Source organism: Salmo salar, chromosome ssa23 (genome assembly GCF_905237065.1).
Source record: "Salmo salar chromosome ssa23, Ssal_v3.1, whole genome shotgun sequence".
Classification (NCBI taxonomy): Eukaryota; Metazoa; Chordata; class Actinopteri; order Salmoniformes; family Salmonidae; genus Salmo; species Salmo salar.
The window spans coordinates 35,322,275-35,466,453 of record NC_059464.1 but is presented as its reverse complement, the minus strand read 5'-3'; the positions used below and the strand labels follow the sequence as shown (position 1 = coordinate 35,466,453).

Below are 144,179 nucleotides of genomic sequence, written 5' to 3'. Positions count from 1 at the left end.
ATTACACACAACTCTTGTAAATGTACTGTCCTAACATACTCTAAATTTATGCTTTCGCCGTAAAACCTTTTTGAAATCGTAAAACGTGGTTAGATTAAGGAGATGTTTATCTTTCAAAGGGTGTAAAATAGTTGTATGTTTGAAAAATGTGAATTTTGACATTTATTTGGATTCAAATTTGCCGCTTTTGAAATGCACCTGCTGTTGATGGAGTGCACCACGGGTGGCACGCTAGCGTCCCACCTAGCCCATAGAGGTTAAGAGAGTACCCTGCCAAAAAAAATCACACTGCCATTTTCAAAGCAACTAGCATGCATCACAAATACCCAAAACACAGCTAAATGCAGCACTAACCTTTGACAATCTTCATCAGATGACACTCCTAGGACATCATGTTACACAATACATGCATTTTTTGTTCGATAAAGTTCATATTTATATATAAAAACAGCATTTTACATCGGCGCGTGACGTTCAGAAAATATTTTCCCTCAAATGCTTCCGGTGAACCAGCGCTACAATTTACAAAATTACTATTTGAAAACTTTGTTAAAATGTAATATTGTCATTCAAAGAATTATAGATTAACATCTCATGAATGCAACCGCATTGCCAGATTTAAAAATAACTTTACTGGGAAATCACACTTTGCAATAAACGACGTGGTATGCTCAGAAAAATAGGCTAGGCGATACATGTTAGCGCCATCTTGGAACCATCTAAAATCAAATATACTATTGTAAATATTCCCTTACCTTTGGTTATCTTCATCAGAAGGCACTTCTAGGATTCCCAGGTCCACAACAAATGTAGTTTTGTTAGAAAAAGTTAATAATTTATGTCCCAATAGTTCCTTCTTGTTAGCACGTTCCGAAGGCTACTCATAATGTACTGAAGCGCGCGGGACTTGTCGTCACGAATGTGCAAAAAATATATATTTACGTTCGTTCAAACATGTCAAACGTTGTATAACATAAATCTTTAGGGCCTTTTTCAACCAGAGCTTCAATAATATTCAAGGCGGACGATTGCATTGTCTTACTAAACGTTTTTCGGAACAAAAGGGTTCCCATGGGCGCCCGTGTCATAGTAGTAATGGCCCTCCCCCTGTGACCAACTTCCCAAGCCTCTCTTTGGGTCAGTTTCTACCATAGAAGACTCAAACCACTTTGTAAAGACTGTTGACATCTAGTGGAAGCCTTAGGAAGTGCTAAATGATTAATAAGTCTCTGTGTGTTTCAATGGCAAAGGCTTGAAAGTGATTCCACACATCAGATTTCCACTTCCTGTTAGGATTTGTCTCAGGGTTTTGACTGCCATATGAGTTCTGTTATACTCACAGACACCATTCAAACAGTTTTAGAAACTTTAGAGTGTTTTCTATCCAAATCCACTAATTATATGCATATTCTAGTTACTGGCCAGGAGTAGTAACCAGATTAAATCGGGTACGTTTTTTATCCGGCCGTGCAAATACTGCCCCCTATCCCCAACAGGTTAAGTGAAACGCACAAAACAATAAAGAATAAATGAAACGTGACTAAGTGGTGCACATGCACAAAACACAAAATACAAAATAATATCCCACAAACACAGGTGGGAAAAATGCTACCTAAATATGATCCCCAATTAGAGACAATGATTCCCAGCTGCCTCTAATTGGGAATCATACAAATCACCAACATAGAAATAATAAACTAGAACCCCACATAGAAATAATGAACTAGAATACCCCCCAGTCATGCCCTGACCTACTACACCATAGAGAAACAAGGGCTCTATATGGTCAGGGCGTGACAAGCACAATAAATAGTAACATGTAACATGAATTGAATGAAGTAGTACACAGAAAACGGGGACCTGTTTTGGCTCATGAGCATCACTTTCAAAAACGAATGGCTAAAATTATACAAACGTTTGAGAGTGTATCTTTAATACAAGCAATCATTTCATTTCACATTATACAGCCTATAACGTACTAAACTCAGATATTATGTTTGATGCAGGGTGAGAAAAATATGTGTCTCTATTATCAATAGGAAAGAGAGGGAGGAGAGTTCCTCAATATCACAAGCTGAGCTTATGATTCAGAAACAACTACAAAATCTCAGTTTTACATCAGCGTTCTGAACATACGCCTCCCAGTCTCTGGACAATGGTCGATTGAGGACACCGCTGGCAAATATCTGTGGGGCTAGAGCCTTCACTGTGCTGCATTGCTGTGTTGCGAGCTGAGCTGTGTGCCAGTCTGGGTAAATGGAGGCCCTTTAATATCCGGCAGGGGGACAAGGGGTGGGAGAGGGGTCAGCGTAAGAAGCTCACTGAACTGGCAGCCATGCAGGCCATTGTTGCTGTTTGTTAGCAGGTGTTTAAATGGAGGTCTTTCAGTGAGGCGACCCAATGCAACACAAGCCTCTGGCCTGCTGGACCCTGGGTGCCTCAGTCTCAACCCCTCACAGCGGTTTCATCAATTACATATTTTCAGCAGCCTGGGGAACAGGAGGAGGAGGAGGATAAATGGAGGAAGATTTGGGTGTAAGAGAAGAGCGAAACATACTGGACTGGACTCAGTGCCCCAAGAGAATGTACATTACATGCCAACTGATAGTCAGCTCTCAAGGTGTTGTGTAAGTGAATTCACTTGTTACTTTCTAATTACATTCAGAGAATCTGTCTTCTTTTGACACCTGTTAACACTTTAAAAAACTGTTTTGCAGTTTGCTGCCAATAACATTTTCCTTCCTCCCATGTCACCCCTGCCTGTGACACACAAGGGACCAAATAAAAAGCTCAGGTCTTACTCATTTTTACCACGTGCATATCAGGAAAAATCGTTACCCTGTCGCGTGGAGGTTAAAAAAAGAGGGCAAAGCCAAAGTGAAGTGAGTCTCCCCTCTATATTGGGCTGTGTGGTGGGGTTTACTTTACTGGTCACTGAGAGGGAGAGAGAAAGAGAGAGAGAGAGGAGAGAGATAGAGAGAGAGAGAGAGAGAGAGAGAGAGAGAGAGAGAGAGAGAGAGAGAGGGTCAGTAGGAGGCTGGATAACTTCCCCACACAGCACCATGGAACCCTGCCCTGCTAATAGTTTCCATGCCAGGAGGGAGAGGAAAGGAGAGCAGAGCAGAAGAGGAGGAAAAGAGTGAGGGAGCGGTGGGAGACACTTCCTGTAGCTGGCTGGGTGCTGGCCACACCACAGAGGGAGACGGAGATGGAACAGCGGGTGCTGGACTGCAGTTGGTACTGCGGAGGAAGCTCAGTCAGCGAGCCCCTGCTGGGCATGGGATGGGGCCTGGGACTGAGGCAAGGCAGCCTCTCTCTCTCTCTGCCCAGCCACCAGCCTGGGCCATGCTGGTTTCCCCCCTTCCCCTGCCAGGCTGCTCCCTTTCCCAAATGTCATCAGGGCCGGGTGCAGGACAGAGGTTGTAGGGTACACTCTTAGAAAAAAGGGTTTCAAAAGGGTTCTTCTGCTGACCCCATAGGATAACCCATTTTGCTTCCAGGTAGAACCCTTTTGGGTTCCATTTAGAACCCTGGTGACAGCCAAATAACCTTTTCAGGACAGAGGGTACAGGGTGCAGGGCGAGAGCCTCTTAGCCTCAGGACTACAAACATCGGTCCATAGATTTCCTATAGGTTAAAGAATTCATTAGGTCTTTGATTTAATCAAATGTAGTGACATAGGATTATTTAACAGTAAGTAGACTTATGTCAGATAATTGCCATTTGATAAAATTACTACCTTCTCATTTCAAGTCAAGCATCCCTAAAACTGCTGGGCCCGGGTATGTAGTATGCAGTAAAGGTTAGCTGTGCATCACAGATTATACATGCTGGGGTGGCCTCTGTGGTACAGTAAGCGGGTGGAGAGAAAACCCTCGCTCTCCATTGGGGAGACTCTGACCCCAGATAGAACCCAACCCTAGCAGTGTTCTGTTTTACTCTATAGGGTAGTATGAAGGCTTGACATGCAAAGCCCTTCGACTACTAAAATAGGGGGTATGTATTTAGTGTGAGTCAACATCTCCAGCAAAGAGTCAGTCCACCATGCTTGACTGGAAAAGCCACAAGGGTCTTTAACTTCTTTATTGTGTAAGAAGGAGAGAAGATCTTATTCCAGAACATTCAACAGAGAAAACATTGCCACTAGTACACCACATTGAAAGTAATCAAGAGTCATATTTATGTTAAAAAGTCTGGGGATGTGATAGAAATTGCCTAGAACCATAGCAATCAATCACGCCAGTTTAGCATTGAAAAGTGTATAGAAAATGTTTGAACTTGGCTGTTGATCGCTGTTGATGCTGCTGCAGTGTAGCATCCCACTGGGCACTCACTGGTTGAATCAATGTTGTTTCCACGTAATTTCAATGAAATTACGTTGAACCAACATGGAATAGAGGTTGAATTGATGTCCGTGCCCAGTGGGATCGGATTCCATATTGGACAACCATGTTCATTCAGAGTTCAATAACTATTTGGACAACCGTCACATATCATCACTTCCCATCATGCACATCATCCGTCAGTGAACACATCATCTGAACACAATAATTGTAGAGAAACAGACTGGTTGTGCTGGTTGTCCTGAAAACCAGTGTGTATGTAATAGGGGTCATTGAGACCTGACTGTAACCTCTTGGGTGGACCCTGCGTGTGCTTTCCCCCCAGGCAGTTGGATAAGCCTTCTAAATTATTTATAATGTACAAAAACATGTTGTCGAACTTCCTCGACTCTGAAGTGCAGCATGCTAAAAAAACGGAGAACGAGTCCATAGTGCGTTTGAAGATGAGGCGGACGCAGACTGACAGTTTGGTTTGGTGTGTGTGTTTTTCTATTGCATCTGTCTTCCGCTGCGAGGTGAGCTCAGAGACAGAGAGAGAGAGACACGGGCGGGAGGAAACGCTCTGCGCCACGCCGCGGCCTTGAGACAGGGAGGGAAATCGGCTGCACATTGCGTGAGACTCAATCATTGTTTGGTGGTGTCTGTGACAGTGGTTGTCAACACAGCATTAATTAAAAAAGAATACAAGCATAAAATTTAAACATAAGGCCACAAAAGCCACAACTACCTCCCATATCAATTCTGAGTCCAGCCAAATAAGTCAATACAATAATACTTTCAAGATTTGTTTCCCAGCTAGAGATCCCCAACTATCTAAGGGCTTAAGTGAAATGGATTATTCAACAGATAGAAGCGTGAGGAAGTCATTCATTGGAAACCAAGCATGCCGGCATTAGATCCTGTTTCACATGACAGGGCCTGGCAGTCCTGCTCTGCAGATGTGCAACTTGGCATAATATTGAGTAATTTCTAAAATAACCCGTTTTTTTTCTAGTGTGTGTATGTGTGTGTGAGTAAGTGAGTGCTTGCAGGAGGTTTTGGGGGACAGCTGTAACGGAATCACTTCGGGTACCATAGTCCGCTACAAACCAGAGCAGTGGTACAAATGTTTTTCCAACGTGGCATAGATTTATCCAAGCATATTGGGAGTAAAAAAAAAACATTTTTCACTTCCTTAATACAAGAAACGAAAGAGGTTGTGACTCTTGTGCTTGAGTTTGGTTCCCAAGACTCATTTTATTCAAACACACTTGAGTAATGTTGGCAATGTTTAAACAATTTCAAAACTCTGACATTGATGTTCATGTAAAAGGGAGCACAATGAATACTTCTCCTTTGGGAAGTTTATCAGCCTATGCAGTTGTCTGTTTCACTGTTTTGTTTCTGACAAGACGTTTACTAAGATGTGGTCTCGGATCACTCTGGTTTAAGTGAGAAGACAGTCTATTCAACACCAGATAATGCAGGCGCTGAAATGCATTCGTTCTACATAGTTTCACATGGCAAGGGGTATTTTGCATCCCCTAAAGAGAAGGAGAAACAATGGCCTCTCACTCTGAATTTTCTAGAATGGATTATTGAGGAGGGTGAAGGGATGAACTACATTCCACAGGCCTGGTGGGAGAAAACAAGATGGCCGCCCGTCAGTGGGTGACATGTGGCTTTGTTGGCCCAGCAAGGGATGCCTCTCACGGCCATCAGTGTGTCAGAGCGGGTTACTTCTAATCACAGTTGATGGGTAGGGACCAGGGGACGGACTTGCTGAAGTAGGGAGGGAGGGAGAGAGCCACGGCAAGCACGGCTTCATGATTCAAATCACAGCCGGTTAAAAAAGGACCATGACCACACATTGACAGCTTAAAATTTCACGTTTAACTCAAATCGCAGGCAGTTAGGAGAGAGCCTTGAACCACCTCCACCCCACACAGGAGGACCGCCGCAGATCACATTTTTCAACCGTTGTCCCCATTCCTCACTTACCCTCCCTTCTGGACTTAACCTGACTGAATGTTACTATTGGAATGCCCATTGGAATGCCCAGGATGGAATTCCATTGAATGGCCACTGACCTGACTCACTGCTTAGTGTCGGCACAAGGCACATACTCAATGATTAGCAACTGGACCATGGTGACCGTAGTGCAGGAGATCGGACGTCTTGACCTGCCTGGGCCTTATGACTGGCACAGCTACTTATGGGAATGGGCGGGTGGTCAGGGAATCCCATTCAGAGCTGCCTGACCATTAGAAATGACCTCTCATTGTTTAGCCATGGTGGAACCAAGGAAGAATAGCAATGTGAGGGTTTACCTAGACAACTTTTCTCTTATTGAGTATCAAAAAGTTACCAAAAGGACGAGAATATAAAAAATATCTGTAGTATGGAGTTGTTGTTTCGATACAAAATTGCTCCAGTTTATAACTCAATTCAGGTTAGAACACATATTTATTTGAGAAGATTATATGGTTGCATCAGCTGGTGCCCAAATTCCTCAAATAGCAACTACTTACCTTACCTACCCTCCTCTGGTATGTTGTCCTCTTTTGACTCCACACCAGTCAATGCATGATCACTCTTTAGGAATATAAACATGAGTTTGGTGCCAACTCAGTAACTGTGATGTGAGATCTAAATATCTAAATATCCCTCATCCACACTTTTCATGTCACAATCAGTGTTCGATCCCTTTTTGTCCCCAATGTCATGTCTAATTTCTTGTGGCAATGATGGACAACCCAGAGTCAGACAGAAACATGCACACAGAGCATCACATCAGACATACAGGAGTTGTACTCTCATGACGTGGAGTCTCTCAAATCTCACAAACAAAGCAGAGCTAGCAACAAAATCATCAACAACTGACTTAGGCCAAATGTGACAACGGTCTTAGAAAAGGCTGCTTTGATCAGGTAATTCACCCCCGTACACAATTACAAGTGTTTTTTAACTGTCTAATTGCCTTGACCACTCACAGACTGAAATCATTCCACATGCATTAAGCTGAGTGTCCAAGTGTCACTGGTTGGACTGGATAACCTTCAGTTAAATACCCTGGCAGGGAACACTTCATCAGATTCATTTGTAGGCCACAGATTATTATCTCAATGCACCTGTAAAGTAGGAATGAGACATACAGTTTCTATGTGTGAATAGTAATGGTGACAAAGGGAAATCTTGTCTGTACTATTTGATGATGATGTAGAACTTGGTGTAAACCAGGCGCAAACTATATGTGCGGAAATGCAAAGCCATGGCCATATCTTTTGAGATGTATACCAGATAGACAATGACGTTTGTGTGAAGTAAAATCAAACGAGTGGGAATAGAATCCCCCTGATTTCTGCACATGTGCAGTCAGGATGTGGGACCTCTCTGCCAACATTCTGAGTGTTCCCCAGCTCACCACCACCACACATGGGAATCCTATAGCATTTATCTTCTGGCACAGGCCAACTAACAGTATGCTATATTTGTTTTCATAGCAATTTAATTACCACTATCCTTCTGCACAATAGACCAGGTCTTTATGTGAATCCTGAGTGATATGGAGTTCGTTAGAGACATAAGACTGTTTCCAATCCATCAGGGTGGTGGTGGTGCACCTGTTTAGACCAAAACACTGTGGCCGATGATGGCATGTCTTCTTCGTAGAGATTGAGGGTGTCAGTGGGTTCATGTAGCCTATCACATTGCTGTCCTAGATTGAACATAATTAGTCACTGAGCTCATACTTGCACTTAAAAACCAGCCAAAGTGATGGTGTCGAATTGTGTCTGACCACAGATTGACTCTATCATGGTGTTTTTTTTTTGCCAATAATTTTGTTACAGATGTGAAATGACATCCTCATGGCTTAGTTCATTGTCCTGAAAACATTGCTGGGATGTTCATGTAATGTTTCTGAAAAGATTGACTGTAGTGGCATTCCTTACATTTGAACAACGATATAATGACTATGTCCCTTCGTTAGCCCTATACTGTAAAAGTAACCAAATAAAGATAAGACGCCACAGCCATGTAACAGCTGGTGGACTGGGGAGAGAAGGATGGGAAAGGAAAATAGGCTGACTTGTCACTGGGACGCTGCCCTTCCCGGTGTGGCATTCGCTCCCTTTCAGGGGCCAGTCAGGGGCGAGGGGGGACCTATGAAAGAGCCTGCAACTGGGAGAAAGGAGCCTCTCAGGGCCCATTGTATGTGAATGCTGCAGCTCTTAGACCTGTCTGTCTCTCTATCTCCTCTCCAAGGCACAGGCTTTCAGCCTCTTCCTAACCCTCTCTCTCTCATTACCAAAGCAGCACGCCTGCTCTCTCTCTCTCTCTCTCTCTCTCTCTCTCTCTCTCTCTCTCTCTCTCTCTCTCTCTCATTACCCCAGCCCCACGCCTGCGCTCTCTCGCGCTCTCTCTCTCTCTCTCTCTTTCATTACCCCAGCCCCACGCCTGCGCTCTCTCTTCTCTCTCTCTCTCTCTCTCTCTCTCTCTCTCTCTCTCTTTCATTACCCCAGCCCCACGCCTGCGCTCTCTCTCTCATTACCCCAGCCCCACGCTTGCTCTCTCTCTTTCTCTTTCATTACAACCCATCCCCCCATACACGGCTGTCTTGTATGTGTTATTGTTGACAAGTGCAATGGATGGTATGCAGTTGTGCTGACTCGTTTGTCATTGGATTTAACCCCTTTCGTTGTCCGTTGACCTTATTTGTCCATACACATCTCTTAACTTTAAGTTTACTTTCTAAGCTTCAATTCAAGACATGAAGAGTTTTTTTTTTCATAGCTGTGAACATGAATACCCTGCAGATGGGGTTTGCAGTCTTGCTAAATCTGTGTTCAGTTGTGAATTGACGGGTTAAGTTCTCCATTCCAAACATGATATTGAGGCTAGATCCCTCCGCCATCGCTTGGTCTAAGTGTAAGAAGTGTCTGGGATCACGGTTTGTTTTACTTCAGCATCCAGCCTATAATCGGAGAGATTTATATCCTGTTCTACCTCTGTAATTAAAATGCTTCCTAATACTTCACCCTAATATATATATATATATATATATATATATATATATATATATATATATATATATATATATATATATATATATATATATATATATAGAACATTTAACTTCCCCACATATCAGGACAACAGCAGCTATTGGGATGTCAGCATCAAACTGGAAACACAAGGAGGTTGCCATAGTGACAGTCATCACTCACACTCTACTCTAACCGTCTCTAACCATCTCCATTTCGGGCCAGTGTTTTTGTCCTCTGGCCAGATCAGGGCACGTTTCTTGGAGGAAGTCAAAAGGGAAGTCTTACATTTATCATTCACAGTAAAGTTACGAGTAGAAAGATGATTTAAAAATGAGAGGTTTAAACCGAGGGATGCTAAAATATATTGACATTTCAATCTGTCACAGAACAAAGACGTGTCAGTTTGTTGACAGGAAGACTGTATATCTACAGCACACACTCAATACTGTAGTTGCATTTATACACCAGACTATGGTTCAAACTATGGTCACAAGAGGAGACACAGAGTCCTCACTCCCTTAGCCTCCTCTGTTGAAGGCAGCACACTAGGAAACATGGCCACAGACAGACCTCCGTCCGTCCAGGCTGAGGAGTTCTATCCATGCTGTCATTCATCTGGAGATGAGAACCTCACCGCTGGCTCACCCACTGCCCAGTAGACAGATGCTTCCCAGGTCACGTCTCAGCTAGCACGCGTTGTATGGTCGACCGGTCGGCCCACTGGTCAGGCACCACTCCCTGCCTACAACCACTGTCTGACAGCTCCACTCTCAAACCAACCTGGACTCATTGGAAAAGCCTGGCTAGAGCCAGCCAGACAGAGGCTGACCAGGGGACAGAGGGCCTGGGCTTCCTGGCTGGTGGTGTCTGACTAGGCCTGCCCTTGAGCCCCATCACCCTGTTAAAATGGTCATCTACATGGCCCAGGAAGCAGGCTATTATGGCCGGTGTGATGAGAGGTGTAGCTGTGGGTCGCAGAGCAGACCAGCCAGGCAGGGAGCAGTGAATGAACTGTCTGGGAGTTAAAAATGGATTTTACTGCTGCTCCAGAGACCTAATGGCACTTCCCAATGAGGTCTAATGCATTTATGTATTTGTGGATTTATTGCAATTCAGCTCAATAAAACAGAGAAACGTAAGGGCAGAAGTTTTTTTGGAAAGATGATACATACATGTAGAAACCAGAAGACGTTAAAATTAGAAACACATTAAGTTTTCCTTGCTTTCAGCCTCAAGACGCTAATTGATCAACCATAATTCCGGCAACTGACCACACACATTGAAAGACGACGCAACTACCAGTATGAACTTGAAAGTCAATTAGTCTGTCAACTCAGAGAGTTTATGATTTTTATTTTCACAAATAGCTTGAAGCATTCATTTGACTTGCTGTGTTGTGTCGTGAGGACTCATAACAAAGGAGTCCATTAACACCCCATAATGATGCAGCCACTTGTTTCTCCTTGATTTACATTTACAACACAATTGTATTGATGTGTTACAATCTCTCACCCACAGAACTTAATAGACTAAACAAATAAGTCATTTGAGATTCCAGTCAAACTTGACTAATTTGCAGGCTTTCCCTGACTCAACCTTTGGTGTACCTCTTTGATCGAACAGAGTCTATTGTTAAGCTGTCAGAGCACCACCAGTTAATTTAACTTCAAATAGAGACCGAGGCACATGATTACTTGATGTTTTGTGGTACAAGATTTAAGGAAATAATTATTGTGGGGGATGTGAAATAGTTGATGGTGAATTCACCCATCACTGGGTGGCCCAGATGGTCTTAACCTGCCAGAGCAATACACAGAAACATGGAGTGGCTCACTCCCCTATTGAATGACTCTTGATTGGGCAAGGGTTCACATACTGTATAATATAGGCTACTGCTCAGTTCATGATATCTGTGCACTTGAGTTTCATTCAAATTATCTGTTTCGTTATGTTTCATTGACCCCCACCCCCCCTCCCCTCTGTAGCAACCAGGTGGGGCTGGTAGGATCACAGTGGAGCTTGGCAGAGCAGTGTCTACTGTGGCAGAGAAAGAGAGAGCTGTGGAGGGGGGGGGGGTTAAACCCTGAGATCAAAGGCCCAGTGATGGACCAATAGGCTCTGCTAGATCATCAGTGCGACCTCTGTGCATCCATCAGGCATTAGGGTTCCGGATTGTGGCTAGAAGGGGACCGGTTGGTGAGGTTGGGCTGGGGGAGACTAGAACCAGCATAAACAAGAGCGGAAAACTGGGAGGAGGAGGAGGAGGAGGAAGAGGAGGAGGAGGAGGTGGAGGAGTGTTGGATTAAAACCCAACCACCCTTTCACTTCTACAAAACCACATGACGTTCATGTCCAAAGCCCTACATATTCAAAGGCATGTACTCCAGCCAGCTCCAACCCTGTGACACAGATGGAGACCAAAATATACAAGCACAGGCCGACCGGTCTCTCTGATGTTGCCATCAGTGTGGTGTGCTCTGCTGACAGAAGGAGTTAGCCATCAATCCTCTGAAGATAGAGATAGACAAGTCCACTCATATTTACTTTCATATGGTACACCGCCAACGGGCTGAAACAGACAACGGCTGTGAATCAGAACGATGTCTCTGTTATCCTAAAAGTATTGATGGCAGGAGAACCTTGTAGTATAGTGGATCAGTTGTCCCGTCACCCAGGATAAGAGTTAAATGGTGAGATGACACAAACCTCCTCTATATTAAAAACAAAAGCGAAGTTTTAAGTGCCAAGTAAGTATTGGTCTTAAGACTAAAAGGAAATTCATGAGCACCACAATGTGTACTTCACCAATGCACTACCAAGGTTTTCCAGCACACAGCTTTGACCTAATACAGTCGCTATGTTGGTCTATTGTACTTCCAACGATGTGTAAGCAAGTTTCTTTGGATTCCAACCTTATCACAGCCTAATTCATACTCTTAGAGTAGGTGCTCCCACAGCATTGGGATTTGTACTGCATACAAGATAATGTATTGCATTCTTCCCACCCCACACTAAGACATTACCCCATTCCACTACCCTTTCAAAATGTTTTATTATATTAAAGCAAGATTTGCTTTTATACTTACAACTCAATCAGGGTTGATTGAGTGTGTTTACACAGTAAAACAGCTCATCAAATGTATTTGTCACATGCACCGAATACAACAGGTGTTGACTTTAACGTGAAATGCTCATTTACGAGCCCTTCCCCAACAATGCTGAGTTAAAAAGTAAGAACAATTTGCAAATAAAAAAAGGGAATAGAAACACAACAAAATAACAATTAGGCTATATACAAGGAGGACTGGTAGTCAATGTGCAGGAGTATGAGGCAGTTGAGGTAACTCACATATATATATGTAAATATATATATACTACCGTTCAAAAGTTTGGGGTCACTTAGAAATGTCCTTGTTTTTTAAAGAAAAGCTATTTTTTTGTCCCATAAAATAACATAAAATTGATCAGAATACAGTGTAGACATTATTAATGTTGTAAATGACTATTGTAGCTGGAAACATCATATTTTTTATGGAATATCTACATAGGCGTACAGAGGCCCATTATCAGCAACCATCACTCCTGTGTTCCAATGGCACGATGTGTTAGCTAATCCAACTTTATCATTTTAAAAGGCTAATTGATCATTAGAAAACCCTTTTGCAATTATGTTAGCACAGCTGAAAACGGTTTTTCTGATTAAAGAAGCAATAAAACTGTCATTCTTTAGACTAGTTGAGTATCTGGAGCATTAGCATTTGTGGGTTCGATTACAGGCTCAAAATGGCCAGACACAAAGAACTTTCTTCTGAAACTCGGCAGTCTATCCTTGTTCTGAGAAATGAAGGCTATTCCATGTGAGAAATTGCCAAGAAACTGAAGGGGAGATCCATAGGGGAGATCTTCGTGGGCTATACTTGGCCTTGTCGTAGTAAGTTGGTGGTTTGAAGATATCCCTCTAGTAGTGTGGGGTGCTGTGCTTTGGCAAAGTGGGTGTTGTTATATCCTGCCTGGTTGGCCCTGTCCGGGGGTATCGTCGGACTGGGCCACAGTGTCTCCCGACCCCTCCTGTCTCAGCCTCCAGTAATTATGCTGCAATACTTTGTGTCGGGGGGCTAGGGTCAGTCTGTTATATTGGGAGTATTTCTCCTGTCTTATACTCTCTCTCTCTCTCTCTCTCTCTCTCTCTCTCTCTCTTTCTCTCTTCTCTTGGAGAACCTGAGCCCTGGGACCATGCCTCAGGACTACCTGGTCTGATGACTCCTTGCTGTCCCCAGTCCACCTGGTCGTGCTGCTGCTCCAGTTTCAACTGTTCTGCCTGCGGCTATGGAAACCTGACCTGTTCACCGGACGTGCTACCTTGCCCCGGACCTGCTGTTTTCGACTCTCTATCTCTACCGCACCTGCTGTCTCTAACTCTGAATGATCGGCTATGAAAAGCCAACTGACATTTACTCCTGAGGTGCTGACCTGTTGCACCCTCTACAACCACTGTGATTATTATTATTTGACCCTGCTGGTCATCTATGAACGTTTGAACATCTTGGCCATGTACTGTTATAATCTCCACCCAGCACAGCCAGAAGAGGACTGGCCACCCCTCAGAGCCTGGTTCCTCTCTAGGTTTCTTCCTAGGTTCCTGCATTTCTAGGGTATTTTTCCAAGCCACCATGCTTCTACATCTGCATTGCTTGCTGTTTGGGGATTTAGGCTGGGCTTCTGTATAGCACTTTGTGACATTGGCTGATGTAAAAAGAGCTTCATAAATAAATTTGATTGATTGATTGATTGATTGATTGAGTGGGAGGCCCCGGTGCACAACTGAGCAAGAGGACAAGTACATTAGAGTGTCTAGTTGGAGAAACAGACGCCTCACAAGTCCTCAAGTGGCATCTTCATTAAATAGTACCTGCAAAACACCAGTCTCAACAAGCAACAGTGAAGAGGCAACTCTGGGATGCTGGCCTTCTAGGCAGAGTTGCAAAGAAAAAGCCATATCTCAGTTTGGCCAATAAAAAGAAAAGATTAAGATGGGCAAAAGAACACAGACACTGGACAGAGTAAGATTGGAAAAAAGTGCTATGAACAGACGAATCTAAGTTTGAGGTGTTCGGATCACAAAGAAGAATATTCGTGAGACGCAGAAAAAATGAAAAGATGCTGGAGGAGTGCTTGATGCCATCTGTCAAGCATGGTGGAGGCAATGTGATGGTCTGGTGGTGCTTTGGTGGTGGTAAAGTGGGAGATCTGTACAGCGTAAAAGAGATCTTGAAGAAGGAACGCTATCACTCCATTTTGCAACGCCATGCCATACCCTGTGGACGGCGCTTAATTGGAGCTAATTTCCTCCTACAACAGCACAATGACCCAAAGCACAGCTCCAAACTATGCAAGAACTATTTAGGGAAGAAGCAGTCACCTGGAAATTCTGTCTATAGTGGAGTGGCCAGCACAGTCACCGGATCTCAAGCCTATTTGGCTGTTGTGGGAGATAAAAATAAAAAGCGCCCATCAAGCCAATCCAACTTGTGGGAGGTGCATCCGGAAGCATGGGGTGAAATCTCTTCAGATTACCTCAACAAATTGACAACTAGAATGCCAAAGGTCTGCAAGGCTGTAATTGCTGTAAATGAAGGATTATTTGACGAAAGCAAAGTTTGAAGGACACAATTATTATTTAAATTAAAAATCATTATTTATAACCTTTTCAACGTTTTGACTATATTTCCTATTTATTTTGCAACTCATGTTTTCATGGAAAACAAGGACATTTCTAAGTGACCCCAAACTTTTGAACGGTAGTGTATATATATATACTGCTCAAAAAAATAAAGGGAACACTTAAACAACACATCCTAGATCTGAATGAAAGAAATAATCTTATTAAATACTTTTTTCTTTACATAGTTGAATGTGCTGACAACAAAATCACACAAAAAGAATCAATGGAAATCCAATTTATCAACCCATGGAGGTCTGGATTTGGAGTCACACTCAAAATTAAAGTGGAAAACCACACTACAGGCTGATCCAACTTTGATGTAATGTCCTTAAAACAAGTCAAAATGAGGCTCAGTAGTGTGTGTGGCCTCCACGTGCCTGTATGACCTCCCTACAACGCCTGGGCATGCTCCTGATGAGGTGGTCTCCTGGAGGGATCTCCTCCCAGACCTGGACTAAAGCATCCGCCAACTCCTGGACAGTCTGTGGTGCAACGTGGCGTTGGTGGATGGAGCGAGACATGATGTCCCAGATGTGCTCAATTGGATTAAGGTCTGGGGAACGGGCGGGCCAGTCCATAGCATCAATGCCTTCCTCTTGCAGGAACTGCTGACACACTCCAGCCACGTGAGGTCTAGCATTGTCTTGCATTAGGAGGAACCCAGGGCCAACTGCACCAGCATATGGTCTCACAAGGGGTCTGAGGATCTCATCTCGCTACCTAATGGCAGTCAGGCTACCTCTGGCGAGCACATGGAGGGCTGTGCGGCCCCCCAAAGAAATGCCCCCCCACACCATGACTGACCCACCGCCAAACTGGTCATGCTGGAGGATGTTGCAGGCAGCAGAACATTCTCCACGGCATCTCCAGAGTCTGTCACGTCTGTCACGTGCTCAGTGTGAACCTGCTTTCATCTGTGAAGAGCACAGGGCGCCAGTGGCGAATTTGCCAATCTTGGTGTTCTCTGGCAAATGCCAAACGTCCTGCACGGTGTTGGGCTGTAAGCACAACCCCCACATGTGGATGTCGGGCCCTCATACCACCCTCATGGAGTCTGTTTCTGACCGTTTGAGCCTGCTGGAGGTCATTTTGCAGGGCTCTGGCAGTGCTTCTCCTGCTCCTCCTTGCACAAAGGCGGAGGTAGCGGTCCTGCTGCTGGGTTGTTGCCCTCCTACGGCCTCCGCCACGTCTCCTGATGTACTGGCCTGTCTCCTGGTAGCGCCTCAAATGCTCTGGACACTACGCTGACAGACACAGCAAACCTTCTTGCCACAGCTCGCATTGATGTGCCATCCTGGATGAGCTGCACTACCTGAGCCACTTGTGTGGGTTGTAGACTACGTCTCATGCTACCACTAGAGTGAAAGCAGCGCCAGCATTCAAAAGTGACCAAAACATCAGCCAGGAAGCATAGGAACTGAGAAGTGGTCTGTGGTCACCACCTGCAGAACCACTCCTTTATTGGGGGTGTCTTGCTAATTGCCTATAATTTCCACCTGTTGTCTATTCCATTTGCACAACAGCATGTGAAATTTATTGTCAATCAGTGTTGCTTCCTAAGTGGACAGTTTGATTTCACAGAAGTGTGATTGACTTGGAGTTACATTGTGTTGTTTAAGTGTTCCCTTTATTTTTTTGAGCAGTGTATATATATATATATATATAATAAAATCCTCATCAATCTACACACAATATCCCATAATGTTTTTTGCAAATGTATTTAAAATGTATAAAAATAATACAGAAATACCTTATTTACATGTGTTTTCAGACTCTCTGCTATGAGACTATAAATTGAGCTCACTGATGATCCTTGAGATGTGTCAACAACTTTATTGGAGTCCACCTGTGGTAAATGCAATTGATTGGACATGATTTGGAAAGGCACACACCTGTCTATATAAGGTCCCACAGTTGACAGTGCATGCAAGAGACGGTAGCAGCAACATTATGTACAACATAAGTAAAAAATAAAAGTTACAAACAACTCCAAAAAACAAACAAAAACATAATCAATTAGAAGCACTTGAAACGTCAGCCATCTTCTCTGGCGCTGTCTTACAATTGATACATGGATTGTGTATGTGTGCCATTCGGAGGGTGAATGGGCAAGACAAAATATTTAAGTGCCTTTGAACGGGTTAAGGTAGTAGGTGCCAGGCACACCGGTTTGTGTCAAGAACCGCAACTCTTCTGGGGTTTTCACACTCAACAGTTTTCCATGTATATCATGAATGCGCCACCACCCAAAGGACATCCAGACAACTTGACACAACTGTGAGAAGTATTGGAGTCAACATGGGCCAGCATCCCTGTGGACCGCTTTCGAAACCTTGCAGAGTCAAATTGAGACTGTTCTGAGGGCAAAAATATATATTATTTCAATATCAGGACACTTTAAAGTCCATTATCCCTCTGAAGAGTATGAATTAGGCTGGTTTACCCACCTCTGTACACAGACAGACAGACAGACAGACAGACAGACAGACAGACAGACAGACAGACAGACAGACAGACAGACAGACAGACAGACAGACAGACAGACAGACAGACAGACAGACAGACAGACAGACAGACAGACAGACAGACAGACAGAGGAGGATGATGTTCAGTACCGGACTTTACCCACCTCTGTACACAGACAGACAGACAGGCAGACAGACAGAGACAGGGGAGGATGATGCTCAGTACTGGACTTTACCCACCTCTGTACACAGACAGACAGACAGACAGGCAGACAGACAGAGACAGGGGAGGATGATGTTCAGTACTGGAGTTAACCCATCTATGTACACAAGCCACTGTCTGACACAGCACAAGGCAATGGCATGTAGCGCTGTCGTTTACAATACCTTCTAAATAAATGTATTTATTTTACTGTATCTGAGTGCGACTTGAACCGTTGCGAAAAGTACCTCATTGAAATGATTGTAAAGTCTGATCTCTTCTCACAGTTGGCAGATAATTTCTTAGCTTGTTGACAACATCTTGAGTGCTCTGAAAGTTAACCAAAACGTTCAAAATGCAAAATATTTTGTCCAAGGAATTGGGCTGTGGGGTATCGAGTTCTGTGGTCTCAGCTGTGTAGCACATTGATGTTTTATCAATTGAGAACAGATCACTCAGAGCATGGCATTCTGGGCCATTTTCATGTTTCTGGCTTGGACCTGGTTTGTAAATGCAAGAAAACAATGCTCCTCTCTTTCTTCAATTCTCTCTTTATTATTCCTGTTTAATTCTAGCATGCAAGAGCAAGAGGATTATTACCATTGACAAAATGGCATTTGCTTTCTTGTGTTTTACATGCCTGCTACTGGTGAAACAGTCACCGGTAAGTTCCAAACCATTTTGTCCTCTGTTTCTTTTGAGGGGGGTGGGGTTGGGGTTTAGAGGAAGGGGCCAGTTTCACATTGAAACTTTCAAAGGATGTGCTAAGAAAAGCTGTGATGGGTCTCTCTGAGTTTTCCCTAGGTGGAGTCTGAACCCCAACCTCACTTATTGAAAAAACAAACGCTAGGAAGAAAATATCCTCAAGGAAAAGCCGTGGCCTAGCCAACCACCGGACACCGAGACGCACTGCACAAAGCGCATGTGGGCTGTCTTCGAACTCTCCCCACCAATGTCTCCATGTAGAAACCCACTTCCCTATGGGATCTGTCTGTCTGCCTCCAAAAGACACACACCAATTCATGCATAGCAACACTCATATATTGAACCTTTATTTAACTAGGCAAGTCGGTTAAGAACAAGATCTTATTTACAATGACGGCCTACCTCAGCCAAACCCGGATGACGCTAGGTCAATTGTGCACCGCCCTATGGGACTCCCAATCATGGCTAGATGTGATACAACCTGGATTGTACCAGGGACTATAGTGATACCTCTTGCACTGAGATGCAGTGGCGTAGACCGCTGTGCCACTCGGGAGCTGTACAGCCTCTCATACATTGTAACGCCCTGGCCATAGAGAGGGGTTTTTGTTCTTTATTTTGGTTAGGCCAGGGTGTTACATTGGGTGGGCGTTCTATGTTCATTTTTCTATGTTTTTGTATTTCTTTGTTTTGGGCCGTGTGGCTCCCAATAAGGCACAACTGTAGTTCGTTGTTGCTGATTGGGAGTCACACATAAGGAGCCTGTTTTTCCTTTGGGTTTTGTGGGGGGATTGTTTCTGTTTAGTGTTTTGCACCTGACAGGACTGTTTGGCTGTCGGTTTCCTTCTTTTGTGTTGTAGCGTGTTCGTTCGTTAATTAAAATTCAAAGATGAACACTAACTCCGCTGCACCTTGGTCTACTTCCACAGACAGCCGTTACATACATACAGACCCTCATACATATAGTACAGACACTAAGAGTTAACCAACAATGCAGTTTTAAGAAAATTACCTAAAGAAATGTTACAAATAAAAGTAACAAATAATTAAAGAGCAGCAGTAAAATAACAATAGCAAGGCTATATGCAGGGGGTACCGGTACAGAGTCAATGTGTGAGGGCACTGGTTAGTAGAGGTAATTGAGGTAATATGTACATGTAGGTAGAGTTGTTAAAGTGACTATGCATAGATAATAACAGAGAGTAGCAGCAGCGCAAAAGGGGGGGTGAGAATGCAAATAGTCTGTGGTAGCCATTTGATTAGATGTTCAGGAGCCTCTTGGACCTAGACTTGGAGCTCCAGTACCGCTTGCCGTGCGGTAGCAGAGAAAACAGTCTATGAATAGGGTGGCTGGAGTCTTTGACAAATCTTAGGGCCTTCCTCTGACACCACCTGGTATAGACGTCCTGGATGGCAGGAAGCTTGGCCCCGGTGATGTACTGGGCCGTACGCACTACCCTCTGTAGTGCCTTGCGGTCGGAGGCCGAGCAATTGCCATACCATCAATCAATCAATCAAATGTATTTATGAAGCCCTTTTTACATCAGCCAATGTCACAAAGTGCTATACAGAAACCCAGCCTAAAACCCCAAACAGCAAGCAATGCAGATGTAGAAGCACGGTGGCTAGGAAAAACTCCCTAGAAATGCAGGAACCATGGAAGAAACCTAGAGAGGAACCAGGCTCTGAGGGGTGGCCAGTCCTCTTCTGGCTGTGCTGGGTGGAGATTATAACAGTACATGGCCAAGATGTTCAAACGTTCATAGATGACCAGCAGGGTCAAATAATAATAATCACAGTGGTTGTAGAGGGTGCAACAGGTCAGCACCTCAGGAGTAAATGTCAGTTGGCTTTTCATAGCCGATCATTCAGAGTTAGAGACAGCAGGTGCGGTAGAGAGAGAGAGTCAAAAACAGCAGGTCCGGGAAAGGTAGCACAACGGGGAACAGGTCAGGTTTCCATAGCTGCAGGTAGAACAGTTGAAACTGGAGCAGCAGCACGACCAGGTGGACTGGGGACAGCAAGGAGTCATCAGGCCAGGTAGTCCTGAGGCATGGTCCTAGGGCTCAGGTTCTCCAAGAGAAGAGAGAAAGAGAGAAAGAGAGAGAGAGAAAGCGATAGAGTGAGAGAGAGAGAATAAAACAGGAGAAATAATCCAGATATAACAGACTGACACTAGCCCCCCGACGCAAACTATTGCAGCATAATTACTGGAGGCGGAGACAGGAGGCGTCGGGAGACACTGTGGCCCCGTCCGACAATACCCCAGGACAGTGCCAACCAGGCAGGATATAACCCCACCCGCTTTGCCAAAGCACAGCCCCCACACCACTAGAGGGATATCTTCAACCACCAACTTACTACCCTGAGACAAGGGCGAGTGTAGCCCACAAAGATCTCCCCCACGGCACGAAACCGAGGGGGGCGCCAACCCGGACAGGAAGATCACGTCACAGACTGAACCCACTCAAGTGATGCACCCCTCCTAGGGACGGCATGGAAGAGCACCAGTAAGCCAGTGACGCAGCCCCCGTTATAGGGTTAGAGGCAAAGAATCTCAGTGGAGAAAGGGGAACATGCCAGGCAGAGACAGCAAGGGTGGTTCGTCGCTCAAGTGCCTTTCCGTTCACCTTCACAGTAAAACCTTGAAATCTGCCCTAGCCTTAACAAGAAGCCAGTGTAGAGAGGCTAGCACTGGAGTAATATGATCACATTTTTTGGTTCTAGTCAAGATTCTAGCAGCCGTGTTTTGCACTAACTGAAGTTTATTTAGTGCTTTATCCAGGTAGGCGGAAAGCAGAGCATTGCAAAAGTCTAATCTGGAAGTGACAATAGCATGGATTCATTTTTCTGCATCATTATTAGACAGAAAGTTTCGGATTTTTGCAATGTTACGTTGATGGAAAAAGCTGTCTTTGTAACAGTCTTGACATGTTCGTCAAAAGAGAGATCAGATTCCAGAGTAACGCCGAGGTCCTTTACAGTTGTATTTGAGACGACTGTACAACCATCAAAATTCATTGTCAGATTCAACAGAAGATCTCTTTGTTTCTTGGGACCTAGAACTAGCATCTCTGTTTTGTCCGAGTTTAAAAGTAAACAATTTGCCGCCATCCACTTTTTTCTGTCTGAAACACAGTCTTCCAGGGAGGGCAATTTTGGGGCTTCCCCATGTTTCATTGAAATGTACAGCTGTGTATCGTCTGCAAAGCAGTGAAAGTTAACATTATGTTTCTGAATGACATCACCAAGAGGTAAAATATTTAGTGAAAACAATAGAGGTCCTAAAACTCAACCTTGAGGAACACTGCAATTTACAGTTGATTTGTCACACGACAAACCATCCACAGAGACAAACTGGTATCTTTCCAACTGATAAGATCTAAACCAGGCCAGAACTTGTCCGTGTAGACCAATTTGGGTTTCCTAACTCTCCAAAAGAATGTGGTGATCGATGGTATCAAAAGCAGCACTAAGGTCTAGGAGCACGAGGACAGATGCAGAGCCTTGGTCTGACGCCATTAAAATATAATTTACCACCTTCACAAGTGCTGTCTCAGGGCTATGATGGGGTCTAAAACCAGACTGAAGCATTTCGTATACATTGTTAGTCTTCAGGGAGGCAGTGAGTTGCTGCGCAACAGCTTTTTCAAATTTGTTTGAGGGGAATGGGAGATTTGATATAGGTCGATAGATTTTCATATTTTCTGGGACAAGGGTTGGCTTTTTCAAGAGGCAGAAAACAGTTTTCAACCAGCAATTGAGTTGTGAGACTCTGCTGTAGAGCTCATCACTCCCCCTAACTGTGAGGGGGCCAGATACAATTACTCGATGCCGACACATCTGTCTAGCTGACTTACACGCTGAGGCTATGTTGCGCTTGGTGACCTCTGACTGTTTCATCCTAATATCGTTGGTGCCGACATGGATAACAATATGCCTATACTCTCTACACTCGCCAGTTTTAGCCTTAGCCAGCACCATCTTCAGATTAGCCTTAACATTGGTAGACCTGCCCCCTTGTAAACAGCGTATGATCGCTGGATGATTCTTTTTAAGTCTAATACTGCGAATAATGGAGTCGCCAATGACTAGGGTTTTCAATTTGTCAGAGCTAATGGTGGGAGGGTTCGGCGTCTCAGACCCCGTAACGGGTGGAGGAGAGACTAGAGAAGGCTCGGCCTCTGACTCAGACTCGTTGCTGAATTGGGAGAACTGGTTGAAAGTTTCTGTCAGCTGAATGAGCGACACCGGTTGAGCATTCCTACATTATTTCCTTCCAAAATCCATGATTCTGCGGGGACTGTGCAAAGGAGTTAATTATACCATCTATACTAATTTGTGGCACAGACGCTGTTTCATCCTTTCCTACACTTAAATTACCCTTGCCTAATGATTGCGTCTGATGCTGGGCTTGCAGCACGGCTATCCTCACCATAAGGTGATCGTTCTCCTGTATATTTTGAGTACAGCGACTGCAATTAGAAGACTTAATGTTAATATTACAACTTAGCTTCGGCTGGTAGAGGTCCTGTATAACCATGTCCAGATAAAGCGTATGGGGTGAAAAGGTTGAATGAAAAAAGTTGAGCGAGGGAAAAAATTTAAATATAAAACGGTAATTAAAAAATAATAACCGTAAACTTCTGCAGGTAGCAAAGTAACGCTAGCAACAAAATGCACAGCATCACGTAAACAAGTCCACAAGTTGTGACAGGAAATTACATAATCTCCAGGGAAACTTGTTCACCAGGCAGCGATGCAACCCATCAGGATGCTCTTGATGGTGCAGCTATAGAACCTTTTGAGGATCTGAGGACCCATGCCAAATATTTTCAGTCTCCTGAGGGGGATAGGTTTTGTCGTGCCCCCTTCACGACTGTTTTGGTGTGCTTGGACCATGCTAGTTTATTGGTGATGTGGACGCCAAGGAACTTGAAGCTCTCAACCTGCTCCACTACAGCCCTGTCGATGAGAATGGGGCCGTGCTCGGTCCTCCTTTGTCTTGATCACGTTGAGGGATAGGTTGTTGCCCTTGCACCACACGGTCCGGTCTCTGACCTCCTCCCTATAGGCTGTCTCGTTGTCGGTGATCAGGCCTACCACTGTTGTGTCAGCGGCAAACTTAATTATTGTGTTGGAGTCTTGCTTGGCCGTGCAGTTATGAGGGAACAGGCTGTACAGGAGGGGACTGAGCATGCACCCCTGAGGGGCCCCTGTGTTGAGGATCAGTGTGGTGGATGTGTTGTTACCTACCCTTACCACCTGGAGGTGGCCCGTCAAGACGTCCAGGATATAGTTGCAGAGGGAGGTGTTTAGTCCCAGGGTCCTTAGCTTAGTGATGAGCTTTGAGGGCACTATGGTGTTGAACTCTGAGCTGTAGTCAATGAATAGCATTCTCACATAGATGTTCCTTTTGTCCAGGTGTGAAAGGGCAGTGTTGAGTGCAATAGAGATTGCATTATCTGTGGATCTGTTGGGGCGGTATGCAAATAGGAGTGGGTCTAGGGTTTCTGGGATAATGGTGTTTATGTGAGCCATGACCAGCCTTTCAAAGCACTTCATGGCTACAGACGTGAGCGCTATGGGTCAGTAGTCATTTAGGCTACTTGGTGTTCTTGGGCACAGGGACTATGGTGGTCTGCTTGAAATATGTTGGTATGACAGACAGACAGGGAGAGGTTGAAAATGTCAGTGAAGACAATTGACTGTTGGTCAGCGCATGCTCGGAGTACACGTCCTGGTAATCTGTCTGCCTTCGGAATGTTGACCTGTTTAAAGGTCTTACTCACATCGGCTGCAGAGAGTGTGATCACACAGTCATCCGGAACAGCTGATGCATTCAACATTTACATTTACATCATTTAGCAGACGCTCTTATCCAGAGCGACTTACAAATTGGTGCGTTCACCTTATGATATCCAGTGGAACAACCACTTTACAATAGTACATCTATATCCTTTTTTTTCTGGGGGGGGGGGGGGGTGGTTTAGAAGGATTACTTTATTCTATCCCAGGTATTCCTTAAAGAGGTGGGGTTTCAGGTGTCTCCGGAAGGTGGTGATTGACTTCGCTGTCCTGGCGTCGTGAGGGAGCTTGTTCCACCATTGGGGTGCCAGAGCAGCGAACAGTTTTGACTGGGCTTCCGCAGAGGTAGGGGGGCCAGCAGGCCAGAGAATGTTTCAGTGTTGCTTTGCTCGAAGCAAGCATTGAAGTAATTTAGCTCGTCTGGTAGGCTTGTGTCACTGGGCAGCTCTCGGCTGTGCTTCCCTTTGTAGACTGGAATAGTATGCAAGCCCTGCCACATCCGACAAGCGTTGGAGCCGATGTAGTACGATTCGATCTTAGTCCTGTATTGACACTCTGCCTGTTTGATGCTTCGTCGGAGGGCAGAGCAGGATTTCTTATAAGCTTCCGGGTTAGAGTCCCGCTCCTTGAAAGCAGCAGCTCTACCCTTTAGCTCAGTGCAGATGTTGACTGTAATCCATGGCTTATGGTTGGGGTATGTACGTACAGTCACTGTGGGAATGATGTCATCGATGCAGTTATTGTTGAAGCCAGTGACTTATGTGGTGTACTCCTCAATGACAGCTAAAGAATCCTGGAACATATTCCAGTCCGTGCTAGCAAAACAGTCCTGTAGCTTAGCATCTGCTTCATCTGACCACTTTTTTATTGACCGAGTCACTGGTGCATCCTGCTTTAATTTTTGCTTGTAAGCAGGAATCAGGAGGATAGAATTATGGTCAGATTTGCCTAATGGAGGGCAAGGGTGAATTTTGTACGCATATCTGTGTGTGGAGTAAAGGTGGTCTAGAGTTTTTTTCCCCTCTGGATGCACATTTAACATGCTAATAGAAATTAGGTAAAACGGATTTAAGCTTCCCTGCATTAAAGTCCTCGGCCATTTGGAGCACCTGTTTGCTTATGGCGGTATACAGCTCATTGAGGGCGGTCTTAGTGCCAGCATCGGTCTGTGGTGGTATTTAGACAGCTACGAAAAATACAGATGAAAACTCTCTCGGTTGATAGTGTGGTCTACAGCTTATCATGAGATACTCTCAGGCGAGCAAAACCTTGAGACTTCCTTAGATGTCATGCACCAGCTGTTGTTTACAAATATACAGTACATAGACCGCAGCCCCTTGTCTTACCAGAGGCTGCTGTTTTTCCTGCCGATACAGTGTATAACCCAGCAGCTGTATGTTATTCATGTTGTCGTTCAGCCACGACCCGGTGAAACATAAGATATTACAGTTTTTAATGTGTCGTTAGTTGGATATACAAGCTTTTAGTTCGTCCAATTTATTATCCAGCAATTGTACAATAGTATGGAAAAGGCAGATTAGCCACTCGTCTCCTGATCCTCACAAGGCACCTCGATCTCCTTCCGCAAAATCTCTGTCTCTTTCTCCTGCGAATGACGGGGATGAGGGCCTGTTCGGGTGTCTGGAGTAAATCCCTCTCGTCCGACTCATTAAAGAAAAATTCTGCGTCCAAATTCAAGATGAGTAATCGCTGTTCGGATGTCCAGAAGCTCTTTTCGGTCATAAGAGATGGTAGCAGCAACATTACATACAAAATAAGTTACAAACAATGCGAAATAAATATCAAAATAGCACGGTTGGTTAATAAAACGGCAGCCATCCTCTCCGGCGCCATTACAACAAAACTCCTCGCCATTACAAATGTCCTCAATTCTCTGAATTTTGTTGATTTACTTTTCTTGTGAGGACTTCTGGTACGCACAAGTATCGTAAAATGTGTATACACACACACACACACACACACACACACACACACACACACACACACACACACACACACACACACACACACACACACACACACACACACACACACACACACACACACACACACCCATCTGCTCAGCCTGGGGTTGGACCCATCCCTTCATGTAAGAGTACTGATGCTGTCCTAACTGTAGCTGTGGGGCCTAACTGAAGGAATCACCACATAAGTATTAACCTTGCCTGTATTTTACGAGCACCGCTTACCGCCCCTGTCCAACATAAACAGGTGTGCTGGCAAAATGACTCCCTAGGCTAATGTCTCGTCTCCACATACAACTTTCACGTTCACATTATCTATTCATCTGAAATGATTTAAAGTTTCACTTTAGTATAATTAGTAAATATCAATTGTCTAACACATTTACCCTGAAGAATATGAGTAAATCATCACTAACTATATATTACTGCTGAAAATTCAATGAATAGCACATTTTTTATATTCTAAGAGGTGTGCTCAAATTTGTCGCAAACAAAAACATCAACATTTGCTTGTAGATTATGACCCCTATCGTTGTCTTTATTAGGCTCAATAAGGCAGTGATTATTTAGAATGAATATGCAACTAATAGATATTGGTTAACCATTTCCTACAATTATGCAAATGTTATGTAGCCTCCTGAACCAGCCTCTAACAAGTAATGTGTGTTAAAGTTAAAGTTTGAAGCCAAGAAGACATATAGTAAGTTGTACTGTTGAATAAATTAAGGTAATTGGAATCATTCTAAAGGGGGGAATCCAAGGTGAATCCCATAGATGAAGACTACACCAATACAACAATGTAGTAAGATGCAGGGTAGTGGGCTAGTCAGGTATACTGAACGCAACATACAACAATTTCAAGGATTTTACTGAGTTACAATTCATATAAGGAAATCAGTCAATTGAAATACATTGATTAGGCCCTAATCTATGGATTTCACTTGACTGGGCAGGGGTGCAGCCGTGGGTGTGCCTGGGAGTGCATAAGCCCACCCACTTCGGAGCCAGGCCCACCCACTGGGGAGCCAGGCCCGGCCAATCAAAATGAGTTTTTCCTCACAAAAGGTCTTTATTACAGAAAAAAATACTCCTAAATTTCATCAGCTGTCCAGGTGGCTGGTCTCAGACGATCCCGCAGGTGAAGAAGCCAGATGTGGAGCTCCTGGACTGGCGTGGTTACACATTTTATTTACATTTTTTTTTTACATTTAACCTTTATTTAACTAGGCCAGTCAGTTAAGAACAAATTCTTATTTACAATGACGGCCTACACCGGCCAAACCCGAACGACACTGGGCTAATTGTGCGCCAACCTGTGGGACTCCCAATCACAGCCGGTTGTGATACAGCCTGGAATCAAACCAGCGTGTCTGTAGTGACACCTCAAGCACTGAGATGCAGGGCCTTAGACCGCTGCGCCACTCGCGTGGCCTGCAGTTGTGAGGCCGGTTGGACGTACTGCCAAATGATCTACAACGACGTTGAAGGCTGCTTATGGTAGAGAAATGAACATTCAATTATTTGGCAACAGCTCTGGTGGACATTCCTGCATTCAGCATGCTAACTGCATGCTCCCTCAAAACTTGAGACATCTGTGGCATTATGTTGTGTGACAAAACTGCACATTTTAGAGTGGCCTTTTATTGTCCCCAGCACAAGCAGCACCTGTGTAATGATCATGCTGTTTAATCAGCTTCTTGATATGCCACACCTGTCAGGTGGATGGATTATCTTGGCAAAGGAGAAATGTTAACTAACAGGGATGTAACTAAATTTGTGCACACAATTTGAGAGAAATAAGCTTTTTGTGAGTATGGGAAATTTCTGATATCTTTTATTTCAGCTAATGAAACATGGGACCAACACTTTACATGTTTTGTTTATATTTTTGTTCAGTATATATTTAAGAAGTCTCTGACTGGGGTCTGATGTTACGATCCCGGCTTCGCCATGCGGTCTATGATGTCACTCAGGCCTCTGCCTTTGAATAGCCATGTGTTCCTTGCCACTAATATCAAACAGATGATGCGAAACCTCAAAATGATGGTCTTTCAATAAGACAAGCAGTCAAAACAATGTAAAATAACTGATGAGAAACACCATTCTAACCTAACAGCAGATAACAAGCCATGTGATTTTGGAACTGGGTACAGTACTGTGTTGCAACCTTTGTTGCACTCGAGGAATAGGTCCAGTTGACTTGGCAAAAATAGTTTGCACCTATTTTCTATGGATTCCATTTACTGGAAGAACACTTCATGAGTTTTGGTGTGTTGTTCTTAGATCACAGAAAAGGATAACTTGCATTTTAGATCTGAAATACATTTTAGAGCTAATAGAGATCCTTGGACATCAGCTGATTTACCTCTCAGGAACACTGAAGTCAGACTAAGTGACATATTCAATCTGTATGGCGTTACAGCGTGGTTGAAATGTAAAGACAATGTTCCCGCGTTAGCAGTAAATGCCCGGCTCAATCGTAAATTACCGTAAAATGTATAATACGCAGTCTGTAACGCTTCAGCGATACAGATTGAATAGAGTCTAAGATTACAATCAAATGACATAGTATACTGTAAAAATTCTTACATCACGTTACAGAGTGCTACCATACCAAGACAGACGGTTTCAGCAACACAGTAGTGCCTCAGGACTTTCTGATCAGCTCATCAAAAGCCATCATCCCACTGGGCACAGACGTCAATTCAATGTCTATTCCCACGTTGGTTCAACATAATTTCATTGAAATGACGCGGAAACAATGTTGATTCAACCAGTGTGTGCCCAGTGGGATGTAGCTTCAACAACAAACAAGACATGGTAGAATGGTTTAGAATGATGCATCACTCTGCAGACATTTACACATGTTCCCTACGTGTCTCCCAGGCACACTGTAATTGATGTTCAGTGTCTGGAAGACAACAGTCCTTCCTTTCTTCTCTCTTGATCCCTGGAAAATCTCAAACATCAACTCAAACGACTCCTGACTCCTTGAATGTAACCCCCCCCCCCCTGGTTTTGAGGGGAATATTTTTTGCTACCCTCGCCTCTCTCCCCCACCGCAGCTGTGTCTTATCTATGATGGCCAGCCTCTGATCCTAAGGTTCTCGTTTGTTTCACAGAAGTTATAAATACTGGGTGGAGCCAGATCCCCAGATCTCCAGATCCCCAGATCCCCTGAGCCAAGTTGGAGGAATCTATAGTGCTTTTGTCAATTCATAAATGTTAAGGGAAAAGACAGAGGAAACCCTAGCACCTACACTGGTGTTTTTCCAGTAGTTCTGTGCAAGGCAGGACTAGCTAACATCTTTGTTACCTCTTTAGTGACCACCCCATATCTATTCTATATAGAGCTGGTCTGATACTTGAAGCTGACAGTTGGTTCTTGTGCCTCTGGGCTGGCTCAGGCCCATTAGACCATAGGCGGTAACTAACGCTGCCCCATTTCCAGAAGCAGTGAATGAGGATGTTTGTCAGCTGAAGCAGGACAACACTGCATGGTCAATCTGTGCAGGCACTTCAATGGGTCTGAGCAGCAAAGTCTTCCAGAAAAAAAGTTTTGATCAGGAACTCACGAGGGAGGGCATCCAGCTTCCTGTCCTCTCTTCATCCTCTCTTTGCTCTCTGCTGTGGGCAACCAACTGGTCTCAAATGAGACTTGGCAGCCTTTTGGGCCTCTCTTATGTTCTTTAGACTCCGACTGTGTCTCAAATGGCACCCTATTCCCTATATAGTGCATTACTTCTTACCAGAGTCCTAATAGGGTGCCATAACTCATCTTTAAGTTAACGGATCTCGTTCTCTTGCCAAAGTCATGTACATTGAATCAGACCTCTCCCTGTTGTTTGTCCCCACTCTAAACTCTTAATCATGACCATAGATGTGGGCTGGTTACAGATACAACCACTGTTCATAGATTCCCCACTAGTTTTCAATGACTGTGTTACTTTGCAACTCTCTCTCCCATCCCAGGCCCTGATTTGGAAAAGCAGACACGTCGCTCTCTACTAGTGTGAATTAGACCAGAAGCATTAGCTTGCAGAATATAACCCAATGAACTAATGATTCTGACACCTGAACAATAGCTGGTTTAGAAGAAGGCACACACACAGCAAAGTCTGTTTTTCTATCTCATATTTTTTAATGACAAAATGTTTGTCAGACACAAATGGATTTATTTTTCTCAATCCAGGGTATAGTATGGGGAGCTTATGTTGTTCCGGTCCCCAGGGTTTCAGACAACTAACAAAACACATCTTACTTCTGCTCTGGTGCCTGGCTGTAATGCTTTTCACATAAAGGAGTGGGAGCGCCCACTAAATTAATAAAGTAGCATGGCCCTTTTCACAGTTATGTAGCGCCACTTTACATGAAGATCTGGATTCTAAATGTTGTCCAAGTTTAACACACAGCAACCATTTACACTTTTCACATAATAAAAAAAACATAATTTACCAGATTTGTTTTCAATAGCTGTAAGTTTGAAAGCTCTTTTTGTACAACGGTCAAAATATAACCTATTAATGTAATTATGCATTAATATTGTTTGTTTTTATACCAATTCACCCATAATCTTTACAAGTATAGACAGACACTTGTCTGTTTCAAAGCTGTAGATATACATATATCACATGTCAAATATACCATAAAACTCAACAATAATACCCATGGAGATATTGATTTTGACTCATAGTCATGTATAAAAATAGCAATGTTGACACCATTGATTTACAAAAAATTTATTGGATTTAAATAGAAATGAAACAATATTTTGTTGTCTAAATTATCTGGTAATATCTTCATATCTGAATTTTATTAAATACTTGCTGGCCCAAGTGAATTTCATGTTTATTTTATGTTTATTTTAGGGATAACTAATTTGTTATATCAATCATATTGTCAATGCTAAAATACCAAGTTTTCAATTTTAAAGGCAACATTCACCCAAATTAGTCCTTCACTAGGAAATGACTAGGCACATTTTACTGAACTCCACAATCTACATCACATCTATGGAGTTGATCGCAGATGACTGTAGGTGTACCTCCAATGACATTGAGTCTGTAAATTGTTAAACCCATACCGTGTACCTATGTTTGTCCCCTGTAGCTGCGTGCCTTTCTTTGTTTGCTGGAATCCCATACTTTTTAATAAAACGTTAATCAAATACAACCACCGACTGTTCCCTCGTATCGACTGAGTTGAGAAACCCATCTAGCAAATGACATGAACTTGTTAGCTCCTACAATACTAATTTGAAGCTGTGGCTACGTAAACAAACCCAAGTCTTGCTCACTGACTTTCAGAGTCCATATGAGAATTCATAGAAAAGTTGATTTAACCATCCACAACGAACAAGGGAACTAACCAACACATGAATTGGTTCAAAGATGAGTAGGCTATGGGTTTCTTCTTACTTTTTGATCTGATCTTAATTGGATTTGAATATTTTTTATTTATTTAGCCTTTATTTAACTTATTGAATATTGACTATTAGAGAACACATCATCCCAGTTGAGGAAAAGACAGCAACACAAATCAAACATTTGTGATTCACACCATTTGCTCTCCGCCACACATGACTGATAGGTTAATCCTACGGTTGTACCTCCTTAACAGTATCCCCACACGTTCTCTCCCAACCCATTTTCACCAGCCCCTCTCTCTACTAACCATTCTTTTCACTTGCTGTTTCCGGCTACACATGCACATCCTTATTCCATCCAGCCATCCCATCCATCTATAAAACACACTCAAAAGAACGACACTCTCGTTTGTGTCCAGAAACAAGAGGCAAACTGAGGCACTGCCTATTCAGCACAGGTCATTTGCATGGAGCTCCGCTTCCCCAGTGACACTGGATGCCAATGCTGCCAACACAGAGCGTATGGAGAGGGTCCAGAGAGTTAAGATAATCACTGTACTGGTACTCTATCAACATATAAAGGCGGTCGGAACACTTGAGAGAACACTTGAGAGAACTTATTGACGTCAATAATAGTATCTCATATCAAATGGTGATATATTGATGTACCGCAGGCCTACAGCCAGGAACCTGGGCAATGCATGGTGACTGAGTTAGACCAATTAATCAGATGATTGAGTGAGAAGGTTTATCTTCAGAGGCAGCTCTGACAATCCAAGCCAGACAACTCTAATTACCCAACATAAGAACTCCCAATGAGGCTTCACAAAGCCCCAAGACCACGGTGGCTGGTGGAAGCTTAATTGGGGAGGACAGGCTCATTGTAATGGCTGGAAAGGGAAGAATGCAATGGTATCAAACACATGGTTTCCATGTGTTTGATACCAATCACTCCATTCCAGACATTATTATTATTACTATTATAATTATTACTATTATCCTCCCCTCATCAGTCTCTCTCAGACTCGCTGCCTGCATGTGACTGACTGATTCGGAGATGGGCTTCGAGAGATAATTCACTTTTGTTCCCTGCGTGCCATAACGAAGACAAACAAAGCACAGATTACTATGAACATGTGTTGTGTACAAAATAATGTATTTACAATATTTTATGATTTATGCTTCCTTCATATCGCCAATAGCCATATTAAGGGTGGTTGGAAGTTCTGAATAAGGGGTATGTTTTATATAAATTCCTCCATTCCTCCTGACAGCTGGTGTAACTGAGTCAGGTTTGTAGGCCTCCTTGCTCGCACACGCTTTTTCAGTTCTGCCCACAAATTCTCTATGGGATTGAGGTCAGGGCTTTGTGATGGCCACTCCAATACCTTGACTTTGTTGTCCTTAAGCCATTTTGCCACAACTTTGGAAGTGTGATTGGGGTCATTGTCCATTTGGAAGATCCATTTGTGACCAAGCTTTAACTTCCTGACTGATGTCTTGAGATGTTTCTTCAATATATCCACATCATTTTCCTCCCTCATGATGCCATCTATTTTGTGAAATGCACCAGTCCCTCCTGCAGCAAAGCACCCCCACAACATGATGCTGCCACTCCTGTGCTTCACGGTTGGGATGGTGTTCTTCGGCTTGCAAGCCTCCCCCTTTTTCCTCAAAACATAACTATGGTCATTATGCCCAAACAGTTCTATTTTTGTTTCATCAGACCAGATGACATTTCTCCAAAAAGTACAATCTTTGTCCCCATGTGCAGTTGCAAACCATAGTCTGGCTTTTTTATGGCGGTTTTGGAGCAGTGGCTTCTTCCTTGCTGAGCGGCAATATAGGACTGTTGGTATAGGACTCGTTTTACTGTGGATATAGATACTTTTGTACCTGTTTCCTCCAGCATCTTTACAAGGTCCTTTGCTGTTGTTCTGGGATTGATTTGCACTTTTCGCACCAAAGTACGTTAATCTCTAGGAGACAGAACGCGTCTCCTTCCTGAGCAGTATGATGGCTGCGTGGTCCCATGGTGTTTATACTTGCATACTATTGTTTGTACAGATGAACGTGGTACTTTCAGGTGTTTGGAAATTGCTCCCAAGGATGAACCAGACTTGTGGAGGTCTACAATTGTTTTTCTGAGGTCTTGGCTGATTTCTTTTGATTTTTCTATGATGTCGAGCAAAGAGGCACTACTTTTGAAGGTAGGACTTGAAATACATCCACAGGTACACCTCCAATTAACTCAAATGATGTCAATTAGCCTATTAGAAGCGTCTAAAGCCATGACATCATTTTCTGGAATTTTCCAAGCTGTTTAAAGACATAGTCAACTTAGTGTATGTAAACTTCTGACCCACTGGAATTGTGATACAGTGAATTATAAGTGAAATAATCTGTCTGTAAACAATTGTTGGAAAAATTACTTGTGTCATGCACAAAGTAGATGTCCTAACCGACTTGCCAAAACTATAGTTTGTTAACAAGACATTTGTGGGGTGGTTGAAAAACAAGTTTTAATGACTCCAACCTAAGTGTATGTAAACTTCCGACTTCAACTGTATGGTCTTCTGCCAAAGAGGTTTGAAGTAACTGATTCAGGATGAGTTTTTCATATTGTTTGTTTTGGTGTCGCTAAATGTGTATTAGTAATATTATGAGAAACTGTCTGAGAGATGGTTTGGATAATTTTCACGCTTTTGTCCCCTTGTTGCTGAGTTCATACTGTATGTAGAAATAGCAACAGGCTATTTCAACAGGTGGTTTCAATCAAAATTAGAACGCATATTAATTTGAAACACCTGCACCTCTAGTATCTGAGGAACACTCAACTCCGTTCTCTTAAATCGAGACGGATATAAGCGGATAAGAGAATAAGAGTTGAGCGTTCCTCAGTTACAGCTCTGGGTGACGTTAAATAGTTAGCTTAAGTCAGCAGACTATACCGGTTAATTACACTAGTATTGCATTGGAGTTGCACTTACATTGATAGCATAGTTGAAAACTATTAAGGACTAGATTTACATCATTACCACAATAAAACAGCACCTTCACCTAAATTGAGTGGTTATTGTTCAATATGCACAACCTATGATGACAGATCTGTCTATCTTATGAAAACCAAGAAAAGGAGCCAAGAATGAAACGGGCCCATCTGACAGGTAAACCTTGGGTCATCATAATCTCAAATAAGCAGAAAGCAAATATTATCTTATCAACATATGAAGGTTAAAGCTAGAATCCATTGTTGAAACTATACCAAAGTGGTCACCCGCCTCTGTTTTGGGAAAAAGTTGAGGGATGGGCCTGGAGAAATGTAGCCACTCTCAAATTCATAGACAGAGCTATGGATGCAATGACTGACCATCCCTGATATCAAAATTATAGTTTCAATCATGTTTTAAGGCTATACAGTGTTTGTTTACGTTGTTTACAAACATTGGAGTAAAACAGGCTTTTATTTGGGGTTCTGATAGGATGAGACAGTTGAACTAAGCTCATGAGACATTTACAAGTTATATTCTTCAAAAATCAATGGTTATATACCATTAGTTTATAAGTCCAAAAATGGATGTTGCAACTAAGTATTCTAGCTTTAAGCATGACGAAAAGATGCTGAAAATAATGATTGTTTTTGATCAGTGATGTATACTGATGGTTTACGTCAATGAAACTCTACATAGACTGACACTTGGTGTAGTATAACCACAACCAATGAATACAGATGAGAATGCCAACACAGCTTTGGATGCAGTGAATTACCAAAACTGTTGGCTGAAACCTAACATTTCCTCTCACGACCAGCAGACTTCACTCACTATCAGTCTTGTTTTTCTTTGATTCTTAGTCTTGTTTTTCTTTCCAATAAATTTCAAAAAGCAGTCAAATGGGAGATTATTTCTTTTTAATTTTGGTCGTTTCTGAATAGAAAATAATATCAGTGCACTCTACAATACATCCAGCAATATCATGTTTAAATAATTGAGGAAGGATCTTTGCGGTTAAGAGATGAGTTCTCTTGCTACTGTCTATGCTAAATAACCCAGACAGGATGTAGGCCTAACGTCTGCTGCATAAATGACTGCAAACAAAAGCTATGCTACAGCAAAATATAACCAATGTGATTGATTGTGATGTGAAATACCCTGTATTGTTGATTTTTTATGTAGTCAACACACCAGTAGCAATGAAACCATTTTAGAAAAAGGGGGATTGATAGTGGGATGGGGCCATATTCTAAAAGACACGCATTATCTTCAGTCAGAGTTTTCTAAAAAGTAATTTTTACACTTAGTACAAAAAAAGACATTTCTACCCGTTAGTGCTTTGTTTTAAGATACTATAACATAAATAAACAATTTATTTTCAGTGTTCAAACAGACAGTTCCAGTGTGACTGGAAAACTAACATACTCCACCGTATTCCAGTTGGCAGCAGAGGGCTTACTATAGAGACTTCTCCACTTTCAATGCGCCCCAAGGCACCACACTTACACAGCGTTCTTCATGTCTATACAGCTCCAAAAAGAAAACACCTCAAGTTTGGGGGCTCAAATATTCACCTCTGCTCTCTCCCTCTGTGGAAAAAGAAAGTAAAACTCAAAAGTTCTCACTAAAAGACTTTTAGAGTCTCATGCCAGTCTCATCCCTCAACAGTTACTGTCATTTTCTACCACATCTCCAGAGTCTGTCTTTATGTTCCATGAAGAAGCCATTCTGTGAAAAAAATAACTACAAATCCCAGAGTGCAATGCACAGTTCCCATCCAGGCACCATTTGCTTCCTGTAGTCCTAACTTTTACATCAGTACATGATCACACATTATTCTTTCTCAGTCAGTCAAAGATTTTAGTATTATTACCTATTGATATTTAGCCCTCACTTTTCTTTTAAAAAGCTCATATAGATTCTGCTGTGCAAAACGATGCCATGAAGAGCTGATATTGAACATTCCATTCCTTTTTATTTTTAAATCTCTCACTATTCCTGTTCCAAGACATTCCTCTGGGGGTCTTCCTTGTCATCCAGCTAGTCCTGCCACGCCCCTCCCAATCATAGTACCGTACTGTAGGTCCGTTATGTCATGCCCCTTTATTTGCAGGTAAACACCTCCGTCCTCTCGCTGCATGTGTTGCACTTGACGAAGCAGCACCACTGGAACTTACAGTTGCACTGCCACACTTTGGTGTACTGGTGCGTGTTGTAACCCCGGCCACAGCACATGAGGTCGCAGCCGTCCGTGTGGGGCGAGGTGCGGTTACACAGCCTCCCCTGGGTGCCAACGCTCCCCGTGGCTGCATCCTCCTCGCAGTAGTTGGGCGACCTCTCGATGTAGACGAGGTCGGTCTCCATGGGTTTGCGGTAGCCCTGGGTCTTCTTCACCTTGAGGAAGGTGGGCTGGCGTAGTCGGCTGGCCCGGACCACCTCCACGTGGACCGCCTGGTTGTACTTGTCTTTCAGGACGTAGCCGATCTCTCGGAACTTGGGCAGGGTCGTCCAGCAGGTTTTGGTGGTGCAGGAGCCTGATACACCATGACACTTACACTCCAACTTCATCCGCTCCTCCAGGACCTGCATGGACACACAGGGATAGAGGAGGTTACATGGCGTTAAATTACATTACTAAACATTACATAACATTACATGGACAAACAGGGGGAGAGAGTCATACATTACATTTTATTACTGGGGTAGGTCCAGTGTTGAAATACAGACATGACCTGACTTGGGTGGAAAGAGAAACCAAAAGTGAAGAGGTTGCTAGCTAGCTCTGCTGCTGAATGAACAATGGAAAAAACTATCCCCAGAAGGTCAGTGAGAAAAGATGGTCCTTGGATAATATCATGTTTTTCTATAATAAAAGAATATTAGACAAGACCAAGCTGTTCTCAAACGTTGGTGAACTACCACACTTTTCTCAAAACTCCTTACGAATTACCTCTTGAGCCAACAACTGTACTTTGAAGGGATATTATTTTAGTGCGTTTGGCAATAACTACTAAACTCCTAAACCAAATGCAAGGTGAAAATGTGACAGGATGCTGTCCAACAATCCTCTATTGGGCTTGGTAACATTTGATGATTTTTCTTTTTAAAAAGTACGAGAACATTTAATGATACTAATGAATCACACTGCTCCAAAGTCTTCCCTGACACTTTAAAAAGGACATACTCAGATAAGAATCATGAACCAATTTTTACAAGACAAGTCTGAGAATACGTGAAAGCATAAAGTTTCAATGTCTCTAACAGTCTTTTAATATTTTTTAATTAAAAGTGTCAAAACATGGAGCGATACCACACTGTTGCATGGACCAAAAGACAACTGTTGTCTGTGATGTATTTGGAGCACTGTTAGCTAATGTCTAAGTACAGTATACACCATGGCACTGTGGCAAAATGACACTATATAGACTACCGTTCAACAGTTTGGGGTCACCTAGAAATGTCCCTGTTTTTGAAAGAAAAGCACATTTTTTGTCCATTAAAATAACATCAAATTGATCATAAAAACAGTGTAGACATTATTAATGTTGTAAATGACTTGTAGCTGGAAACGGCTGATTTTTAATGGAATATCTACATAGGCGTACAGAGGCCCATTATCAGCAACCATCACTTCTGTGTTCCAATGGCATGTTGTGTTAGCTAATCCAAGTTTATCATTTTAAAAGGCTAATTGATCATTAGAAAACCCTTTTGCATTTATGTTAGCACAGCTGAAAACTGTTGTACTGATTAAAGAAGCAATACAACTGGCCTTCTTTAGACTAGTTGAGTATCTGGAGCATCAGCATTTGTGGGTTCGATTACAGGCTAACAATGGCCAGAAACAAAGACCTTTCTTCTGAAACTCATCAGTCTATTCTTGTTCTGAGAAATGAAGGCTATTCCATGTGAGAAAATGCCAAGAAACTGAAGATTTCGTGCAAAGCTGTGTACTACTCCCTTCACAGACAGAGCAAACTGGCCCTAACCAGAATAGAAAGAGGAGTGGGAGGCCCCGGTTCACAACTGAGCAGGAGGACTAGTACATTAGAGTGTCTAGTTTGAGAAACAGAAGCCTCACAAGTCCTCAACTGGCAGCTTCATTAAATAGTACCCGCAAAACATCAGTCTTAACGTCAACAGTGAAGAGGCGACTCCTGAATGCTGGCCTATATATATACAGAACCAGTCAAAAGTTTGGATACACCTACTCATTCAAGGGATTTTCTTTATTTTTACCAATTTGTACATTGTAGAATAATAGTGAAGCCATCAAAACTGTGAAATAACACATATGGAATCATGTAGTAACCAAAAAAGTGTTACACAAATCAATATATACTGCTCAAAAAAATAAAGGGAACACTTAAACAACACATCCTAGATCTGAATGAAAGAAATAATCTTATTAAATACTTTTTTCTTTACATAGTTGAATGTGCTGACAACAAAATCACACAAAAATAATCAATGGAAATCCAATTTATCAACCCATGGAGGTCTGGATTTGGAGTCACACTCAAAATTAAAGTGGAAAACCACACTACAGGCTGATCCAACTTTGATGTAATGTCCTTAAAACAAGTCAAAATGAGGCTCAGTAGTGTGTGTGGCCTCCACGTGCCTGTATGACCTCCCTACAATGCCTGGGCATGCTCCTGATGAGGTGGCGGATGGTCTCCTGAGGGATCTCCTCCCAGACCTGGACTAAAGCATCCGCCAACTCCTGGACAGTCTGTGGTGCAACGTGGCGTTGGTGGATGGAGCGAGACATGATGTCCCAGATGTGCTCAATTGGATTCAGGTCTGGGGAACGGGCTGGCCAGTCCATAGCATCAATGCCTTCCTCTTGCAGGAACTGCTGACACACTCCAGTCACATGAGGTCTAGCATTGTCTTGCATTAGGAGGAACCCAGGGCCAACCGCACCAGCATATGGTCTCACAAGGGGTCTGAGGATCTCATCTCGGTACCTAATGGCAGTCAGGCTACCTCTGGTGAGCACATGGAGGGCTGTGCGGCCCCCCAAAGAAATGCCACCCCACACCATGACTGACCCACCGCCAAACCGGTCATGCTGAAGGATGTTGCAGGCAGCAGAATGTTCTCCACTGCGTCTCCAGACTCTGTCACGTCTGTCACGTGCTCAGTGTGAACCTGCTTTCATCTGTGAAGAGCACAGGGCGCCAGTGGCAAATTTGCCAATCTTGGTGTTCTCTGGCAAATGCCAAACGTCCTGCACGGTGTTGGGCTGTAAGCATAACCCCCACCTGTGGACGTCGGGCCCTCATACCACCCTCATGGAGTCTGTTTCTGACCGTTTGAGCAGACACATGCACATTTGTGGCCTGCTGGAGGTAATTTTGCAGGGCTCTGGCAGTGCTTCTCCTGCTCCTCCTTGCACAAAGGCGGAGGTAGCGGTCCTGATGCTGGGTTGTTGCCCTCCTACGGCCTCCTCCACGTCTCCTGATGTACTGGCCTGTCTCCTAGTAGTGCTTCCATGCTCTGGACACTACGCTGACAGACACAGCAAGCCTTCTTGCCACAGCACGCATTGATGTGCCATCCTGGATGAGCTGCACTACCTGAGCCACTTGTGTGGGTTGTAGACTCCGTCTCATGCTACCACTAGAGTGAAAGCACTGCCAGCATTCAAAAGTGACCAAAACATCAGCCAGGAAGCATAGGAACTGAGAAGTGGTCTGTGGTCCCCACCTGCAGAACCACTCCTTTATTGGGGGTGTCTTGCTAATTGCCTTTAATTTTCACCTGTTGTCTATTCCATTTGCACAACAGCATGTGAAATGTATTGTCAATCGGTGTTGCTTCCTAAGTGGACAGTTTGATTTCACAGAAGTGTGATTGACTTGGAGTTACATTGTGTTGTTTAAGTGTTCCCTTTATTTTTTTGAGCAGTGTATATTTTATATTTGAGATTCTTCAAAGTAGTCAACCGTTGCCTTGATGAAAGCTTTGCACACTCTTGGCATTCTCTCAACCAGCTTCACGAGGGAGTCACCTGGAATGCATTTCAATTAACAGGTGTGCCTTGTTAAAACTTAATTTGTGGAATTTCTTTCCTTCTTAATGTGTTTGAGCCTATCGGTTCTGTTGTGACAAGGTAGGGATGGTATACAGAAGACAGACCTATTTGGTAAAAGACCAAGTCCATATTATTTAAAGAACAGCTCAAATAAGCTAAGAGAAACGACAGTCCATCATTATTTTAAGAGCCGACACCAATAAGAAGAAGAGACCTTCTTGGGCCAGGAAACACGAGCAATGGAAATTAGACCGGTGGATATCTGTCCTTGGTTCAACTTTGGAAAATCTGTCCTTTGGTCCAAATTAGACATTTTTGGTTCCACCGTGTCTTTGTGAGACACAGAGTTGGTGAACGGATCTGCATGTGTGGTTCCCACCGTGAATCATGGAGGAGGAGGTGTGATGGTGTGAGGGTGCTTTGCTGGTGACACTGTCAGTGATTTATTTAGAATTCAAGCCACACTTCACCAGCATGGCTACCACAGCATTCTGCAGCGATACGCCATCCAATCTGGTTTGCGCTTAGTGGGACTACCATTTGTTTTTCAACAGGACAATGACCCAAAACACACCTCCAGGCTGTGTAAGGGCGATTTGACCAAGAAGGTGATGAAGTGCTGCATCAGATGTCCTGGCCTCCACAATCACCCGACCTCAACCCAATTGAGATGGTTTGGGATGAGTTGGACCGCAGAGTGAAGGAAAAGCAGCCAACAAGTGCTCAGCTATGTGGGAACTCCTTCACGACTGCTGGAAAAGCATTCCAGATGACTACCTCATGAAGCTGGTTGAGAGAATGCCAAGAGTGTGCAACGCTGTCATCATGGCAAAGGTTGGGTACTTTCAAGAATCTCAAATCTCAAAAAAAAATTGGTGACTACAGGATTCCATATGTGTTATTTCATAGTTTTGATGTCTTCACCATGATTCTATAGTAAAAATAAAGAATGAGTAGGTGTGTCCAAACTTTTGACTGGTACTGTATATACAGTTGAAGTCGGAAGTTTACATACACTTAGGTTGGAGTCATTAAAACTTGTTTTTCAACCACCCCACAAATGTCTTGTTAACAAACTATAGTTTTGGCAAGTCGGTTAGGACATCTACTTTGTGTATGACACAAGTAATCTTTCCAACAAATGTTTACAGACAGATTATTTCACTCATAATTCACTGTGTCACAATTCCAGTGGGTCAGAAGTTCACATACACTAAGTTGACTGTGCCATTAAACAGCTTGGAAAATTCCAGAAAATAATGACATGGCTTTAGAAGCTTCTGATAGACTAATTGACATAATCTGAGTCAATTGGAGGTGTACCTGTGGATGTATTTCAAAGCCTACCTTCAAATTCAGTATTTTGCTTGACATCATGGGAAAATCAAAGGAAATCAGCCAATACCTCAGAAAAACAATTGTAGACCTCCACAAGTCTGGTTCATCCTTGGGAGCAATTTCCAAATGCCTGAAGGTACCACGTTCACCTGTACAATAAGGGATCATAACTTTCACCTGGATTCACCTGGTCAGTCTATTTCATGGAAAGAATGTTTTGTACACTCAGTGTAAATTCTTTAGAGAGAGACCAAGAAACATTCTGAGTGAAGAGGACGTATTTATTTGAGTTCAATATTGTGTTTATTAATGAATAACAAAGAGTTTTCAGCAGACGGTTGGTAAATGCACTCTTTGTATGGAGGAGTCCCTGTAAGTGGAAACGGATGTTCACAATGACAGATGCGTGCCATTCCATAGACAGTTGTTTTGATTTTAAAGTATTTGAGTATATTGTGTTATAGAATAGAGAGTTGTGTTTGATCTGAATTCACACTGGTTGTTTGTTCTGTGCGTTGTGCCACATCCATTTACATCTGAGGGTCAAACATTCACAATCTGGCGTAGAGTGACTGTTCCCTATGAAGTAGACCAAACCAGGCATATCTGACATTCTAAGAGCGACACTGATGCCAGCTATATGTCAAAAACAGGGGAAAATGCACTTACTGGTAATATTCAACCATATAATTATCCCTACCTTCCTGAAGACTACATCAATAGCAAGGGAAAATAAATATACATCTCATATAACCATACACCATTACGCTTGAGTTAAATGTGGATCATTCAGCTATTTAATGCGTTGCAGATACGACATAGTCGACAGATGATTATTAACTGTTTGCATCTGGATCAGCGTGTATGCTGGGATCATGGTTTGGTTAATTGACTAAAGAAACATGGCGTTTAAATGAAAGAATGATTAAATATTGGATGTCACAATGAAACAGATCATCCAAATCAACACTTCAAGGCCTCTTATCTTCAATCAAAACACTGTTACATGTTCAGATAGCAGACATATATCTTAGAAACGGAATCGTTTCAAAATGCACTAGTACCCATTCATTACCAAGCTCATCTCTGACATGTTTACATACATTTTAGTCATTTAGCAGACGCTCTTATCCGTACTGGTCCCCCGTGGGAATTGTGGCATGTGGCATGTGGCACACAGTGTAGAAGAGAACTCGTCTTAAATGCCTAATCCTAGGGCATCTGGGAAATATTGTGTGGTGTCCTCAGCAGTTTAGTGTCAGGACCAAGTCAATCCTGGTCTACAACAGGCCTCTACTTACCTACTGTAAATCGGCATTCTGTCACTACAGTACATGCTGTATACTGTGGAGAATAGAGTGGATGAAGTCATTGAGAAAAAAGAGACCGTGGCGCTTGTATAGGACATGGGATACATATAGTAGTCCTAACATGAATCTTCCAACCTAACTGGGTGCTTCTACTTGTAAGAACCAAGTATGCATTCGTTATATAAGATGTTCCGTTTTGTTGGCAGGGCATTTTTCCAGAGCAGTTTTTTTCCTGGCATGACGCCTTGCCAGCAGTAGTCATCGTTTCTGTCAGACACTTCCACAATGTACACAATGTACACAGAGTTATGGATGAATAAATGCTGCCTGATTCTTACATTGACACTGTATGTGTTTTGAAATCCGTCATTAGCAGATATTCGATTGAAAGCGTGAGGAGAAGGTACATAGAATACTTGAGGGTCAACCGACAATCCCGTTACAGATGATGATTCAGAATGAGGATTTCCCAAAATATATGGTGGTATAAACCACAATGAATGTCTGTGTGAAACAGAATTACTGAATGGTTGAAAACATTTACTTTACACTGTGTCCATCAAAACCTTGTCTGCTACCAATTAGTCAGATATGACCAGATTTGTCAAACTCACTGGATCCCAGTATACAGATAGACTAAATCATTCCATGGGTTTGTCTGTATTTATTTGGGATTCACAGAACTGGAGCCTACAGTGTTTGTGTCGGAATGTTCTAGATGCAGAGGGATCTTTGTAGTGGTAGAGTAGTAGTCTCGGGCCAGCATCAATCAAACCACAAACACTGTGAAGAAAATCACATTATTCCTGTGCTGTGAAAATGCATCCTTTCAAAGAAAAAAATGTGTTTAGCTGAGTCTCCCCGTTGTCTCGTTAATCAACAGATTGCACTTAAAAATGTACTGATCCCCCACAATGCCCCGTTTCCACAGTGTGTGTTTGATTGAACCCCATCCTCTGTACCAAACCTCTGCCAGGCTTAACTCAGACTCAGACAGGTCATCTGACTACGATCCCCTCATATCAGTCTGCCTGCGTTAACTCCGGCATTGTCGCTGTGCTTTCAGAAACTGAATGGGCGCAGTGAAATGGCAGTGCTGTGTTTTTGGTACGGCTGAGAGACCTGCAATAATATCCTGTTCCTGACTTTACACTTCATAATTCCATGAAAGGGCTGGATGGAGGGCCATGGCAGAACTCCATCTGGCAGACGGCTGCCGGCCGCGCTCCGCTCCGCTTTCCCAGCGAACACACGATTAAACCCTGGACTTATTCATTAGATCCATTTGTCACCAGAATGCCAGAGAAGCCCAGAGAGGCATGCGCTCTCTCTCTTTCTCTTGCTTTCTCACTCTTTCTGTCTCTCTGTTATGATTCATGTTGTTCTTTGTTCTGGGATGACTAATAACAAACAAACATAGCCCAGGACCACACCACCACCACCACCACAGGAGAAGTGTGCCAGATCTCCAAGAGAAAAACACCCCACATTATAGTGGGAAAAAAATCTGTAATTGAGCTAAAGCAAAACATGCTGCTGAGAGGCTAACTGTCAATCAGCATGACCCCCATTTAGGAGTTGCCACCACCACTCTGTAGGTTCCATTCTTTATCTGGGCTGGGGTGTTTACACATGGATGCGCGTGCACACACACAAACCATAAATACACGAATGAATGAGCGTGTGCACACACACACACACACACACACACACACACACACACACACACACACACACACACACACACACACACACACACACACACACACACACACACACACACACACACACACACACACACACACACACACACACACACACACCGATCTAAAAATATAAAGATGTATTTCTTCTATGTGGTTGTTTACCTTTCTCCCTGCCTCATTGTTGTGGAGGTTCATCAGCCGGCGCGTGGTCTTCTTGATCTCGCGGGCGTCCACGAACCTCCTGGAGAACTCAACGCCGTACTTGATGTCTGCCGAGCAGCCTCCCCACTTCCAGCCTTCTTCCTGGTTATAGTAACCCTGCTTCTCCCGGTCACAGCCACACTGGCTCAGGTTGCCCTGGCTACACGCTGCCGTGATGGCATGGGCTACGCCGGCGGCCGTGATGGCGTACGTGAACGCAGCTTCCCGGCTACCTGAGAAGAGGTAGAGAGGTTAGGGAAGTTAAATAATTGTAGAATTACAGCGATGACAACAGAACGTCATAGAAGCTTGTGTACTATGACCTTGTTGCTCTATTTTGACTTGATGATCTCTAGATAAGGAAATCAGGCACAATCGTCCAGGCAAGACCTCCCCGGCGTCCCTCCCTCCTACCTTCGGTCCCTCCTGCACCTTGGTAAGAAGGTGGTCACAGCATCAGACCACAAGTCCTCAAGGACAGCCTCCAAGTGTGCAGTGCTGTGATTCCAGGCCGAGTGGGGAGAGGAGAGTACTGTAGCTAGGTGCTGTCCACAGTGCTGAATTCCTCTCCTCGAGCACCTTGTACTGCATGCCCACATTACTACAGCTGTGCTTTGCAGGTCTGTCTGGCTGTCTGGTGCAGTTACTTCCCTTCTCCCTCTCTCTCTCTGGGAGCCTGGTGTTCTCTCTCTCTCAACAGTACACTTGCAGTGGTTAGGACTTCAGCATTACTGGTATAGGCCATGTATGCATGCACAAGTTCAGACAGAGGACAACCAACAGACAAAAGTGATGCCGGTATGACATACTATTTCCTCCAATGAGATGTATTGTTCAAGACTGTTAATACAAATGCTTTTTTCTACAATCCCTTTTCAAGTATGCATCCCCCAGACAGTGCTGTCCAATTGTCAGTAGGGAGTGCTCAGTCTTTAAAAGGCTGCTGTGCTCTAAAAGGGGCTGTGGACGCTGTGCTGTCACAGTGAGTTACCCAGGTGTCCCCTGAGTAGTCTGTGGGAGAGAGGGTCTGGGCCTCAAAGAGAGAAAAAGGGGCCCTGGGCCCCAGAGAGAGTAGAGGGGCTCTGGGCCTCAGAGAGAGAGTAGAGGGGCTCTGGGCCTCAGGGAGAGAGAGAGTAGAGGGGCTCTGGGCCTCAGAGAGAGAGGGTAGAGGGGTTCTGGGCCTCAGAGAGAGTAGAGGGGCTCTGGGCCTCAGAGAGAGAGAGAGAGAGAGTAGAGGGGCTCTGGGCCTCAGAGAGAGTAGAGCGGCTCTGGGCCTCAGAGAGAGAGAGAGTAGAGGGGCTCTGGGCCTCAGGGAGAGAGAGAGAGTAGAGGGGCTCTGGGCCTCAGGGAGAGAGAGAGTAGAGGGGCTCCGGTCCTCAAAGAGAGAGGGTAGAGGGACTCTGGGCCTCAGAGAGAGAGGGTAGAGGGGCTCTGGGCCTCAGAGAGAAAGGGTAGAGGGGCTCTGGGCCTCAGAGAGAAAGGATAGAGGGGCTCTGGGCCTCAGAGAGAAAGGGTAGAGGGGCTCTGGGCCTCAGAGAGAGAGGGTAGAGGGTGGAAGGAGAACAAATGCTACTAGTGACAAACCAGTGGGTTTATTGGGTCTTAAAGGGGGATATATATATATATTTTTACATGGATGTTTCTGTTTCTTTACGTAACATACTTTGCGTGTAACATCACTGTGTAGAATTCATGGTTGTGTTTTCTTCTTACTCAAATGTGTGTTCCATATCATGTAAACAATATTAATCAAGTATTTCAGATATCCAGGAGATTTTATGATCATCAGACCGACATGTACTTTCTGCTGTCAGGTCCATAAGGCAGAGCAGGCCTACTGTACCAGGCTACCAGCATGAGGGAAGGGAAAATGATATTGACCACTGCATATTGCAATACAGCCAAATTACAGTAAAAAAACATGACAAATCTCAAATGTGAAAAGTTATACGTTATTTGGCTAAGCAAATAAATATTTAATAATTTAGAAACTTACTAGATGCAAAATCATCTAGTATTTTACCTTATTTTACAACCCCAAACACTGTGGTCACATCCAGTGGAGGCTGAGGGCTAAGGCTGCTAGCCTGTGCTGCTGGAGATAAGCCCGGCCATGACTGCTGCTTCTAATGCCCTGCCTGCCTGCCCACTGCCTGCTGTATGTACTGTATGGGGACTGACTCACAAACACCAGCCTTACTGATTACCAACAGAGCTGTGTCCTGCCAGCTTGTGGTCACTCTCAGCCACCTTCATCTCACAGACACACACACACACACACACACACAGAATCGCATACAGACACATGCACACAGACACACACACACAACGAACACACACACACACGGAGGGGCAGTGTAATGGTAAAAACAGAATGGAGTATGACGTTTCCAGGGTAAGAAGGGTGGTTCCCTGTGCCATAGATGCAGGCCTGTTTCTGGGCCCATTCAGCCTGCACTAACACTTCTCATGGGGGAAATGGTATTGGTTGACACCCCCTGTTGGGTCTGGAACTGTCAACTAACGCTAAAGGCATCAACAAGCTTCAGTTTGGCTTGTGCCTAGCCGGGCTCGGCTAGGAGAACCAAACGAGTGTGCTCGCATACTCCCTTAAAGGACATTCACTTGAAAACATTTCCTTTCATTTGACCTTTATTTTAGCAGGGAGTCACCATTGAGACCAGTGTCTCTTTGTCAAGGAGCCCTGCATATACAATATTCATAGAACTAAATAATCTAATACAATATAAAACAAGTCAAATACAGACAAACATGAATACACAAAAGACAATCAACTAAAACAAACACATTGTTCATTATAAGATGCCTCTTTCCAATCTCTAAACAGCGCCAGGGACACTAAGGCATCTCTCTAAACAGCGCCAGGGACACTAAGGCATCTCTCTAAACAGCGCCAGGGACACTAAGGCATCTCTCTAAACAGCCCCAGGGACACTAAGGCATCTCTCTAAACAGCGCCAGGGACACTAAGGCATCTCTCTAAACAGCGCCAGGGACACTAAGGCATCTCTCTAAACAGCCCCAGGGACACTAAGGCATCTCTCTAAACAGCCCCAGGGACACTAAGGCATCTCTCTAAACTGCCCCAGGGACACTAAGGCATCTCTCTAAACAGCGCCAGGGACACTAAGGCATCTCTCTAAACAGCCCCAGGGACACTAAGGCATCTCTCTAAACAGCGCCAGGGACACTAAGGCATCTCTCTAAACTGCCCCAGGGACACTAAGGCATCTCTCTAAACTGCCCCAGGGACACTAAGGCATCTCTCTAAACAGCCCCAGGGACACTAAGGCATCTCTCTAAACTGCCCCAGGGACACTAAGGCATCTCTCTAAACTGCCCCAGGGACACTAAGGCATCTCTCTAAACAGCACCAGGGACACTAAGGCATCTCTCTAAACTGCCCCAGGGACACTAAGGCATCTCTCTAAACAGCGCCAGGGACACTAATACCTCTATGTGTACTGCTTTTTGGAGATTATTCCAAACATATGGGGCATAAAAACTAAAGGCCAATTTACCTAACTCTGAAGACACCAAAGGAGTCTCTCAATCCTGTGAACGTACTTTGAAATCTTAATAGTGAAGTGAAGTAAGTCGGAAGCTTGTGGAACAGGGCTTTGTGAACAAAAAGAGAGTAATGATGTGATCTACATGACTTCAAAGAGGTCCAGCCAACCTTTTGGTAAAGAATACAGTGATGAGCTCTATGACAAATGGCATCCAGGGGTTTAAGAGAACAGGCAGCTGCACTTTAATAAATAGTATCACCATAAGCAAGAACTGATAGAAAGTTTGACAGCACAATCTGCTTCCTGCTGACTAGAGAGAGAAAATATCTGTTTTGTAAAAGGCCACTTTAAATCTTAGTTTCTTAACAAGCTCATTCGTATGTTTTTTAAACTATAAATCATTGTCAATCCAAATACCAAGGTATTTCTATGACAGACTAGTTCAATTATAGAACCATCTGATGAGTGAAGACCTAATCCATTTGAGACAATCTTACGAGAACTTGAAAACAACAGCTATTTCGTTTTTCCTGTATTAAACCTGTTGTGGATAGGGGGCAGTATTTCACGGCCGGATAAAAAACGTACCCGATTTAATCTGGTTACTACTCTTGCCCAGAAACTAGAATATGCATATATATATATTAGTAGATTTGGATAGAAAACACTCTAAAGTTACTAAAACTGTTTGAATGGTGTCTGTGAGTATAACAGAACTCATATGGCAGGCCAAAACCTGAGAAGATTCCATGCAGGAAGTGGCCTGTCTGACAATTTGTTGTCCATCTGTTGCATCTCTATCAAAATTACAGTATCTGTGCTGTTACGTGACACTTTCTAAGGCTTCCATTGGCTCTCAAAAGCCTTCAGAAAGCGGAATCACGCGTCTCCTGTCTCTGGGCAAAGTACAGCAGCAGAGTTTGTAAGTGGTCTGCCTGGGGACAGTGAGACTGGAGATGCGCGTTCACGAGACCTCAACATTTTTTTTTTTCTCTCTTTGAATGAATACAACATTGTCCGGTTGGAATATTATCGCTATTTTACGAGAAAAATAGCATAAAAATGTATTTTAAACAGCGTTTGACATGCTTCTAAGTACGGTAATGGAATATTTTGAATTTTTTTGTCACGAAATGTGCTCGCGCGTTACACTTTAGATAGTGACCTGAACGCACGAACAAAACGGAGGTATTTTGATATAACTATGGATTATTTGGAACCAAAACAACATTTGTTGTTGAAGTAGAAGTCCTGGGAGTGCATTAACGAGAGTCTTATCTTTCAAATGGTGTAAAATAGTCATATGTTTGAGACATTGAAGTTATAGCATTTTTAAGGTTTTTGTATTTCGCGCCACGCTCTACCATTGGATATTAGGCGAGGCGTTTCGCTAGCGGAACGTCTGTCCTCAACATTAAGCACTAGTTTTAACCAGGGATTTCTGCACAGCTGCAAAATTGGACTGTAGCCTTGTCACAGCCAGGTCAGCAGTTGGAGCAATTGCATACATTGTAGTATCATTGACCAAGTATTTATATACATAGTGAAAAGACCAGGTCCTTGAATCGACCCCTGCGGAACACCTGCATGTACTTCACGAAATTCGGACTTCACCCCATCAACCACGATGGCCTAAGTTCTGTCACTTAGATCAGTGGTTCCCAAACTTGACTACCAGTCTGAATTAATTGGTTGGGGCAGAGAGGAGGAAGTGCAACCCTTTAGAGATTAGACAGTTTTCCAGATTTTAGCTGAGTTTCCCTTGCAATCATAAAGAGTGGTTACATAATAGAGGTCAACCGATTATGATTTTTTTTCAACGCCGATGCCGATACCGATTATTGGAGGGCCAAACGCGCCGATACCGATTAATCGGACGTTTTTTGTTTGTTTTTGTAATAATGACAATTACAACAATACTGAATGAACACTTATTTTAACTTAATATAATACATCAATAAAATCAATTTAGCCTCAAATAAATAATGAAACATGTTCAATTTGGTTTAAATAATGTAAAAACAAAGTGTTGGAGATGAAAGTAAAAGTGCAATATGTTCCATGTGAGAAAGCTAACGTTTAAGTTCCTTGCTCAGAACATGAGAACATATGAAAGCTGGTGGTTCCTTTTAAAATGAGTCTTCAATATTCCCAGGTAAGAAGTTTTAGGTTGTAGTTATTATAGGAATTAGAGGACGATTTCTCTCTATACGATTTGTGTTTCAAATACCTTTGACTATTGGATGTTCTTATAGGCACTTTAGTATTGCCAGTGTAACAGTATAGCTTCTCCTCGCTCCTACCTGGGCTCGAACCAGGAACACATCGACAACAGCCACCCTCGAAGCAGCGTTACCCATGCAGAGCAAGGGGAACAACTACTCCAAGTCTCAGAGCGAGTGACATTTGAAACGCTATTAGCACGCACCCCGCTAACTAGCTAGCCATTTCACATCGGTTACACCAGCCTAATCTCGGGAGTTGATAGGCTTGAAGTCATAAACAGCGCAATGCTTGAAGCATTGCGAAGAGCTGCTGGCAAAATGCACGAAAGTGCTGTTTGAATGAATGCTTACGAGCCTGCTGGTGCCTACCACCGCTCAGTCAGACTGCTCTATCAAATATCCAATCATAGACTTAATAATAATATAATAAACACACAGAAATACGAGCCTTAGGTCATTAATATGGTCGAATTCGGAAACTATCATCTCGAAAACAAAACGTTTATTCTTTCAGTGAAATACGGAACCATTCTGTATTTTATCTAACGGGTGGCATCCCTAAGTCTAAATATTCCTGTTACATTGCACAACCTTCAATGTTATGTCATAATTACGTAAAATTCTGGCAAATTAGTTCGCAACGAGCGGCCCAAACTGTTGCATATACCCTGACTCTGCGTGCAATGAACGCAAGAGAAGTGACACAATTTCACCTGGTTAATATTGCCTGCTAGCCTGGATTTCTTTTAGCTAAATATGCAGGTTTAAAAATATATACTTCTGTGTATTGATTTTAAGAAAGGCATTGATGTTTATGGTTAGGTACAGTCATGCAACAATTGTGCTTTTTTCGCAAATGCGCTTTTGTTAAATCATCCTCCGTTTGGCGAAATTGGCTGTCTTTGTTAGGAAGAAATAGTCTTCACACAGTTCGCAATGAGCCAAGCGGCCAAAACTGCTGCATATACCCTGACTCTGTTGCAAGAGGTGACACATTTTCCCTAGTTAAAAGAAATTCATGTTAGCAGGCAATATTAACTAAATATGCAGGTTTAAATATATATACTTGTGTATTGATTTTAAGAAAGACATTGATGTTTATGGTTAGGTACACGTTGGATCAACGACAGTCCTTTTTCGCGACTGCGCACCACATCGATTATATGCAACGCAGGACAGGCTAGATAAACTAGTAATATCATCAACCATGTGTAGTTAACTAGTGATTATGATTCATTGATTGATTGTTTTTTCTAAGATACGTTTAATGCTAGCTAGCAACTTACCTTGGCTTCTTACTGCATTCGCGTAACAGGCAGGCTCCTCGTGGAGTGCAATGTAAAGCAGGTGGTTAGAGCATTGGACTAGTAACCGTAATGGTTGCAAGATTGAATCCCCGAGCTGACAAGGTAAAAATCTGTCTTTCTGCCCCTGAACAAGGCAGTTAACCCACCGTTCCTAGGCCGTCATTGAAAATAAGAATGTGTTCTTAACTGACTTGCCTAGTTAAATAAAGGTGTAAAAAAATATATATATATATTAAAATCGGCAAATCGGTGTCCAAAAATACCGATTACCGATTGTTATGAAAACTTGAAATCGGCCCTAATTAATCGGCCATTACGATTAATCGGTCGACCTCTATTACATAATAATCACATTTAGCCTTTTTGGTCAGTCTTACACATTGACTCCTCAGTTGCCTAAAAGAAAAAAGCGGCTGTAGTACTGTTTGTCCATTTTGAGACGCCGTAGCCAGTATACACATCCTCAGAATAGTATAACTAAAGAAATCTGTCATTAATTTTGACGTTTTTGCCGAGGGGATCTTAGTCGCACAATTTTGCTTCTAACTAGGATGTTTGATGCAGTATTTTTATTTAACCATTATTTCACCAGGCAAGTCAGTTAAGAACAAATTCTTATTTACAATGACGGCCTACCCCGGCCAAACCCGGACGACACTGGGCCAATTGTGCGCCGCCCTATGGGACTCCCAATCACCGCCGGATGTGATACAGCCTGAATGACAACAGGCACTTCATTGAAGAATCTCTACTGTTGACCAATCGCCGATGAGGGGGCGTAGACTTCAGCTACTGACTTCGGCTTACCTCAAGAAAAAATGTTCAATATAACATTTATATACAAATATTCTCCTGCAGTGATCCTAAGCATAATGGAGAGCTATGTTAATGGTAATCTGCATTATCCATTAGACAATGATATCAACTGGGAAGCTGCATTATCCACCAGACAATTATATTAACTGGGAGTCTACATTATCCACTAGACAATGATATCAACTGGGAATCTGCATTATCCATTAGACAATGATATCAACTGGGAATCCGCATTATACATTAGAAAATGATATAAACATTTACTACAGCTGGACAACTTTCGTTGTATCATGTTTTGACTTTGACTGCTTTAAGTGTCTCAAAACGATATTTGAGTGTTCCACAATGTGATTTCTAAAATCTTTTTTTTAATATAGTGTCAGCTTTTTCTTAATTTTTAACTCTGCTTTGTTGGAATGGCCTCTTAAGTAAGCATTTCACGGTAAAGTCTACACCTGTTGTATTCGGCACACGTGACAAATAACATTTGATTTAATTTGTATAATTGTGGAGTGACACTTTAATACACGTTTCTAACTACAACTCTACAACTGGTTTAGGTCCTCATGAATCTGACTGTTTTACCACACACCCAAGACCCAACCCTAGGGTTTTAAAGGTTGTGATTTATGCTGTGTGAGTGAATGAGGGAGTTGCTTGATGCTTGGACTAGCAAGCAGTGAGAAACTTTAATACTGCTTCCATGGAGGAGATGTTCGATGCTACAACTGTGAGATTTCTGATGCTCCATTTCTGTGTTTGAGCCTCTGCGTCTCAGTGAGTGAAAGGTTTGATGGAGTAGTGGTGGTGAAGATATTTCATCATCGACCCGTGAGGTGGTTGATTGTGTATTGAGAAGACAGATGTTCCATGCTGTGTTGGGCGTGATGCTCCAGTGCATCTACATCTACAGTATGAATGGGACTTGTGTACTGTACTCCCATGCCCTTGGGGAGCTCCTACTTGTTAATGAAAGAGAAAAAGGCTAAAGAGGCACCAGGCCCCATAGTCCTGACAGGATTCCAGGAGGAACCACCCTGGGGTAGCCTTGTAGGCTGCCAGTGGAAAATTGGACTGACCAGAAAAACCTCAATGAACTTGGAATAGTCCGGGGAGAAGAATAGAGAAATATTAAACCATCTGTCTAATGGAGTTTAGTGGCAAGTGTCTGTGACAGTGTCCAATATGGACAGAAGGAGAAGGAAGGAAGGCTCAAGCTCTTCCCTGAGAGCAGTTATCAGTCAACATCCTGTGGCCATACAGGATCGCTCACTACACACTGTACAGAGGAATACACCCTGTATGGAGGATAACCCCCTGTACGGAGGAATACCCCCTGTACGGAGGAATACACCCTGTATGGAGGAATACACCCTGTATGGACGATTACCCCCTGTACGGAGGAATACACCCTGTACGGAGGAATACACCCTGTATGGAGGAATACACCCTGTACGGAGGAATACACCCTGTACGGAGGAATACACCCTGTACGGAGGAATACACCCTGTATGGAGGATAACCCCCTGTACGGAGGAATACACCCTGTACGGAGGAATACACCCTGTATGGAGGATAACCCCCTGTACGGAGGAATACACCCTGTACGGAGGAATACACCCTGTATGGAGGATAACCCCCTGTACGGAGGAATACACCCTGTACGGAGGAATACACCCTGTACGGAGGAATACACCCTGTACGGAGGAATACCCCCTGTATGGAGGATAACCCCCTGTACGGAGGAATACACCCTGTACGGAGGAATACACCCTGTACGGAGGAATACACCCTGTATGGAGGATAACCCCCTGTACGGAGGAATACACCCTGTACGGAGGAATACACCCTGTACGGAGGAATACACCCTGTACGGAGGAATACACCCTGTACGGAGGAATACACCCTGTATGGAGGATAACCCCCTGTACGGAGGAATACACCCTGTACGGAGGAATACCCCCTGTATGGAGGATAACCCCCTATACGGAGGAATACACCCTGTACGGAGGAATACACCCTGTATGGAGGATAACCCCCTGTACGGAGGAATACACCCTGTACGGAGGAATACACCCTGTATGGAGGATAACCCCCTGTACGGAGGAATACACCCTGTACGGAGGAATACACCCTGTACGGAGGAATACACCCTGTATGGAGGATAACCCCCTGTACGGAGGAATACACCCTGTACGGAGGAATACCCCCTGTACGGAGGAATACACCCTGTACGGAGGAATACACCCTGTATGGAGGAATACACCCTGTACGGAGGATAACCCCCTGTACGGAGGAATACACCCTGTACGGAGGAATACACCCTGTACGGAGGAATACACCCTGTACGGAGGAATACAACCCTGTACGGAGGAATAAAACCTGTACGGAGGAATACACCCTGTACGGAGGAATACACCCTGTACGGAGGAATACAGCTGATGCAAAGAAGAGAGAGAAGCGTATGAAGAGAATGGGTGTGAGAGTATGGCCTTTACATCAGCTGACCACTGCCTGGCCTCCACGCGTCCTTCATATCTTGCCGTCCCAAATGGACCCAAACATTTCTGGATGTGGTGGCCGGCCGCTTTTACGACAATCTGTGTTTAAAGCGGAGGCGAGTGCACCACTAAACAAATTTACATGACACTGCAAAGGAGATTTACAACCTGAGAGAGTACAGGCAGTGCTAGGCTACACTAGCAACACTCTCCTGGTGACCTCTCTGGGCTCAGCGTCCCCGCCACGCCAGGCCTATGGTGATGTTGCTGACCAGGGAGGAAAAGAGGGCACAAAAGGACACAGAAAGGACACATTGGGTAGAGTCACCATAGAAACGACAGCCGGTTCATACGTACTGAGGTTACAGCCAGCCCCTGGCCTGTCTTTTTGGTGAGCTCCTGGCCTTGACACTGGACTGCAAGGGAGTGGAAACACTACAACTAACCATTCCTCTGCTCTGGACTGCCTGGAAGTGGTAGTGAGTGGAAACACTACAACTAACCATCCCTCTGGACTGGTAGTGTGATGTCTCTGTAGATCCTGTGTTTGGAGATGTGTAGGTGATGGGGACAGAGGATCAGAGGATCAGAGCTGTCCCAGTAAGTCACAGAGCACAGTGATGACTTAATCACTGCTCTGGGATGGAGCGCAGGGAGAGGGGGAGAGGATGGGGAGCTGGGGAAAGGAGGGGGAGCTGGGAAAAGGGGGAGAAGCTGGGTAGAGGGGGAGAGGAGGAGAAGCTGGGGAGAGGAGAGCGGGGAAAGGAGAGAGAGCTGGGTAGGGGGGAGTGGGGAAGAGGGGGAGAGCTGGGGAGAGGGGAGTGGTCCCGGACGGCATCAGGGTGGGGACCCAGGCAAAGCAGAGGCAGAACACACAGGCACACACACACACACACACACACACACACACACACACACACACACACACACACACACACACACACACACACACACACACACACACACACACACACACACACACACACACACACACACACACACACACACACACACACACACACACACACTGAGCCCAGCAGGGCAGACCAGTGGCCTCTACACACAAGCCCAGCGTCTGTAAAAGAGAGGGGGACAGCCTTGGCTTCTGGAGAGGAAAGACATTTAAAGACCCTGTCTCTGACATGCACTCGGAGAGGAGGAGGAGGTGGAGGAGGATAGAGAGAGGAGGAGAGAGAGAAGAGGAGGAGATAGGGAAGAGGAGAGAGGAGGTGGAGGAGGAAAAAGGGAGGATGAGAGAGGAGGGAGTGGAGAGAGGGAGGAGAAGGAGAGAGGAGGAGGATAGAGGGAGGAGAAGAAGAGAGGAGGAGGGAGGGAGGGAGGGAGGGCGGAGAGAGGGTGAAGAAGGAGAGAGGACTGTGTTGCTTATAGCATGGACGGATTACAGTTATAGAACAGTTATATCGTTGTAGTCATCCATTAAAGGTGCACTATGCAGACATTTCTCCCCCATTTCCTGTTTGCACATTTTTTTATAGTTCACCTAATTTCAGTTTATGTGACAAAACAGGCAAGTATAGTGTAGAGAATCATTTTACCATCTAAATCTCACTGAAATATATTTTCCAAAACCAAAAATATTGTATTTTCAGCTGTTTGAAGCTGGTGTACAAAACTGAAAGTAAAAGTCACAAAACCGAAACTTAAGAACAGGAAGCATAGAAATAGTGCACATAGAACTTCTTAGACTTTAATTTCAATGAGAATGACAGAGCTATAACTCACATTTCTATGTGAATTTCGATGAATCGCCCAAAAAGTTACATATTGCAGCTTTGGGCACAGAGAGAGCCCATAACGTACAGCACAAATGTAATCATTAATTTGGAACAAAGAAAAAAGTGGCACCTGCTGGTAGTCACGAGGTGCTGCAGTTGAACAGTATGGTTCAGGATTCTTTAAAGGAAAACCCCTGCTTTAAATACCAACCACTCCGCCCCCCACTCAACTAATATACTCTGTACTACTGTTTTCCGTTCCGCTTTATGTACAGTTGACATGAACCTATGCTCAGAGAAAATTATAGACAAAGTTGTGGTCCGTGAGGTTTGCAGCTAGAGGAATTAGCGCAGGCATGTTCCTTCACAATAAAATCATATTTTTTTTACCAGAACTACATACTGGATGCACTCACATTGTAAACTGTAATACGTTTGGAGTCACACACTCGGGCAGTCGGAAAAAGAGTGAGTCTTAACCTCTGGTCCATAGAGTGATAATGAGTAGAGAAAGAGTTAAGTTGTAATTACAACTGAAAAACAATATCGGGTCATTTGGGTTCAATGGTTTTAAATGCTGGGAAGCCAACCAATCTGCCTCCAAGACATGGACATAAGACTTACAGTTTGAACACTGTTCATGTGCCTTGCCTACACTTCTCCCATCTGTCTTCCCCCAGGTGAGGATAAAGATTTCGACACAATGATGACACTGTCAAAAAACCAGCCAGAATCCATCAAACTCCTTTAATGGAAAATCCTATAATGAGTCAGTACAGTTCAAGACCTCATCTAACTGTGCAACTTGGAAAGAAGTTCATTTGAGGTCATTGTTAGAATGATTGTTTGTGACATCTTGTTTATTGACATCTTGTTCGATATTGAACAGTAGTATGCTGCCTAGATATCCAATGTACTGGTTGAACTGTAACTCAACCACTCATTCAAGTCTCAGAGGATATTTGATCGTCCCAACATTAACAATATGCAAAGCCTTCCATTTTCATATCGTCATCTCAATAAGGGGTTAAAGCCTCTTTAACGTTTCCTCATCCAAACCTCTCTGTATCTGTCTCTCATCTCTCTTTAATGGCCAATAGTACTGTGATTGTTGGCACATGCAAATGTGCTCTGCCGCCCTGCGGTAGTGAACACAGTTAGTGCTGGGATTGTGTGGAACAAAGCACGCTTTGAGATTACAGTTGATCCTCTCACATCCTGTTCCCCCGCGTCTAGCGGCCAGGCGGACATAGACGACACAGATCCCAGCGGACAATAACGCCACGTGGGTTATCGACCCACCCCGGCCCATGGCATCAGGCCCCCAGGGGGCAAAGGGGTGGGGCAGGCCGGGAAACCCAGCCCCTGTCAGCAGACAATATAATCTGTAGTGGAGGGAGGGGCTCCCCCCCATGCTGTCAGAGAGCAAGGGGTAGGTGGAGAGACAGAGAGAGATATTAACTTTTGGGAGTGCAATGTTTACTGTAAATGTTTTATTGTTTATTTCACTTTTGTTTATTATCTATTTCACTTGCTCTGGCAATGTAAACATATGTTTCCCATGCCAATAAAGCCCTTACATTGAAATTGAGAGAGAGAGAGAGAGAGAGAGAGAGAGAGAGAGAGAGAGAGAGAGAGAGAGAGAGAGAGAGAGAGAGAGAGAGAGAGAGAGAGAGAGAGAGAGAGAGAGAGAGAGAGAGAGAGAGAGAGAGAGAGAGAGAGAACCAGTCAAAAGTTCTACTATGTTGTACATTGTAGAATAATAGTGAAGACATCAAAACTATTAAATAACACATATGGTATCATGTAGTAACCAATAAAGTGTTAAACATATTTTTAGATTCTTAAATTTCCACATATGCTGAGCACTTGTTGGCTGCTTTTCCTTCACTCTGCGGTCCAACTCATCCCAAACCATCTCAATTGGGTTGAGAATAGGTGATTGTGGAGGCCAGGTCATCTGATACAGCACTCCATCACTTTCCTTCTTGGTCAAATAACCCTTATACAGCATGGAGGTGTGTTGGGTCATTGTCCTTTTGAAAAACAAATGATAGTCCCACTAAGCGCAAACCAGATGGTATGGTGTTTCGCTGCAGAACACTTTAGTAGCCAAGCTGGTTAAGTGTGCATTGAATTCTAAATAAATCATTGACTGTGTCACCAGCAAAGCACCCCCACACCATCACACCTCCTCCTCCATGCTTCACGGAGGGAACCACACATGCGGAGATCATCCGTTCACCTACTCTGCATCTCACAAAGACACGGCGTTTGGAACCAAAAATGTCTAATTTGGACTCATCAGACCAAAGGACATATTTCCACCGATCTAGTGTCCATTGCTCGTGTTTCTTGGCCCAAACAAGTGTCTTCTTCTTATTGGTGTCCTTTAGTAGTGGTTTCTTTGCAGTAATTCGACCACAAAGGCCTGATTCACGCAGTCTCCTCTAAAGAGTTGATGTTGAGATGTGTCTGTTAATTGAACTCTGTGAAGAATTTATTTGGGCTGCAATTTATGAGGCTGGCAAATCCAAGGAACTTATCCTCTGCAGCAGAGGCAACTCTGGGTCTTCCATTCCTGTGGCGGTCCTCATGAGAACCAGTTTCATCATTCATCATACGCTTGATGGTTTTTCAAAGTTCCTTGAAATTTTTTGCATTGACTGACCTTCATGTCTTAAAGTAATGATGGACTTTCATTTCTCTTTGCTTATTTGAGCTGTTCTTGCCATAATATGGACCTGGTCTTTTACCAAACAGGGCTATCTTCTGTATACCCCACCTACCTTGTCACAACACAACTGACTGGCTCAAACGCATTAAGAAAGAAAGAAATTCCACAAATTAACTTTAACAAGGCACAACTGTTAATTGAAATGCATTACAGGTGACCACCTCATGAAGCTGGTTGAGAGAATGCTAGCAGTATGCAAAGCTGTCATCAAGGCAAAGGGTGGCTACTTCGAAGAATCTCAAATATAAAATATATTTAGATTTGTTTAACACTTTTTGGTTACTACATGATTCCATATGTGTTATTTCATAGTTTTGATGTCTTCACTATTATTCTACAATGTAGAATATAATCAAAATAAAGAAAAACCCTGGAATGAGTAGATGTGTCCAAACTTTTGACTGGTACTATATATGCTCCTGTTCAAAAGACCTTCTATTTGTAAGAAAAGCACATTTTTAACCATTACAATATCATCAAATTGATCAGAAATGCAGTGTAGACATTGTTAATGTTGTAAATGACTATTGTAGCTGGAAACAGATAATTTTTTATGGAATATCTATGTACATAGGCGTACAGAGGCCCATTATCAGCAACCATCACTCCTGTGTTCCAATGGCACGTTGTGTTAGCTAATCCAAGTTTATCATTTTAAAAGACTAATTGATCATTAGAAAACCCTTTTTCAATTATGTTAGTACAGCTGAAAACTGTTGTACTGATTAAAGAAGCAATAAAACTGGCCTTCTTTAAACTAGTTGAGTATCTGGATCATCAACATTTGTGGGTTCGATTACAGGCTCAAAATGGCCAGAAACAAATAACTTCCTTCTGAAACTTGTCAGTCTATTCTTGTTCTGAGAAATGAAGGCTATTCCATGCGATAAATTGTCAAGAAACTGAAGATCTCGTACAACGCTGTGTACTACTCCCTTCACAGAACAGCGCAAACTGGCACTAACTAGAATAGAAAGAGGAGTGGGAGGCTAACTAGTGCAAAACTGAGCAAGAGGACAAGTACATTAGAGTGTCTAGTTTGAGAAACAGACACCTCACAAGCCTTCAACTTGCAGCTTCATTAAATAGTACAGCAAAACACCAGTCTCAACGTCAACAGTGAAGAGGCAACTGGCCAATAAAAAGAAAAGATTAAGATCGGCAAAAGAACACAGACACTGGACAGAGATATGGCATTTTCTTTGCAACTCTGCCTAGAAGGCCAGCATCCCGGAGTCGCCTCTTCACTGTTGACATTGAGACTGGTGTTTTGCGGGTACTATTTAATGAAGCTGCCAGTTGAGGGCTTGTGAGGCGTCTGTTTCTCAAACTAGACACTCTAATTAATGTACTTTCTCGCGTGGAATAGCCTTAATTTCTCAGAACAAGAATAGACTGATGAGTTTCAGAAGAAAGTTCTTTGTTTCTGGTTATTTTAAGCCTGTAATCGAACCCACAAATGCTGATGCTCCAGATATTATAAAGAAGGCCCGTTTTATTGCTTCTTTAATCAGAACAACAGTTTTCAGCTGTGCTAACATAATTTGCAAAAGGGTTTTCTAATGATCAATCAAGCTAACACAACGTTCCATTGGAAGACAGGAGTGATGGTTGCTGATAATGGGCCTCTGTACGCCTATGTAGAAATTCCATTAAAAAACTGCCGTTTCCAGCTGCAATAGTCATTTACAATGTCTACACTGTACTTCTGATCAATTTGATGTTATTTTAATGGACACATTTTTTAGATTTTCTTTCAAAAACAAGGACATTTCTAAGTGATCCCAAACTTTTGAACGGTATTGTATACATGAGGGGGAAAATAAAAATAAAAAATTCCCTCGTCAATGTACACACAATACTCCATAATGACAATATGTTTTTAGAAATGTTTGCAAATTTATTACAAATAAAAAACAGAAATACCTTATTTACATAAGTATTCAGACCCTTTGCTATGAGACTCGAAACTGAGCTCAGGTGCATCCTGTTTCCATTGATCATCCTTGAGATGTTTCTACAACTTGACTGGAGTAAATTCAATTGATTGGGCATGACTTGGAAAGGCACACACCTGTCTATTTAAGGTCCCACAGTTGACAGTGCATGCCAGAGAAAAAACCAAGCAATGAGGTCAAAAAATTTGAAATCTGAAGAGCTCAGAGACAGTATTGTGTTGAGGCACAGATCTGGGGAAGGGTACCAAAAAATGTCTGCTGCATTGAAGGTACCCAAAAACACAGTGGCCTCCATCATTCTTAAATGGAAGAAGTTTGAAACCACCTAGAGCTGGCCGCCCGGCTAAACTGAGCAATCGGGAGAGAAGGGCCTTGGTCAGGGAGGTGACCAAGAACCCGATGGTCACTCTGACAGAGCTCCAGAGTTCCTCAGTGGAGATGGGAGAACTTTCCAGAAGGACAACCAGCTCTGCATCTCTCCACCAATCAGCCCTTTTCTGGCCAGATGGAAGCCACTCCTCTGTAAAAGGCAAATGACAGCCCACTTGGCGCATGCCAAAAGGCACCTAAAGACTCTCAGACCATGAGAAACAAGATTCTCTGGTCTGATGAAACCAATATTGAACTCTTTGGCCTGAATGCCAAGCATCATGTCTGGAGGAAACCTGGCACCATCCCTACGGTGAAGCATGGTGGTGGCAGCATCATGCTGTGTGGATGTTTTTCAGCGACAGGGACTGGGATACTAGTCAGTATCGAAGGAAAGATGAACGGAGCAAAGTACAGAGAGATCCTTGATGAAAACCTGCTCCAGAGCACTCAGGACTTCAGACTGGGGTGAATGTTCACCTTCCAACAGGACAACGACACTAAGCACACAGCCAAGACAATGCAGGAGTGGCTTCGGGACAAGTCTCTGAATGTCCTTGAGTGGCCCAGGCAGACTTGAACACGATCGAACATCTCTGGGGAGAACTGAAAATAGCTGTGCAATGACGCTCCCCATCAAACCTGACAGAGCTTGAGAGGATATGCAGAGAAGAATGGGAGAAATTCCCCAAATACAAGTGTGCCAAGCTTGTAGCGTCAGACCCAAGAAGACTCAAGGCTATAATCTCTGTCAAAGGTGCTTCAACAAAGTACTGAGTAAAGGGTCTGAATATTTACATTAATGTAATATTTCTGTTTGGTAAAATTGTTAAAAATACTGTTTTTCCTTTGTCATCATGGGGTACTGTGTGTAGATTGATGGGGAAAAAAACGATTTATTCAATTTCATAATGAGGCTGTAATGTAGCAAAATGTGTACAAAGTCAAGGGGTCTGAACACTTTCCAAATGCACTGTATATATACATAGAGAGAGAAACAGAGAGAGAGGGAAAGAGAGAAAGAGAGTGGGTGGGTATACAGAGAGAGAAAGAGAGAGGTATACAGAAAGAGAGAGAGAGAAAGAGAGAGCGAGAAAGATGGAGAGAGAGAGAGGAAGAGAGACCAGCCATGGGGATCAGACATCACTGTTTCCCTGACGTAGGTGTTGGGCCCCACCTAGCCAACAAACGCATTAGGGAAAACACTGCCCACTGTCTAAGGGGAAAAAGATCTGACCTTTGCCATGCCTTGGGTACTAACAACCCACTCTCTGTAGGTCGACTCACAGCCAGGCTACTGTACCTGATAAAGCCTAAAGATACTGCCCACACTGTAGTGGAACCCACAGCCAGACAACAGATACACTCTAATGATCCTGATAAAGCCTACAGATGGTGATACACATCCTGCATGATTCCATTAGGAGTCCCTCATCCCACTCTGTTTCCCCTGGCCTCAGCGGTTTGACAGGGAGGAGGCCAGTGGATTAGGCCTACCCACATGATGATGGCTCCAAACATAGGTATTTTATTTGCTGCCACTCTAGCATAGCACAATGTACGCATCACTTGCATAGGGTTATCCACATGATATCAGTTACTTGGCTATGGGTGACTCCATTTTCGGAGAACTTCACGGACATTATTTTGTTTCACATTAAATCAATAGATACTATATCTATCCATAATAACGCTGTAGATAGTATGATAGCATAATTATCAGATTTGATTACAATAATTTACTTGAGAATAACATAGCCAACAGGAAGAGGAGAAACAGTGATGCTAAAAGGAATAGCCTCAGTAGCTGTGTTATACAAAGGTGAATAATGATATTTTGGGAGAGTGTCAAAGCATCAACTTATAGTGCTCTTCCAAAAAATATTTCTTAAAGAATCTCTCCACATTAAACAAGGATTGGTTGGTTAAAGTACTTCGCTGTGGAATGGAATGTGCAATCAGATGCGGCATCAAATCATTATTCTAGCAATAATTGAATTACTTTGTTTCCCTCCCCACTCGTCATGTTGGATGTAGAATTATGGGGAGAGAACAGGGAAATAGATGACCACTGTGACATGGGATAATGAGATTCAAAGACTAATTTATAGCATTTCCTTTTTAGGATTGTTTACAATGTTCTTCAAGATCCATAATTTATTTTTTATATATATATATTTTTTTTTAGTTTATATTTTAAAGAAATATGTTTATTTTCAGATTTCTATATGACTTTTCCATTTCAATGTCTGTATCAAGATATTTCTTTGAAAAAAGTAGCAGTTGTAGAAAACTTTCAGCAGGACATAATTAATATTGAAAAATGCCTTTCTTTAATTTTACCAAATTGGAAGAAAGCATAAAATACATTAATAAATTAAATCAAATGTGTATGATTTTGATTTTGGCAGTGCATTTTAATACATTGTTAGATTTGGGAGGATAATAGCTCATTATTAGGATCAGATTCTACAGTTGAAGTCGGAAGTTTACATACACTTAGGTTGGAGTCATTAAAACTCGTTTTTTAACCACTCCACATTTCTTGTTAACAAACTATAGTTTTGGCAAGTCGGTTAGGACATCTACTTTGTGCATGACACAAAGTAATTTTTCTGACATATGTTTACAGACAGATTATTTCACTCATAATTCACTGTTCCTGAGGGTCAGAAGAAAACCTACACTAAGTTGACTGTGCCTTTAAACAGCTTGGAAAATTCCAGAAAATGGTGCATTGGTTTTAGACGCTTCTGATAGGATAATTGACATCATTTGAGTCAATTGGAGGTGTACCTGTGGATGTATTTCAAGGCCTACCTTCAAACTCAGTGCCTCTTTGCTTGACATCATGGGAAAATCAAAAGAAATCAGCCAAGACCTCAAAAGAAATTGTAGACCTGCACAAGTCTGGCTCATCCTTGGGAGCAATTTCCAAACGATTCATCTGTACAAACAATAGTACGTACGTATAAACACCATGGGACCACACAGCCGTCATACCGCTCAGGAAGGAGACGCGTTCTGTCTCCTAGAGATGAACATAATTTGGTGTGAAAAGTGCAAATCAATCCCAGAACAACAACAAAGGACCTTGTGAAGATGCTGGAGGAAACCGGTACAAAAGTATCTATATCCACAGTAAAACAAGTCCTATATCGACATAACCTAAAGGCCGCTCAGCAAGGAAGAAGCCACTGCTCCAAAACCGCCATAAAAAAGCCAGGCTACGGTTTGCAACTGCACATGGGGACAAAGATTGTACTTTTTGGAGAAATGACATCTGCTCTGATGAAACAAAAATAGAACTGTTCGGCCATAATGACCATAGTTATGTTTGGAGAAAAAAGGGGGAGGCTTGCAAGCCGAAGAACACCATCCCAACCGTGAAGTGTTGGTGTGGCAGCATCATGTTGTGTGGGTGCTTTGCTGCAGGAGGGACTGGTGCACTTCACAAACTAGATGGCATCATGAGGGAGGAAAATGATGTGGATATATTGAAGCAACATCTCAAGACATCAGTCAGGAAGTTTAAGCTTGGTCGCAAATGGGTCTTCCAAATGGACAATGACCCCAAGCATACTTCCAAAGTTGTGGCAAAATGGCTTAAGGACAACAAAGTCAAGGTATTGGAGTGGCCATCATAAAGCCCTGACCTCAATCCTATAGACATTTTGTGGGCAGAACTGAAAAAGTGTGTGCGAGCAAGGAGGCCTACAAACCTGACTCAGTTACACCAGCTCTGTCAGGAGGAATGGGCCAACATTCACCCAAATGATTGTGGGAAGCTTCTGGAAGGCTACCCGAAATGTTTGACCCAAGTTAAACAATTTAAAGGCAATGCTACCAAATACTAATTGAGTGTATGTAAACTTCTGACCCACTGGGAATGTGATGAAATATACAAAGCTGAAATAAATAATTCTCTCTACTATTATTCTGACATTTCACATTTTTTAAATAAAGTGGTAATCCTGACCGAGCTAAGCCAGGGAATTTTTCTAGGATTAAATGTCAGGAATTGTGAAATACTGAGTTTAAATGTATTTGGCTAAGGTGTATGTAAACTTCCGACTTCAACTGTATGTAGATACCATCGGAATTTGCGTTCTTTCACAACAAATGACCATCAAGTGATTCTGAGAAAGGGAAGGAACTCTTACCAATTAATTTATAATTGGAATGGAGTATTAGTTGTCCTTCAATTGTGAGCTTCGGCTATGTTACAGTCCATGAGACAGAGCTATATTTTCTTTGTTTGCACTCAAACCGCAAATGAATAATATACACTATCACTTGCAACTCATCATCAAGCTTTGATTATTTGAATCAGCTGTGTAGTGCTAGGACAAAAAACTAAATGTGCACCCGGTGGGGCCCCAGGATCGACTTTGGGAAACCCTGATTTATTTGAACCCCTATGAGCCTAGCACAGGGCTCTCATACCCTGTTGCTGGAGCTCTACCTTCCTGTAGGTTTTTGCTCCAACCGCAATCTAGCGCACCTCATACTTTATCTGACAAGAGCCATTAATACAAAAACATAAACACAAAATATATCCAATTCAATCACGAGTGCTGAGCAATTAGTGCTTTTGAGGTCGGTTTGCTTTTGGTTCGATTATTAAAAAAGAATCACGGTTTCTACTTTGGCTTCGATATATTATTTTTTACATTAAATGCACTATGCATGATGTTGGTTGAACGCTGTAACAACACAGAGTAAAACAATGAATACAAGTCCCATGATGGTAGTGACTGCCCATTACTGCTTATCACTTATCACTTGCTTATCATTTATTCACATTACTTTACTTTAATAAAATATTCCAGTTGTTGTGTAGCCTATATTACATTTGTTTTATCTGATGGCTTTATTATTTCATTCAAAGTCATCATCTCATCTCCATAGAGTTGCTGTCTATGCTGTCTGACAAATTCAATTTAGTAGTTCTATAAAGTAAATAAGGCATACTTTTATGGATTATGGTCATTGTAGTTAATTACCACATTTTCTGCGCTAAACTATGTACAACCTTGGCCTGTTGGAAACTATAACTCCGTACTGCATCGTATGATCTGATATATCTCTAGAGAAACTGAGCAATGTGCGCATTGAGCTCACAGAAAAAAAAACAGAACGAAATGGAATTCAAATAATGGAACTAACTTGGGTCAATTCATTGTTAAAAATAAAAAAAAATAACCAGAATTTTGATTAATCCCTCAGCACTATAAATCACAGATATTACTTTGGAGTGACCTGTATAAGTCAAACTCTCCTCCAACACAATGCCAAAACATGATTCACCTTCCTCTGTGCAGCCCACTTCTAAACAGAGATAAAAACACACTCTAATCACCGTGACTTATGGAGCGATGTGATCTATTGACAGTGACCTTGTCTGATCCGGGGCGGGGCGGGGGAGCTGGTCTGTTTAGGGGCGTAGTAGTTTCCAACTTCAGCTCCTGATCTAGAATGTTCCACTCAAGTGGCTTTCAATGAACCTGCTGACTTGCTCATCATTTATCTGGCTAGACGTCTGTTTGGCTCGGCCTACCCCAGCAACACAGCACTCCGATCCTCCCCTTCTGAACCCCTCCCCGTCTACACCTCTCAGCCCACCCCGTCTACTGTACACCTCTCAGCCCACCCCGTCTACACCTCTCAGCCCACCCCGTCTACACCTCTCAGCCCACCCTGTCTACACCTCTCAGCCCACCCCGTCTACACCTCTCAGCCCACCCCGTCTACACCTCTCAGCCCACCCCGTCTACACCTCTCAGCCCACCCCTTCTACACCTCTCAGCCCACCCCGTCCACACCTCTCAGCCCACCCCGTCTACTGTACACCTCTCAGCCCACCCCGTCTACACCTCTCAGCCCACCCCGTCTACACCTCTCAGCCCACCCCGTCTACACCTCTCAGCCCACCCCGTCTACACCTCTCAGCCCACCCCGTCTACACCTCTCAGCCCACCCTGTCTACACCTCTCAGCCCACCCTGTCTACTGTACACCTCTCAGCCCACCCCGTCTACTGTACACCTCTCAGCCCACCCCGTCTACACCTCTCAGCCCACCCCTGTCTACTGTACACCTCTCAGCCCACCCCGTCTACACCTCTCAGCCCACCCCGTCTACACCTCTCAGCCCACCCCGTCTACACCTCTCAGCCCACCCTGTCTACACCTCTCAGCCCACCCCGTCTACTGTACACCTCTCAGCCCACCCCGTCTACACCTCTCAGCCCACCCCGTCTACTGTACACCTCTCAGCCCACCCCGTCTACACCTCTCAGCCCACCCTGTCTACTGTACACCTCTCAGCCCACCCCGTCTACACCTCTCAGCCCACCCCGTCTACACCTCTCAGCCCACCCCGTCTACACCTCTCAGCCCACCCCGTCTACACCTCTCAGCCCACCCCGTCTACACCTCTCAGCCCACCCCGTCTACACCTCTCAGCCCACCCCATCTACACCTCTCAGCCCACCCTGTCTACACCTCTCAGCCCACCCCGTCTACACCTCTCAGCCCACCCTGTCTACTGTACACCTCTCAGCCCACCCCGTCTACACCTCTCAGCCCACCCCGTCTACACCTCTCAGCCCACCCCTGTCTACACCTCTCAGCCCACCCTGTCTACTGTACACCTCTCAGCCCACCCCATCTACACCTCTCAGCCCACCCTGTCTACTCACCTCTCAGCCCACCCCGTCTACACCTCTCAGCCCACCCTGTCTACTGTACACCTCTCAGCCCACCCTGTCTACACCTCTCAGCCCACCCTGTCTACTGTACACCTCTCAGCCCACCACGTCTACACCTCTCAGCCCACCCTCTCTACACCTCTCAGCCCACCCCGTCTACACCTCTCAGCCCACCCGTCTACACCTCTCAGCCCACCCCGTCTACACCTCTCAGCCCACCCTGTCTACTGTACACCTCTCAGCCCACCCCGTCTACACCTCTCAGCCCACCCTGTCTACACCTCTCTGCCCACCCCGTCTACACCTCTCAGCCCACCCCGTCTACACCTCTCCGCCCACCCTGTCTACACCTCTCAGCCCACCCTGTCTACACCTCTCAGCCCACCCTGTCTACACCTCTCAGCCCACCCCGTCTAAACCTCTCCACCCACCCTGTCTACACCTCTCAGCCCACCCCGTCTACACCTCTCAGCCCACCCTGTCTACACCTCTCAGCCCACCCCCCGGGCTGTGTGGGAGTGAGACAGAGCTTCCTTGGGGAGATGATACTGTTTGCTATGGGTCCAGGGGAGGGGAAATAGAGATGGAACCACCCCCCACCAGCTCCCACATTCCACCCCTGTTTGTTTTCGCCTCTTCCTAAAGCACTCGTTTGCTTGGTAACCAGGCAGTTGGAGCTGGTCGGCATTTCTCTTGCAGTCCGTTCGCCTCCTACCTGGTTGTGCCTTGGAGTGCCTCTCTCCAGAGCTGTACTCATGGAGTCAGGCTCAGCTCTATAACTCAACTCACTGCATGCCTGCCTGCCTGCCTGCCTGCCTGCCTGCCTGCCTGCCTGCCTGCCTGTCTGTCTGTCTGTCTGTCTGTCTGTCTGTCTGTCTGTCTGTCTGTCTGTCTGTCTGTCTGTCTGTCTGTCTGTCTGTCTGTCTGTCTGTCTGTCTGTCTGCCTGCCTGCCTGCCTGCCTGCCTGCCTGCCTGCCTGCCTGCCTGCCTGCCTGCCTGCCTGCCTGCCTGCCTGCCTGCCTGCCTGCCTGCCTGCTTCTTCTGCTAATAAAACAAAGTGCAATGCAATGTCAGGCTCAGCGCTATAACTCAACTCACAGCCTGCGAGAACTGCCTGTTAGTCTGACAGCTTCTCCTCTCTGATAATTGAGCAGATAGTTTTGTTTAAAAGCAACCTGGTCAAAAAACTAAGGGATAGACTACTACTGCATTGCTTTGTCATTGAATCAAAGTCTCTAATAGATTCTATAAAGTGGATTCCCCAGCCCAACCCAGGCGTTTAGTGTTGGTATGAAATAATAGCAGCATTCCTTCATTCTGCACTGAGGTTCACCAACCCCTTTGCTGCATCCATTCTCCATTATTGTGCAATGAGCCAGGGGGTAGAGTGATTGAGCCAGGGGCCAGACTGATTGAGCCAGGGGACAGAGTGATTGAGCCAGGGGACAGAGTGATTGAGCCAGGGGACAGAGTGATTGAGCCAGGGGACAGAGTGATTGAGCCAGGGGACAGAGTGATTGAGCCAGGGGTCAGAGTGATTGAGCCAGGGGTCAGTGTGATTGAGCCAGGGGTCAGAGTGATTGAGCCAGGGGTCAGAGTGATTGAGCCAGTGGTCAGTGTGATTGAGTCAGGGGTCAGAGTGATTGAGCCAGGGGTCAGAGTGATTGAGCCAGGGGTCAGAGTGATTGAGCCAGTGGTCAGTGTGATTGAGCCAGGGGGAGGACTGACTGAGCCAGGGGACAGAGTGATTGAGCCATTGGTCAGAGTGATTGAGCCAGGAGACAGAGTGATTGAGCCAGGGGGCAGAGTGATTGAGCCAGGGGTCAGAGTGATTGAGCCAGGGGACAGAGTGATTGAGCCAGGGGACAGTGTGATTGAGCCAGGGGACAGAGTGATTGAGCCAGGGGACAGAGTGATTGAGCCAGGGGACAGAGTGATTGAGCCAGGGGTCAGAGTGATTGAGCCAGGGGGCGGACTGACTGAGCCAGGGGACAGAGTGATTGAGCCAGGGGACAGAGTGATTGAGCCAGGGGACAGAGTGATTGAGCCAGGGGACAGAGTGATTGAGCCAGGGGGAGGACTGACTGAGCCAGGGGTCAGAGTGATTGAGCCATGGGACAGAGTGATTGAGCCAGGGGACAGAGTGATTGAGCCAGGGAGACAGAGTGATTGAGCCAGGGGACAGAGTGATTGAGCCAGGGGACCGAGTGATTGAGCCAGGGGACAGAGTGATTGAGCCAGGGGGCAGAGTGATTGAGCCAGGGGACAGAGTGATTGAGCCAGGGGACAGAGTGATTGAGGCAGGGGGCAGAGTGATTGAGCCAGGGGACAGAGTGATTGAGCCAGGGGACAGAGTGATTGAGCCAGGGGGCAGAGTGATTGAGCCAGGGGGCAGAGTGATTGAGCCAGGGGGCAGAGTGATTGAGCCAGGGGGAGGACTAACTGAGCCAGGAGACAGAGTGATTGAGCCAGGGGACAGAGTGATTGAGCCAGGGGGCAGAGTGATTGAGCCAGGGGGAGGACTGACTGAGCCAGGGGCTGGAGTGATTTAACTTTTGCAATATTTCATTATTGAGCACAACAAGAACCTCTTTGATATGAAAAGCATGAATCCCTATGGTGACAAACTGGTTGGAATGTTAAATAGAAAGTAACCAGGGCAGGGCAGTTAGACGACGGAGCCTACATCTGCTTTTGATGCTGAGTGTAGCCGTTGAAAGGTGTCTGTTTTCATACTATAATCGCTAACATCAAGCGCTCTGCTCTTCTGTTCAGGCTGAGGCTGTTCAAGCTGAAGGTGCTCAGGCTCAGGGGCTTAGGACTTCCCTGGTGCTCCCTACAATCTATTATTTCACATCAAATAATGGCAGGGTTCTTTTTACATGAACTACTACCAATTGAAGATGCCATTAATAATCTTAACTGACCAGTAATCTTAACTACTTTGGCAACAGGCCAAAGTAGCCAGTAGTGTTAAAACTGACAAGGTGTTGACTTCCCACAGGTTGTGATAACCTACTGATGGAAACAACCCACCATACATCCCTACTATTCTTACTGTATCAAAAACTTGCTGCTGAGTATCACTCTCTTGCCATTTATCCTGGCTTTTTCCATGTCTCTGTCCAACCCTCCTGCGTCAATCTGCTTTGACTATCCATAGCCACTCCCTGCCTTGATGATGGAGCTGACTTCAATTGCGTTACTAACTGTTAATAGAGGGAAATATATAGTTCAATAACACCCACTTCTGTTAGCACAGGATAATTCACTCCATATTTTATCGGCTCAACTTACAGAGTGGTGCCAATGTCATTGTGCTGTGGCATACTACAACGTGAGTGAGTGAGATTGCTAAATCTTCTGTGTCCATAGGAGGAAACACAAACATATTTTAATACCCAGGTTTCAGTGTTTATGGTCTTGTTCTCCAACGTGTCATTTAGAACATAACAGGAGAGCCAACGACTCTTCGCACAATAGAGGAACTGTTGAAGGACATGGCCGTAATGAGCATGTTTCCATCCATCCTTTAAAGTCCCATGGAACAGAACTGCCAGTGTCGAGGAGCGCTGTGTTAGCCAACAGCACCCTTTTTCTCGAAAGGATCTATATTTACAGTATAACAGAAATAAATATCAAATTACTGGCCTTTTCTGAAACAGAATCTTTCCTTGAATCAAGATATTTGGGGTTCTGTAATTCTCAATAACCCAGCTATTAATGTGTCCTTTCCTGGAAGGCGAATGTAATACCACGGAACCCGGCCAAACTGACCGACTCCATCCAAGTGCAAGCAGCACAGAGAGAAAGCATTAGGCTTGTGGTTCCCTGATCTTTCACTCTTCAGAAAACGACGGCATCTCCCCCGATCCAAAATGAAGACTGGATCATTGAGAAGAGGAAAGGTTTAGTGTTCATAATTTGGGGATTTGAATGAAAAACTTCAGCAGGAGCAGAACAGGGACCTTTTCCTAGGAGTTGATTATGTGGGAGGAGAAGGAAAAGGATTGGAATGTTTGTCTACTAAGGAGGTGTATTCCATGACTTCATATCCCACACTGAACAACACTACTGTCATAAATACAACACAATTAGAGAGCACGGCTACTCTCAATGTTCACTAATTGTAAATATCAAATTAGTATCATAAACAAGCGGCATTGAAAAACCCAATGGCAGGTTGACAATAAGGTGTTTACGGAAACCACTAAATAGGGCCACTTTTAGAAGTGGAAGTTGACATGCAGCAGTGCTGGTTGATGTGGTGTCCCATGATGACCTAGTAAGAGAAATGAAAACCCTGAGCTGAATACTGACTGAATGGCCATCCAATGACCTTTCTACCTACAGTACTGGAGCAGGTGACCTCACAGGTAATTCAACCATGGAGGACCTGGTAGCAGCCAATCACGAACCAGTGTGAGTCATACTGTACAGTACCAGTACCCATCGTCTGGCTCTAGTTCTGAGAGACTGTAGTGAAACATCCCTGGTTTCACTGCCACAGATTATCATAGAGGACAGTATGGCAGTACTGTAGAGAACAAGGAATCTCTCTCTCTCTCTCTCTCTCTCTCTCTCTCTCTCTCTCTGTCTCCCTCTCAGGGTATAGGATAGAGGGAAACATCCCTCTAAAGTTAAAGTACATGCCTGACTGAGTTAAGGCTTTGTGCCATAGATGTGGCCGGGTTCATGAGTCAAATAATTAGAAGAAGTCATACAAATTGTCTAAAACCATAAGCAGCAGAGTGAAGAAAATAAGATCCAGTAACAGAGACATGCAGTAGCCTGATCATGTTCTCAGTGATAAGCAAGTCATACCCCGCGGTGCTGTTCTCTTCAAGTCTCTCTGAAGCTTGGCAAAAAAGAAAAGATGAAAAAGAAGTGCAAAAGAGATGCTGAAAACAGAAGAAAATGAGACGAGACCCTTTACTAAAGCGCCAGAATTACAACAAAGAAAAATGCTTTTAGAGGGGTTGGAGCTAAGTCAGCCGCTCTTAAATAGCAGTGATTGTTAACAGAGCTATTGGATTAAATGCATAGTCAAACCGCACTTTAACAGCAACAAAACATTTCTAAATGAAAGGAAATGTATAAAAGTCCTTGTAAAAAAAGCCATGCAGAAGAGCTCTGCAGAATGCCGTTTCCAACGAAAACACCGTAAATGTAAATGTAAATGTTTGTCTGTTTGTAGCTTGTTCTGACTGTATGTACACACACACACACACACACACACACACACGCACACGCACACGCACACGCACACACAAACCAAGCAATGGACACAACCAGTTTCCTAAGATGAACAACAGATGTGGCCATCTACAGTATTTTGGTTCAGCAACGTTCTCTACAATAATACCATTGGTTGTCTCCTCATTTGCTATATCATTTTTCCACCATACTTTTTCCCCATTAGACTTTAGTGCTTCTGGTAACCTCTCCATAACTTTGGTACAGCCAGCAATGTACGGCATACTTTTAACCAGAAGTTCAATGCAAATCTTACATCAACAGAAACCAAGCCATGCTGCAGAAAAGTAACAGTGTGAATTGAGATGAGGACACACCGGACTGGAATATGTTGGAATGGTAACCTAATGAAGACGTGTTGAGTTTGAGTTGAGTGCACTAAGCAACCATTGACAATATGTATGGTTATACAATAGAGTTGTACTCGGTTAAAGTTTGACTCTGATGTGTACAGCTTGGGTTTGGCTTGTGAAGAGCCATTTTTCACAAGGCTACGGGGTCGGGCGCTTGGTAGTGTATTGAGTTCTGCTCTAAGGCTACCATTCAAAATGTAACATGTTTTCCATCACAGCTTCAATGACCGATGACTACCATTGCAATCAGGGTGGGAAATGTACTCTTTGGTCCACCAGTCACTGGTGGATGCCCTAATTTTACCAGCCACACAATTTGTTTACCAGATAAATAACAGAAAACACTGTACCCCATCCCGCTTTCACCACTGTAGCATTGAGATTCTCTTTTTCAGAGATGACACACACACACACACACACGTTGTTGTTGCTTTTTTACGTGTTGTCTTTGGGGACATTTTGTTTTACTACTCCCAAATGCTCTGTGTGACCACCCTCCAATGTGGCTGGTAAGAATAGACATTCTACCAGCCAATTCCAAAATCTACAAACATTTGGCTGGTGGCTGGTGTTAATTTCCCACCCTGATTGCAATCCAGTCCTCCCTGCAAATAAGATTTGAAGTAACTCTTAAAATGTCAGCCTCATGCCTCCCCACAAATGTAGCAAACTTATTTTAGTTTTATTATAATTGGTATTGTTTTTATTTCAATTGGTTCCCCCCCAATGGTCATGCTGCTCCCCCTATTGTCATTCTCCCCCCACCCCCTCAACAGTCTTTCTCTGCCTCCACTCCAATGGACATGTATTTATTCATCACTGTTACAGTTATGATTTCTGTTTCTATTGTTGTTGTTTTTTATTACCATTTTCATTATTTTATTCCACTTAGTCCTGCATGTTGGAGCTCAGAGCCTAAGATGTTCTCTGTACCCTGCAATCACACCTACAACCCTGTACATGTGACAACGAAACACTCTGAATCTAAATCTGACATACATGTCTTTCTGAGTTGAAGACATTACAGCGTCAGACCATAGTGCAGCAGACAAGGATCTCCCCCTCCAAAGCCAAATCCCCCCCAGCCTTGAGACAGGCCCAAGGTGCCCAGACTGACCTACTCGCAGCTCCTGTCCGAAGACAGTCCTCTCCCCCAGGGCGGAACAGTTCCACCGGCCGTAGCGAAACTGGTACTGACACTCGTTGATGCCCAGCTGGGCGCCCTCCCCCACCACGATGATGGCATCCGGGCGGCTCTGGCAGATGGCCCTCTGACGAGGGGCCAGCCCAGGGATCTTGTTGCAGATGATGTTGGCACCCAATGCCACCACGGAAGACAGGGCCCTATGGAGCGGGAGGTAAAGACACATGCACATACATACATACGCACGCACACACACACACACACACACACACACACACACACACACACACACACACACACACACACACACATAGTCAGTCAGTGCTACTGCAGGATAGATTACATAGACTTTAGGCCTCTCCAGACCAGGAATAAATTAAATCAAAGCCTTGATGAGCATTCCTTAATTACTCAGTGCTGTTTTGCAAAAATATTACAATTGAATAGATTTGAGGTGAGATAGCAAAGAGAGCATCTGAAACCAATATCTGACGCTGCAGAGGATTGTAAAACAGATCCAAGGCAGAAAATGACATTGTGTTTATTTGCTTACTGACAATGCCTCTCCGCATTGGTTTGGCTCGTGATCGTAGAGAAATGAGTTGGGAGTTTTGCGTTAATTGTTAGGTAACATGGCTAGAATTGGTTCCAGGCATGAGGGAGCTGGGCAAGCCTTGCACCGGCACAACCGTGCCTTCAATTTGTAACTGGGCTTCTCAACCAAGAAGTCACACAGAACTATGTTATCCCGACGAATTTGAGATTGATCTGTTTAAAGCACGCATGCAGTGTACTGCACCGCCTATAAATATCTTTCCTGTGCGAGATTTCTTTCCTTTATCCACATTTTGAGAGCTATGCTACAGGATGCCTGGCTAATAGCAAGGTTTCCGACACCAGCCTCTCTGCAAGCCCAATGAGGTGCAAGTCCTCGAGGGTTAACCCTAGATCAAGCAGCCATTTAACCCGTGACATGACACCTTGGAGCTTCTGCTCCTCAGAGGCTGTTCTGTAGCACCTCTGATCACCGCCTTGGGACTTAATATCATCCCTGTTCCTGACACATGTTGGGTTTGGAACAGTCATGTACCAGAAAACAGACGGCTAAACAAATGGGGTTATTTCTCCATCAGAGTGTTTATAGCCATCCAAACCCTGCAGATACATGCCTTTCAAACATGTCAGTAGGAGCCGTAAAAGAGCATGAAGACGAATGCCAGCTTTGATGTCTGACGTAGGCCTTCAAGGGCTTTACCACAAGCAGGGCAGGCTGATGCAGGCAAGTTGTGTGTCAGCAAAAAACGACAGTAAGGGTAGAGAGAGAGAGAGAGAGAGAGAGAGAGAGAGAGAGAGAGAGAGAGAGAGAGAGAGAGAGAGAGAGAGAGAGAGAGAGAGAGAGAGAGAGAGAGAGAGAGAGAGAGAGAGAGAGAGAGAGAGAGAGAGAGAGAGAGAGAGAGAGAGAGAGAGAGAGAGAGAGAGAGAGAGAGAGAGAGAGAGAGAGAGGAGAGAGAGAGAGAGGGGAGAGAGGAAGAGAGAGAGAGAGAGAGAGAGAGAGGGGGAGAAGAGAGAAAGGGGGAGAGAGGAGAGAGGGGGAGAAGAGAGAAAGGGGGAGAGAGGAGAGAGGGGGAGAAGAGCGAAAGGGGGAGAAGAGAGAAAGGGGGGGGAGAAGAGAGGGGGAGAAGAGAGAGGAGAGGGGGAGAAGAGAGAAAGGGGGAGAAGAGAGAAAGGGGGAGAGAGGAGAGAGGGGGAGAAGGGAGTGTGATAAAGAAAAGAGGGAGAGAAGAGAGAGCGGGGTCGACTGCATTTTGTGGATTCCCCTTCAAAACGATTATGGAACAAAACCATACTGCCCCTCTGACTCAAACAACCCAAAGAGTGAATGCATATTGATTGTAAATTGGTTATGGCCAACCATGTTCATATTGATTGTTTGGCTCTCTCCAGATAGAAAATAAACCTTGAATGTAAAACCACATGACATGTTGAAATTAAACCATAACGGCAACCAGTCATCTCTGGCAACAAGAAATACTTTTGTCTAATTCAGGCTCTTTGGTACTTCATCTGCACTAGAGGAGGATGTACTATGGATGTGTTGTGGGTGAGCTTCAGTTGCAAAAGTTGTTTAAAATTCTTAAAGATTCAAACATTTAAGCCCAATGAACTCAAATGAACTGCAAAAGGATTTCATTCGTTCAAAAGAGATGATTCAGACATCCCTGCTTTCTTCAAAACTGCTGTGCGTCCTAAGCAACATATACCTCTCTGTTTTTCATATCCAAAACCATATGATAAATGAAGCTCACCCATGCTTTGATCTTTGCAAAGATAACATAACCACCATGCAGGCATTAAGAAATCAGGTGCATAATCAAAGTCTGGCAAATGCCATTAGAAATCTCAGCTTCATATCCATCCAAAACTGAAATTGAGATATAAAGCAAATCATTTGTGAAGCACAGAGCACTAAAATAACTCTGCATACCTCTCAAACCTGCTGTTCCTCGATGTCTACTAAACAAAACCATCCAAATGCTCCACCAACCTTCTCTACTGTAAAACAACCCCCATGGAGTTAGTGGTTTAAATGTATTTTGGAATCATATACTGCATTATGCTAATGTTTATGAGGTCAGGTGCACTGTGACTGAAGCTCTAGCAAGGTAAACAGATGCTCTGGATTACACCACGTGACACAGTCAGGAGAACAAAAGAGTTTGGCAGACATAGATCCCAAATATCCTATAACAACAGTAATAACAGTAATACCTGTGTGTCGCTTCTCGGTCAGCAATGAGTCACTGTGCACCTCACTGACTATTACAGTGATTATGAGGAGCTTAATGATGTTGCTATTGTTCTCTTGGGTAATAGTATCCTTGCCATTTCCAGCTGCCAATTCCCAGTATCACTGTCTAACATGGGCTTGCAAAAGCAGCAGACAATGCAAAACAGAGCGTTCCTCAGTTAAGCTGTTAAATCCCTGCATCATCAAAGTGCACAAATGCGATTCTGTTTGCTTAGTGACAACTCTGTGTGCACAGTAGCAGTTTGCGACAGAGAGCACTGCAATAGACACAGCTAGGAGCACCATTGCCTGCTCAAATTAGATATTGTGAATATGTGTTAACCAAAAAATGTGTTAACCAAATATGTGTTATCCGGTCTTCATATTGTTAGTGTAAGTACTTTTGGTAAATGTTTTGAAGGAAAAAAAAAGATCTACAATATATACTAAACAGAAATACTGTATAAAGGTAACATGTAAAGTGTTGGTCCCATGTTTAATGAGCTGAAATAAAAGATCTCAGAAATTTTCCAAAAGCACAAAAGCTTATAAGTCTCAAATGTTGTGTACAAATGTGTTTAAATCCCTGTTAGTGAGCATTTCTCCTTTGCCAAGGTAGTCCATCCACCTGACAGGTGTGGCATATCAAGAAGATGATTAAACAGCATGATCATTACACAGATGCACCTTGTGCTGCATGGGGACAATAAAAGGCCACTCTAAAATTGGCATGCTGACTGCAGGAATGTCCACCAGAGCTGTTGCCAGAGAATTTAAAGTAAATTTCTCTACCATAAGCCTCCAACGTCATTTAAGATCATTATTTCAGCATGTCCAAACGTTCTCACAAGCACAGACCACGTGTAACCACACCATCCCTGGACCTGTACATCCTGCTTCTTCACCTGCGGGATTGTCTGAGACCAGTGACCCGGACAGCTGAAGAAACTGAGGAGTATTTATGTCTGTAATAAAGGCCTTTTGTGGCAAAAAACTATTTCTGATTGGCTGGGCCTGGCTCCCTAGTGGGTGGGCCTATGCCCTGTCATGTGAAATCCATAGATAAGGGCCTAATGAATTTATTTACATTGACTGATTTCTTTATATGAACTGTAACTCAGTAAAATTGTTGAAATTATTGCATGTTGCGTTCATATTTTTGTTCATTATAGAAACAATTCTGCTACCAGAAATGTACAGTAGGCTATGTAGGGATGTTAACAATAGCAAATCCAAGGATTCCCACAGTGTATTATTGTGCAGGCAAAATAACCTTCCCACAAACCTTCCATTATAAAGTGTTGGGTTGGATGGGGCTACACACACACCTATTCCATCAGAGAGAATGCCTTTGATATGACACAGCATTAAGCTCACAGGTATGTCTCACTGAGAAATAAGATGTCAGACACAAAGTGCTCCAGTGGCAAATTGCTGGAATATCAATTGTGAAACGAAATAAACCTGTAAGATTTGTTTGGTGGAAATTAAGGATATGAATTAATAATATTTACCTTAATTAAAAAACTAAAGTTCTCTAATGAAAAGCTTTTAAAACGTGTGTTATATATGTAGGCCTATTTGAAGGCAAGATAAATGAGAAGAACAGCAATGGAGCTCGTTTTCATGTCTTATTCCACGTTGATGTTATTAGGGTTTAATATGGAACAAAACGTTTTTCTAAAGTTCCCCGTTTTAAAAACCGTATACTGATCCGATTTGGTGACGTGGTGCAATAAAGGCAACTTTAAATGTGTGATTGACCTTAAGTGAATATGATTTAATTAAATGATAGCGTACTCTGACTAATCCCTCTGTGTGTGGATGAGTCATTTGCCACCCATACAGTTCACCAAATGTCAGTGTGAGTTGAACCATATAAACATGAGTTGCACATGTAATGAGAGAGAAAGGAGCACCTTGGAGGATGGGATCACAATCCTCTCTTTTCTTTTTCCACTTTAAAAACATCCTCATCCTTAAAACCTATTTCATTTGCTGTACTGTACTGTAATTAAGCATGTTTAAATGATAAATTCAAACGATGGTATGTAGTTTATAATGTGCAAATCCATACTAAACATAGGCATAGCCACTTTTAACTGCAACCATAAACCACATATATTTTAACATCAAATTTGGGGTCTCCAGCAACATCAAATTTGGGGGCTCCAGGATGGATTCCAAGTATGGTTCGGTAATTATTTTTAAACCGAAAATAAAACGTTATCTTGCGAGAGCAACTGATTCAATGAGGCAAGTATTATGACTAGTGTCAATCACGTGCATACATGTCAGAGACCGATGTTTTACAGCCACTTTTCCAGATGTGGCTTTAAATTATACCTTGGTAGATCTGCATAAAACCATGGGTGATGTAATGCATAAATCCGAATCCATATCCACAACTGTGACAGGTAATAATCCAATGCATGCGTAAAAGCTATTCATACCTTCGGGGTTTGCTAACATAGGGGGAAAAATGAAATAATGTTCTCTCTCCATGTAATTGTCTTGAACATCTCTGCCACTCTGTGGCCAAATGAAACCGTGTCCAACCGTCATTACAATGTTTTAAGGAGGATTTGGGTCTTTAAGAAGAATAAATAGACCTAACAAAAAAGTATTTATATTACCTCATCAGAAGCAAGTCCTGTGTTACAACCTGCCCATAAAATAGGACTTCGGGTAATTGACATCGACGTATAACTCGATCCGTTATTTACCACGTGGACCGGAGGGATTCCCCAGCTACCTGAAGCATTCCTGTATGCTTTGATAACGAATAGATTTTGAGTATAATTTTGTCATTTTAAACGGTAAAGTCTTTAGAACACAATCGAATGTCTGGAAATACCCAATATTCAATCAAATTCGGTGCGTAAAATGCACAGCCAAGCAGAAAAGCGCTGACATCGAAATAATGTTGAATCTTCAGTTTGATATACCCTAGCTGCCTTAAATGACTTGTTCTATATTCAACAATGTTGTATGTTCTATATTCAAACCGTTTTTATTAGGGACGTACGCTGTGGAAGCAAACAACCATACCTTAACCAACAACCTGCGCCAATCTTTCAGAGAGAGATTTAACAAGAGAATTATCCATCAAGTACATCGAAAATGAAATTCATATAGGCCTACTCAGTATGTCTTTGAACACAAAAGCACACAAGTGAGCTAACTAAGGGGCCCGTTGATTGGGTCAACTTACAGGTAGCTCCCACTCGTAAGGATGAGGAAGATCTGTGGATAGTAGACTGATAGCAGTACACTGCGCGACGAGAATATGATCATGATGACATTGAACAAATGGCCGCTTTCTGATGGAGTGAAAAGAAATACTGTGATAAACTCCTTTTTAATTCCTTGATGTCGCTCGTTTTAGTTCCCCTTTGCTCCAAAATCAAAGAGCTGACTCCCCGTTTGCTGCGATGCGTTTGCGGTGCTTGCTTGAGTGGCGGTGCTATGCAGCTCCTAGCTCCCAGTCCCAGGGCCGTGAGTGTGCAGCGGGCGCGGAGATTGGCTCTGTCATCTCTCAGCGGTAGAGGCTGTTACAGAGTGTGGTTTCCGAGCCGGAATGATGATGGTTTTAGGGATTTTGGATGGCAGAAAAGTGCCTTTCTTCACTCTCATGAGAGTCGTGGCTGCCATTGGGCAGAGAGAGACACTGCTATCCGCCCACTTCTGCGCCACAACAGAACCATGGGGTGATAGTGATCCGCTGCTACCCTGGACAAGCTGTATTTCATTCATCAAATCAAACTCCAAAGTAAACAAACACTGGCGCACTCAGTGACGGTTTCATCTTTAGGCCTACTGATTCACACACACATCATCAGGGTGAGAAAAAAAACGTCCGTGCGTAATGGCGTAAAGCAAATATATTCAACTGTATTGCAAACATTTTATCCAATGCTTGTTCAAAAAGTTCATGTGACCATATCGTTATTTAATTAATAGGCATACATTGTGAAAAGCCTAATAACTAAGTGTATATAAATGATCAATGAATATGATGTGTTATTAATGGCTTCAGTCTATCCATAAAAGAGTACTGCAGGTTAAGGTTTTAATACCAACAAGCTCTCACAGTCTCACTGCAGAATTAGACGTTTTAATACACAGGATCCGCAAGGTGCATCTTTGCGTTGAACCCGGTGAATGAAAGGCTCTGTCTGCACAATCGCTTCAGCCCAATGTGATTTCACTCGTCACCTGAAGACTTCACTTATTGTGTGTGAAGAGGTCATCGTGAAAGATTTTCCCAGGCTGATGGAGGGGGGTAGTAGGCGCGGGAATGAACTAACTGGTTTTGCTTGATGAAACCATGAGATATCTGGTGACGCTTCACTTGGAGTGATTTTTTCCTATTTGAACTGTTTAGATGTGAATACCTGTGGAGGTTATCCGTTAGGCCTATTTCACTCAAGGATCACAGCAATGGAACGAGCTGGGGAATGACACCTGTTGTTTTGTTAACTATGACATGGCTATGGATTCTGGTATGAGGAGCAACGCTAGTCTGAAAGGCTCACCTCTTGTTGAAATAAATGTGTTTTATTTTTTATGAACTGGTTGCATATCATTTTTCTCTATGAGGTATGGCATCTCTTTTTGTTTTTGCAAACACAGAACATGTATAAATCATCTCTCTTTATGCATCAAGGTGAGCTATTGCAAAACAGGTAAAAACTCAGTCTAGGCTGTGGAATGTGGAAATACAACTCAACCAGGCTGCCGCTATTAATGAAGGTATGCAGCAGTGAGCCGGAGCGGTGGAGACAGACAGCGGGTCAAATGATCTCGCTATAGAGCGACAGACCAACCAGACTCTGAGCAGATGAACAAAAACTCAAATTGAATATGGATTAATCTTCTTTGGGGGTTTTTGCAAACCGCTAAATAATTGGACGGCTTTTACGCAAGCGTCCAAAAGTTGTCCCTGATGGCTATGGGTGTCAGGTTCATTTGAACACTGACATGGACGGAACACACGGAGGTTTTTTTAGTTAGTTTGTTATATGTCATTTAGGTCAAAAGGGCAGGTGCGTCGAATTATTGCCCGAATTACACTGCATTTGTATGCATTCAGAATATCCATAGCCGTATGTGGTACAGCGTGTTGTAGGCTATATTTAAAATAGTAATACACACAACAAAGCAACATAAACATATTGACAGTTGCAATAAGTACATTTACACTTACCCAAGCCTTAAGTAGATGATGCCAAAACACAAGAAGACGTAAAAAGTCCACCTTCGGAGGGGTCTGTGCATGATCATAACCGCTTCTGGGACTGGCCATTCACTAGAATGAAATGGTCACGCTTACGTTCACATTGGCAACACTACAATACCTAACCTTTCCAGATGCAGATAGGCCTGTAACTTCTGTTTTCCAAAATGTCAAATCTAAACACCTTTGAAATATTTAGCCGTCTGAAATCCATTGTCAACGCGTCACAGGTGAGAGTCGCAGAGTGATGTTGATCCAAAACGTGCGTGTTAAAAAACGAAACACTTATGAGAGAGAGAGAGGGGTCGAGGAGAAAGATGAATTCTCGAGTGAAGCGTTCTTATATTTCGTCCTTTGTATCAAAGTAGGGCAAGTTATGTATTCTCACTTGTTCTTGCTAGCGCCAGGTACATTTACACCCGGTGCAATGTCCTCTTTTTCAATAGAATCTCGTCTGTATTGAAGCCGTGACACATCGGTTGCAGTTCCTCTCCCTTGACGACATCTTAAATTCTTTCCATGTAGCTGCAGGTACTCTAATACAGGTAACAAAAGTCCTATCCACGCCTCCTCCTTTGAACTGGTATGGATATGCAGGGGATGGGACGGGCTTCGGGGTTGAGCTGAACACGTGCAGTTGTTGTACAGTAACATACAGATAACCGAACCGAAACGGCCTTATATACTGTAAGCTAGTTGAGGTTGCAACCTTGGGTATTGCCCACCAGGAGATAGACTATCCTCATCAAGTAGCCAATCAATGGTAGCGATTAGTCCACCAGTTTACATTGTGACTAGTGAGTAGAAGAGTATTCTGCATTTAATTCGTATAGCAACAAAAAAACCTTCTATGGCACATTTTGTGAATTATAGACAATATGTAAAGCTCATTAGGGAAATGTGTTTCTTATTTTTCGATAGATCAAATCATAGGGATCGTTTTCAATAAATACTCGACAGATTTTCCAACTATGATGAATGCGTTTTAGAACAATACGTAAAAATGCCTCCTTGAGTGTCTGTCCCCTGGGGTCCCTTCCTAATGTATAATACTCCCCCTGGTGGCTAAAGAAGACAACTGCTGTCTTACTGCCAGAAGTCTTCTGTGTTACTGTACAGTCCTGTATGATGTGAGTGGGTGTGCCTCTGAATGTGTTTCTGACTGTGGGTCAAGCTAGGTCTTATAGTTATATCACTACTCTTTTCACATCAATATGCCATCACACTTGACATTACAAACAGTTTGGTGGCTCATTTCATGCATGTATATTTTAATAGGATGTGCGCCTGTGTAATCATTAGAAAGTATAAATCACAATCAATATGCAATATGCAAATGTATTTAAATTGAATTCTGTTCATTTCTGTATTTTTTTGTTGCATTTGAATTGTTTAAATGACAAAGAAATGTAATCCATTATTCAAGATTCCATAAGATTTTATGATTAATTAATGCTCTTTGTTAAAACAGCACATAAACTGTAAGTCATGCTATATTTGAACAAAACTATACGCATGAAAACATCTAAACTGGAATAATAATTACAGTTTAAACAAAAATGACAGACATGACCCATCTCTGTGCTGCTGAGAGTTATTGTTAACCACGAGAAACAGACAAAACAGCAGAAACCCTTGTTTCAAGACATCCTTGCTTTGTGGTTTCCAGGCATTTTCCTTCAAAACATGTCCATCAAAATTCCAGATGGATTTTTGAAATAATGAACATCAACATAAAGACCCAGGGCGACATAAAAATACACCTATTTGATGTGTCCCTGTAAAAGATGGATTTGTTTCTCTCTCTTCAAACATAACTCTTGGTAGAGGCTGGATGGGATGGTCCTGAACATAACTCTTGGTAGAGGCTGGATGGGATGGTCCTGAACATAACTCTTGGTAGAGGCTGGATGGGATGGTCCTGAACATAACTCTTGGTAGAGGCTGGATGGGATGGTCCTGAACATAACTCTTGGTAGAGGCTGGATGGGATGGTCCTGAACATAACTCTTGGTAGAGGCTGGATGGGATGGTCCTGAACATAACTCTTGGTAGAGGCTGGATGGGATGGTCCTGTTTAGTTTAAATAAAATGTTCAAAGTAGCTCCCATGTTTTATTAAGCCCGATCCTCAAAGACCAGGGACAAAATACGTCAGCGCCATTTGTCACCCGCCACTGTCATTGAAGACAGACAGGTCACACACATAGGCTTACACACAAACAGGCACGCACGCACGCACACACACACACACACATGACACTGTGGTGGCTGGCATGTGGAGCATCTTATGACATAGTGTTTATAATGTTTATTCTACTTTAAAGAGCTTAGGGAACAGGAGCAAAGATGAGAGCATTAGGGACAGGGAGGACTCATCAATCAAGCCAAGTCCTATGCCACAGCACACAATGCAGACAGTTGTTTCAAAAGGAAAACTGTAGTGATACGCAGGTGATTGTAATTAATTCAATAATTAATTAAGACAGTCAAGACAGTGAAGAATATTTAGATACTGATGATGTTCAAATTAGTTACATATTTAATGTGCATAGTGTACATAAATAACTTGTACAAATAGTAAATAACATAAATAGACTACTAAAGCAATTAGGCCCGAGGGGGTTTGTGGTATATGGCCGATGTACCATGCTAAGGGTTGTTCTTATGCATGACGCAACGCGGAGTGCCTGTATACAGCCCTTAGCCACAGTATATTGGCCATATACCACAAACCCTGAGGTGCCATGTTGCTATTATAAACTGGTTACCAACATAATTAGAACAGCTAAAATACATGTTTTCACATACCCGTGTTATACGGTCTCATATACCTTGGCTTTCAGCCAATCAGGGCTCGAACCACCCTGTTTAGAGAATGCTTTAGAATGTAACCTACTGCTTGCTTGTAATTGTAGACTGGGAAGAATTGATATTCGCAATCACCCCCTATCTGCAAGCATGACCAATGGCATAACACCTTATTGATATGTAAATTCAACCAACCAATAGGAATACATAAACATTCAAATCAAATCAAATGTATTTATATAGCCCTTCTTACATCAGCTGATATCTCAAAGTGCTGTACAGAAACCCAGCCTAAAACCCCAAACAGCAAGCAATGCAGGTGTAGAAGCACGGTGGCTAGGAAAAACTCCCTAGAAAGGCCAAAACCTAGGAAGAAACCTAGACAGGAACCAGGCTATGAGGGGTGGCCAGTCCTCTTCTGGCTGTGCCGGGTGGAGATTATAACAGCACATGGCCTAGATGTTCAAATGTTCATAAATGACCAGCATGGTCAAATAATAATAATCATAGTAGTTGTCAAGGGTGCAACAAGTCAGTAACACAAGAGTAAGTGTCAGTTGGCTTTTTCATAGCCGATCTTTGAGAGTATCTCTACCGCTCCTGCTGTCTCTAGAGAGTTGAAAACAGCAGGTCTGGGACAGGTAGCACGTCCGGTGAATAGGTCAGGGTTCCAGCAGGTCTGGGACAGCAGGTCTGGGACAGGTAGCACGTCCGGTGAACAGGTCAGGGTTCCATAGCTGCGGGCAGATCAGTTGGAAGTCAGGTAGTCCTGAGGCATGGTCCTAGGGCTCAGGTCCTCCGAGAGAGAGACAGAAAGAAAGAGAGAAAGAGAGAATTAGAGAGAGCATATTTAAATTCACACAGGACACCGGAAAAGACAAGAGAAATACTCCAGATGTGACAGACTGACCCTAGCCCCCCAACACATAAACTACTGCAGCATAAATACTGGAGGCTGAGACAGGAGGGGTCAGGAGACACTGTGGCCCCATCCGATGAAACCCCCGGACAGGGCCAAACAGGTAGGATATAACCCCACCCACTTTGCCAAAGCACAGCCTCCACACCACTGGAGGGATATCTCCAACCACCAACATACCATCCCGGGACAAGGCCGAGTATAGCCCACAAAGATCTCCGCCACGGCACAGCCCAAGGGGGGGGCGCCAACCCATTATACTACATATTTCTGCAAAGGCAAGAGGAAACATCCTGTTACAATAGCATATACAATGCCTTCAGAAAGATTTCATACCCCTTTACTTATTCCAAATGTTGTTGTCTGTAAGAGCTTTACACACCTGGATTGTACAATATTTGCACATTCTTCTTAAAAAATTCTTCAGCCATTTTCAAGTCAAGCCGATTTAAGTCAGAACTGTAACTAGGCCACTCAGGAACATTCAATGTCGTCTTGGGCAGCAACTCCAGTGATGCGTTGTGTTGGATTTTCCCCAAACGTAATGCTTTGAATTCAGCACATTAAGTTCATTTTTGGGTTTTTTATTTTAGTGCCTATTTTTTATTCCATACAAGCTTCCTTCTTTACACTCTGTTATTTAGGTTACTCTTGTGGAGTAACTACGAAGTTGTTGATCCTCAGTTTTCTCCTATCACAGCCATCTGTAAGTGTTTTAAAGTCACCATTGGCCTCATGGTGAAATCCCTGAGTGTTTTTCCTTCCTCTCTGGCAACTGAGTTAGGAAGGATGCCTGTATCTTTGTAGTGACTGGGTGTATTGATACACTGAGTTAGGAAGGATGCCTGTATCTTTGTAGTGACTGGGTGTATTGATACACTGAGTTAGGAAGGATGCCTGTATCTTTGTAGTGACTGGGTGTATTGATACACTGAGTTAGGAAGGATGCCTGTATCTTTGTATTGACTGGGTGTATTGATACACCATCCAAAGTGTAACTAATAACTTCATCATGCCCAAAGGGATATTCAATGTCTGCTTTGTTAATTTTTACCCATCTACCAATAGCTGCCCTTCTCTGCGAGGCATTAGAAAACCTCTCTTGTCTTTGTGGTTCAATCTGTGTTTGAAATTCACTGGTCGACTGAGAGACCTTACAGATAATTGTATGTGTGGGGTACAGATATGAAGTAGTCATTAAAAAATCATGTTAAACACTATTATTGCACACAGAATGAGTCCATGCAACTTATTATGTAACTTTTTTACTCCTGAACTTATTTAGGCTTGAATAACAAAGGTGTTGAATTGTTATTGACTCAAGACATTTCAGCTTTTCATTTTTAATTAATTTGTAAACATTTCTATAAACATAATTCCACTTTGACATTATGGGGTATTGTGTGTAGGCCAATGACAAAAAAATTGGAATTCATGCCATTTTAAATTCAGGCTGTAACACAACAAAACTTGGAAAAAGTCAAGGGGTGTGAATACTCTCTGAAGGCGCTGTATAGGGCCAGGAGTTTTTTCCGAGACTCAAAACCTTGGGCCCCAACTACATGATCAGGAAAACTCCTGGACCAAACGTTTTTATTTTGTTTGGTCTATTATCACTTCGTCTTTCCTGTAGCTAGATCCGTCACTATTTCACCCAATTATAAACATTGTGTTACACATATAATACCTGTATTATAACCGTACACTAAATTGTATTGGCAGTTTTGTCCCATTTACATCGTGTTATGAAAGTTCAAAGTGCTGTCCCCTTAAAAGTTTCTGAGATCTCTACAGTATACTCATCTGTAATCCAGCATTGCTTTCCAACGGTCAGTGAAAATATTTTGAAGATTGCACAATTGTATCTGCTTTTCATTTGCGATCTTTTCAAACTGCAGGAGGGAAGAAGGAAAGTTAAAAAAAGATCGGCCTGTGTTTTGGCAGAAGTCAGATGATATGTTGTACTGTCTTCTTGAATATTATTAAGTACTCTTGACCAACAACTAAATAAGAAAACCCACCGGGCATCCATGTGTTTGTGTGGGAGTTCTGTCAGCTGGAAAGCGGCCGCAGCAGTGCAGTGAAATGGATAAATGCAACAGCATGCCAAACCAAGGACCCAGGCAGATGCAGCTCAGAGGGGGAACTAACCGGCTGTTATGCTGCTCCCTGATGTCCCCGGCTCCATCAGCTCCACACTCTCTGTCCAGATTTGAACACTTCCCTCAATTAGCCCAGGGAAGATTTAGATTGGCACGGAGATGGTGGGGATGAAAGAGGACTTCCTATTCCTAAAGGGGGCCCCAGCTCACAGTCTCTCTGAGAGAGAAAAGACTGAGACCAGGATATGGATCACAGCAGAGAGGGAACGAGAGAGAGGGAAAGAGAGAGAGGGAGAGAGAGGGAAAGAGAGTGCGCAATAAAGAGAGCGTTAGAAAGTGACAGAGAGACTGAAAGAGGGAGAGAGGGTGTGACCTGGATGACCAGCGCAGAAAACATCACACAATTAGGTATTTTAACCATTTAAAGGTATAAAAAAAACATCGTCTTCCTAACCTGATGGATGTGATTGAACTCCTCCTTTTCTGGTCGGGCACAGCTGTGGATAACCGTACGGGGGTGTGGAGTGGACCAAGGCCTGATTAATTCCCCAACATGCCCACTGATATTGGGGCCTGAGAGGAGAGGCTTGACTGGGTGTGTGTAGAGACGCCAGACTGTGTCCACATGCGGCCCAGTTCGCTCCACTGGCTGATTAGAGCAAGCTGAAATGCTCCACCATGCCCTCTAGATGGAAAGCAGGTTTCCTGAGGTTCACTGTTGCTTGCCAGAGCCGAATGCCACATCGGGGGTGCTTGGATAAAGATTAATAAAAAAACTCAAAAGTGAGTGGGGGTTTTGCTAATGTTAAACCTTCAAACGCTAATTTGCGATGTTGCTATTTTAAATAGGGTTCACTTCTCTCTTGGGCCTCTTGCCAACCTGTCAAGTGTGTTTTCTGATCAGTCAGCTTCAGAGACATTGCAGAGAGTTCCCAGATCGATTTACCTAGATCTGACAGTTTTGGACTCAAAGCTACAGCCCTTTTTGTCAAGAGTACATTTCTAAAAATGGTCTAGTGGCTTAGAGAGAGAAAAGCATTCAGTTTCAAACAGGAGAGGAGCTTCCTCTGTCTGAGATGAGATTAGGATGTGCTGCCACTGCTCTGTCTGGGTCATGGTGAGCTGTGTGTTGAGTAAGGGTCAGGAGTTTTTCCACAACAAATTCCACACACAAATGACCTTATTAGCAGAATACACCAATCAAGTGAAGAGTCCATCTGCAGAGGTGAGCGACCAGGGATTTATCAACTCTGTTAAACAGCTTAAGATCACTTTATTTGTCTATTGTACACCAACTGAAATTTGACTTCAGCTTTATCCCAAATCAACACACAGCCTGTTAAACAGAATGGTCCCATGATTTAATTGAAGGCCACATACGTAGTGGTGACTCTATAATGATGCACTGATCACATCCCACATTACCCTGGCTAGTCATGGTGATTACAGGGGACAACAGTCTGTTGATGACTTACGATCCCGTCTGGGACTCCATTGTGTGACGTGTCCTCCCCAAAGCTCTGAGACAATAGACTCAACAAACATTTTGGCCATGTGTAATATTGAGTGAGTCCCACTCCCCTGCAGAGTACTGTAGCATACCAGACCTCCACTTAATCATCGTCTCCTGGCCAATGCCGAATATGTGAGCGCCGGCCGCATCCGGACACAGTATGCCTCTCTTAAGCTCCTTAGATCCCGTCATTATGTATCAATACTCTCTCAAATTCATTCCAGGGATAGAAGCCCGACTCTTTCTGCTCTAAGGCCTGTTGCAATAGTTAGAAAAGCAATTTGTATGCAGATGTTTGAATTGAAATCAGATGGACAAGAGGCCATCACCACATTTGTGGACAGGGATTTTCAAATGAAAGGAGGACAGGCTGTCCATAAATGAGCATGTGTGTTGTGTTTTGGAATGTGCGGTAGACGAATGACTGCATTAAGCTTTAGTGTTTTCACATGCTGCCTGTAGACAAGATCCAGTTCATCTACTAGTAGAAAAGGACCAGGTCCAGTTCATCTACTAGCAGACAAGGACCAGGTCCAGTTCATCTACTAGTAGAAAAGGACCAGGTCCAGTTCATCTACTAGCAGACAAGGACCGGGTCCAGTTCATCTACTAGCAGACAAGGACCAGGTCCAGTTCATCTACTAGCAGACAAGGACCGGGTCCAGTTCATCTACTAGCAGAAAAGGACCGGGTCCAGTTCATCTACTAGCAGAAAAGGACCGGGTCCAGTTCATCTACTAGCAGACAAGGACCGGGTCCAGTTCATCTACTAGCAGAAAAGGACCGGGTCCAGTTCATCTACTAGTAGAAAAGGACCAGGTCCAGTTCATCTACTAGCAGACAAGGACCAGGTCCAGTTCATCTACTAGCAGACAAGGACCGGGTCCAGTTCATCTACTAGCAGAAAAGGACCAGGTCCAGTTCATCTACTAGCAGACAAGGACCGGGTCCAGTTCATCTACTAGTAGAAAAGGACCAGGTCCAGTTCATCTACTAGCAGAAAAGGACCAGGTCCAGTTCATCTACTAGCAGACAAGGACCGGGTCCAGTTCATCTACTAGCAGAAAAGGACCGGGTCCAGTTCATCTACTAGCAGAAAAGGACCAGGTCCAGTTCATCTACTAGCAGACAAGGACCAGGTCCAGTTCATCTACTAGCAGACAGTCATATGTGAGTTCATCATTCAAAAACAAAACAAAAAATGATTGTAGTTACCCCAAAAAACATAATAACATTCTGGTCTGCAAATGGAACTGAAGGATTTACATTGCTAATAAAATCTGACAGACATATTGCTTGTACAGTGGGGGAAAAAAGGATTTGATCCCCTGCTGATTTTGTATGTTTGCCCACTGACAATGAAAGGATCAGTCTATAATTTTAATGGTAGGTTTATTTGAACAGTGAGAGACAGAATAACAACAAAAATATCCCGAAAAACTCATGTCAAAAATGTTATAAATTGATTTGCATTTTAATGAGGGAAATAAGTATTTGACCCCCTCTCAATCAGAAAGATTTCTGGCTCCCAGGTATCTTTTATACAGGTAACGAGCTGAGATTAGGAGCACACTCTTAAAGGGAGTGCTCCTAACCGCAGCTTGTTACCTGTAAAAAAGACACCTGTCCACAGAAGCAATCAATCAATCAGATTCCAAACTCTCCACCATGGCCAAGACCAAAGAGCTCTCCAAGGATGTCAGGGACAAGATTGTAGACCTACACAAGGCTGGAATGGGCTACAAGACCATCGCCAAGCAGCTTGGTGAGAAGGTGACAACATTTGGTGCGATTATTCACAAATGGAAGAAACACAAAAGAACTGTCAATATCCCTCGGGCTGGGGCTCCATGCAAGATCTCACCTCGTGGAGTTGCAATGATCATGAGAATGGTGAGGAATCAGCCCAGAACTACACGGGAGGATCTTGTCAATGATCTCAAGGCAGCTGGGACCATAGTCACCAAGAAAACAATTGGTAACACACAACGCCGTGAAGGACAGAAATCCTGCAGTGCCCGCAAGGTCCCCCTGCTCAAGAATACATATACATGACCATCTGAAGTTTGCCAATGAACATCTGAATGACTCAGAGGACAACTGGTGAAAGTGTTGTGGTCAGATGAGACCAAAATGGAGCTCTTTGACATCAACTCAACTCGCTGTGTTGACGCCAAGAATACCATCTCCACCGTCAAACATGGAGGTGTAAACATTATGCTTTGGGGGTGTTTTTCTGCTAAGGGGACAGGACAACTTCACTGCATCAAAGGGACGATCGACGGGGCCATGTACCGTCAAATCTTGGGTGAGAACCTCCTTCTCTCAGCCTGGGCATTGAAAATGGGTCGTGGATGGGTATTCTAGCATGACAATGACCCAAAACACACGGCCAAGGCAACAAAGGAGTGGCTCAAGAAGAAGCACATTAAGGTCCTGGAGTGGCCTAGCCAGTCTCCAGACCTTAATCCCATAGAAAATCTGTGGAGGGAGCTGAAGGTTCGAGTTGCCAAACGTCAGCCTCGAAACCTTAATGACTTGGAGAAGATCTGCAAAGAGGAGTGGGACAAAATCCCTCCTGAGATGTGTGCAAACCTGGTGGCCAACTACAAGAAACGTCTGACCTCTGTGATTGCCAACACGGGTTTTGCCACCAAGTACTAAGTCATGTTTTGCAGAGGGGTCAAATACTTATTTCCCTCATTAAAATGCAAATCATTTTATAACATTTTTGACATGCGTTTTTCTGGATTATTTTGTTGTTATTCTGTCTCGTTCTGTTCAAATAAACCTGCTATTAAAATTATAGACTGATCATTTCTTTGTAAGTGAGCAAATGTACAAAATCAGCAGGGGATCAAATACCTTTTTCCCCCACTGTATATGGCCTGACCAATGACAGTTTGTTCTATGTTAATAAACCAGACGATATGAGAAAAACCTTTAGAACAGACTAAGAAATCTAATTTTGTTTTTGGACATGATTTTGTCTGTAATATTAGCGTTATAAAAGTTGTCTTTACGTCCAGAGGAAACTAGTCCTCTAGTACATTTTAGTTTTGTTTTCAAATAGTCGGCATGACAGAGATAGACAATAATAGCCTCCATTTATTATATTGTGCTTATTGGCATAATATAGATTGTTCTTATTGGCGTAGTATAGATTGTGTTTATTGGCGTAGTATAGATTGTGTTTATTGGCGTAGTATAGATTGTGTTTATTGGCGTAGTATAGATTGTGCTTATTGGCATAGTATAGATTGTGCTTATTGGCGTAGTATAGATTGTGCTTATTGGCATAGTTGTGTCACCATTGCAAGTCATAAAGCTTTCCAGTAAAGTAATGTTAATGCAACAAACCTACTGTCATCCAGGTGACATATTAGTATTATGTTTTGAATATTACTGCATTGCTTAATTGTTATTGATTTATTTCAGAGGATATTGCCAGGTAGGTCACAGTGCTAACGTTCCTTGAGCCATGTTATGGAAACATCAAATAAATGGGAGTTCACATGAGTTTACATACTTGTAAAAACTTAACAGACTGCATTGACTCGTTTGTACCTGACCGCAGTTAGGACAGACCCATCTACACACACACACACACACACACACACACACACACACACACACACACACACACACACACACACACACACACACACACACACACACACACACACACACACACACACACACACACACACACACACACACACACCACGCTTTTCTTTCTCTGAACCGCTGGGGGTGTTTGCTGTGTGAGTAGGTCCCCCATTTTCCTCTCCTCTTGCTCCCACAACGGCCTTTGCTTGAAACAGGCAATGTGTCCATCCCCATCAATCCCCAGCTCATTCTACCACACTCAAAGCCTAGCTTTTGCTCTGAACAAACACTGCAGAAAGAGAGAGAGAAGGTCTCAGAGCACAGTCACTTGAAAAACAAGAGCATCAATTCATTGTGAAATCAATCGGAATCACAATAATGTACCTTGTGTGTTCTCCCAATGTTCTGTGTCATCATTCATTGACATTGTGTTAGTATTCCAAGCAGTTTCACACACATGATGAGCATGATGAGTTTGTCCTGGGTGACAATAGCAGCATAATGATGCTGTACACACTGGGTGCTCTGTAGAAGAGAGATGTAGTCAAATACATTAAAAAGCTTTCAAATATTTAAGGTGCACTTGTTTCAGCTTAGAGTTTGCACTCTTTCCCCTCCAGCCCAATCTCTCACCATAACATCTACCATGTCCTTCATTGATTCCCACTGTTTATCTTTAACATTGTATTTGGGTGTTTTTAAGGCTCTTATTTCAACATGGCATGGGCTGATATGTTCAGCTATAAGATTGGGGTTTTCATTCTTGGCACTACGACAAGGTCCTTTCATATATAATCATAACATCAAGCACAGAGTATTGATGTCCCGGCAGGCAGGTCCTCTGTTATTTCCTCACATGTCCATCGATGACTTGGCAACACAGCAAGAGTGTGAGTCTAATATCAGACTAATGTATTACTGTGGTATTGAGAAAATACAACCAGTATTTCCTGACTCCTAAGCCCATGCCATTCTGAAAGCTCTGGGGCACAGTAGGTCATATACGTTATACTGCATACCTAGTTGACAATTTGTTTAAAACAAGTCAATGTCAAAACCATTTGTCATGATGAAGCCAGCTTTTATGCTATACTATGCCACACGCCACAGGATATAGCCCACATAGAGAGCAACAGTAATCGTGTCTTTTTATAGCCACTAACGGAGGCTAACTATTCATGTTTTGGGGTAAACGCTGAAAATATGGTATGTGGTAAACACAGGCTTAGGAAATCTTATAGGTTTTGTTCTGAGATAATCTTCAACAGCTAACGTCACTTTTTGTGAATTTTTAAGCATTTCTGTAATCAAAACAAGCACATAAAGCACATAAAGGCTTCATAATTCATGAAGGTCATGTTAACTGATTGATATTATCTCATAGAACAAAACGTATAAGTGATCCTAAGCTGGTGATAACCTCAGACCTTCATTTCCGTTTTTTAGGACCTTAAGCTTGTGATAACCTCAGACCTTCATTTCCGTTTTTTAGGACCCTAAGCTTGTGATAACCTCAGACCTTCATTTCCGTTTTTTAGGACCCTAAGCTGGTGATAACCTCAGACCTTCATTTCCGTTTTTTAGGACCCTAAACTGGCCAGGAATTGCTCCTGACCATGTGAAAAGGTTTTCCTGAGCAGGTCACATGGGCTAAAAAATACTAACTCATATACTGTGCCTATACACGTAGTTTGAATGTATTGTGCCGTACTTCACAGCTTTCTACACTGCAGTATATGACTCATGTGTTATTGTGCTTCTGACCCACAGTATTGTATGTGTGTCTTAGTGCAGGGGTTTTCAAACTTTTTGAGGCTGGGGAGCCCTTTTGAAATAGCAAATTCATCAGGGACCCCCTCATAATCAGAACACAACTCCAGTGAGATAAATAGCATGCTAAAGAGTTTTACAATGGCTTCGGCAATGCATGGTCAGAAGAACCAAGTCTTGGGCCCTGGGAATGAATATTTTAAAGGCCTGCCTTTTGTCATCGGAGATAACATTTTGGCATTTTTCAAGCAAATTTCCTGAGGCAGAAAGAAAAATGGCAGTTTAAAAAGCCTAAATCACAGTGCATTTATGTAAAGAAATGGGGGGGAATAATAGAAGTATTGATTTGAATCATGTATAATTGGTAGAGTACTCTGGATACCAATATCCCTGTGAGCATCCCAGCCCCATGTTGCCAACAGTTAAGAACATATATATTAGATTAATAATATTATATTGTATTTAAATACCCCACTAAACATAATCCACGTATCCCTTGGCCAAAATTGTATCGGTTTTTATTAATATTAATAATAGTACTGTAACGATCGTCGTAAGGAGTGGACCAAAATGCAGCGGGTAAAGTGCTCATCTTCTTATTTATTAAAGGAAAAACACTTAAACAAAGCAAACGACGAAAACAGTCCAATAAGGTGCACAGACTATACTGGAAACAACCACCCACAAACACAAGTGAAAAATGAACACACTTAAATATGGCCTCCAATTAGAGACAACGTCAACCAGCTGCCTCTAATTGGAGGTCATTGAAAAACACAACATAGAAATAGAAAACTAGAATAAACATAGAAAATATAGAACATAAATCAAAACCCCCGAAACACACAAAACAAACACCCCCTGCCACGCCCTGACCAAACTACAATAACAAATAACCCCTTTTACTGGTCAGGACGTGACAGTACCCCCTCCCCAAAGGTGCAGACCCCGAATGCACCTCAAAACAAAAAACCCACAAAAAATAACCCAAAACATAAAGGGAGGGAAGGGAGGGTGGCCACCGTCAACGACGGCTCCCGTGCTACACCCCCCCCCAATCCTCCAACTACGGAGGTGGGTCTGACTCCGGCCTTAGTCCCCATTCTAACCTGCCCACCCCCGCTGAAGGCTCAGGGCTGTAGACCACTGCTGAAGACTCTGGGCTGAGGTGCGTCGCTGGAGACCTCGGGCTGAGGTGCGTCGCTGGAGACCTCGGGCTGAGGAGCGTCGCTGGAGACCTCGGGCTGAGGAGCGTCGCTGGAGACCTCGGGCTGAGGAGCGTCGCTGGAGACCTCGGGCTGAGGAGCGTCGCTGGAGACCTCGGGCTGAGGAGCGTCGCTGGAGACTCAGGGCTGAGGAGCGTCGCTGGAGACTCAGGGCTGAGGAGCGTCGCTGGAGACTCAGGACTGAGGAGCGTCGCTGGAGACTCAGGGCTGAGGAGCGTCTCTGCAGGCTCCGGACTGTGGGCCGTCTCTGCAGGCTCCGGACTGTGGGCCGTCTCTGCAGGCTCCGGACTATGGGCCGTCTCTGCAGGCTCCGGACTGTGGGCCGTCTCTGTCGGTTCCGGACTGTAGGACATCGCCGGAAGCACTGGACGGGGAACTGTCGCCGGAACTCTGGACGGGGAACTGTCGCCGGAAGCTCTGGACGGGGAACTGTCGCCGGAAGCTCTGGACGGGGAACTGTCGCCGGAAGCTCTGGACAGGGAACTGTCGCCAGAAGCTCTGGACTGCGACTGCACACTGAAGGCCTGATGCGTGGAGCTGGTTTTGGAGGCGTCAGACTATTGACACGCACCTCAGGGCTAGTGCGAGGAGCAGGAAAAGGACATACTGGACTGGGCAGGCGCACTAGAGACCTGATGCGTGGGGCTGGCTTTGGGGGCGCCAGACTAGTGATATGCACCTCAGGGCTAGTGCGAGGAGCAGGAACAGGACATACTGGACAGGGCAGGCGCACTAGAGGCCTGATGCGTGGGGCTGGCTTTGGAGGTGCCAGAACAGTAATACGCACCACAGGGCTAGTGCGAGGAGCAGGAACAGGATACACTGGGTCTTGAAGACGCACTGGAGGTAAGGAGCGCACAGCCTGCACAACCCGTCCTGGCTGAGTTGTCACTGTAGCCCTGCACGGGCGGAGTGCTGGCATAGGGCGAACTGGGCTGTGCTGAGGAATGATGGCTGCCGTGCGTAGAGCAGGCGCAGGGTATCCTGGGCCTAGGAGACACACGGGTGGCCAGATATGCTGAGCAGGCATACTTCTTCCTGGCTGGATGCCCACTCTAGCACTGCACTTGCGGGGGGCTGGTATCGACCGCACCGGACTGTGCGTGCGGATGGGCGAGACCGTGCACACTTCTGCACAGCACAGTGCTCTCCACGCCAAACGCTCCCCATAATAAGCACGGGGAGTTGGCTTAGGGCTCACCCCTGGCCCAGCCAAACTACCCGTTTGCCCCCCCCAAAAAAATTGGGGGGCTGCCTCCTCACCTCCTGAAATGGAGGAAAAAATGCCTCATACCTCCGTCGTTCTGCCTTTGCTGCCTCCAGTTCCTCCTTCGGTCGCCGGTACTCCCCAGCCTGCCTCCAAGGTCCCTTTCCATCTAACATGGACAAACACAAGTGAAAAACGAACACACTTAAATATGGCCTCCAATTAGAGACAACGACAACCAGCTGCCTCTAATTGGAGGTCATTGAAAAACACAACATAGAAATAGAAAACTAGAATAAACATAGAAATAGAAAATATAGAACATAAATCAAAAACCCCGAAACACACAAAACAAACACCCCCTGCCACGCCCTGACCAAACTACAATAACAAATAACCCCTTTTACTGGTCAGGACGTGACAAGTACATACATACATACATACATACATACATACATACATACATACATACATACATACATACATACATACATACATACATACATACATACATACATACATACATACATACATACATACATACATACATACATATATCAGTACCAGTCAAAAGTTCGGACACAACTACTCATTCAACGGTTTTAATTTATTTTTAATATTTTCTTCATTGTAGAATAATAGTTAAGACATCAAAACTATGAAATAACACATATAGAATCAATTAGTAACCAATAACCAGTGTTAAACAAATCTAAATATATTTTATATTTCAGATTCTTCAAAGTAGCCACCCTTTGCCTTGATGACAGCTTTGCACACTCTTTGCATTCTCCAGCTTCATGAGGTAGTCACCTGGAATGCATTTCAATTAACAGGTTTGCCTTGTTTGTGGAATTTCTTTCCTTCTTAATGCCTTTGAACCAATCAGTTGTGTTGTGACAAGGTAGAGGTGGTATATAGAAGATAGACCTACAGTTGAAGTCGGAAGTCATTAAAACTCATTTTTCAACCACTCCACAGATTTCTTGTTAACAAACTATAGTTCTGGCAAGTTGGTTAGGACATCTACTTTGTGAATGACATAAGTCATTTTTCCAACAATTGTTTACAGACAGATTATTTCACTTATAATTCACTGTATCACAATTCCAGTGGGTCAGAAGTTTACGTACACTAAGTTGAATGGCTTTAGAAGCTTCTGATAGGCTAAATTACATTATTTGAGTCAATTGGAGGTGTACCTGTGGATGAATTCCAATGCCTACCTTCAAACCCAGTGCCTCTTTGCTTGACATCATGGGAAAATCAAAAGAAATCAGCCAAGACCTCAGAAAGAATTGTACACCTCCACAAGTCTGGTTCACCTTGGGAGCAATTTCCAAACACCTGAAGGTACCACGTTCATCTGTACAAACAATAGTACGAAAGTATAAACACCATGGGACCACGCAGCCATCATACCACTCAGGAAGGAGAACGTTCTGTTTCCTAGAGATTAATGTATTTTAGTGCGAAAAGTGCAAATCAATCCAAGAACAACAACAAAGGACCTTGTGAAGATGCTGGAGGAAACAGGTACAAAATTATCTATATCCACAGTAAAACGAGTCCTATATCGACATAAGTTGAAAGGCGGCTAGCAAGGAAGAAACCACTGCTCCAAAACCACCATAAAAAAAGCCAGACTACGGTTTGCAACTGCACAAAGATCATACTTTTTGGAGAAATGTCCTCTGATGAAACAAAAATAGAACTATTTGGCCATAATGAAAATCGTTATGTTTGGAGGAAAAAGGGGGATGCTTGCAAGCCGAAGAACACCAACCCAACTGTGAAGCGTTGGGGTGGCAGCATCATGTTGTGGGGGTGCTTTGCTGCAGGAGGGACTGGTGCACTTCACAAAATAGATGGCATTATGAGGGAGGAAAATTATGTGGAGATATTGAAGCAACATCTCAAGACAGTCAGGAAGTTAAAGCTTGGTTGCAAATGGGCCTTCCAAATGGACAATGACCCCAAGCATACTTCCAAAGCTGTGGCAAAATGGCTTAAGGACAACAAAGTCAAGGTATTGGAGTGACCATCACAAAGCCCTGACCTCAATCCTATAGAAATTTTGTGGGCAGAACTGAAAAAGCGTGTGCGAGCAAGGAGGCCTACAAACCTGACTCAGTTACACCAGCTCTGTCAGGAGGAATGGGCCAAAATTCACCCAACTTATTGTGGGAAGCTTGTGGAAGGCTACCCAAAACGTTTAACCCAAGTTAAACAATTTAAAGGCAATGCTACCAAATACTAATTGAGTGTATGTAAACTTCTGACCCACTGGGAATGTGATGAAAGAAACAGAATCTGAAATAAATAATTCTCTCTACTATTATTCTGGTATTTCACATTCTTAAAGTAAAGTGGTGATCTTAACTGACCTAAGGGAATTTTTACTAGGATTAAATGTCAGTAATTGTGGAAAACTGAGTTTAAATGTATTTGGCTAAGGTGTATGTAAACGTCCGACTTCAACTGTATTTGTTAAAACACCAAGTCAATATTATGGTAAGAACAGCTCAAATAAGAAAAGAGAAATGACAGTCCATCATTACTTTAAGAGATGAAGGTCAGTCAATGCGGAAAATGTCAAGAACTTTGAAAGGTTCTTCAAGTGTAATCACAAAAACCATCAAGCACTATGATGAATCTGGTTCTCATGAGGACCGCCACAGGAAAGGGGGACCCAGAGTTACCTCTGCTGCAGAGGATAAGTTCATTAGAGTTACCAGCCTCAGATTGCAGCCCAATTAATTGCTTCACAGAGTTCAAGTAACAGACACATCTCAACATCAATTGTTCAGAGAAGACTGTGTGAATCAGGCCTTCATGGTCGAATTGCTGCAAAGAAACCACTACTAAAGTACACCAATAAGAAGAAGAGACTTGCTTGGGCCAAGAAACACGAGCAATGGACATTAGACCGGTGGAAATTTGTCCTTTGGTCTGATGAGTCCAAATTTGAGATTTCTGGTTCCAACTGCTGTGTCTTTGTGAGACGCAGCGTAGGTGAACGGATTATCTCCGCATGTGTGGTTCCCACCATGAAGCATGGAGGAGGAGGTGTGATGGTGTGGGGGTGCTTTGCTGGTGACACTGTCTGTGATTTATTTAGAATTCAAGGCACACTTAACCAGCATGGCTACCACAGTATTCTGCATCAATACGCCATCCCATCTGGGACTATCGTATGTTTTTCAACAGGAAAATGACCCAAAACAGCTCCAGGCTGTGTAAGGAATATTTGACCAAGAAGAAGAATGACGGATTACTGCATCAGATGACCTGGCCTCCACAATCACCCAACCTCAACCCAATTGAGATGGTTTGGGATGAGTTGGACCACAGAGTGAAGGAAAAGCAGCCAACAAGTGCTCAGCATATGTGGGAACTCCTTCACGACTGATGGAAAAGCATTCCAGGTGAAGCTGGTTGAGGGAATTCCAAGAGTGTGCAAAGCTGTCATAAATGCCAAATGTGGGTGCTTTGAAGAATCTAAAATGTGAAATATATTTTGATTTGCTTAACACTATTTTGGTTACTTCATGATTCCATATGAGTTATTTCATAGTTTTGATGTCATCACTATTATTCTACAATGTAGAAAATAGTAAAAATAAAGTAAAACCCTTGAATGAGTAGGTGTGTCCAAACTTTTGACTGGTACTGTATATATATTTTAGTTCTGGTCGCGGATCCCATGCGGTACCTCCGCGGACAGACCCCACTTTGAGAACCCCTCTGCTAGTGTCTGTCCTAGATCTAGTGTGTGTCCTAGTGTTCTTTCTGACCTCAGGTTTGGCATGGCGCTGCCTGTCAAACACAGGTGCCCTTTGTTGTGTCTGTCTGCAGTCCAGGAGAGTGTCTCTGCCTCCACAGGGCCTCACACACAAAGGAATGTTTAGTGGGATACATTACACAGGGACTGCTTGTTTGTTTGGAACCTAACAACAGTAACCTGATGACATCTCAGTCAGGTCAGGGGAGGATTTTAACCTCTACAGTAAAGCGAATGCTGCACTTCTTTCCAACAGGATTAGATTTTTAGTTAGAGGACATGACTTATAAAAAGTCAAAAGAAGTTCTCAATGTCTTCTAGCTACCGTTTGTACTCAACACACTCTATTTCAGCCCCCATCTTGTAGCTGGCCCGTAGTGAGCCCCATGTTCCTCTCCCGGTGTTTGTGAGTTGATGAAAAGGCTGCTTTGTTGTGTTTCAGTAATGGACCGTCACATTGAGCTTGACTTCCTCACAGAAATGACTGTTATATGAAGTCAAGCCAGTTTGGGTGCCTGTGGTCTGTCTGTCTGTCTGTCTGTCTGTCTGTCTGTCTGTCTGTCTGTCTGTCTGTCTGTCTGTCTGTCTGTCTGTCTGTCTGTCTGTCTGTCTGTCTGTCTGTCTGTCTGTCTGTCCTCCAGTCTCTGTCCTCCTTAATGTCTGTCTGTCTGTCTGTCTGTCTGTCTGTCTGTCTGTCTGTCTGTCTGTCTGTCTGTCTGTCTGTCTGTCTGTCTGTCTGTCTGTCTGTCCCCTGGCTTTCTCTCAGCCCATGTGAGATGGGATGGGAAGTGGACAGTTTCCACGGCGACAGAAGAGTGACAGTCAGTCACCATGGGCGACCCAGACGCCCCCGCTGAGTGGCTGAACTCCAGTGGAACTGCAAGCAGAAAGCATTCTGTGGTTTTTGGTGACAGAAGGTCAAAAGGCATATTTGGGTTCTGTTGTTGAAGTTTGTTTGTGGTTGACTCTTTACTTCTCTCCTCTCTTCTCCTCATTGGTTATTTCTTGTTTTTTTCCGTCTGCGTCGCTCTGTCTGCAGTCTCCATCTTGTTTCTTTCCAGTGTGTGGCCGACGTGACAACAGCTGGAGAGGGAGTCAGAGAAAGAACCACCTTCAAGGCTATGCTGAATCCATTACCTCAGCTGACACAGAGATGACAATGAAATTTTCAGTCACAGCGTAACCCAGCTATAAACTGGAACTGTTCGACATGAAAGGCATCCATTTAGTTTTATTTTGCTGTGGTGCATGAGTTCACTACATGTGTTTTCTTTGAGAATTAAGAAGACAGTTTGGTCTGTAGATGTCTTTAGACAATTACTCAGAGGCCATACTGAACTGTAAAACTGGTCGCCATCAGCTCCTGCCTGCATGAGGCCCATGTAGAAAACCTCACTGAGTAACCATGTTCTCATACAACGTGATGTGTTGACGTGGAATAAGTTGCTTTGTCTCTATTCCAGAGGACCTCTTGTGGCCCTTTGCTCCTCTAGGAGCTCAATGTAATAAGTCAAGTGAGTCAAGTCTTTATTCCGGGTCCAGGAGCTTCTCTTTACACTGTAAAACAAGCTAGGATCAATAATTAGTTTAGTAAGCATAACTAGGCTGTGGCTAGTATAGTTTGTAGACTGTGACCCTAAGTAAACTGTTAAGGACATGGGGCGCTATACAAGACACAGCTGACCTTGTGACACACTGTCTAAGAATCTGTTAGTTTAGATAATACCTAATTTAGCCTCTGTTTCTGTGAATAAATAAATACAGAAGGACATATAAATGCTGAAGTGACCGTTAGGAGGAGAGGCCACACACACCATGCAGTGGCTCCAAACATACTGTTCCTCTGGGAATGTATTTCTTCTACACTGAATTTATTTGCTTTATGGAGAAATCGGCCACCTCCGTATCTGCCGAAGCCAATGTTACACCAGGGAGTGGTTGGCTATGAGTGGATTAAGACTTTTCCATTGACCAGCGGTTTACAGAGGTTATAATCTTGGGTCCCATTGAGTGATTTCCCGTTAAGCCCAGGAAAGCTGTCAAATGCTACTTACTGGAATCCAGTGGAATTTGTAGCTAGCGCTGAGTCGTTGGCAGCGACGTGCACAGACACAAAGCTCACAGGAAGTGGCAGATAGGACTGTCTCTGGACAATGAGGTTCTCTTTTATACAGTACAGAACAGAACAGGGCAGTAAACTAGTATTTATTTTATCTCAATTTTGACTGAAATGGCTGTAATGGCTGCGGAATTTACACAGGGCCGGCTCCGAGTGTTGTCGGAGAAATAAATCATGTCATAACCAAGTAATTAAATAATTTGAGGGATATATTGAAGCTAGTGGGCGGTCGGTTGGTCTGTACCTCGCAACTTGTATGATATTCAGACCTGCCTTACATGCACTCATTGTCCTTCATTGCATGATAAAATAAGATATCTCATGTCTTTGTGTGATTCAATACATTGCAATATGTTGTAGTAGATACCCGCTGTAGTTTGTTGCCATTTCTGTTGAAATGATTGAGTAACTGGCCATGATTGTATGTTAGTGAAAACATTCTTGTCTGTCGTTTCCTTGTAACACACAGACACTGCCCTAGTCATAATATTCTGCAATGGAGCTGTCATCCTCACCCATGGAATGTCCTCCACTGTTGCGTCGAGAGTTCCGTCTGTATTTGTTGTGTAATGGCTTGAAAGATAAATAAAAATAGATGTTCCAAACCCTCCCAGTAGATGGAGACAGCGCAGGGTGAACAGACAATATAAAATGGATTAGCACGGAAAGCGAGAGAATGTATTCTTTGAACGCCTGTTTGCCTACTGCTGTAGAACATGTGTCGTGTGATATTTTTACATGTGTTCTAGTTTGAGAAGCCAAGTGGCTGAATTGGTGCAGAAAATTCAAACGCCAGAGCATTCTGGATTCACACACACACACACACACACACACAACATGGATGACAAATTCCATTGGATTTACAATGGCCATTTATTTTTAGAATACGATTTGTATTTACACCTCAAGTTCGTATGAGGTTTTATCAATAACACCCACCAGAGGGTGCTATTTCATAAGTATTCACAATGAGTTAAGCATGAGCTCCTGCCTCAAACTCCTCCAGCAGTAGATCTGGGCTGGAGTTCCGAATGTCCTCCAGTCATTCCACCATCTTAATTGCTGCCTTCTTGGTAGCAATGTCTTGCGCCATTATCGAGAAATGTTCACCTGACCTCGATGGTTACTCACTGTAATCATGGGGACTGCATTTCTGTGGAGTGTGGATGCGTGTGTGTGTGCTTGCGTGTGCGTGTGCGTGTGTGTGTGCATACAGTCAGTTATACCAATGTATATTAAGCACTCCCTTCTCTTCTTCCCAGGCTCACATGCAGACTGTCTTGGTAAGAAGAACTCAATCACAGCATCACTATTAATTCCCACTAACCCCCTCCCTCTCTCTCTCTCTGTCTCACTATTTATCACCACTAACCCCCCTCCCTCTCTCTCTCTCTCTGTCTCACTATTTATCACCACTAACCCCCCTCCCTCTCTCTCTCTCTGTCTCACTATTTATCACCACTAACCCCCCTCCCTCTCTCTCTCTCTGTCTCACTATTTATCACCACTAACCCCCCTCCCTCTCTCTCTGTCTCACTATTAATCACCACTAACCCCCCCTCCCTCTCTCTCTCTCTGTCTCACTATTTATCACCACTAACCCCCCTCCCTCTCTCTCTCTCTGTCTCACTATTAATCACCACTAACCCCCCTCCCTCCCTCCCTCTCTCTCTCTGTCTCACTATTAATCACCACTAACCCCCTCCCTCCCTCCCTCTCTCTCTCTGTCTCACTATTAATCACCACTAACCCCCCTCCCTCCCTCTCTCTGTCTCACTATTAATCACCACTAACCCCCCCCTCCCTCCCTCCCTCCCTCTCTCTCTCTCTCTGTCTCACTATTAATCACCACTAACCCCCCTCCCTCCCTCCCTCCCTCCCTCCCTCTCTCTCTCTCACTATTAATCACCACTAACCCCCCCTCCCTCCCTCCCTCCCTCTCTCTCTCTGTCTCACTATTAATCACCACTAACCCCCTCCCTCTCTCTCTCTCTGTCTCACTATTTATCACCACTAACCCCCTCCCTCCCTCCCTCTCTCTCTCTGTCTCACTATTAATCACCACTAACCCCCCCCTCCCTCCCTCTCTCTGTCTCACTATTAATCACCACTAACCCCCCTCCCTCCCTCCCTCTCTCTCTCTGTCTCACTATTAATCACCACTAACCCCCCTCCCTCCCTCCCTCCCTCCCTCCCTGTCTCACTATTAATCACCACTAACCCCCCCCCTCCCTCCCTCCCTCTCTCTCTCTGTCTCACTATTAATCACCACTAACCCCCCCTCCCTCTCTCTCTCTCTGTCTCACTATTTATCACCACTAACCGCCTCCCTCCCTCTCTCTCTGTCTCACTATTAATCACCACTAACCCCCTCCCTCCCTCCCTCTCTCTCTCTCTGTCTCACTATTAATCACCACTAACCCCCCTCCCTCCCTCCCTCCCTCTCTCTCTCTCTCTCTGTCTCACTATTAATCACCACTAACCCCCTCCCTCTCTCTCTCTGTCTCACTATTAATCACCACTAACCCCCTCCCTCCCTCTCTCTTTCTCTGTCTCACTATTAATCACCACTAACCCCCTCCCTCCCTCTCTCTCTCTCTGTCTCACTATTAATCACCACTAACCCCCCCCTCCCTCTCTCTCTCTCTCTCTGTCTCACTATTAATCACCACTAACCCCCTCCCTCCCTCTCTCTCTCTCTGTCTCACTATTAATCACCACTAACCCCCTCCCTCCCTCTCTCTTTCTCTGTCTCACTATTAATCACCACTAACCCCCTCCCTCCCTCTCTCTCTCTCTGTCTCACTATTAATCCCCACTAACCTCCCTCCCTCCCTCCCTCTCTCTCTCTCTCTTTGTCTCATTATTAATCCCCACTAACCTCCCTCTCTCTCTCTCTCTCTCTCTGTCTCACTATTAATCACCACTAACCCCCTCCCTCCCTCTCTCTCTCTCTGTCTCACTATTAATCACCACTAACCCCCCCTCCCTCCCTCTCTCTCTCTCTGTCTCACTATTAATCACCACTAACCCCCCTCCCTCCCTCTCTCTCTCTCTGTCTCACTATTAATCACCACTAACCCCCCTCCCTCCCTCTCTCTCTCTCTGTCTCACTATTAATCACCACTAACCTCCCTCCCTCCCTCCCTCTCTCTCTCTGTCTCATTATTAATTCCCACTAACCCCCCTTTCTCTCTCTCTCTCTCTCTCTCTCTCTCTGTCTCACTATTAATCCCCACTAACCTCCCTCCCTCCCTCTCTCTCTCTCTCTGTCTCACTATTAATCACCACTAACCCCCTCCCTCCCTCCCTCCCTCTCTCTCTCTCTCTCTCTGTCTCACTATTAATCACCACTAACCCCCTCCCTCCCTCTCTCTCTGTCTCACTATTAATCACCACTAACCCCCTCCCTCCCTCTCTCTCTCTCTCTCTCTCTGTCTCACTATTAATCACCACTAACCCCCCCTCCCTCTCTCTCTCTCTGTCTCACTATTAATCACCACTAACCCCCCCTCCCTCCCTCTCTCTCTCTCTGTCTCACTATTAATCACCACTAACCCCCTCCCTCCCTCTCTCTCTCTCTCTCTCTCTCTCTCTGTCTCATTATTAATCCCCACTAACCTCCCTCCCTCCCTCCCTCTCTCTCTGTCTCATTATTAATTCCCACTAACCCCCCCCCTCTCTCTCTCTCTCTCTCTCTCTCTCTCTCTCTCTCTGTCTCACTATCAATCCCCACTAACCTCCCTCCCTCCCTCTCTCTCTCTCTCTGTCTCACTATTAATCCCCACTAACCTCCCTCCCTCTCTCTCTCTCTCTCTCTGTCTCATTATTAATTCCCACTAACCCCCCTCTCTCTCTCTGTCTCATTATTAATCCCCACTAACCTCCCTCCCTCCCTCTCTCTCTCTCTGTCTCATTATTAATTCCCACTAACCCCCTCTCTCTCTCTCTCTCTCTCTGTCTCATTATTAATTCCCTCTAACCCCCCTCTCTCTCTCTGTCTCTGTCTCATTATTAATTCCCACTAACCCCCCTCTCTCTCTCTGTCTCATTATTAATCCCCACTAACCCCTCTCCCTCTCTCTCTGGCTCACTAATAATCACTAATAATCACCACTAACCCCCCCTCCCTCTCTCTCACCACTTACTAAAGCTGAGTAGGAGCTACCAGCTGTCCTACTGAGCCAGGGCTTGCACGGCACCGCAGCACACATGCATATCATTAATAACTTAATTAGTGCTTCCTGAGTGCAGCCAAGGACATGGATTAGTTGGATAACTAAGGAGTGTGTGTGTGTGTGTGTGTGTGTGCGTGCGTGCGTGCGTGCAAGCGAGTGAGTGTATGTGTGTGTGTGTGTTATTTAAGATGGACACTGCATGAAGACAGAACACGTTTACTTGCAACGTGTTGGCTTTCACTTGTTGTTATTGATAGACTGGACCAAAGGGTCTGTCTCATTCTGGAGGTAATCAACTATTTTAGATGAACTGCACCGGAATTAAAAGGCTGTCTCCTCCTACAGCTGAAGTCGGAAGTTTACATACACTTAGGTTGGAGTCATTAAAACTCGTTTTTCAACCACTCCACAAATTTCTTGTTAACAAACTATAGTTTTTGCAAGTCGGTTAGGACATACTAGTTTGTGCATGACACAAGTAATTTTTCTAACAATTGTTTACAGACAGATTATTTCACTTATAATTCCCTGTATCACAATTCCAGTGGGTCAGAAGTTTACGTACACTAAGTTGAATGGCTTTAGAAGCTTCTGATAGGCTAATTGACATAATTTGAGTCAATTGGAGGTGTACGTGTGGATGAATTTCAAGGTCTACCTTCAAACTCAGTGCCTCTTTGCTTGACATCATGGGAAAATCAAAAGAAATCAGCCAAGACCTCAGAAATAACAATTGTAGATCTCCACAAGTCTGGTTCATCCTTGGGAGCAATTTCCAAACACCTGAAGGCACCACGTTCATCTGTACAAACAATAGTACGCAAGTATAAACATCATGGGACCACGCAGCCGTCATACCGCTCAGGAAGGAGACATGTTCTGTCTCTTAGAGATGAATGTATTTTGGTGCGAAAAGTGCAAATCAATCCCAGAGCAACAGCAAAGGACCTTGTGAAGATGCTGGAGGAAACAGGTACAAAGGTATCTATATCTGTCACAGGATCCAACGAAAGTGGCGCCCCTCCTCGGTCGGGCGGCGCTCGGCGGTCGTCGTCGCCGGCCTATTAGCTGCCACCGATCGTTGGTTCTGTGTCTTTTGGTTTCGTCTGTCTGTTCCGCACCTGTTTTGTGTCTGTCATTAGTGGGGCCTTATTTAGTGTGTGTTTTCAATTGGGGTTTTATGCGGGATTGTTGATTGTCCACTCAGGACGGTGGTCCGTGTTTTATTACAGGTTTGTTTCTGACAGTTTCACGAAGAGAGGATTTACCGGGCTGCGCCCCGTGCCTTTTTGTGCCGCTTATATATATATTTTGTTCGCAATATTGGGAATGTGTTTTTCCCAGGCAGTCTGTCTGTAGCGCCCTGTGCCTCGCGGTTTTGTTTTGTGTGTCAAATTATTAAAAGGACACTCACCTCCAGCACCCGTCTCCTGCATCTGAATCCGCCTTACACCAGTCCAAGTCAACTGTGACAGAATCCCGCACCCGAACCTATGGAGTCAGCAGGAGCAGAAGCGCCATCCATGGCTGAGCAGGTCTCCCAACATGCCGGCCTCCTCCACCGCCTAGGCTCGGCCATGGATCAGGTGTTGGCCCGGTTGGAGAGCTGGGAGAGAGGTGCCTCCCCAGCCAGACCAGCTCTGGTCCCTCACCCTGCGCCCCTACCCACACCCACTGAAGCGGGTGCCGGCGGGATCCGGATTTCACCGCCCAGGGAGTTCGATGGGACGGCCGCAAGGGGTTCTTGCTCCAACTGGAACTGTACCTGGCGACCGTCCGCCCCCCTCCCTCCGACGAAGAGAGGGTGAGCGTCCTCGTCTCGTGTCTCACGGGTAGAGCCCTGGAATGGGCCAATGCGGTCTGGGATGGTCCAGACTCGGCCCGGGGCGACTACCCTGAGTTCACCCGCCGCTTCCGGGCGGTTTTCGATCATCCCCCGGAGGGCAGGGCGGCGGGTGAGCGACTATTCCATTTGAGACAGGAGACGAGGAGCGCTCAGGATTTTGCATTAGAATTCCGGACTCTCGCCGCTGGATCGGGGTGGAACGAGCGGGCCCTGATAGACCACTATAGGTGCAGCCTTCGCGAGGACGTCCGCCGGGAGCTGGCTTGTAGGGACAACACCTCCACTCTGGACCAACTGGTGGATTTGTCCATTAGATTGGACAACCTGCTGGCTGCCCGGGGACGTTCCAGTAGGGGCCTGTTCGTTCCGCCTCCCAGTCCTCCCGCTCCACAGCCCATGGAGATAGGGGGGGCTGCATCGAGGAGGACCGGAGGGGGGGTCTCTCCTGCACCCGATGTGGGCGCAGAGGACACACTGTGGACCGGTGCTGGAGAGGTCCCTCCGGGAGTTCGGAGGGCAGGCGGAGCACTACTTCGACCCCCCAGGTGAGTCCACACCAGCCACACCCAGAGCCCCCTGTCGATCACTTGTACACCTCCATTTGTTTTCCTACATTTTCCCATCACTTCCAGTATAAGGCGCTAGTCGATTCAGGTGCAGCTGGGAGTTTTATGGACCGTGGGTTAGCTAATAGGTTAGGGATTCCCCTGGTTCAGCTGGACCACCCCTTCCCCGTGCACGCCCTAGATAGTCGACCGCTAGGGTCAGGCCAAGTAGGGGAGGTCACCGTGCCACTGGTGATGCAGACATGGGGGGGTCATGAGGAGCGTATCAGCCTGTTCCTCATTGACTCCCCAGCATTTCCGGTGGTATTGGGAATCCCCTGGCTAGACACACACAACCCCCAGATTTCGTGGAGGCAGAGGGCTCTTAAGGGGTGGTCGAGGGAGTGCTCAGGTAGGTAAGACGAAGGCGACTCTATTACCCCCACATCGATGAGGGGATTGTGTGATAAACCTCCAGACTGACGCGGTTCTTCCTAGGAGTCACGTGTATCCTCTGTCTCAGGAGGAGACAGAGGCTATGGATACATACGTCGCTGAGTCCTTGAGACAGGGATACATTCGGCCCTCTAAGTCCCCCGTCTCCTCGAGCTTCTTTTTCGTGAAGAAGAAGGAGGGAGGTCTGCGCCCGTGCATTGACTATAGAGGTCTAAATGCTATCACAGTGGGTTTCAGTTACCCGCTACCTCTCATTGCTACGGCAGTGGAGTCATTTCACGGGGCGCGCTTCTTCACGAAATTGGATCTCAGGAGTGCGTATAACCTGGTGTGTATCCGAGATGGAGACGAGTGGAAAACCGCATTAGGACCACATCGGGCCATTATGAGTACCTCGTCATGCCGTATGGGTTAAAGAACGCTCCCGCTGTCTTCCAATCCTTTGTGGACGAGGTCCTTAGGGACATGCTCGGGCAGGGTGTGGTGGTGTACATCGATGACATCCTGAACTGCTCCGCCACACGCGCCGAGCATGTGTCCCTGGTGCGTAAAGTGCTTGGGCGGCTGCTGGAGCATAACCTATACGTCAAGGCTGAGAAATGTGAGTTCTTCAAACGAGCCGTCTCATTTCTAGGATATCGCATTTCCACCTCGGGGGTGGAGGTGGAGTGTGACCGCGTGACGGCTGTGAGTAATTGGCCCACCCCAACCACTGTGAAGGAGGTGCAGCGGTTCTTGGGGTTCGCTAATTATTATCGGAGGTTTATCCGGGGTTTTGGCCAAGTGGCAGCTCCCATTACCTCACTGATGAAGGGGGGGCCGGTGCGGCTACGATGGTCGGCAGAGGTGGACAGAGCCTTCCATCGTCTGAAGGTTCTGTTTACCAAGGCACCTGTCCTGGCGCATCCGGACCCCTCTTTGCCATTCATAGTGGAGGTGGACGCGTCCGAGGCTGGGGTAGGAGCTGTGCTGTCGCAGCGCTCGGGCGTTCCTCCGAAGCTCCGCCCATGTGCGTTCTTTTCTAAGAAGCTGAGCCCGGCGGAGCGCAACTATGATGTGGGGGACCGGGAGCTGTTAGCCGTGGTCAGGGCTTTGACGGTGTGGAGACATTGGCTTGAGGGGGCACGTCACCCTTTTCTCATCTGGACCGACCACCGTAACCTGGAGTATATTCGGGCAGCGAGGAGACTTAATCCCCGTCAGGCAAGGTGGGCCATGTTTTTTACGAGGTTTAACTTTACCCTCTCGTACATTCCAGGTTCCCGAAACCGGAAGGCTGACGCACTGTCGCGTCTCTACGACACCGAGGAGCGGACCATCGATCCTACTCCCATACTTCCCGCCTCCTGTCTGGTGGCACCAGTGGTATGGGAGGTGGATGCGGACATCGAGCGGGCGGGCCGGTCAGAACCCACTCCACCGCAGTGTCCCGTGGGCCGGAAATACGTTCCGCTTGGTGTTCGCGATCGCCTGATCCGATGGTCCCATACTCTACCCTCCTCGGGTCATCCTGGGGTGGAACGGACAGTGCGGGGCCTGAAGGGAAGGTACTGGTGGCCCACCTTGGCTGAGGATGTTCGGCGTTATGTCTCTTCCTGTTCGGTGTGCGCTCAGTGTAAGGCTCCGAGGCACCTACCTCGAGGGAATTACAGCCCCTCCCCGTTCCACAATGGCCCTGGACTCACCTCTCGGTGGATTTCCTTACGGATCTCCCGCCGTTTCAGGGGAACACGGCGATCCTGTTCGTTGTGGACAGGTTCTCTAAGTCCTGCCGTCTGCTCCCTTTGCCCGGTCTTCCTACGGCCCTGCAGACCGTCTTCCGGCACTACGGGGTGCTCGAGGACATCGTATCTGATCGGGGTCCCCAGTTTACGTCCAGGGTGTGGAGATCGTTTATGGAGAGGCTGGGGGTCTCGGTCAGCCTGACCTCGGGTTTCCACCCTGAGAGTAATGGGCAGGTAGAGCGCATTAACCAGGATGTGGGCAGGTTCCTGCGGTCGTATTGCCGGGACCGGCCAGGGGAGTGGGCGCAGTTCGTGCCATGGGCCGAGATGGCCCAGAACTCTCAGCGCCACTCCTCCACTAACCTGTCACCCTTCCAGGTGGTGCTGGGGTATCAGCCGGTCCTGGTGCCATGGCAACAGAGCAAAACAGAGGCTCCTGTGGTGGAGGCATGGGTCAAGCGCTCTAAGGAGACCTGGAACGCGGTCCAGGAATGTTTAAAGAGGGCTAGCGAATGTCACAAGGAGAGCGCTGACCACCACCACAGTGACGCCCCCGTGTACAATCCGGGGGATAGAGTCTGGCTCTCGACCCGGAACCTGCCTCTCCGCTTGCCCTGCCGGAAGCTGGGTCCGCGGTTTGTGGGGCCGTTCAAAGTCCTGAGGAGGATAAACGAGGTGTGTTACAGGTTACAACTCCCTGCGTATTACCGCATTAACCCCTCGTTTCATGTGTCTCTCCTCAGGCCGGTGGTAGCTGGTCCACTGCAGGACAATGAGGTGCTGGAGGTCCCCCCGCCCCCCCCTGGACATCAGGGGGGGTCCCGGCGTACACAGTCCGAGCCATCCTGGACTCCCGACGTCGGGTAGGGGGCCTGCAGTACCTCGTGGACTGGGAGGGGTACGGTCCGGAGGAGAGGTGCTGGGTTCCGGCGGCGGACGTTCTGGACCCCCCTATGCTGCTGGATTTCCACCGTCGTCGACCAGATCGGCCGGCGCCTCGCCCTCCGGGCCGTCCCCGAGGCCGGCGTCAGGGGAGGGGTACTGTCACAGGATCCAACGAAAGTGGCGCCCCTCCTCGGTCCGGCGGCGCTCGGCGGTCATCGTCGCCGGCCTATTAGCTGCCACCGATCGTTGGTTCTGTGTCTTTTGGTTTCGTCTGTCTGTTCCGCACCTGTTTTGTGTTGTGTGTGTTTTCAGTTGGGGTTTTGTGCGGGATTGTTGATTGTCCACTCAGGACGGTGGTCCGTGTTTTATTACGGGTTTGTTTCTGACAGTTTCACGAAGAGAGGATTTACCGGGCTGCGCCCCGTGCCTTTTTGTGCCGCTTATATATATATATTTTGTTCGCAATATTGGGAATGTGTTTTTCCCAGGCAGTCTGTCTGTAGCGCCCTGTGCCTCGTGGTTTTGTTTTGTGTGTCAAATTATTAAAAGGACACTCACCTCCAGCACCTGTCTCCTGCATCTGATTCCGCCTTACACCAGTCCAAGTCAACTGTGACAATATCCTCAGTAAAACGAGTCATATATCGACATAACCTGAAAGGACGCTCAGCAAGGAAGAAGCCACTGCTCCAAAACCGCCATAAAAAAGCCAGACTACAGTTTGCAACTGCACATTGGGACAAAGATCGTACTTTTTGGAGAAATGTCCTCCGATGAATCAAAAATAGAACTGTTTGGCCATAATGACCATTGTTATGTTTGGATGAAAAAGGGGGAGGCTTGCAAGCCAAAGAACACCATCCCAACCGTGAAGCATTGGGGTGGCAGCATCATGTTGTGGGGGTGCTTTGCTGCAGGAGGGACTGGTACACTTCACAAAATAGATGGCATCATGAGGAAGCAAAATTATGTGGATATATTGAAACAACATCTCAAGACATCAGTCAGGAAGGTAAAGCTTGGTCACAAATGGGTCTTCCAAATGGACAATTTTATTTATTTATTTATTTTATTTAACCTTTATTTAACCAGGTAGGCAAGTTGAGAACATGTTCTCATTTACAATTGCGACCTGGCCAAGATAAAGTAAAGCAGTTCGATAACATACAAAAACACAGAGTTACACATGGAGTAAAACAACATACAATCAATGATACTGTAGACAAAAATAAGACTATATACAATGTGGGCAAATTATGTAAGATAAGGGAGGTAAAGGTAAAAAAGGCCATGGTGGCAAAGTAAATAAAAGTATAGCAAGTAAAACACTGGAATGGTAGATTTATAATTTGAAGAAAGTTCAAAGTTAAAATATAAATAATATGGTGCAAAGGAGCAAAATAATAAATAAAATAAATAAATACAGTAGGGGAAGAGGTAGTAGTTTGGGCTAAATTATAGATGGGCAATGTACAGGTGCAGTGATCTGGGAGCTGCTCTGATAGCTGGTGCTTAAAGCTAGAGAGGGAGATAAGTGTTTCCAGTTTCAGAGATTTTTGTAGTTCGTTCCAGTCATTGGCAGCAGAGAACTGGAAGGAGAGACGACCAAAGGAGGAGTTGGCTTTAGGGGTGACCAGAGAGATATACCTGCTGGAGCGCGTGCTACAGGTGGGTGCTGCTATGGTGACCAGTGAGCGGAGATAAGGGGGGACTTTACCTAGCAGGGTCTTGTAGATGACCTGGAGCGACGATTATGAAGCGAAGGCCAGCCAACGAGAGCATACAGGTCACAGTGGTGGGTAGTATATGGGGCTTTGGTGACAAAACGGATGGCACTGTGATAGACTGCATCCAGCTTGTTGAGTAGGGTATTGGAGGCTATTTTGTAAATGACATCGCCGAAGTCGAGGATTGGTAGGATGGTCAGTTTTACGAGGGTATGTTTGGCAGCATGAGTGAAGGATGCTTTGTTGCGAAATAGGAAGCCAATTCTAGATTTAACTTTGGATTGGAGATGATTGATGTGAGTCTGGAAGGAGAGTTTACAGTCTAACCAGACACCTAGGTATTTGTAGTTGTCCACAAATTCTAAGTCAGAACCGTCCAGAGAAGTGATGCTGGACAGGCGGGCAGGTGCAGGCAGCGATCGGTTGAAGAGCATGCATTTAGTTTTACTTGTATTTAGGAGCAGTTGGAGACCACGGAAGTAGAGTTGTATGGCATTGAAGCTCGTCTGGAGGGTTGTTAACACAGTGTCCAAAGAAGGGCCAGAAGTATACCGAATGGTGTCATCTGCGTAGAGGTGGATCAGAGATTCACCAGCAGCAAGAGCGACATCATTGATGTATACAGGGAAAAGAGCTGGCCCAAGAATTGAACCCCGTGGTACCCCCATAGAGACTGCCAGAGGTCCGGACAGCAGGCCCTCCGATTTGACACACTGAACTCTATCAGAGAAGTAGTTGGTGAACCAGGCGACGCAATCGTTTGAGAAACCAAGGCTACTGAGTCTGTCGATGAGGATGTGGTGATTAACAGTGTCAAAAGCTTTGGCCAGGTCAATGAATACGGCAGCACAGTATTGTTTCTTATCAATGGCGGTTACGATGACGTTTAGGACCTTGAGCGTGGCTGAGGTGCATCCATGACCAGCTCTGAAACCAGATTGCATAGCGGAGAGGGTGCAGTGGGATTCGAAATGGTCGGTAATCTGTTTGTTGACTTGGCTTTCGAAGACCTTAGAAAGGCAGGGTAGGATGGATATAGGTCTGTAGCAATTTGGGTCAAGAGTGTGACCTCCTTTGAAGAGGGGGATGACAGCAGCTGCTTTCCAATCTATGGGAATCTCAGACGACACGAAAGAGAGGTTGAACAGGCTAGTAATAGGGGTTGCAATAATTTCGGCAGATCATTTTAGAAAGAAAGGGTCCAGATTGTCAAGCCCAGCTGATTTGTAGGGGTCCAGATTTTGCCGCTCTTTCAGAACATCAGCTGAATGGATTTGGGAGAAGGAGAAATGGGGGAGGCTTGGGTGAGTAGCTGTGGGGGGTGCAGTGCTGTTGAATGCAGTAGGGGTAGTTAGGTGGAAAGCAAGGCCAGCCGTAGAAAAATGCTTATTGAAATTCTCAATTATAGTGGGCTTATCGGTGGTGACAGAGTTTCCTATCCTCAGTGCAGTGGGCAGTTGGGAGGAGGTGTTCTTATTCTCCATGGACTTTACAGTGTCCCAGAACTTTATACAGTTTGAGTTGCAGGAAGCAAATTTCTGTCTGAAAAAGCTAGCTTTGTCGTTTCTAACTGCCTGTGTGTATTGGTTTCTAACTTCTCTGAAAAGTTGCATATCGCGGGGGCAGTTCGATGCTAATGCAGAACGCCACAGGATATTTTTGTGTTGGTTAAGGGCAGTCATGTCTGGGGAGAACCAAGGGCTATATCTGTTCCTGGTTCTAAATTTCTTGAAAGGGGCATGCTTATTTAAGATGGTGAGGAAGGCATTTTTTTTAAATAACCAGGCAGCCTCTACTGACGGGATGAGGTCAATATCCTTCCAGCATACCAGGGCCAGGTTGATTAGAAAGGCTTGCTCGTTGAAATGTTTCAGGGAGCGTTTGACAGTGATGAGTGGAGGTTGTTTGACCGCTGAACCATTACGGGTGCAGGCAATGAGGCAGTGATGGCTGAGATCTTTGTTGAAAACAGCAGAGCTGTATTTAGAGGGCACGTTGGTTAGGATGATATCTATGAGGGTGCCAGTGTTTGCTGCTTTGGGGTTGTACCTGGTGGGTTCATTAATAATTTGTGTGAGATTGAGGGCATCAAGCTTGGATTGTAGGATGGCTGGGGTGTTAAGCATGTCCCAGTTTAGGTCACCTAGTAGCACGAGCTCTGAAGATAGATGGGGGCAATCAGTTCACATATGGTGTCCACAGCTAGGGGCAGAGGGGGGTCTATAGCAGGCGGCGACGGTGAGAGACTTGTTTTTGGAGAGGTGGATTTTTAAAAGTAGAAGTTCAAATTGTTTGGGTACAGACCTGGATAGCAGGACAGAGCGCTGCAGGCTATCTCTGCAGTAGATTGCAACACCGCCCCCTTTGGTCGTTCTATCCTGTCTGAAAACGTTGTAGTTAGGGATGAAGATTTCAGAGTTTTTGGTGGACTTCCTAAGCCAAGATTCAGACACAGCTAGGACATCCGGGTTGGCAGAGTGTGCTAAAGCAGTGAATAAAACAAACTTAGGGAGGAGGCTTCTAATGTTAACATGCATGAAACCAAGGCTATTACGGTTACAGAAGTCATCAAAAGAGAGCGCCTGGGGAGTAGGAGTGGAGCCAGGCACTGCAGGGCCTGGATTCACCTCTACATCCCCAGAGGAGCAGAGAAGAATGAGTATGAGGGTACGGCTAAAAGCTATAAGAATTGGTCGTCTGTGACGTCCAGAATAGAGATAAAAAGGAGCAGGTTTCTGGGGGCGATAAAATAGCTTCAAGGTATAATGTACAGACAAAGGTATGGTGGGATGTGAATACAGAGGAGGTAAACCTAGGCATTTAGTGATGATGAGAGAGATATTGTCTCTAGAAACATCATTGAAACCAGAAGATGTCATAGCATGTGTGGGTGGAGGAACTGAGAGGTTGGATAAGGTATAATGAGCAGGGCTAGAGGCTCTACAGTGAAATAAGCCAATAAACACTAACCAGAACAGCAATGGACATTGCATATTGACATTGAGGAGAGGCATGCTTAGCCGAGTGATCAAAGGGTCCAGTGAGATTCAGACAGCTAGCCGGGCCATAGGTAGCAAGCTGGTGGAAGATGGAGGGAAGTCTGTTTTTAGCCACCTCGTGCGTTTCCGTCTGTGGGTTAGTGGGGTTCCGTGTGGAAGGGGGGACCAGTCCAAGTTGGCAAAATAGTTAGTTATAATGGCCCAAGAAAAGTGTCCGATAGACCTATTCAGATCGCAGCCGATAAGACAGCTAACGATTAACGATTAGTGGGCCGCAGATGGGCGATCAGGTTACGTCGCGACGGAGGGGCCAGTTGGATAACTCTATCGGGCAGATAACGTCGGTGGTCCAGTCGTGAAGGCCCGATGGGGCTCCGCATCGGCAGTAAAGCGGGTCAGGATAGGTGATTGTAGCCCAGGAGACACTTCAGCTGGCTAGCTCAGGAAAAGCCCATGAGTGGCTGACGGAACTCTTCAGCTGGCTAGCTCCGGAATAATGTGTGTTAATTCCGGGACCGACGTTGCCAATAGTCACTCAGGTAGCAGCTAGTTAGCTGGATCCAGATCCAGGTTTCAGAGCCTGCGGTAGAAATCGGGGAAAGGAGCGATAATAGGTCCGGTGTGCTCTGGTCTGAGTCGCGCTGTACAAAAACTGGCGATAGCTTTTCGAGCTAATGGATAGCTGAGGACAGCTAACCGTGGCTAGCTGAACTCCAACGTTAGCCAGTGAAAATGGCTAATCTCTGGCTAGCTTCTGTTGTGGATTTCGGATTTGAGGTAAATAATACTTTCTTTTTTAAATTGGTGAGGCGGGTTGCAGGAGAGTGCTTTGAGGTTGAGTTTTAGAAGAAAAAATGTAAAAAGATAATGCGAAGAAAAATATGTAAATATATATATATACACATGGGACACGACAAGAGGAGGGTAAAGGACGTCTGAACTGCTACGCCATCTTGGATAGAATAATGACCCCAAGCATATTTCCAAAGTTGTGGCAAAATGGCTTAAGGACAACAAAGTCAAGGTATTGGAGTGGCCGTCACAAAGCCCTGTCCTCAATCCTATAGAAAATGTGTGGGCAGAACTGAAAAAGGGTGTGCGAGCAAGGAGGCCTACAAACCTGACTCAGTTACACCAGCTCTGTGAGGAGGAATGGGCCAAAATTCACCCAACTTATTGTGGGAAGCTTGTGGAAGGCTACCCGACGCGTTTGACCCAAGTTAAACAATTTAAAGGCAATGCTACCAAATACTAATTGAGTGTATGTAAACTTCTGACCCACTGGGAATGTGATGAAAGAAACAGAATCTGAAATAAATCATTATCTCTACTATTATTCTGACATTTCACATTCTTAAAATAAAGTGGTGATTCTAACTGACCTAAAACAGGGAATTTTTACTTGGATTAAATGTCAGGAATTGTGGAGAACTGAGATTAAATGTATTTGGCTAAGGTGTATGTAACCTTCCAACTTCAACTGTATGTCTTGGATTGAACCAGGAAATCATACAATACACCTGAATTATATAATTCGTTGTCCTTTCATTCTCTGCCATATGAGGGGTTTTCTAGCATGTTCAATTGAAAGGAAAAGAGAGACTACACTTATGAAGAAATTCTTCTCTTATAACACCTGAATAGAACTGTTAGCCAGACATAACCTGAATCAATACTGGTAGCACAGAGAGTGTTTTGAGATAAGGTTTTGAAGGATTTGACACTAAAATAGATATGAGGTCTGACTGTGCTTTCTCTTAACATGCAAGCAGAATTGTGATGCAATTATACTACATGTGCACTCCACTACCCCGGCAAAATCAACTTCCTCTCGCTTTCAATTTAGTTTGGGCATCTTTCAGCAGAGCCACAACCTAGTCAACTCCATCACTCACAGTAAATGTGTTACACGTTTTCTTGATTGATTGAGGGGCAATCAGCAGTTCCTATTTTTGGACTTGATATGATATGTACCCATTGATTCTTGAAGAATATAGCTTAGAACTGCTTCATTGCTTAGTCGTACCCCATCATACCCATCATACCCCATCATACCACATCATAACCCATTATACGCTATCATACCCCATCATATCCCGTCATACCCCATTATACCCCATCATAACCCATCATACCCCACCATACCCCATCATAACCCATCATACCCAATCATAACCCATCATAACCCATCACAACCCATCATACCCCATCATACCTCATCATACCTCATCAATCCCACAAGAGGTCTCTTCACAGTCCCCAAGTCCAGAACAGACTATGGGAGGCACACAGTACTACATAGAGCCATGACTACATAGAACTCTATTCCACATTAAGTAACTGACGCAAGCAGTAAAATTCGATTTAAAAAACACGTTATGGAACAGCGGGGACTGTGAAGCAACACAAACATTGGCACAGACACATGCATACACACACACACGCACACACACACACACACACACACACACACACACACACACACACACACACACACACACACACAATACATACACATGGATTTAGTACTGTAGATATGTGGTAGTGGTGGAGTAGGCTCCTGAGGTCACACAGTGTGTTGTGAAATCTGTGAATGTATTGTAATGTTTTAAAATTGTATAAACTGCCTTCATTTTGCTGGACCCCAGGAAGAGTAGCTGCTAATGGGGATCCATAATAAATAGAAATACAAATACAAATGCAAATCCCCATCATAACCCAAAATATAGGCTTGTTTTACTCAAACACTATATAGCCTCAAAACATGGTTAAAACTAGATATAATGGATGGTCAGTCCTTGCATCCATAGCTCTGTCTATGAATTTGAGAGTGGTTGCATTTCTCCAGCCCCATCCCTCAGTTTTTTACTGAAACAGATGCGTGGAAAACGCTTGTTATTGTTTCAATTGCTGATTGAAGCTTTAAATCATACGGGTCAGTGGAAGTCCAGCTCAAAACAACTGTACATTTGCAGAGTTTGAGTGATGATTTTCTTCCTTTGTTTAGATGTAGCATTCCCGACAAGCAGAGTTAGATCAAGTACTGTATGAATGTGTTCAGGACTTTAATGTTTTCAGCCATAACCCATTTAGTTGTCTTGAATGGAGTACTTGTGAGGTAAAGGCTTGGGTCATCTGATATAACTTTTGATTGTTCAGAGAGCGATAGGGAAAACAGCATCACAAAGGCACAGCAGGTATATCGTTTCTGCATCTCAATGTGCCTGTCCGTGCCTGGTATTCTTTTCTTTTTTTATTGTATTGTCAACTTTCCCTCAACTTTTTACTTCTCTTAGAGCCTGTTCTGCTGGTGTAACCCACTGACTCCACCCCTTTGTCCTTCGTAGCTCTGTCATTGGGGGAGACCGAGTTCCGTCTGTGATGCAAGGGCCCAGCTCAGCAGGGCAGATGTGTGATGATGATGATATTAATCATTATTATTATTATATTATGATGTCATCGCAGAGTGATACCAGAGCCTGGTGTGCTGAATCAGGGTCTGTGGAGAATGAGGGAGGAGATTGAGGGAGGAGAGGGAGGGAGGAAGGGGGGCAGGGAGGGAGGAGAGGGAGGGAAGATATTTCTAGCAGGCAATGCTCTCTTAAAGAGCAACTGCCCCTAAAAAACAACTTCCCATTTAGAAAACAGCCTATGTGGCATCGATATGAGTCAGAAACATTTATTCTACTGTGAAAATTTACTACAAAGTGTAAATAGGACAATTTTGGTCATAAAGTCAGTCTCGTCTAAAACTGAGTTTTGTGAGACTTGTGGTCGTGACAACATCAGAACGTAAATGAAGGTTGGGTTTGTTTCAATCCTGCCCACATGCCCACAGATGGTAGCACACAAGTAATCATCAATTGTGCAGCTGCACGCAACCCAATCGTAATGCCGTGATAAATTTGGGTTTACTTTGGATATGCATATAGGGCAAGTTATGGACCATCAGTAAATTGCACAATGTGCATGGGGCAATATGTAAATATTCCAATAGCTCCATATTTCAATGACTTAAACACCTCAAACCAACTATAAATTGTAGAAATTCATATACAAATATTTTAAGCATTTAATGAGAAAACTAAAAGGTGTGCAACATGAAAATATTGTCTTAGTTACATTCTGTAATTTATTGAAGGTCCCTAACTAGCCTCGGAGATAGGCTATCCAAAGTCAAACCAACTTTGTCACGGTTGCACACCAGCCGGCTGAAGCTAATTGGCTGAATAACACTTCCCACCTGCGAACACACACAAGAGACACCCACATCAAGCCAAACCCTGAAACCAACTCACTTTTGAATTCAGTCATGGCCTCTAGCATTTCTTAATTAACCAAAACTAAAACGAGGCCAAATCAGGAAGTCCACTTGCCCTTTAAATAGATAGAGCACAGGAAAAAGTACAAATTCAACAATTAAAGAGTGAGATGGGTGCTTTGGGAATTGGTTTGGGTATTGAGAATGTTTAAGAAAGTTTAATAGCTGTATCCAGATTATCTAATGTAACTAGTTTTATTAGCCAAATTCATCAGCCAAAACAAATATTTGAAGTAATTTGGAAATAGGAGTTTTAATTTGTTGTTTCTTATAGCATACCTACAGTATCTTTTTTAGTAAAACTATTTTTCATAATAAACATACAGTAGATGGATATGATTCTGTTGACATGATTCAGTGTCTTGAAACTCTTAAAAGTTTCTTGACCTTGCTGGACCCTTGAGTGTCTGCAGCACAAAGGAAGTGATTGTTCTGGTTCTGCTCTTGGACAATGCATGTTTGTCATTACTGGGTGCAGAGAGGGGGTGTATGGGACATACAGTAATGTTATTGTGTGCCCATGGTGTGTCTAGCTTCATAATGTAAGTTCAGAGAGGTCATTCTTACTGTAGGGAGGGGGAATGTTGTTCTGCAACAAATCCACAGCAGGCCTAGCATAACCATTCATTACACCAGTGTCATGCTGGTGTGTTTCTCTGGCAGGATTTTACTGTAAGTACAGGCAAAGATAAAACAACATTGGTCTGTTATACTACTTTAACTTAGACATTGAAAGTCCTCCTGCCTTTGAGTAATAACACGGAAAGTCCTCAAAAGGGAGTTTACTTCTTTACATGAACGATCAATTAAATATAATAACAACACTGACAAACCACAAAGCCAACACATCGGTTTGGTAAACAGAATGCGAGACATTTATCACAGGCGTCTTTGACAATGACAATGTATGACAAATGACACACAAAGTGTTGTGCAACATAACCACAGCTAGGCTGGTACCTGGCCAGACAGCGAGCCTAAATCTCGGGAGGTCTCGGGGTAGATGCTTGGAGGAACCCTGGAGTGGAGCAGATCTGAGCTGGCATATAACAGATTTTTTTTTTTTACCTTTATTTAACTAGGCAAGTCAGTTAAAGAACAAATGCTTATTTTCAATGACAGCATAGGAACAGTGGGTTAAATGCCTTGTTCAGGGACAGAACAAGGCACCTTGTCAGCTCGGGGATTCAATCTTGCAACCTTTCGGTTACTAGTCCAACGCTCTAACCACTAGGCTACCTGCCGCCCCAACTGGCTGAGACATAAACGCCACTGGAAACAACGGATTAAGGTTGTTTAAGGTAGACAAAACCATATGCCACACACGCACCTAAGCACACGCACCTAAGCACACGCACCTAAGCACACGCACCTAAGCACACACACACACACACACACACACACACACACACACACACACACACACACACACACACACACACACACACACACACACACACACACACACACACACACACACACACACACACACACACACACACACACACACACACACACACACACACACACACACACACACACACACACACACACACACACACACACACACACACACACACACACACACACACACGCCTGCGCACACACACACGCCTGCGCACAGGGGGAGACAGGACAATTTGACCCCCTCAATAATATACCATGACACATTTGATGGATTGGAAATTATTTTCCCACCGTAGCTATTGGCTTTCTTTGGCATTACATTACACAGTACTACTCAATTCCTAATTTTATGATTGGATCCCCCTCACCCACCAATTATGCTTTTGGTTTGGCCTGTGGTTTGTAAAGGGAAAAAAAGTTGAGTAAGGCTTGTAAGGAGAACTGAGCAATAGCTCCTCTCTTTATCTCTCTCTCCTCTTCTTTCTCTCTCTCTCTCTCTCCTCTTTCTCTCACGCTCCTCTTCTTAAAACATTTTACTGCAGTAGGCTAAGTCAAGGTCATAGAGTGTTTCTTGGTAGTCTTCAACAAATCTGGTTTGAAACAAAAGTATATACCTCCCACACATGGTTATGGGCTTAAAGAAAAGAAGACGTGTACCATGTCAGATATAGAGTTGAAATGTATTACATTCTAAGTTTGCATCCCAATATTACACTTTATATACTTCACAGAAGACTGAAATATGACAAAACCGTTTGACATAGAAACACAACATTTCTGGCAGTTTATTTATTATTTAATTTTTTTATTAATTATGAAATTATGAAAAATATGAATAATACTCCGCCCATGAGGCCATTAGTTATTTTACTGCAGGAAAGGGCTACCAAACCCATAATTCGGTGAACTAACTTGTAACAAATTAAGAAGTACAGTCCCATTTAACGCAGTAAATTCATAAGAACAAATAGGAATTATATAGAAAGGGATATTTTTCAAATGGAGAAAGATTTATTGCGAATTGACGAGATGCACATCTCGTGTCTGACCGGTATTTCTCAAAACTAGAGATCATTTGTAACGGTTATATTGGGCTCAGTTTTGTGAGTTCAAAGACAGCTTTGGAAGTATTATAAACTTGGAAACAATTGGTTTCTAGTAGGCTACAGAATTGGAGAAGAGCTGTTTCTCTGAACCTCAGGCAGTAGGCTCAAGCAAGCAGGTTTCTCTCCCCAGTCAGATTCTGACCACAAGCAGCAACCTGTCCTCCGTATTTATGATTAGAAAACACATTTGAAGGTCAAAATTGTCGGGGGTAAGCACTCATCATGTTTGTTTAACATAACAATCAACCAAAGAATACTTCCAGAACCACCTATATATGGAATTTCAATTGAGAAAACCTACAAAATAATTTGTCCCACCCTAGTCTTCATTGATAGGGATGCATCAAGGCTGTATCACATCCGGCCCTGATTTGGAGTCCCATAGGGCAGCGCACAATTGGCCCAGCGTCGTCCGGGTTTGGCCGGGGTAGGCCGTCATTGTAAATAAGAATTTGTTCTTAATTGACTTGCCTAGTTAAATAAAGGTTAAATGTAAAAAAATATACACTACCAGTCAAAAGTTTTAGAACACCTCTCATTCAAGGGTTTTTCTTTCTTTTTACTATTTTCTACATTGTAGAATAATAGTGAAAACATCAAAACTATGCAATAACACATATGGCATCATGTAGTAACCAGAAAAGTATTAAACAAATCAAAACATATTTTATATTGGATATTCTTCAAAGCAGCCACATTTTGCATTTATGACAGCTTTGCACACTCTTGGAATTCCCTCAACCAGCTTCACCTGGAATGCTTTTCCAACAGTCGTGAAGGAGCTGAGCACTTGTTGGCTGCTTTTCCTTCACTCTGTGGTCCAACTCATCCCAAACCATCTCAATTGGGTTGAGGTTGGGTGATTGTGGAGGCCAGGTCATCTGATGCAGCACTCCGTCATTCTCCTTCTTGGTCAAATATTCCTTACACAGCCTGGAAACCATGTGTTTATTTTATTTGATACCATTCCACCTATTCTGCTCTAGCCATTAACACGAGCCCGTCCTTCCTAATTAAAGGTGCCACCAACCTCCTGTGAGTTACACCTGTAGGAATATTAGTTCTGGGATTTGTCCCCCGGGAAAGATCTAACAGGGAACGTAAGGAGAGACAAAACTAGCCAGTTATAGAATATTGTATTGACATGCATCGATGCAAGTTTCAACGGAAAGTATACACAGAAATATCACGCAATCATATAATAAATGATGCAACATTTTGTGAAATCTGTGGCTAGGTTTCCATTCAATTTGCGACAGATTTTCATGTGAATATTCTAAAATCTGCTTAAAAACATTATGCGCATTTTCCCATCAAATTCACTTGTTGCGGATAAAAGGCTGTGCGTGATGACATAGTGCACATACATAAAGCTTATTAAAGAGCAGTGATCCTATCTTATTTTTCCTCATCTTATTCCACTGTTGCCATGCACCTGCAACAAAGATAGCTCAGATGTGCGAGTGCCTTTTGAATTTTGACGTAGTGCACATAAAAATACCCTTTGCGGTTAAATTCCCATATACCGAATAAATAACACAAGTTAAACGGGTTTCCATCGCATTTTCAACTCTACTGATGGTTTTCTTACCAAAAATGTTGAGCGTGCCCATTCTGGTATTGGCACGTGCGCTCTAGGCAACAGCTTGCCGATTTAGTGTGGTTATAGCCTACATAATAAGGTTATTATGAGCAAAAGAGCAAGATTATTTTTGTTTGTCAAATGGAAGCCAAGCATGATCGTGTCACCAGAATAATTCCCTCAATATTCATTAGAGAGGAGCATCAAGCTCATCACCTGTAATATCAGGTGCATGTTTTTTGCACCCTAAAAGCAACATTATAGAATCATCCGCACAACTGGACAGTTTTGATGTTTTGGGAAAATATAGTTTGTGATGTCCACACAATTTTCCCACCAGACTGTTCCCACAACCTAATGAAACATTCTGGGAACCTTTAAAGAACAGATTAAATGTGTTCTGGGAACATTCTTGTAACATCAGACAAAAGCTTTATACAAACATTCCATAATCATCACCACGAATGGATAGTTTTTGTGTTATGAGAACATTTTCTGTGATTTAAAGAATGTTCTGGGAACTTTCGCAGAACCAATTCGTTTTTGGGGGGAAATAATTACTGGTACATTGTGTTATTACATTACCTGTAACGGTTGTCGTCTGGAATGGAGGACCAAAACGCAGCAGGAATGTGGATGCTCATCTTGTATTTATTTTAAACCAAGAAAACACCAAAATAACAAAAGAAGAACTCACGAACAACAAAACAGTCTTGTCAGGCACACTCAGCAAAACAAGAAACAATCTCCCACAAACACTAAACCAAACAATTACCCATATATAGGACACTCAATCAGAGGCAACGAGAAAGCACCTGCCTCCAATTGAGAGTCCAACCCCCCATTAACCTACACATAGAAATACACCAACCCAGGAAGAACATAGAAGTACAAAACATAGAACATAAACCAAAACCCGGAAATAATAAATCAAACGCCCTACTAAATAAACCACCACCCCGAACCACATAAAACAAATACCCTCTGCCACGTCCTGACCAAACTACAATAACAAATAACCCTTATACTGGTCAGGACGTGACATTACCTGGAAACCTAATGAGAACTTTTGCGGAATGTTCTGTGATGGTTCTTACAAATGTTGTGCACAACATTTTATTGAACGTTGGGAGAACGTTTACCATTCTCTGAATGTTTTTGGGATGTTATCATCCTAATGTTAGGGTTTTATCTAAGTCGAACTTAATGGAAATCTTAGCTAATGTTCTGGGAATGTACCCGGTTTGATGGGTAAGCTGTGCCAACACATTTATGATACATTGCCTATATTGCTATGCAAAGCTCAAAGAGACTTACCCAGAAAGACTTACAGCTATAATCACTGCCAAACTTGATTCTGACATGTATTGACTCTGGGGTGTGAATACTTAGGTTAATAAAATATTTCTGCATTTAATTTTCATGAAATTTGCAAAAATGTAAAAAAATATATTTTAGATTTGTCATTATGGGGCATTGTGTGTAGATGGGTGAGAAAAAAAATTGGTAACACTTTACTTGACACCCAGCGTCATAACACGTTACCAGACGATCATAACCATATCATAATATGTCATAACAGCTGACATAACTTGTCATAACCTGTCATAATATGGTTCATAGCACTGTCAAGACACATATATTTAGACATGTTGTGACATATATTACATTATTTTATGGCTGGTTATGACACCTACATAAGAGTGTCAAAGCCCACAAAACCTATCACACAAGGCAAAACATTCCATTACACCATAGCCTACTTATCAATAATATATTTATGTTAAAAAACATTTTCTGAAATTGATCATTTAAATTATCATTGTAATTGCGCACACATTGATGTCAGACATGCACCTACTAATGCTCTGTTTCTGATGACAGGGATGAATGCAGCAGCAGATATTAGGAGCAGGACAAAACACCTTATTTTTGACTGATGACTGACATAAAGGGCATGTATGTGACAGGTGTCACACCCTGATCGGTTTCACCTGTCTTTGTGCTTGTCTCCACCCCCCTCCAGGTGTCACCCATCTTCTCCATTATCTCCTATGCATTTATACCTGTTCTCTGTTTGTCAGTTGCTCCGGGTGCTCATTGACTCTGGGGCCGATGAGAGCTTTATCGATGCTACCTTGGTGTCGGAGCTTGGTATCTCCACTCAGTGCTGGATGGGCGCTCTATTGGCAGAGTCACCCGCAACACGATTCCTATCTACCTACGAGTATCAGGAAATCTCAGTGAGTGTATGCAATTCCTGCTCATCGAATCTCCCCAAGTACCCATGGTTGTGCTACTTGTGCTGTCGTGGGTTGGAGCTTGTTCTGCCATGCTCATTGTCTCAAGTCGGCCCAGCCTGCCCCGGGACATCTTCCTGTAGGCTTGAGAGAAGACTCGGATCTCTCCGCCATTTCCGTGGAATAACTGGACCTTGGGGAGGTCTTCAAAACCAACTTTCCAGGACATAGACATGCCTTATATGGGCAGAAAGCTTAAATTATTTTTAATCTAACTGAAGTGTCCAATTTACTGTAGCTATTACAGTGAAGAAATACCATACTATTGTTTGAGGAGAGTGCACAACAACAAAACACTTATCATGGCAACTGGTTTGATACATTCACCTCTCAAGGTAAATAATGTACTTGCATTCAGTAATCTTGCTCTGATTTGTCATCCTGAGGGTCCCAGAGATAAAATGTAGCATAGTTTTGTTTGATAAAATCCATTTTTATATTCAAATGTAGGAACTGTGTTCTTCATTTTGAACCACTGCTGTGTCTGTTTATATTCAGAACCACATTCCTGTAAAGATTAGAGAGGATCTCATGTTAAATACTGTTGAAGTAATATGGCTACAGGTTCATCTACCTCACCTGAAGCCCATTCTTGTGGGTCGCTGTCGTAGAAATTCAGTACTGAGAGAGACTTGGTCATTCGTTCAAACAATCCTCTTTATTGTCTTTATCATATCGATGAATTATTGCAATAATGAAACCGTCGACCCCACACTCTGAAGTGTGTTGCCGAGTGCTTAACTGATAATGAAAAAACAGATGTTATATGGGACCTACAAATGCTTAGTCAGACTGGTTCCAAGTCCCATAAGCCACCTTGGTTATCTACACAGGATGGTGTTTTACCCCCAACCCGGCGTAGTTTCCCAGATGCCAGGAAGATGAGACAATGAGGTATTGCTCTAAACACTTCCAGGCTATCTCTATCTCGGGTCACACACACCACATCTTGTCTATAGAATGCCAGCTTTTAGGTTTTTATCACCAAGTCATTGTCAGCTCCAGCTATCTCTAGCAGACTAACTGCAGGAAACTAGCGTGGAAACCATCTCTTTACAGAAACACAGAATTAAACAGAACAGAAATTGTTAACTATTAATATTAAACAAATCAGGTAAATATGTCATTTTTCTATCGCATTCCCGCATTTTGAGAATTATCTCAACTTAAAAATAAAATTACATGGTTTAGAAATACATTAGACAGATGAGAAAATCAAACGACATTTAAGCATAAACTTCCTTGCACTAGTATATTACCATTGTAAATGATCATCTGTTGGTTTACTGAGTTTTTACATTAACATAAAATATCCTTCATTGGGATTGATATAAACATTAAAATATGGTTTAAGAAATCCCCAGCCTTCTAAATCGGAGTACATTTTCCATCAGTACAAAACAATTCATCATATCGATACTGAGCATACCCCCATTGGTCAGCATGGAAGAAATAACCATTTCCATCCCCGTAGAACCATCTGTAGAAACAAAAATGTGCATATATTGTTGGACAAATCCAGGTAGTGACTCCCTGTTTAAGTCACATTTCTTCCGTTTAGTGCCTAATGAACATGACACAGGACAAGCATCATGATCCCACTATCTATAAGGCATCACTTATGGACTCTATGTCCCATTAGCATAAACCTGCTATAGTTCCTGAGTATTATCTTATCATCAAAAATTGCAATTTGGCAATGTATATAAATAAAATAGATTAGGATCCGTTTCACTCTCAGGATCAGAGTTCACCTCTCCATTCACCAAGGCATGCTGAGAATGGTCATGGGTCAACATTTTCAGCACACAACAACCTCTTTACCTATGTCACAATCAGCATAACAACAATCAAAACAATCAATCCATAATACATTAGACCACCAAGTGCTAACAGTCAGTATCTGGATAACATGTGTGAAATGCTTAATAATGTATGTGATATCAACAGAGATGTATATTTTCCGGGTGATTTAAATATTGACTGGCTTTCATCAAGCTGCCCACTCAAGAAAAAGCTTCAACTGTAACCAGTGCCCGCAACCTGGTTCAGGTTATCAGTCAACCTACCAGGGTAGTTACAAACAGAACAGGAATGAAATCATCAACATGTATTGATCACATCTTTACTGATCCTGCAGAAATGTGCTAGAAAGCAGTATCCAGATCAATTGGATGTAGTGATCACAATATAGTAGCCATATCTAGGAAATCCAAAGTTCAAAGACTAGGCCTAATAAAGTGCATAAGAGGGCATACAAGAAGTTTTGTAGTGATTCCTATGTTGTTGATGAGAAAATAATATTTGTTGGTCCGTGGTGTGTAATGAGGAGCAAACAGACATTACACTTGACACATTTATGAAATCGCTTATCCCAGTTACTGATACACATGCACCCATTAAGAAAATGACTGTAAAAACTGTTAAATCACCTTGGATTGTGAAATTGTAAAATGTACAGTTGAAGTCGGAAGTTTACATACACCTTAGCCAAATACATTTAAACTCAGTTTTCCACAATTCTTGACATTTAATCCTTGTAAAAATTCCTTGTCTTAGGTCAGTTAGGATCACCACTTTATTTTAAGAATGTGAAATGTCAGAATCACAGTAGAGAGAATGTCACGTCCCTACCAGTATAAAAAGGTGGGGGTAGACAGGGCCGCCGGCGTCATAATGGTGATCCATTTGGAAGACCCATTTGTGACCAAGCTTTAACTTCCTGACTGATGTCTTGAGATGTTGCTTCAATATATCCACATAATTTTGCTTCCTCATGACACCATCTATTTTGTGAAGTGCACCAGTCCCTGCTGCAGCAAAGCACCCCCACAACATCATGCTGCCACCCCAACGCTTCACGGTTGGGATGGTGTTCTTTGGCTTGCAAGCCTCCCCCTTTTTCCTCCAAACATAACAATGGTCATTATGGCCAAACAGTTCTATTTTTGTTTCATCAGACCAGAGGACATTTCTCCAAAAAGTACGATCTTTGTCCCCATGTGCAGTTGCAAATCGTAGTCTGTCTTTTTTAATGGCGGTTTTGGAGCAGTGGCTTCTTCCTTGCTGAGCGTCCTTTCAGGTCATGTCGATATATGACTCGTTTTACTGTGGATATAGAAACTTTTGTACCTGTTTCCTCCAGCATCTTCACAGGGTCCTTTACTGTTGTTCTGGGATTGATTTGCACTTTTCGCACCAAAATACATTGATCTCTAAGAGACAGAACGTAACTCCTTTCTGAGCGGTATGACGGCTGCGTGGTCCCATGATGTTTATGCTTGCGTACTATTGTTTGTACAGATGAACGTGGTACCTTCAGGCATTTGGAAATTGCTCTCAAGGCTGAATCTGACTTGTGGAGGTCTACAAATTTTATGGCTGATTTATTTTGATTTTCCCATGATGTCAAGCAAAGGCACTGAGTTTGAAGGTAGACCTTGAAATACATCCACAGGTACACGTTCAATTGACTCAAATTATGTATGTCAATTAGCCTATCAGAAGCTTCTAAAGCCATGACATAATTTTCTGGAATTTCCAAGCTGTGTAAAAGCACAGTCAACTTAGTGTATGTAAACCTCTGACCCACTAGAATTGTGATACAGTGAATTATAAGTGAAATAATATGTCTGTAAGCAATTGTTGGAAAAATGACTTGTGTCATGCACAAAGCAGATGTCCTAACTGACTTGCCAAAACTATAGTTTGTTAACAAGAAATTTGTGGAGTGGTTGAAAAACAAGTTTTAATGACTCCAACCTAAGTGTATGTAAACTTCCGACTTCAACTGTATGTTTGAGAGGGATGAGGCAAAACGAATGGCAAATAACTGTGGCTGCACAACCAATTGGCAAACATACTGCAAAATGAGAAAGCATGTGACAAAACTGAATTAAATAATAACAAACTACACTTTGAAAGAAAAATAAAATACATAAAGAATGATAGTAAGAAGCTTTGGAGCACAGTCAATTACATTTTGGCAAAAAAGGCAAACTCAGCTCCATCATTTATTCAATCAGATGGCTCATTCATTACAAAACCCGACTGATTTTGCCGACTACTTTAATGATATTTCATTGGCAAGATTAGCAAACTTAGGCATGACATGCCAGCAACAAACGCTGACACTACATATCCAAGTATAACTGACCAAATTATGAAAGACAAGCATTGTAATTTTGAATTCCGTAAAGCGAGTGTGGAAGAGGTGAAACATTATTGTTGTCTATCAACAATGACAAGCCACCGGCGTCTGACAATTTGGATGGAAAATTACTGAGGATAATAGAGGACGATATTGCCACTCCTATTTGCCATATCTTCAATTGAAGTCTACTAGAAAGTGTGTGCCCTCAGGCCTGGAGGGAAGCAAAAGTTATTCAGCTACCTAAGAATAGTAAAGCCTCCTTTACTGGCTCAAATAGCTGACAAATCAGCCTGTTACCAACCATTAGTAAAGAGTTGGAAAAAAATTGTGTTTGTGTTTGAGCAGATACAATGCTATTTTACAGTTAACAAATTGACAACAGACTTTCAGCACGCTTATAGGGAAATGTATGATAAAAAACACTGTGGGGGCTGTTTTGTTAGACTCAAGTGCAGCTTTTGACATTATCGATCCTAGTCTGCTGCTGGAACAATGTATGTTATGGCTTTACACCCCCTGCTATATTGTGGATAAAGAGTTACCTGTCTAATAGAACACAGAGGGTGTTCTTTAATGGAAGCCTCTCCAACATAATCCAGGTAGAAACAGAAATTCCCCAGGGCAGCTGTCTAGGCCCCTTACTTTTTTCAATATTTTCTTTATTAACGACATGACACTGGCCTTGAGTAAAGCCAGTGTGTGTATGTATGCAGATGACTCAAGACTATACACGTCAGCTACTACAGCTACTACAGCAACTGAAATGACTGCAACACTTAACAAAGAGATGCAGGTAGTTTCAGAATGGGTGGCAAGGAATAAGTTAGTCCTAAATATTTTAAAAACTAAAAGCATTGTATTTGGGACAAATCATTCACTAAACCCTAAACCTCAACTAAATCTTGTAATAGATAATGGGGAAAATGAGCATGTTGAGGTGACTAAACTGCTTGGAGTAATCCTGGATTTCAAACTGATATGGTCAAAACATATTGATACAACAGTAGCTAAGGGGAGATGTCTGTCCAAAGTAAAGCGCTGCTCTACCTTCTTAACAACACTATCAACAAGGCAGGTCCTACAGGCTCTAGTTTTGTCGCACATGGACTACTGTTCAGTCGTGTGATCAGGTGCCATAAAGAGCCACTTAGGAAAATTGCAATTGGCTCAGAACAGGGCAGCACGGCTGGCCCTTGGATGTGCCCAGAGAGCAAACATTAATAATATGCATATCAATCTCTCCTGGCTCAAAGTAGAGGAGATATTGACTACATCACTACCTGTATTTGTGAGAGGTATTGACATGTTGAAAGCACCAAGCTGTCTGTTTAAACAACAAGCACACAGCTCAGACACCCATGCATACCCCACAAGACATGCTGCAAGAGGTCTCTTCACAGTATATCTAGAACTATTTTCAGGTTAGCACGCAGACATTCCGTTGGTGACTTCCCATGAAAAATAACAATTGATCATAGAAAGCAGAAAATAACCACTAAGGGTTTTATTCACAATCTTTTCTGGTCCATCCTATTTCCCTGTCACTTGGCAGTTTGTTCTGGAAATCAAGAAACTCTCAAATATTCTCTGTCCCAATTGGCAACATATTTCCTATATAGTGCACTACTTTGACCAAAGCCCTTTGTGCCCCGGTCAAAAATAGTGAACTATATAGGGGATAGGGTGCCATTTGGATTTGGGACAAACCATTGACATGGCAGATTTGCAGATCCAGATCATGTGTTTCTCCAGCAGTGACAGACAAACTATACCTCCCCCCACCCCACCCCCACCCACCCCCAGAGAAACACTCTGTTGGCATTAGGTAGTTCTGAGTGACACAGTAGTACACACAGCTCTACCATAGAAGCCCAGGCCAGGTTTATAGCTTTAAGAAACAGCGCAGCGAAAGATTGTGTTTCTTTCCAAACACTGTCGCTCACTCAATACAGAACCAACTTCCTTTTAACATACAAACCCCAAGAACACGAGAGCCCTGTTGAAAGATTGATCATTAATATGACCAAGTTAAAGGATTTCAGGGCACTCTGAGGCCTGCGAAATTATAGTGGAATGCTATAGGACCTGCGAGACAATTTTAACATACAGTTTACAGTAATAAGATCTTAACTAAACTCTGGTTGTCTTAAGAGCTGACAACATGAATTTATATGTGTTTCAGCAGACCATATAATAATCAACTAATATAGGGGGGTTATCTTAATCGCCAAAATTCAATGTATTTCATCCATATTGAACTTTACCTCATGCTGTACTCTATAGACTACTCTGAAGCTGACCAATTCAGTGATTGATGAAGTATATCTTAGAGGCCTGATAGCCAAATCCGGGGGAGTAATGGTGCTAGTGTTGGTAGTCTGCTGGTGAAGAGAGCCTGGATGTGTGTGTGTGTGTGTGTGTGTGTGTGTGTGTGTGTGTGTGTGTGTGTGTGTGTGTGTGTGTGTGTGTGTGTGTGTGTGTGTGTGTGTGTGTGTGTGTGTGGAACCGTGGGAAAGGTAGTGGCACGTCCACCCAATGCTACTGCCGTGAATTGAACTAATTTTATATTATGGCGGGGGGGGGGCAGATAATCCCTCATCAACTGCCGTCTGGACCCAAAATGGAGGGTGCAGTACAGGGAGAGACTCCCCCCAAGGAGACAGAGACACTGAGAGGAGGCATGTTTAATTACCAGCCTGGTAACTGCCTCAGAGCTGGAGGAGTAGAGCATAGCTTGGAGAGAGACTGTGTAGGGAGAAGGAGGAGAGGGCTGGGGAGGGACAGAGAGGAGAGGGCTGGGGAAGGAGAGGGAGGAGAGAGAGGACTGTGGAGGGAGAGGACTGGGGAGGGAGAGGACTAGGGAGGAGGAGAGAGAGAGGACTAGCCGCAGGAGAGAGAGAGGAGAGAGAGAGAGGACTGGGGAGGGAGAGGACTGGGGAGGGAGAGGGCTGGGGAGGGAGAGGATTGGGGAGGGAGAGGACTGGGGAGGGAGAGGACTGGGGAGGGAGGGGGCTGGGGAGGGAGAGGGAGGAGAGAGAGGACTGGGGAGGGAGAGGGCTGGGGAGGGAGAGGACTGGGGAGGGAGAGGAGAGGACTGGGGAGGGAGAGGACTGGGGAGGGAGAGGACTGGGGATGGAGAGGGCTGGGGAGGGAGAGGGCTGGGGAGGGAGAGGGCTGGGGAGGGAGAGGGAGGAGAGAGGACTGGGGAGGGATAAGACTGGGGAGGGAGAGGGAGGAGAGAGAGGACTGGGAGGGAGAGGGCTGGGGAGGGAGAGGGAGGAGAGAGAGGACTAGGGAGGGAGAGGGCTGGGGAGGGAGAGGGCTGGGGAGGGAGAGGGAGGAGACAGAGGACTAGGGAGGGAGAGGGCTGGGGAGGGAGAGGGAGGAGAGAGAGGACTAGGGAGGGAGAGGGCTGGGGAGGGAGAGAGGACTAGGGAGGGAGAGGGCTGGGGAGGGAGAGAGGAGAGAGAGGACTAGTGAGGGAGAGGGAGGAAGGAGAGGACTGGGGAGGGAGAGAATGGAGAGAATTGGGAAGGAGTGGAAAGGGTGTCTTTGAGATTGGGTCCTAGCCGCAGGAAGTATGGAGGCTGAGGGTGCTCCAGAACCCCCTGAAAAATCAGGAATACGATAAACTAATTTATTTTAAAAAATGATATAGCCGTCTGTAGCGGAGGCAACAACAACAAAAAATCTGCCCCTCCCTTATACATAGTAACAAAAGTAGTGCACTGTGCCTTTACTAGTCCTGTATTAGCGGACCGATTTAGCCATCTGTAGAGCGGGCAAATGCTTTTTTTCTGCACCACCCCCCATTGGGGAGGGGTAGTTGAGGGAATGCCTGCCCCCCACTCCCACAGCTATGGAAAACAGGAACAATAAGATTTTGTTTAGACTACGGGGCAGCGCGGCTTTCCCATAAAGTTGCCCATTGTCTCCCTGGTTCTTTCTTAAGTCTTCACAGGTTGACAAATCTAAGCACATATTTAGTCATACATGCATCTTTCATTGACAGGGGTGAGGCCTCACATAGGGACTCCTGCTAGGAGTGTAATGAGTGTGTTTTCATAAGATTATATCTCCCAGAGTTAACAAACTAGCATATAATGTGTTTCTTGGTTTATGTGAGAAAGCTAAAAGCTAAGATCCAATGCCAGTTTTTGGTTTACAATCCTGCTCATCTTTCTGCAATCTGTTGTTAGAAAATCCCCCTGAGGGGTTTGTGTGGTCTGTGGGTGGGACAGTTATTGCGTATGGATTCTTCAGGTGAAACCCCAACTGGAGATGCTTGTTATGCAACCTGTTGTATGCAGAAACCATTCTCATCAATGTGCAATTCATGCAAAAGTCATAGTTACTAAAGGAACAGAATTTCAACCTTTGCCACTTATACTGGTTAATAGTAGGCAGCAGACATGGAGCCCAAACTTAATAGAGAATTGTAACGTTATACTTGTGGCGCTGTCACTAGTCTCCTCTCCAAGGAGACATCCAGAGAAGTTTAGGCATGGCTTAGTGTGACTGTGTATAGAGAGTCTCCAGACAGTTTGTAGTCAAAGGGGTCATTTAGACAAACATCTAACCATAGTTAGCAATAGACCACACCACTCCTCTGAGTTGGAATTCACACGGGTGACACAACCAACCGGCTGGGCAAAAACTGGTTTAATCAACGTTGTTTCCACGTCATTTTAACAACAAAAATGATATGCGATAAAGTTGAATCAACCTGGAAAACTGATCGGATTTGCAAAAAGTCATCAACGTAAGGGAATGTCATCTTTTTTTCACCCAACTTTTAACCTAAATACAATGACATGTTAACGTTTTTGTTTGATTTCACGTTGAATTCAAGTTAGTTGACAACTCAACCAAATGCATATAAAAACTAGATTTTGAAATGGCGTCTGTGCCCAGTGGGAACTCTATTGAATACATTTTCAGGGGGAAACTCTGAGGCAGTAAATTGTAATCCTTAAACGAAATATCTGGTGGTTTGCATCTTGATATGCAAGCATGTTGTGTCTGGCCTGTTGATTAGGCACCATAGGAAGCTCATTGTCTATAGTTTGAGCTACACAGCACATGGAACTGGCCTTCCCTGTGGCTCAGTTGGTAGAGCATGGTGTGTGCAACGCCAGGGTTGTGGGTTCAATTCCCACGGGGGGCCAGTACAAAAAATGCATGAAATGAATGTGTATTCACTACTGTAAATTGCTCTGGATAAGAGTGTCTGCTAAATGACTAAAATGTAAAAAAATGGAAAGCATGTGTCCATGCATTGGAAAGACAGGCTTTGTCTTCACCAGAATGATTGTGCTGCTGGATTAACCATAACAGATGTACATTAGACCTAAATTCACATTTATTTCCATTTCAACATCAAGGAAATCAACTAGTTGGAAATCCTAGATCTCAATCCCCTTTCATTTTGTTCCGTACTTGGCGTTCATTCGTTCCTGCAACATTGACTACAAGGCTTTAATAGTGAAATAAAGTGTCATTGAGGCTGAACTATTGATGTATAGCTGGAAACTCCTGAACATGCAACAGCATGTCCTATTGACAGCAGTGACTTGGTCTGACAGGGCACTCCACAGTTCTGTCTTTATTCCTCTGGATGGCTCCATGTCTGTATTGGATTGAGGGAGAGAAACGGCTGTGGGTTGGGTGGGCGCATGGTGGGGCAAAGCAAAGCCTTGTGGAGCTTCCAAAGTAGACTTTCCCTGTGGAGTCTGTGTCAGCACTCCGTAAATCCATGCTTTCTCCCACCACATGTGTTCCTGGAGGACATGCCAGCATGGTCTAAGACTAGGGCTATAGGGCTTTAGGGCTGGGAGACCTTCTTAATCCTGACCAGTGATGACGTGACGCCTCTAGTGTTCCTTCCTGGTCACACCACCAAAGGACTATAGCACACACCATGCAACGTGTTCCCTCCCACCCACCCGTCAACAACAACCTGACACATTAAAAAACAAAGCTATCAACAAAGGATTTGACAAGTTATCAGGAATTGCGGCATTGGATTGATCCGAAAGTATTTCATTATAAACATAGAGAGACAGAGTGTTCCTTTGAGAATGGCACAGGGTCAGGTATCCCCAACCCTCTAGCTCTGTAAGTCCCTACAGTAATATATATGTTCTTTCTTTATACAGAGCACATGTAACTCTTGCCCTGAGTCCCTGGCCTGATGAACCCGATCACCCTGGGCCCGCCAAGTAATCTCCCACTCCTAAACTCAGTGATCTCATCACATGACCACGGGGCTGAACGACTGCTTGCTTGCGCAGTCTGGAGAAAAGACGTCACCAACAAACAGTCACACTCGGCCTGGGCAATCTCATTAAACCTTGTCTCTCTACATCGCTGCTAGGGTCAACAAGGTTGTTGTGTGACCTACCCTGCGACCTCTGCAAACACTGTATGACCTACGCTGGGCGAGCAGGATCAAAATGATCATGCATTTAAGCGCAGAAACATGAGTCAGTCAGTTCCAAGCAGCTGGGCATGTTAGTATTAATAGCATCATGTTAGTTGTAATAGCATCATGTTAGTACTAATAGCATCATGTTAGCATTAATAGCATCATGATTGTATTAATAGCATAATGTTAGTATTAATAGCATCATGTTAGTTTAATAGCATCATGTTAGTTTAATAGCATCATGTTAGTTTTATAGCATCATGTTAGTATTTATAGCATCATGTTAGTATTAATAGCATCATGTTAGTTTTAATAGCATCATGTTTGTACTAATAGCATATTGTTAGTTTAATAGCATCATGTTAGTTTTATAGCATCATGTTAGTTTAATAGCATCATGTTAGTTTAATAGCATCATGTTAGTTTAATAGCATCATGTTAGTTTAATAGCATCATGTTAGTTTAATAGCATCATGTTAGTTTAATAGCATCATGATAGTATTAATAGCATCATGTTAGTTTTATAGCATCATGTTAGTTTTATAGCATCATGTTAGTATTAATAGCATCATGTTAGTTTTAATAGCATCATGCTACTATTAATAGCATCATGTTAGTTTTAATAGCATCATGTTTGTACTAATAGCATCATGTTAGTTTAATAGCATCATGATAGTATTAATAGCATCATGTTAATTTTAATAGCATCATGTTTGTACTAATAGCATCTTGTTTGCATTAATAGCATCATGATAGTATTAATAGCATCATGTTAGTTTTATAGCATCATGTTAGTTTTATAGCATCATGATAGTATTAATAGCATCATGTTAGTTTTAATAGCATCATGCTACTATTAATAGCATCATGTTAGTTTTAATAGCATCATGTTTGTACTAATAGCATCATGTTAGTTTAATAGCATCATGTTAGTTTTATAGCATCATGATAGTATTAATAGCATCATGTTAGTATTAATAGCATCATGTTAGTTTTAATAGCATCATGTTAATTTTAATAGCATCATGATAGTATTAATAGCATCATGTTAATTTTAATAGCATCATGTTAGTATTAATAGCATCATGTTAGTTTTAATAGCATCATGTTAGTTTAATAGCATCATGTTAGTATTAATAGCATCATGTTAATTTTAATAGCATCATGTTTGTACTAATAGCATCATGTTAGCATTAATAGCATCATGTTAGTATTAATAGCATCATGTTAATTTTAATAGCATCATGTTAGTATTAATAGCATCATGTTAATTTTAATAGCATCATGTTAGTATTTATAGCATCATGATTGTATTAATAGCATAATGTTAGTATTAATAGCATCATGTTAATTTTAATAGCATCATGTTAGTATTTATAGCATCATGATTGTATTAATAGCATAATGTTAGTATTAATAGCATCATGTTAGTTTTAATAGCATCATGTTAATTTTAATAGTATCATGTTAGTATTTATAGCATCATGTTAGTATTAATAGCATCATGTTAGTATTTATAGCATCATGTTAGTATTAATAGCATCATGTTAATTTTATAGCATCATGTTAGTATTAATAGCATCATGTTAATTTTATAGCATCATGTTAATTTTATAGCATCATGTTAGTTTTAACAGCATCATGTTAGTATTTATAGCATCATGTTAGTATTTATAGCATCATGTTAGTATTTATAGCATCATGTTACTATTAATAGCATCATGTTAGTTTTAACAGCATCATGTTAGTATTTATGGGATCAATGTTAGTTTTAACAGCATCATGTTAGTATTAATAGCATCATGTTAGTATTTATAGCATCATGTCAGTTTTAACAGCATCATGTTAGTATTTATAGCATCATGTTAGTTTTAATAGCATCATGTTAGTATTTATGGCATCATGTTAATTTTAATAGCATCATGTTAGTATTAATAGCATCATGTTTGTTTTAACAGCATCATGTTAGTATTTATAGCATAATGTTAGTATTTATAGCATAATGTGAGTTTTAATAGCATCATGATAGTATTTATAGCATCATGTTAGTATTAATAGCATCATGTTAGTATTTATAGCATCATGTTAGTATTTATAGCATCATGTTAGTATTTATAGCATCATGTTAGTATTTATAGCATCATGTTAGTTTTATAGCATCATGTTAGTATTTATAGCATCATGTTAGTATTTATAGCATCATGTTAGTTTTATAGCATCATGTTAGTATTTCTAGCATCATGTTAGTATTTATAGCATCATGTTAGTTTTATAGCATCATGTTAGTATTTAACAGCATCATGTTAGTATTTATGGCATCATGTTAATTTTAATAGCATCATGTTAGTATTAATAGCATCATGTTAGTTTTAACAGCATCATGTTAGTATTTATAGCATCATGTTAGTATTTATAGCATCATGTTAGTATTTATAGCATCATGTTAGTATTTATAGCATAATGTGAGTTTTAATAGCATCATGATAGTATTAATAGCATCATGTTAGTATTTATAGCATCATGTTAATATTTATAGCATCATGTTAGTATTTATAGCATAATGTGAGTTTTAATAGCATCATGTTAATATTTATAGCATCATGTTAATATTTATAGCATCATGTTAGTATTTATAGCATCATGTTACTATTTATAGCATCATGTTAGTTTTAATAGCATCATGTTAATTTTAACAGCATCATGTTAATTTTAACAGCATCATGTTAGTATTTATAGCATCATGTTAGTTTTAATAGCATCATGTTAATTTTAACAGCATCATGTTAATTTTAACAGCATCATGTTAGTATTTATAGCATCATGTTAGTTTTAATAGCATCATGTTAATTTTAATAGCATCATGTTAGTATTTATAGCTCATGTTAGTATTAATAGCATCATAGTGTTAATAGCATAATGTTAGTATTAATAGGAGAATGAAGAAGCAGCCTGAGTGGGTCTACACTTCACATGGGAGGAAAACATGTCCTATAATGTACACTACTTTTGAAAGTTGCCATTTCAGACCTAGCCTTGGACTCGTCCTCCTGCAGGAGAAGTCAGCTAGGGCTTGTGTTTTCTGTCTTTCAGGTCCCTGGTTAGTTTAAAGAGGCTGCTCGTGCCGCGCTACAGCCACGTGTAGGTTACTGTAGGCAAGGTGAAACTATTCGTGTGACTGTTCAAGTTTTCCTCTCAGCTCCCCTTGTCCAGATAAGAGGACCACTCGTGGTCATTTAGTGTGCAGTTTATTGGGTGTTTGAATTCAATTGAATAACAGCCCGAATAATTTAAATTAAATCAATGTGGCTACTGAAAATAGAGTATTGAAAAAAACAATAAATAGGCATTTTGTAAACAGTAGCAACCTTTTTAAATAAGAAGTATAACAGTTCATTTATAGTGCAAGTCCTAAAAGGTTTGAGTGGAAATTGACAGGGGATATTAATCATGACAAATTAAATATATTTGACAATAAAGTAGTCTAAATTCACAGTAATAGTCACACAAATTATATTATCATAACTATCTGGTCTGAAATAGTACTGTAGCTTACTGTGTAGTCATGGGTCATGCCCCGT

At 43.7% G+C, this 144,179-nt stretch overlaps 1 protein-coding gene across 2 annotated transcripts; it reads right to left on the bottom strand.

Annotated features, from left to right (window-relative positions):
- Window positions 1–35,515: 35,515 nt before the first annotated feature.
- Window positions 35,516–84,471, bottom strand: LOC106584495 (protein Wnt-7b). Of its 2 annotated transcripts, none has more exons than XM_014169868.2 (4): window positions 83,857–84,471; window positions 75,833–76,059; window positions 45,175–45,446; window positions 35,516–37,198 (listed from the first exon to the last, which is right to left on the bottom strand). In XM_014169868.2, the coding sequence occupies exons 1-4, from the start codon at window positions 83,931–83,933 to the stop codon at window positions 36,719–36,721; spliced, it is 1,056 nt and encodes a 351-aa protein (XP_014025343.1). In that variant the 5' UTR covers window positions 83,934–84,471; the 3' UTR covers window positions 35,516–36,718. The 2 variants fall into 2 exon arrangements, with proteins under 2 accessions (XP_014025343.1, XP_014025342.1); XM_014169867.2 differs by lacking the exon at window positions 83,857–84,471 and adding an exon at window positions 81,862–82,344.
- Window positions 84,472–144,179: the final 59,708 nt, after the last annotated feature.

Bases quoted from the DNA above. Each gene is read 5' to 3' on its own strand.
- LOC106584495 (XM_014169867.2), bottom strand. From the start codon at position 81,944: ATGATCATATTCTCGTCGCGCAGTGTACTGCTATCAGTCTACTATCCA. The intron at 76,060-81,861 runs GTAAGTTGACCC...CCCGCTCCATAG, and splicing joins CTTACGAGTGGGAGCTACCT to GGCCCTGTCTTCCGTGGTGG. The intron at 45,447-75,832 runs GTCAGTCTGGGC...ACCTCTTCTCAG, and splicing joins CGGACAGGAGCTGCGAGTAG to GTAGCCGGGAAGCTGCGTTC.